General features: G+C 40.8%; 11 protein-coding genes, 2 long non-coding RNA genes and 3 other non-coding genes across 21 annotated transcripts; 8 read left to right on the top strand and 8 right to left on the bottom strand.

Moving 5' to 3' along the window:
- The first annotated feature begins 877 nt into the window (after positions 1 to 877).
- Positions 878 to 9,105, top strand: LOC115757065 (1-aminocyclopropane-1-carboxylate oxidase). Its single transcript, XM_048276094.1, has 5 exons — positions 878 to 915; positions 7,376 to 7,506; positions 7,640 to 7,866; positions 8,254 to 8,587; positions 8,670 to 9,105. The coding sequence occupies exons 2-5, from the start codon at positions 7,402 to 7,404 to the stop codon at positions 8,955 to 8,957; spliced, it is 954 nt and encodes a 317-aa protein (XP_048132051.1). The 5' UTR covers positions 878 to 915; positions 7,376 to 7,401; the 3' UTR covers positions 8,958 to 9,105.
- Positions 9,106 to 10,940: 1,835 nt separating this feature from the next.
- On the top strand, positions 10,941 to 11,081 carry LOC115757085. Its single transcript, XR_004017283.1, has one exon. It is a non-coding gene; the product is annotated as a small nucleolar RNA snoR111 (small nucleolar RNA).
- A 291-nt stretch (positions 11,082 to 11,372) lies between these two features.
- Positions 11,373 to 11,514, top strand: LOC115757086. Its single transcript, XR_004017284.1, has one exon. It is a non-coding gene; the product is annotated as a small nucleolar RNA U19 (small nucleolar RNA).
- Positions 11,515 to 11,629: 115 nt separating this feature from the next.
- On the top strand, positions 11,630 to 11,768 carry LOC115757087. Its single transcript, XR_004017285.1, has one exon. It is a non-coding gene; the product is annotated as a small nucleolar RNA snoR138 (small nucleolar RNA).
- A 2,847-nt stretch (positions 11,769 to 14,615) lies between these two features.
- Positions 14,616 to 19,799, bottom strand: LOC115757053 (F-box protein CPR1-like). Of its 4 annotated transcripts, none has more exons than XM_048275818.1 (4): positions 19,755 to 19,799; positions 18,411 to 19,664; positions 17,330 to 17,398; positions 14,616 to 16,768 (listed from the first exon to the last, which is right to left on the bottom strand). In XM_048275818.1, the coding sequence occupies exons 2-3, from the start codon at positions 19,526 to 19,528 to the stop codon at positions 17,359 to 17,361; spliced, it is 1,158 nt and encodes a 385-aa protein (XP_048131775.1). In that variant the 5' UTR covers positions 19,529 to 19,664; positions 19,755 to 19,799; the 3' UTR covers positions 14,616 to 16,768; positions 17,330 to 17,358. The 4 variants fall into 4 exon arrangements, with proteins under 4 accessions (XP_048131775.1, XP_030553000.1, XP_048131776.1 ...); XM_030697140.2 differs by lacking the exon at positions 19,755 to 19,799 and having other exon boundaries at positions 18,411 to 19,558; positions 19,597 to 19,743; XM_048275819.1 differs by lacking the exon at positions 19,755 to 19,799 and having other exon boundaries at positions 14,616 to 16,800; positions 18,411 to 19,743.
- Positions 19,800 to 25,136: 5,337 nt separating this feature from the next.
- Positions 25,137 to 28,303, bottom strand: LOC115757081 (probable tyrosine-protein phosphatase DSP4). Its single transcript, XM_030697177.2, has 5 exons — positions 27,795 to 28,303; positions 27,548 to 27,641; positions 25,806 to 25,863; positions 25,666 to 25,709; positions 25,137 to 25,574 (listed from the first exon to the last, which is right to left on the bottom strand). Exons 1-5 carry the CDS (start codon positions 28,046 to 28,048, stop codon positions 25,389 to 25,391), a joined length of 636 nt encoding a protein of 211 aa, XP_030553037.1. The 5' UTR covers positions 28,049 to 28,303; the 3' UTR covers positions 25,137 to 25,388.
- Positions 26,128 to 27,541, bottom strand: LOC125314419. Its single transcript, XR_007197915.1, has 2 exons — positions 26,582 to 27,541; positions 26,128 to 26,157 (listed from the first exon to the last, which is right to left on the bottom strand). It is a non-coding gene; the product is annotated as an uncharacterized LOC125314419 (long non-coding RNA).
- Positions 28,304 to 34,208: 5,905 nt separating the features above from the next.
- Positions 34,209 to 39,326, bottom strand: LOC115757059 (ubiquinol oxidase 4, chloroplastic/chromoplastic). The gene is made up of 9 exons (XM_030697147.2): positions 39,043 to 39,326; positions 36,946 to 37,141; positions 36,592 to 36,685; positions 36,200 to 36,315; positions 35,959 to 36,067; positions 35,595 to 35,663; positions 35,068 to 35,139; positions 34,918 to 34,965; positions 34,209 to 34,551 (listed from the first exon to the last, which is right to left on the bottom strand). Exons 1-9 carry the CDS (start codon positions 39,183 to 39,185, stop codon positions 34,334 to 34,336), a joined length of 1,065 nt encoding a protein of 354 aa, XP_030553007.1. The 5' UTR covers positions 39,186 to 39,326; the 3' UTR covers positions 34,209 to 34,333.
- Positions 39,327 to 45,557: 6,231 nt separating this feature from the next.
- LOC115757058 lies at positions 45,558 to 47,883 on the top strand. Its single transcript, XM_030697144.2, has 4 exons — positions 45,558 to 46,220; positions 46,519 to 46,968; positions 47,067 to 47,370; positions 47,471 to 47,883. Exons 1-4 carry the CDS (start codon positions 45,825 to 45,827, stop codon positions 47,605 to 47,607), a joined length of 1,287 nt encoding a protein of 428 aa, XP_030553004.2. The 5' UTR covers positions 45,558 to 45,824; the 3' UTR covers positions 47,608 to 47,883.
- Positions 47,884 to 49,897: 2,014 nt separating this feature from the next.
- On the top strand, positions 49,898 to 51,797 carry LOC115757060 (RPM1-interacting protein 4-like). Of its 2 annotated transcripts, XM_030697150.2 has the most exons (4): positions 49,898 to 50,254; positions 50,771 to 51,133; positions 51,315 to 51,515; positions 51,694 to 51,797. In XM_030697150.2, exons 1-4 carry the CDS (start codon positions 50,039 to 50,041, stop codon positions 51,772 to 51,774), a joined length of 861 nt encoding a protein of 286 aa, XP_030553010.1. In that variant the 5' UTR covers positions 49,898 to 50,038; the 3' UTR covers positions 51,775 to 51,797. The 2 variants fall into 2 exon arrangements, with proteins under 2 accessions (XP_030553010.1, XP_030553009.1); XM_030697149.2 differs by lacking the exon at positions 51,694 to 51,797 and having other exon boundaries at positions 51,315 to 51,639.
- A 1,890-nt stretch (positions 51,798 to 53,687) lies between these two features.
- On the top strand, positions 53,688 to 57,120 carry LOC115757061 (tropinone reductase-like 3). Its single transcript, XM_030697151.2, has 6 exons — positions 53,688 to 53,914; positions 54,594 to 54,710; positions 55,617 to 55,751; positions 56,161 to 56,286; positions 56,653 to 56,754; positions 56,843 to 57,120. The coding sequence occupies exons 1-6, from the start codon at positions 53,771 to 53,773 to the stop codon at positions 56,990 to 56,992; spliced, it is 774 nt and encodes a 257-aa protein (XP_030553011.1). The 5' UTR covers positions 53,688 to 53,770; the 3' UTR covers positions 56,993 to 57,120.
- A 7,320-nt stretch (positions 57,121 to 64,440) lies between these two features.
- LOC115757062 lies at positions 64,441 to 65,180 on the bottom strand. The gene has a single exon (XM_030697152.2). The coding sequence runs from the start codon at positions 65,068 to 65,070 to the stop codon at positions 64,444 to 64,446; it is 627 nt and encodes a 208-aa protein (XP_030553012.1). The 5' UTR covers positions 65,071 to 65,180; the 3' UTR covers positions 64,441 to 64,443.
- A 7,243-nt stretch (positions 65,181 to 72,423) lies between these two features.
- Positions 72,424 to 77,089, bottom strand: LOC115757056. The gene is made up of 3 exons (XM_030697143.2): positions 76,539 to 77,089; positions 73,291 to 73,464; positions 72,424 to 72,861 (listed from the first exon to the last, which is right to left on the bottom strand). Exons 1-3 carry the CDS (start codon positions 76,914 to 76,916, stop codon positions 72,766 to 72,768), a joined length of 648 nt encoding a protein of 215 aa, XP_030553003.1. The 5' UTR covers positions 76,917 to 77,089; the 3' UTR covers positions 72,424 to 72,765.
- A 1,485-nt stretch (positions 77,090 to 78,574) lies between these two features.
- LOC115757054 (THO complex subunit 1) lies at positions 78,575 to 87,646 on the top strand. The gene is made up of 21 exons (XM_030697142.2): positions 78,575 to 78,804; positions 79,121 to 79,204; positions 79,559 to 79,633; positions 79,845 to 79,938; positions 80,850 to 80,995; positions 81,084 to 81,155; positions 82,002 to 82,074; positions 82,169 to 82,234; positions 82,326 to 82,372; positions 83,245 to 83,316; positions 83,431 to 83,556; positions 83,646 to 83,711; positions 83,792 to 83,833; positions 83,957 to 84,073; positions 84,178 to 84,260; positions 84,404 to 84,470; positions 85,922 to 85,993; positions 86,134 to 86,184; positions 86,307 to 86,366; positions 86,458 to 86,607; positions 87,248 to 87,646. The coding sequence occupies exons 1-21, from the start codon at positions 78,802 to 78,804 to the stop codon at positions 87,524 to 87,526; spliced, it is 1,845 nt and encodes a 614-aa protein (XP_030553002.1). The 5' UTR covers positions 78,575 to 78,801; the 3' UTR covers positions 87,527 to 87,646.
- A 1,064-nt stretch (positions 87,647 to 88,710) lies between these two features.
- Positions 88,711 to 90,664, bottom strand: LOC115757057. 2 transcript variants are annotated; one of them, XR_004017282.2, is made up of 4 exons: positions 90,530 to 90,664; positions 89,827 to 90,486; positions 88,958 to 89,740; positions 88,711 to 88,860 (listed from the first exon to the last, which is right to left on the bottom strand). It is a non-coding gene; the product is annotated as an uncharacterized LOC115757057 (long non-coding RNA). The 2 variants fall into 2 exon arrangements; XR_007197743.1 differs by having other exon boundaries at positions 88,726 to 88,860; positions 88,958 to 90,486.
- A 1,493-nt stretch (positions 90,665 to 92,157) lies between these two features.
- Positions 92,158 to 93,509, bottom strand: LOC115757077. Its single transcript, XM_030697171.2, has 2 exons — positions 92,976 to 93,509; positions 92,158 to 92,881 (listed from the first exon to the last, which is right to left on the bottom strand). Exons 1-2 carry the CDS (start codon positions 93,394 to 93,396, stop codon positions 92,385 to 92,387), a joined length of 918 nt encoding a protein of 305 aa, XP_030553031.1. The 5' UTR covers positions 93,397 to 93,509; the 3' UTR covers positions 92,158 to 92,384.
- Positions 93,510 to 100,976: the final 7,467 nt, after the last annotated feature.

The raw sequence follows: 100,976 nt of genomic DNA, 5'->3' as shown, positions 1-100,976 counted from the left end.
ATTGTAACTCCTGAGACCTGAGAATCTACTCGACGAACAGCCACGTTACGTAGTTCAACACTTTGTTTTTTTTTTTGTCGAGTGTCTCGCGGTTAATATTTTGCTTAAACATGATTAATCCTACCGTATCGCCTGCTAAGCGTGATCTATATATGGAATGATTATTTTGTGTTGAGAGAGTGGTTCATACTCCTCATTGACAGAAAAACGCGATCTAATCATAATGAAATCTTCTATTGGATTAGCCCTAATTAAAGAGTGAACTAGGATAAACATTTGCGTCTCGATTTTCCTTTCTCGCTTCTCTTTATTTTCATTACAATTGTGTGACGAATCCTTACAGTTTGGTCTATCACGCTAGTTCAAATGTCGATCGGTCCGAAATTGCCGAGATGCTAAAATTACCGTCTCGTTACTTATTTGTGGCCCAAGACCAAACTTTTTCCAATGCTTGCACTTGAAAGTGCAGAAAGTATCTCGTGGCGACTTTCTTATCGACTTTATACAATGTTTAAGCCCTACTTTATCTTCAAACAATGGTTTAATAATCTTTGCGGAGCACCGATTGTTCAACGCGACCGATTCTTGTTTCCTGCAATTAAGTAGGTCGGGTGGCATAACGCGTTACGCTACTTTCATCGCGACCCTACGTGCATGGATGGGGCCGGCACGAGGGCTACACAACAAGGACACCATGAGAAGGAAAAGCCCTAAATGTGATTGGTACGCACCAACTACCTTGGTTCGACTTCAAGCTCGACAATATGAAAGATCGAAGAACGGTGATTTTAATACCCTCCGACAATCTCGGCATGTTTGATCGTAAACCTAATACTGAGAGGAGGAGTGCTCCTGGTCGTGCCACGTGGCAGGGCTGGAAATGACAACTGTTAGAACTTAGAGAGAGAGAGAGAGGAGAAGAAGAAGAAAAATGTCACTGTTCTTCGCACGTGGAGCTTACTTTCTGAGTGTCTCCCACATGATGGGACTCTCACGAATGAATTCTCTCAGTTACAGAGAGATTCATAATGTCAATATCAACTTCATGGATTAGAAGTTTATTAGAAGCTTATCTACTGGAGGAAAAATTCATTGTATGAAGAATATTATTGTTTTTCTCTTGGCTATGAGTAGAAACCTCAACCCTTTTTCGAGATCTGTCTTTTAGCTTGGTCAAAATAGTATAGTACGATTACATTTTTCTTATTATTATTTATATTTATTGTTATCCGAGTTCAGGCAGATGACCTAACAGTTCATGTAAAAGTCACTTTCTTCGCTGCCTATCTTTGTGGCCAAAGTTTAATCCTGAAGTTCGATTTTGGTCCCTCGATCCCTCCTCGACCAAAGGAGGAAGATGTCACCGGGACACCAGCCATTAACGTATCGGCCTCTCGACACGGCAAAATTCATTTAGACTGTTAATGCACTCGAATGGGATATTATCGTCAAGAAATGTCGTCATCATTATCGTGTTTGAAGAGCATTAACTGAAGTGAAAGGTGATTACTTGTCCAAAAACAAGATACGATAATCCGTTCTATCCTCGATAATTGATTCGAATGGATAAGAAAGGCCTGTGATCCGAGAATATCTGAAATCTTATCTAATTTGTTCATGGCTTTCTTCTTTTTAATCTTCATTGGGGAAGGATGGAGCAGTTGAAATGGGATCCACCTCACCCCATGGCGCATGGCAAAGCGTGGGAAACAAGGCATGTGGCCAAAGCACCGAGGAGAGGGAGAAGGACCATGCTCAGGAGAGAAACATGCACGTTCCCACTTTCATTGACTTTGGGATCTCCTTCTCTAAAGACAAGATAACTTACCCCTTTCCAAATATGGGAAGATAGCCATGCCGTGCAGCATATGCTTCAGATGTGTCCAAAAAATTCACACAGGATGATTGACGTTCACGTTAGCGATTTTCGGCTAAAATTGACGGGATTGATTGAATTGGCAAAACTTGAAAAGGCTTAAGCCTCCAATTAGCAAAATTAAAAGATTTAGGATTGAGTCGGCAAGAGTGCAATAGGTTTAGGACTTTTTGGATAATTTTCTCGGATACATGAGTTGACTAATTCGTTCAAGCTTAGTTCTCTTTTTTTTAACTTTTCCGAGCTCAATAGGATGAAAAACGTGCTCATTTTGATATCTTCTTATGGAGAAAAGCTTAAGGAGATGAACGAGTCACTTCGCCCTTTTGAATCGAACAAATCTTACGGGTCAAAAGGAATGAGATGATCCTTTATTTGCATGACACATCCACCATGGAATTAGTTGCGGGGTAGCAATTTGAGCCTCACGTATCGCCAAAGAAACAAAATCTAACAACTTTGTGTGTTGGCAGTCAACAAGTCCACGGTCTTAAGATGGACCACAAGCCATTATTTCAAAGTGCAGGTGACCACAAATAACCAAAGAACGCATGAGAGGCCAAGAGTTGGAGGAACTTAAAAGCAATGGGTCCGGCAAGCCTCGATGCACAGAACCTTAAACTTGATCCAAACTCGGTATAACGACACCACAACTCCCAAGAGATGTGTACGCGCACGTCGGTTTTAAGGGAAATATCATGACGATCATAATCTTCTTGATGTAATATAAAAGACAATAGGAGAAAAGAAGCACGCGTTTAATGGTCCATGAATAGCCCTTTCATTAAGCAAAAAGAGCCATTAACGTTCACAATTTCATTGGAAGTCACTTTCGGCAATGATGTTGTACTAATTCCTCTTTTGAATGGTAATATGGAAAGACGACAAATTATTCTGAAGAACCGTACTATATCGATATTCAATCTCTATGGAATAAAATGAATTTCAAATGAAGTGGTCAGATTAGTGAGACGGATAGAACAATTAGCCCGTTTAAGAATTCTTAGTAGACAACAGTCTTACTTAGAAATAGCCGACCCACGTGATACTTTTGTTTTGTGGAAACCCTTTTGTTTTTTTTTTTTTTTTTGTCCTATCGGAATGGAAACCCTAGTTATTATCGACATGCAAAATCATGCAAATTGAAGACTTATATTAGAAAGGGGCCAACCAAGAGTAGTTTTTTTTTTTTTGAAAAAAAAATTAGAACAACCTAGTGCAAGTGTTTTATGTTGTCCTTGCTTCTTGTAGGATAGCACGTGTGGTCGGATAGGCAATCCAATTAAATCCTTTGACAATCACATGCAATGGAAGCTCATCAGAGAATGCTCTCGAAAACATAAATGGATATAGGTGCATCAAGACTCTAGGGTTTATGAATCATGACCATTGATCAAATGATCATCATAGTTTAAAATGTTTCTTTTTCCTGGCTCCACAATGGTGTCTTAATTTGGCATAGAGGAAAAGGGGAAAAAGAAATGACTGCTATAGTGATAGATGTTTCACTTTGTATATTTTAAGTTGGACTTTGTTATCCCGACAGATCTGTTATTATTTCCGACCCCATGATTTTTCAATTAATGAGTGTTTTATGCAAAATACGTGATGATGGTATGTGGATCCGTGATAAAAAATAACCGACGATCTTGTCAAACCGTTATGAAAGCATTTCCCTTTTAATTTATGTGAGTAACTAGAAACGGGATCTTTTCTGACAATGACACCAAAGTGCTATTAAACGAATGGAATATTATGGAATAGAGCCAATTTGAGGTTCCCTAGGGAATGACGCATGGAATATATATTGGGGCAATAACTTTGTACCAGCTTGTTTTTGCTATTTATATTTGAAACGGAGAGCAGCTGAATCTCGAGATATTATGACTTCATATTAGAGACCTTTTAAATTTTACGTAGTAGTTTCTCCCCTGCAATTTGATCGACTTCAGTTAGGCCATGAGATAATTTAGCAACATGATAAATTCAACTTCATGGTGTTGAGGCTAACAATACAACCTAAAATGTGGGTAAATAAGCTAATGTAGAAACTAAACAGATTTATGAACATATTTGAAATATCATATACAAGCGCTTTTATCAAACGAACGTAGGCAATAAAAAGCAAATAGAAGATTCGAACGCATGCATATATATATATATATATATATATATATATATATAAAAAATAGTTCAGCATATAACCAAGCCTATGTTCATTCTTTACCACTAACGGTCGCAAGACATTTCGGAATCCACTTGTATTCTCAAGAGGGCTATAATATAGCAAGAACAGTTTCTTTAACATTATAGATCACAATATTAAAACTCACGTACTGCTTTTATACATGTTTGCTTCTCTATTCTCGGATTAATAAGGTAACAAGGACTCTACAATTGAGAGAATACAAACAAATAACAGATAGATTCGCGCAACAAAGAGAGAACTCATTGATAGTAGAGTAAGCTTTCTCAATTTCTGCCAATCCCTTCAACTTGCTTCGATCCTCTTTTATAGACATTCTTTCTCCTATATTCCTTGGAAATCGACTCGCAATTTCCTATCCGTTGATCTTCTCGGTTATATCACCTACCAAGATTCTACTCAGATGTTTACCTTCTTCCGGTTCTTCCAAGCATATTGACAACTATGGTTTTACCCTGCTGTTTACTTATCCATGGTATCTATAAATCCTCACAAACTTCCCATTCCTCCTAACTTGTTCACCTTCCATGAGGTCCATCCAGTTTGTCAACACATCAACACATAATATCGTGTTCACCATCTATCAAGATATTCACACTTTGCAGATATCTTTAGGTAATCAATGATACATTCACAATCTTCCGGAAATCATCATTATTGATTTTGAAAAACATATGCATTTATCAACTGAACATTAAAATAGATAATTTTGGTATCATATAAACCTCATATGGAGGTACTCCCAACCCGTGGAAATCCTGTTTTTTTCCGTACTTGAGATTTAGAATCATTTGATACGACTAACTAAAGATGGTAAAGAATTTTAACTATTGAACAAACATAGGTTTTTGGAAACAATAACCTTGAAAATGGTATGAAGTCTCAATGCGTAGGGGTGCACTAATGCAAAGTTCTTACGTTTAGGGAATTGTGTGGAACGAAAATAGTTTGGGGTTACATTGCGAAAAGAGAAACACTTGCATGACATTACCGTTAACTTGCAAAAATGGCGGTCAATCCTCAGCCACTCATTTTTCGTGATAGAGGAAGTGACCTGTGTTTTGCTTGGAAATTTCCACGCCTTTGTGTTAGAGAAAGGAAAATTTTGTGGCCGTCATACCGTCTGACCGTCGTGCGAGCAACCCTCTTGTGAAAATGACCCAACTTCAGAGTTCTTGTTGTTGTTGAAATTTTCTTTAATATGTACGATTTTGAAAGAGAAAAATATAAGTGATCAAAATGCATCTTTCTAATATGACTAAATACGATCTTCAGTGGAATTCATATTTACGTAATGAAAGCCACTAACCCGACAATCTAACAAGATTGTCATTATTTCCGACTCTTATGATTTTCTAATTAATAAGTACTTTATACAAAACACGCGGTGATGGTGTGTGAATCTATAGCAAGAAATAACCGATAGTATTGTCAGATCGTCAGGAAAGTCATTTTTCTTACATAATAATTATAATTATTTTGTTATTGTTGCACCCCCACCAAAACAAATGAAAAAAATCTTTTCCCACAGACCACAATGATTAAAGAGAGTTGTCCTTCCCCATTTATTTCCCTAGCCATCACACCTTTCTTTCCCACTTTGTGGTTTCACCTCATTGATGATTTTCTGCTTGGCATGCGTTGGTTTTCTCTTTTTACTGTGTGTGCTTTGCCGTGATGTTATAGTTGGTCATCAGTCATCAACATGGAAATCCCATGGAAGGGAAAATCAGAAATCCAAAGAACAAAATGATTGGATCGAACTGGTAGGACCTCCTTTGATGATGATGATGATAGTATTGTATCCAGGACGTTATGTTGCTCCATTATTGTTCCCATTTTCACATAGTGGTGATGAAGACAAAGATCTTTCATGGACGCATCTCTAGGGATTCTTAGCCATTTTGGTACAAGTTACCACTTGTTGAAAAGTTGTTCCGAGCTTCAATTTTTGCTCGAGCTCTAATTCTGACCGGAACCTTTTTTTTGTCGAATGAAAAAACATCAATATAAAATCACCGACGTTCAATCGATACTCGAATTTATCCCCCTCATCAAGTATCCTATCACATGAGTTTCCGAAGGCATCATGAGTCGAAAACATGATGGGGTGACGGATTTGAATATCGACTGAAAGTTGGCGTTTTTTCACGGATCGGGACTCGGCCTAAATTTTATGCCTTTTTATGTGACTGAAAATATGTGCAGGCTAGGTTTAAGATAGAGAAAAAGGAATTATCATTAAAGGGATAATTCTCACAAAATTTTATATATATGCGTTTAAAGAGGTGGAGGCTGTGGAGCATAAGATGAGATCTAAGCCATGCATCCATGCAGATACATCTGTCAGACCCCAGTTAATGCAAATCGACCCCTATGCCTGAGAAGAAAACATGAATAGCTGTCATGAAAACGAAGATGTTTTGCTGGTTGGTTCCTTCAAAATTTAATTGGGTCGGAGTCAGCAGCCTTAATCACAAATAGCTTCCTTAGTTCCCACTGAAATGCTTAGAGATTATCGTGTATCATTACTAGTATGTTAACTTCATATCCGGTTGAGTTTAAGACATGAAAGTTGGCATCAATGGAGGGTAAGTTGTGTGTCTAGATGTAATATCTCCATAGTTCATATATCATTTAGGCATATGTGAAGTTACTATGCATGTGTATCCTTCCGAAAGTTCAGAAAGATAAAATAGATAGGAGAACACAAAAAGCATAACCCGTGCTCGATTCGATGACCACTTACGTACCTCTAACAAACTCCTTTCAGATGCCCTCCGAGCGAAAACCCGACAATGGAGAGGCCGGACGGCGACCGCCAGCAACCTCATCTTGGCCTCTTGTTTTAGGGTTTGGGTGGCGTGGTCTTTAGTTGGTTTTCAGTGGTGTTGGGTGGGTGAGAGAATTTAGGCAATTCCAGAAAGAATTTTGCAAGATTTTTCGTTGCTTAGTCATGCACATCAAGAAAAAGCAGAAATTAGAAGTGTAAGTTTGCACCCAGAACGGGACCCAAGAAAACCAAACCCAACAAGGAGGATGACCCAATAGTGCTCTCAGTGACACAACATGGTAGGGGTCCATCAGCCCAAGAGATAGTGATCACATTCATTCTCCACGAGTTCAAATTCCTTACTTTAAACTTAGATTTGGACCTGTAAACTTTTGCTTTGTCCCATTTTGATTCTACCAATTGCTCAGTTCTCTTCCTTGTTGATCACACTTACTTTCAGTGCCTATAAATATCACCCCCCATTTCCCTCAAACCTCTCAGAACTGCCCCAAGAAGCTTCAGAGAGAGAGAGAGAGAGAGAGAGAGATGGGGTCGTTCCCTGTGATTGATCTGGAGAAGCTGAATGGTGAAGAGAGAGGAACCACCATGGCCAAGATCAAAGATGCCTGCGAAAACTGGGGCTTCTTTGAGGTAATTCAGCTTTTGCTACAGTACACATTGAGCACATTACATTGAACTATTTCATTAGGGCAAACTGCGTTTTGTCTGATGGTCTGAAACGATCGTTTTCCTATGTGCTGATTTTCTTTTTGATGCTGTGAAGTTGGTGAACCATGGGGTATCCCACCAGCTGATGGACAGTGTGGAGAGGCTGACCAAGGAGCACTACAAGAAGTGCATGGAGCAAAAGTTCAAGCAGATGGTGGCGAGCAGAGGCCTTGAGGCCGTCCAGTCCGAGATCGACGACATCGACTGGGAGAGCACCTTCCACCTCCGCCATCTCCCGGTCTCCAACATCTCCGAGGTCCCCGATCTCGAAGACGACTACCGGTGATTAATCACTGAACATTTCTTTTTCTTGTGCCTAGATGTCCTTAACATTGCTCACTTTGGTAGGACATAATTTGCATAAATCATGATGCACCTGAGTCCTTTCAACTTTTCTCTTAAATTTGGATATTCAAATCGTCATTTAAACATGATACCGAAGTCTCAAACACAGATTTGGTTTAATTTCGAATGCCACGATCTCGATCGGGTGACCAGTCCTCGTAGTTGCAATTGATTTCAGACACGAAACACCCTCCTATATTGAAGATCTATATTCACATTTTACTCGATTTGGCGAAATAAAAATCGGTATCGGCCCGTGTCCGCACAAATCTAGTATTTTGATGACTAAGGCTATGTCCTTATATTTGTGATTATGATCAACAGGAAGGCAATGAAGCAATTTGCACTAGAGTTGGAGAAGCTAGCAGAGCTGCTTCTGGACTTGCTCTGTGAGAATCTTGGCTTGGAAAAAGGTTACTTGAAGAAATCCTTTTATGGATCTAAAGGCCCGACCTTCGGCACCAAGGTGAGCAACTACCCGCCGTGCCCGAAGCCAGACCTCATCAAGGGGCTCCGAGCCCACACCGACGCCGGCGGCATCATCCTCCTCTTCCAGGACGACAAGGTCAGCGGCCTCCAGCTCCTCAAGGACGGCCAGTGGGTCGACGTGCCGCCGATGCATCACTCCATCGTCATCAACTTAGGCGACCAACTCGAGGTATGTCTGCTTCGACCCATTAATAGCTGAGATCCTCTCAATTTGAGGTCACAAATCTAACTTGATTTCGTGGCAACCGTAGGTCATTACGAACGGCAAGTACAAGAGCATCGAGCACCGCGTGATCGCGCAGAGCGACGGGAACCGGATGTCCCTCGCGTCGTTCTACAACCCCGGGAGCGACGCGGTCATATACCCGGCGCCGGAGCTGGTGGAGAAAGAAGAGAAGGGCCAAGCGTACCCCAAGTTTGTGTTCGAGGACTACATGAAGCTCTACGCGGGGCTCAAGTTCCAGGCCAAGGAGCCGAGGTTCGAGGCCATGAAGACCATCGAGCCATCCATCAATTTGGGTCCAATTGCAACTGTTTGAGCTTATTCGGTAGCGGAATAAGAGAAATGTCTCTTTACTATTTTCTTAAGTAAGTCTTAAGTGTGTTCGAAGATCAATACATATGTATGTGTCTGCTTGTACTTGAGTTTGCCTAGACATAACATAATAAAAATGTGGTTTTCTAGGATGCCACCAAACCCGTTCTAAGCGGCCGAATCCCGCCAGGACATTGTAATGTGATCGCATCGCTCGTACGAAATAGTATTTCCATTTACGATGAATGTAAAACATGATCATCTCATAATGAACAAATCGTGCCGATTTCGATCCTACATATTGTTGACCTCACTTGGATAAGAGTCTAGATCGATCCGCTTCCTACATGTTGCCGAAGTCGCTCGGGGCCATGCCCACTTGATCGTGAATCTGCATCACACAGCACATTGGTTAAGACCGTGCTAGTTTCACTCCCGAGTGCTCGACTTTACACAGAGCTACAAGTTTGTCGCGCCGCCGCCACCACGCCGAGCGATGGAGCTTTGGCCCCTCACGACGCGACTAAGTAATCCGCTTTCACTCGGCGCGCTGCTTCGAGCGAAAGAATCTCCGACGTCGTGAGCAAAGATTTAACCAAACCAAATCTCCCTTTTCTCATCATTGGATTGGCAAAGTTGAACGAGTCTTTTCACTTGTCCACCAGAGAGCTTTGCTCAGGATTTTGCCTGATTTGAGTCATTGTTGGGGCCATCCAGCAAAAGCCGAAGGAACCGGCGTTGATTCATCCATCAAACTTCCGCCATTGCCACGGCCAAGCAGATGCTGCAAAATTTGTGGCAGGCCAAAACTCACGAGCTTCGTCCTTTCTTTATCAATGCAAAACACCAACAGCAAAGGTTGTATCAGCTGAAATAATTCAATGAGCAAAGTAAGGGCATGTTTGGTACCGCTCCGGATTTTTTTTATTTATTTATTCATGTTCTTTTGTTCTTGGGAACAAAAAAAAAATAACAGAAATATGTTTGGTAGCGTCGGTCAATATTTTTCTGTTCCTGGGAACAATATTTTTGTTCTCGGGAACAAATTTGGAAAGCAAAAAAAAAAAAAAATGCAGCTTCTCTGTTCTCGGGAGCAGAATCGGAAAAAATCATTTCTGCTCAGAAACGTTCCCGGAAATAGAATCGTTATCAAACATGCCAGGTTATTATGCCAAAATCAAGACATCTCATTGCTAACAACTCGGTCCGTTCAGGGAATAGCACAAATCTATCATCTTTGTTTACATTAGCCTTTGGCGGGGCATTTTATCCCGAAATTCATCATACAGAACTCGGAGCGACAGGAGCGGATCACGGCCAATCTCGAAAGGAAATAGTGTCACGCACCCTAAATTTAGAGGAGCTATATTGTACGGAGCGGATGCGTGCACATTGTATCCATGTGGTACAAATCATCAAATTTTTTGTTTTAAGTATCACAGTAAACATGTTGGAATCCACCAAGTTTAACACCTCCTGATCTCTCTAACAACATAACTCGACTCAAACAGGCCCAATAAGATCATATCATCAAAGCCCACAAAAACTAAGGCCGCATAGTACAAGGCCCAACAGGTCGAGGGTACATAAGTCGTTTCGCTGGCACAGGCCCAATGCGATCACCGCATCAAAAGCCCATAAAAAGTCAGGCCCAATAGCACAAGGCCCAACAGGTTGAGGAGGGTATATAAGTCGTTTCGCTTCCGATCATTCCCTATCATTATTAGGGTTTTGCTTGTGACGGCTCGCCCAGCCCCGACCGAAACCCTTACAGCTCTATGGATGGTATTAACCGTCTGAAGAACCGAGTTTCTCCGTTTCATGGAGAAATCACACCGTTCATGGAGATATTAGGGTTTCCCTGATCGGAGCGCGTGCCGAGTTTTCAATGTCGTGAAGCTTCGGGCTTTAGTGTAGTAGAGATTGTTTTCGCGTTTTCGATTCGTACGTTCTTTCTAAACCCTCTCTGTTCTTTTCTCATCGAAATGAGAATCTGCGATGGGAAGTGCTTCTTCCATCGCCGATGAACTAGGAGGAGAGGGGAAATCAATTCGAAAGTTCGGCCGAGAAATCGTTTCATCCGCCATTGGTTCTCTGGATTGGCGGTATGATTGTTGCTCGTCTACATCCGCTGACGGCGATTCTTCGTAGGATTTTTGCCGGAGCATGAGATTTTGGAGTGCAGAGGGCGTGTCGTCGTCTCTTGTGTTCCTTCGTTTTGAACCGATTCCACTTTTCTTCGAACCCTTTTTATCACTTTGCCTCCATTAGTTCTAATGATTTCTTGGCTGTGTGTGTTTTTTTCCTTTTTTCTGGTTTGATTCGGTCTTTCTTAGGGCATTGCTTTCGGGTCTGAGTGATTTTTCGTTCGGACATTTGCTTGCCTCTTTGAGTAGCCATGTCGAAACCCAAGTTCGACACTGGGCTTAGTTAGGAGGCAAACATGAACCTGGAGGAGCAGAGGTTGATTTCTCTGGTCTTCCGACGGCTAAGGCCTTTTTGAGGGGACTGTTTTGCTGCTAAACCCAGATCGATTGTCCCCCAAGCAGCCTCGGACATTCGCCCGAACAGCAAAATTTGTTGCTAGATTGTAGTGGTTTTTCGCAGTAAAGGTAGGTGATTGATCTGAAGAGATCATCGGACTCGGGGGGGCACCTTGATTGTCTATGGAGTGATGTAGCCTTCAGAATAACCAGAGGGTGAGATCAATGTAATGCCCTCTGGTTCAGACAGAGGCTGAAACTAAATGGGAATCAGTTTGAGGGTGAGGAACGAATTCCCCGATTGTTCTTTTCCTAGATTGCTTCCCACATGGCTGTTCTTTGTCTGTTTTGTTGGTCGGCGATTAGCAAATCAAGAAATCAATTTTTAGGAAAATCTGGTGAATTTCCTATGCCGTTTCGGATAACAAAACTGATTTGTGTTTTTTCTATGGGAATACAATGCATTTCTAGCAAGATTATCGAGAGTTTTAAGTCACGGTTTCTCTGAGGTTTTTTCACAAGCAGTTGGTGGGCTTGCTGTAACGGGCATCCCAAATCCAATTTGATCTTTCAGGGGAGAAGGATTGGATCAGAATGAAGCTCTAAGAAACGGGATGATGAGAGAGAGAGAGAGAGAGAGCAGATAAGTGCACATCCAGACAATTTGTTAAAGCTGGGAGGAAGGCACGCTGGAATTAAACAGAACAGGACAGAGAGAATGGAACAATAAAGATGCCCTTCTCAGGCCGGAGAGCTAGAGAAAATGATTTCCAGACGAGAGAATATAATGAACTATTTTTCTCGTAAATCACTTTCCCGGAAACAATGTCAGCTTTCCTTTTCCCTGGGGGAAAGACAAATACAAATGCTGAATGATTGGTGTAGGGTTAGGATTTAAATCTCGTAACACCCCCTGCTCAAACTTTCGTTAGGGTTTTTTTGGACGTTAGAGCAGAGGCCCAAAGTCTTTATATTGTGACAAAGACACTAGTTTTCACATATAATTAAGTTAATTAGTCTAGGGCACATAATTACTTACCCCAAATATAATGTCGAGATAAGATGTCTCGACTCCGACCCAAAAAAAAAAAAAAAAAAAAAATGTCTTCGTTTTCCCAACTTTTATAAGCGGGGTATAGACGGACAGTAACATTTGGAAATGGAGAGTCCAAATTAAAATTGGTCCATGGAGCGTCAGATCTTGACTTGTATTAATGCAGTCCAGACTACTATTCAAGGCAATTCAACCAAAGCTCTTGATCCCAAAGGAAGATTATCATGTGCTATGCATCAACATACAGGGTACATCGATGCTCTGAGAGCCGTCCGCCGATCCCCTGAGCAATCATCACACGATAAATCCGCTCGCAAATGAATCTAAAGGAATCTGTCCTTTTACTCCAGTTTAATCTCATCACATTCGACCTTCTCGCACCGTTGCTCGATCCTATTAGCCCGGGACATTAAGCCGTATTAGCCTCGTACAAGCTGTCTACGAAATTGCGGATACGTTCTATACCAATAGCAACTTTTAGTTTTCGAAAGGGCCCGACCAATGAATTGAACAAAAGCCAGCAAGAAGTACATCCCCAGAAGGCAATGATCATGTTAAGTCGTCGTTTTCTTCTTCTTCTTTTTCTAACCACACTGTTCATGACATGTTGATCACGTTAACTTTTTTTTTTTTTTGGCCTTTTCCCCTACCCTCAACTTTTTCTTGGCACGTGAAAACACGATGGGCTCCGAGGTTGGCTCCGGTCAAAAGGGTTCAACCCAAACACAAGTGCTCTCGACAAAGCTCACAGTGGAGCTCTTTCTTTCTACGTGGTCAGTCAACACAAGCCCGCTGTAGCACGGCAAAGGCCCATGATGATTCACGAGGGGATTTCTAAGTCAAGATTCTCTTGGAAACCGTGCCTGGACTTGACTTTAGCTTTAAGTCTCCTTTCTTCGAGGCTAGCAGCAGAAGAGGCCGTGTCAAGCACGAGGATTTCGAAGTCAAGCTTCTCTTGGAAAACGTGCCATAACGACGAATCAAATGAATGTCTCGGTCCAGGAATCCGTACAGAGAAAAAGCAAAGGGTGGCGGCAGGTCCAGATGTGACAAGTATGCTCCCACTTCTACCGTGGAGGAGCAGATTTCCAGGGAAAAGCATGTGACCGAAGGACCCCGGAAGACTTAGACCGTCACGCACATCGACGTGTAGGGGAAGGAATGATGATAAGTCATCTACAAGTCTTTCGGTGCGATCCGCTCACCTATTGAATCACTACAATGGAGAACACGTGAAAGGCAAAAATAACTATTTAACTAAGGCTTTGATTCAGCATTAAAAATGAACATTGAGACTCTAAAATCTCTTGGCCAAATACAAATGATGTTTGGTTCATTTTTTGGCTCACTATAAGGAGATGTAATTGCATCTCAAATGCTCTTCAAAATCTTTTAATCCAAAGTACATCTAGATGTACTTTGGGTCAAAGGACTTTTACAAAATATAACTAATTTTTTTATTATTTTAATTTTGTCACCTTCGCTTGCGGCATCGCCCGCCACCCAAAGACCATCGCCCATTGGCGGCCGCCGTCGCTGGTAGCCAATCGCCGACCATCGTCGTTAGTCGCTATCGCGATTGCCGATCGTCGCCCGCTCGCCGACTGCCGCCGCAAGTCGCCGCTAGCCAGCCGCAATCGTCGCCTTTTTTTCAAAAAGAAAAAATATTTTACGAAGTTCATTTTTCACCGAACAACATTTACATCAAAATTAATTTCCAAATGTGTTTTTAAAATACACTTATCAAACACTACTTGCATTTTGAAAAAGACTTTTATCCTAAAGGTATTTACATTTTTTCAAAGTCCCTTAGTCAAATGTTAAACCAAAAAGGATCTAAGTATACAAGAGAGATTATTAAAGTAAAGACGCTAACATTATAAATGCAAAACTCGGCTCCAACGCTACGTAAAAAGACAAAACAAATTAAAAAAGAGAAGAATTAGAGATTGAAAAGACCCAAAAGTAAAAGGACACAAGAAAAGCAACTGCAATTCCGTCGCTCCGGCACATGCTTACAAAAAGATAAAGCAAATAGATAGATTCTCTCATACAGGAGCCGGACGCAACAGGCCGTAAACTACTGGTGTCAAAATACATTCAAACCATCTGATTAAAAAAAAAAAAACTACATTCAAACCACAAAATGCATTTGAAGTACACTCCCGAGTACAACAGATTCAGATTGGGCTATTACAAGGCAGACCTTCCCAATGCTTTTGATGAAATCCAACACTCAACAAACAACACCACAGCCTCGAAAATTGACATTTCAGACACCGACATAACCAACCCCGCAGATAGCATCAAATGAGGTGCTCAAGCCCCCATTCTAACAGGACAACGTTTTAAGGGGGAAAAAAAAGGAACATTCACCCTCGATATTTAATCTGTACATATGAAAGACCCCGCAAAAGTTGAGGTCATCAGGGGACTCTTTCCTTGGAGACGAGCTTGACCCTCCGGTTCGTCATAAAAAGCTCTCCCATTAATCGACATTGCACGACATTCCTCAGTCTCCTCACTATCGGGCAATTCGAATGCCTTCGACCTGTGGAGTATGGACCATATAACACTTGCGCTATGGAACAATGCTTCATAAGGGGGAAACTCTTTCCTTGGAGAACAACTGACGCCCAATTAGTCAGAAAAAACCCTCCCATTAAGCAACAACATTGCATGACACTCCTCAATCTCAGGCAATCGGAGTGCCTTCAACCCACTGGGTATGGAATGTTTAACAGAGCTTGTTATAGAGCAATGCTTCACATGGATTGGCTTGGCCGGGCCATGATAGATGCTCCGTTCTAATAGTGTTCCAGGCACTATCATAAAAACATGGCCGTAGCAACTTTCATGTGTGGTACATTGCCGCTGAACTGTATCGAACACAAACTTCCTAGCATAACATACCAAGATGGCACAAAGGTTATCGATTAGAATCGATATAAAGCTTCTTCAGCTGCTATAGCCAGTATCATCCGCTATTGTTACCCATGCTTCTCTCCACAAAACTTACAAGTCACCTTTTGCTCTTGGAAGACAAACACTGAAGCAGCTTATTTTCATTTTGGCACTTTGATCAATAAAAGCCTGCAAGCACATGCTACTGACATGAATGGAACCTTTCCTCCACTGATCGTGAACGCTCTCAGGTTCCACAAAAATGTCATTTTCAGAAGAAGGCTCTGCTCGTCCACTCTACTCAACTTGTGACAATCAGTATTAACAAAAAATCTTTCAAGAGGGGCCCATGATCCATCCATTTGGAGCATGTTTACAACCCCAAACCTTGCCACTGCTGCAGTCAATTGTAATTTTCAATTGAGGACATTCAAGTATTCTCGGGGAGAATGTTGCAGGATCCACATGTCACATTCCTCCTCCAGCATCTTGTAGAGTCCTAGAACGTCAATTTTCTATAGAGGTGTCGATAATGATGTCAAAGGCAAGCTAGCTGGTTGGAATTTCAGATACGAGAACAACTGTCGGTTCAAGTATAAACACTCATCTCTCTAAAGTTTCTCTGTAAAGATTCGAGATGGGCAAAGTGAGCAATAGTTCTGTAGGAGGCAGAGCTTAGACGACTATAATAAGGGGTGAACGAGTCATTTGGAGCCTAAGTGCCGCACAGTTCACGATCTCAATTGTCTGCCCATGACAAATGGCATTAGATCGAGTTGTAGAGAGCATGGTTCAGAGAGTCAGTAATGCACACCAAGTGGTTGAGAGAATGTCAGAATCAGTTGTAACCCCTATTGCCGTTGTTGGAGAAAATCTCAAGAGAAATCTTGTGCCAAGAGGACTCAATTAAGGGACGTCATGTCCTCCTTCAACGAAAATCTCACCAAGGCGTTGTTAGCCGTGGGCAAATTGAAGCATGGGTTCAAGGACTTGAAGGGGCAGAACAACAGGGCCAACTTATTATGCACTATCCAAGGAATATTGCAATCCATAGCTTGAATTTCGAGTTGTATGGTTCTAGCCTGCAGGCTTGTCTGATAGTAGGTTTCCTTACTTGTCCTAATTGGTTCTTCTCCGTGTTACTGCACAAATCAGCAGTTTGATCTCCATGGAAAGGAAAAAGTATTCTCTACTTGCTGGCTGAAAGGTAAGTTGTGCAAATCAATCTATCGTTGATCCGTCCATGTTTTTGCTAAACCATTGCTGATGATACGTTGGTCCATATCGTAGAAAGTTGAGCCATGAATCTAAATACTGAGGCAAACAAATGTACCTCGCCTATTGCATTTCCTTACGCTGAGTAGTATGCCGCACCTGGAAAAACCAATTGGCAGTCATGGCAAGCCCTTGGGCACACAAAAGCATTTGTCAATTGTTTTTCAGATATGTTTTGCACATATTAAAGGACAATCTTACACGCATAGGTTTTATCATAAATTGGACGGGGGAAAACAAATCTCATGAAAGTTTCAAGAACTACTAAATGCATCACACTTTTAGAAATAACTAGAAATAAATCCCTTGGGCACACATGGAAACTCGCCAATAGAGTCCTCCGAAATCTCCATCATACTAGTTAGCTATAGTTTTTGCTCACGTTTCATACCTCCATGACCATGTCTTATTAATGGGACGACACCACGCATCATCTTAGGACGGAAAGAAAGCCACTCATCTGATGCTTAAGTACATTACTAAGATGCAATTAAATGTTTGCCTCCCTCCAAAACAAGATCGTTTTGCTTTAAAAATTGACAACCCAAATGAAGCTATAATCTCTCAATTAAAGTCCTACTTTTTAAAATATCATGCTCTATAAAATTAGTTAAGCAAAGTCACTTATCAGAGTAATCGCAGTTCATAGAGATAACTCACCGCCCTTGCACAACTATGCCTCCATTAGCTCAGAGAACAAGCTTGAAACCCACTGAGAGGAAGTCATCCCTGGACAAGAGGGAGGCAGTTTCTAATCAACTAAACAATCAATGACAGTATTAAAAATGAGAGTTACGAGTAAGCCAAATCACCAATCAAAGTACCAGAGACATTTTGTTGCACATTCTATATAACAGTGATTGCTGCTGGCAGCTGCGAGTTCCCCACTACTAGACTAAGCAGACTGACAATTAAATCTACCATTAAGTAACCATAACGGTACAATGGATGGAATGTGATCAGAAATAAACTGACACATCTTTTTCCCTTAATTTTGGTAGTCTCAAAGCTAACATGTTGAATGGAACAACAATTGTGACGAGAGGAACTTTGTTCCTATTAATTGGTACAAATTACAGCAACAAAAACGTTCTGTTCTTTTTTTTTTTCTGGCTGTTTTAGCTCTTAAATAGATATTCTTTCACAGAAACCTTATTGAATGTGCTTTCCTGATATGCATTATGCATAGACTCCTCTTCTATAACATGTATTCTCCTTTCAAACTTTTTTTTTCTTTTATGAGAAAAATATGGATAAAAAAACGAAGGAGCACACGACTGTTTTGTTTTGTTTTGTGAAACATAATTTGGCACGTAGTCTTCAATTCCAACTTCCCAATTCCCACATTAGTTCCCCTTGGTTCTCAATCATCTTCTCTATTTATAGTCCATATTTGCAAATTAATTCGATCACAAAACCACTTTAGTCTCCTAGGCTTCCCAAAAGTTATCCCGTCCACAAAAGAGAGGATCTGATCATCCTTCGCATCAATTGAACAACTCTTCTTCCTCTAGAAAGAGCTACCCTTTAAGTAGGACATTTATCATTTTCACATCAGTTTCCTTGTTCCATCCCAAAAGCTGTAGGAAAGTTTCTTTCGCTTCAACTTTTCACAAACACGCAAGAGGGAGGAAGCAGTACAAGCAATCCACTACACCAACCAGGTTATTAAAGGTCTGTCTATGAAGAATCTGAGACAGTTCAACACAAAAAAGCTTGCTACTTTTTACAAAGTAATTACCTCTTGTTCCTATTCTCCTTCTCTTCTAATTGCTGCTGCCTCTTCTTGGTGATTCCTCCATAATCATCGACCGAAACAAGGGTTCTCAAACAAATTTCTGCTTCAAAGGAACTTGGCATGCCACTTATATTGACCTTCTTGATGCACTTAGTCTCTAAATGATACCAAACAAGATTCTTACTGTCTTGTCTCACCAAAACTTGACGACCATTCTGGGAGTAAGCCAGTGGCCGGGCAAATCCAAGAGGCCTCGCAACTTCAGATTGAGGAATCGAGAACAACTTAGCCCATGATTCTTTCAATCCATAATCTTTCATAATCCACACGTCGACACCCATGTGATTGTCATTAATGCTGAGGCAAAGACACCCTCCCAGGACGGCCACATCCATGTCAAGCTTATTATCTATAACATCAGGCTGGTCCACGAGCTTAAAATCCTCAATACGGAAATCAAAAGCCACCAACAGGTTTGCTGAATCCGAGACCAGCTCCCGAGTCATTATCCAGTGCAGACGACGGCACGCAAAAACCCCCATTTTCCGGGGATAAACCAGGGAGTAAGGCATATCATGGAGCCGCTTCCACGCGTTATTTTTCAAACTATAGATACTAACTTCAGATTCAATCGGCTCAGTGACGAGCTGAACCAGCCTCAACAACATGTAATCATCATTCCCATCGTCATACCCAAACCCATAAACGCAAACAGAGAAAGCCGATGCGCGTCGTACCTCGACAGCCGAATAAGGCAAGAACTTATGCTTCCTAGTAGAGGGATTCCATATGACGACGTCGTCGGCCGCGTTGGAAATGCAGAGCAGGCCATGACAAGAGCCCAGCACCTTGATCTGGTCGCTGTAGCACATGAGAGGGTAGTTCATCTCCACCACGCTGCGCAGCGACCCCAGATCGAGGCAGTAGAGGCTGGAGGAGTGCCTGAGGAAGAGGCTGAGGTTGGTGCTCGACTCGACGGACCGGCTGAGGTGCGACTTCACGAAGCGAGGGCTGTCTATCGTGCTACGCCACCGCCTCGACACGCACCTGAACCGGAGCAGCGACTCCACCGGCAATCGGTCCAGTATCTCGGTGATCAGCTCGATCGGAAGGGTCCCCATTTCCCCCCACCCACAGGGCTACTTCCAAAGGTACCTCGCCCTCCTTGCAGAGACTCGAGACGATACGAAACCGCGAACGAGGAAGATAACGACGAGAAAAACGCTACCTTTCTTAGGCGAATCGATTCACGCCGATCTGGAAGGAATAGGTTCGATTTGAGAGAATCATCGAGGGAAAAATGAGTATCAGTGCGAGCTGAGCTGAGCCGAGCTTACCTTACCTTACCTTTCTTCTTCTTCTTCTTCTTCTTCTTCTTCTTCCTTCTTCTTGACAGGAGGATAGAGAGAGAGTGTGTGTGAGAGAGAGAGAGAGAGAGAGAGAGAGAGATAGAGAGATGGATTAGGTGTCCGATGTGCGGTGTGAAGAAGGCGACTTGGCATCCGAAGCGCCCTCATATACAAGCAGCGGCATCTAGGGTTTTCCTCTGTTTTCTTTTTTTTTTTTACTTTATGTTTTTCTTTTTTTTTCTTTTTGACCTTTAATGCCACTGAAACCACATTAATCTTCACGTCAAAGCAAAAGAAAAAGAGGGAGCATGCTCAACGCTTGTCGGTTTTGTTTCAGGTTTCGAACGTATAGAACCTGGAATAAATTTTAATGTTTTTTCCGATTCACATCTTCACGCCATCCCGTAATTTTTCATGGTATTTCGTGATGATTATGTAATTTAGAATCGCTTTATCTCTGAGACTTTTATTTGGTTGGTATTTCATATTATTACTATGGATTGTAAGCAGCAATTAATTGTCATTAAATGTGAACCTTTTAATTAAGGATACATTTGAAATTAGACAGAACTCGAAACCGATTTGGAATCAGTGACAAGGTAGGTTCTAAATTTTAGAATTTACGTGATAGATTTCAAGTTTCAAAAAAAATGAGGAACTTGTTCCGATCATTTGAAATCTATACGGAACCTGAAGCTATTTACATCTAATTTTGTTCGAAATGTTTCATCAAATCGCCGACGTGGAATCCACGCGACGGACTCACCGGGCGATCGCGTGCGAAGTGGATTCGATGTGAAAATTAAATACAAACCGAGCCGCGACTGCGTTTTGGCGAAGCGAAAGATCTAAACAAACCCGAAGAAATGCGATTGGAAAAACATACCAAAATCTCTAATTTTGCCGCAATTTTTATACCGAGAATGTAAAAATATATATATATCAAAATATTGGGATTTTTGTTTTTCCCCTCTTTGAGGCATGGCGATGCGTGGCCGCAATTGCTACGCCGCGGATTATGCTGGGGAGTTGTTGGGGTGCTGATTTTCTGACAGCGACGAGATGAGGTGGTGCCAAAGTGGGCCCCAGCCTCCTCCCCCTCTCTCTCTGTCTTCAAGTCCGCTGAATGTTCGGTTTGAGTGGGGTCCATTTGACAAAAAAGGACAAAAGAGGAAGAAAAATTGGGCAAGGACATTTAAAGGTGGCGTTGGAAATAAAGACAAACATGAAATTACGATCGTATCCTAAATTTTTTTTGAAAATTACAATTTGATCCTAAAATTTTGAAAAATACGCAATTAAATCTGAAAACTTATCGAATTTGTGAAATGAAATCCGCTGCATAGTGTCTTGTAACTAGGGGTACGCCGCCGATAAGTCGGTTACAGGACGTTGTGCGAAGCACGGGTTGACGACGCGGGAGCTGCAATTCCGATGACTCATCCCAAGCGCGAGAGGCTACTATATCTGCTTATTTGGTGGTAGCCGGTTGAAATTAACGTGGAGTCTATCTTTCCCACCGTCACCTCTCTAAGTTGAGAGAAAATATTTTTCCCCGTTTCTCTCGGAGAATATTTCTAAAATTTTAAGTTCTTAAAGTTCACACGAATTATTCGACAAAAAAAAAAAAAGTTTATACGAAGTAGTTTAAGAACTTGCTCAATCTAATTTGACAAAAAGACAAAAGAAGAAGAAAGATTGGGCATGATCGTTAAAAGTGCATTGAAAATATAAAAAAAAATTACGAAAAATTGCAATCGAGTTCTAAAATTTTTAAAAATTACAATTAAGTTCTAACATTTGGAAACAAGGCAATCAAACCCTTCTGTTGATTACATTTTTGAAAGTTTTAGAACTCGATTGTACTCTTGACATAAAATTTAGGATTTGATTACACTTAAAAAAGTTTTAAAACTCTATCACACTTTCGTAACAAGGTTTAGGACTTACAATGCACTTATCCCTTAATTTTATGTTGACCGACACATGTTTAATTAGTTTTTTCTACAATTAGTCCTTAAGTTAGGTAGATCCAATGCACAACATACTCTTCATGTGAATACATTATATTTTCTTACATCATCAATTACTTGATAACTTTCGAGTTATTTTATATAATTTTCTATCATAATCGATGATCGAAGCGCACAACTATGCTTGAAAATCGCACCCCCCACGAGTTGAATTTTCTAGATTGTATATTATATTTTCGTCATCGATCGAGAGCATTCTTTCACAATGAAGTCAATGTCGAGATAAACACCACTATCAGACGAAAGCGAACTGGACACATAGAGTCTACACAATCGGCACTCGATCCAATCGACAATGGCGACGACAATATGATCCAATGGAAAAAAAAATATTTATACAGAAACTCGCGCAAGTTCGTTCATTTTTACGGGGTAAACGTGGAAACGATCTCGAAAATCTAACTCTATTGGTTCAAACTTTAGGTTTGAAACTCACGATTATATGAACAAAACGTCGTCGTATATGTACACAAGAAAAGCCGACATCTCCTTTGTTAATTCCGCCAGGGAGCAGTCAAGGTTGTCTTGAGAGGAACCTTTTCCACTCTGTAGGCGCGACAAGCACCGGTGGCAAGGCGGCAGCATCTTTGAAAGCTACAAACGCTAGATTAATGGCCGAGACTTTTACTTTGATAATGATTGATATCTCATGTGTGTCTAAATATAAGTCGTGATCATGAATTGTAGCCGCAAATAATGAATCGTTCAACTAACAATAGATGTAAAAACTGGGTAGATCTTGAAATCTGTAATAGAATAGATTTCAGAGCATGCGAGGTCAGTTTCGGGTTAAAAAATTAGAGAACCCGTTCCGTCAGATAAGTTTTAAATCTCGAATGGAATCTAAACCTGCATTGAAATTGCCGCTCCTAGTTTAAAGCGACGGCCTCGTCAATTGAGAATCTACGAATAGCATGTGAATACCAAAATAAAGAAATTTGAATCAATCTTATCATTTCGTAGAGCGGAAGCTACGTGGATTCGCCATTCTCATTCGCTCGAGTTGGATCTACACGTGTACCGCATTTTGTGATCAAAAGCAAAGAATAATGCAAAGGAGCGGCGACAGGGACGCACCAAGGAGATCCGGAAATTATTGACGTTGGAGAACACTATTCTAATGCAAATTGAAGGAGCAGTGGCCCCGTCGAGTGCGTGCCCCCGTCGAGTAAAAGTCTACTACGAAGTGTTAGATCTATTGAGATCGCTCTTGACCTTTGTGGCCGTCCCCCGGGAGAGCGGGTCCGGCCTTTGACCGCGGCTATCGTCCTTCTTTCCGGCAAAGACCCCGGAGGCGGAGGCGGCGGGACCTTACCCTCAAAGAGACGCCACTGGACAATAACCTTTTAATAGTATCGTGTTAGAAAATTCGATTAAAAAATTTAAGAAGCCGGACAAAGTTATAATTTTAATATCTGAGCAATTCTGACCGTGACTAGGACATTTAGGTGAGCAATCAAGGCTCAGGGCGGTTGGAAGTGGTCACAACCCACCTAATTTTTTCACCCACCTAATTTTTTCTTAATTGCGAGGGCGGCGCTGCCCTTTTCATTCTCGCCCAAATTTGTTAATCGAGGACACTCTACCGGCAAGCCGATCAATAAGTTTGTGCAAAGCACAAGCCAACAAAGTAGGAGCCAAAATTCCGATGACTCGCTTTAGGCATAGGAGGGGTTATTTAGCCGCAGCCTACCTAGCAGTAGCCGGCTGATGCTGACACATGTCCACCGTCCCTACAGCCGCTTCCCCCAATTCTTGACAAAGTTTTTTTCTTCTCTCGAATTTTAAGTCCCCAAATTCAGACGAAACCTTTTTAAGGTCGTGCTCAGGACCAACAAGGACATTTAGGTGAGCATCCAGGCCCAGGGCGGCTGGAAATAGTTGCAATCCACCTAATTTTTTCTTAATTGCGGGGGGCCCGAGTCGTCCTTTTCGTTCTCGCCGACGAGTCAAAAAGGCACTGATGCCAATTTAGAAAGTGGAAAAGATAGATTAATGCTGACAATTCACAAGGTATTTAATCCGTTTGTATACTCATTTGCAGTCCGTCGCGCAAGTTATTATACTAATATCTTTGCGTCACCCGTTACGTTCCCACCACCTACCAAATCAGATTCCCCTCTCTCTCTCTCTCCTTCATATTCAAGTCGTATCGGGAAGAGGAGTTCACAGGCGTCAAGTACTTTTTACAGAGACCAACCAGATTTTCGGTCGTTCAGCTGGTCGGCATGCGAGACCCCAAACAGGCAAATTTGCCTTCGCGTGAAGTAAAAACCCACCCAGGACCGCAGGCCCAAGCGATCGCCATGTGCGAGCACGTGCTGCCCGTGCAAAGTGCAGAGATCACAAGGAAATGGGCCAACTGGAAAGTGCGTGGAAAGAGGCCGCCACCACCATTAACGTGGTGGTGGTCCTCCAACAAACATATTAAAAGACCATCAAGAAAGGGAGCAACTTGAGCTCGAATCACGACATCGCGACCCAGAAAACGCGTGAGGGTCCCATTCGCCGGCCCCACCTATGAGTAGAGCTTTTATCCGATGCGCGTGGACCCGACACTAGGATGGAACCGAGAAAGGACCGAGGGAAGAAGCGGACGATTCGGATGCCTCTCCTTGCAGAGGAGAAGAGAAACTACGGGACACACCACTAGCAATCTCAGATAAAGTTCATGCACTCGTCCGGACATTGAGCATCTACTTTGCATCCTATTCTGCTCTCAAAAGACGACGACTCTGATTCTCCTTTTCTGATACCCAACGGCTGCTAGGGGCTTGTACGGTAACACTTTCCACAAAGTGTTTCTGTTCCGAAAGTATTCTCGAAACACTTTTGAAACAGAAACGCGTATGGTTGAAAAATATTTCGAAAGTATTCCGGAGAACACTTTCGAAATAAAAAAAAAAGAAACAAAAAAAACTTATCTTTGGATTTTGGAACACTTTTTAAAAACAATTCGAAGATGAGCTCGTGCAAGCCACCACCGCACACCATTGTCGGCGAGGAGCCGGAGCGGCTGCCGCCGCCGCCGCCGGTTGCAGATCATTCCTTTTGGTGAAAAAAGCATTTTTTTTTTTTTACTTGCCAAACACGTTTACGTTCCGGAAAATCGTAACTTGGAACAGAAACATAAAAAAATGTTTATGTTCCAAATATGTTTCCAGGAACAAAAACGTTACCTTACGTAGCCTAGACGGCTAGAAAGTTGGCCGATCCGTTCTCTTTTATTTTAAGAAATTGAGATTGGCAAGTGCCACCCAGCTCAAAACGTCCAACTAACTTGACTAACTCCATGAGCTCTCACCAAAAAAAAGAAGCTGAGATATCAACTAATATACTCAGTTGACTCTAACGAACGAATGGAAAAGCTAATACACGGACAGCAGTAGCGAATAACATTTGCTTTGCGCCCTGTTCTACTCTCAGATGTCCATGCAATATTCCCCGACAACTAACGTTATCTACTCTGCATACTCTACCCTACCCTCAAGACAGTGTTAAAGTGTTAAAGATAGAAAACATACTATGGCTCCGCTTCAATATCTCGAGCACTCCTTTTGGATCCTTGATAGTCGGCAGCAACAGCTGGAATATCAACGTCATCTTTTTAAACAAGAAAATGACATTGGCGAGTGCTTCAAGCTTGAAATATCAAACAACTCTATAAATCTCTGATCCGATACTCTAGCTTTAGTGCCGGCAAACCTCTGGTACTCATCAAAGATAGAAGACAGACACCACCTTTGTAACTTTCTTAAGCATCCCACAAGACAACCGGTTCGGTGCTGCAAGCCATTGATGAGCAGATCGTTGGTCAACATTGGCTTGTACCTCAATCTTCAAGAAAATAATGGGTAAACAGGAAAAGAGGGGTACCTTCCCACGTTTGCAGTGGATTAAGACAGGGTGGTTCCTCACATCTGCAATCAAAAGGCAAGAACCAAATACTTGAGCAAATGATCAACAAGCAAGCTCACCACTCATAATGTGAAGTCACATCATATATGTAGTTATACCAAGGAGTACTTTCAGGGATTCACGAATTGCTTCCTGTGGAATATTGACGAAAGGCTCCTGTACAGAGTAAAATTGATCAATCACAGGAACTGTTACGGTATGTTAGGAATTGATCAAATATACCACTTTTTTGGTAACAAAATGTGATTTTTCTACCACAGCCCTGTATATTCTAAATATTGATCATCTCATGAGGACTTAAAAGGAAATTGTTGACACAGAAAAGAAAAACACGAAAGCATACAGTGCACACATCACGTAGTAGATTCAGAAAACGTTGTTGTTTATTTTTGTTTTCCTTTTGGTGGAGCAAGAGAATTTTATTGCTTCAATAAAGGAAGCAGAGTGAGTCTTACAAAAGGAACCTCAAAATGCAGTAGCAAGCCTCAATGTCTGACCAGAAATTAAAGTTTAATACCCCCTACTTACAATTCCTTAGTTCTCTTAGCTCAATAGATTGTTACAAACCATAACTATTCACTGTCCAATTTCCCAATACCCAGCATTGCTGCAACTTCGGATTATCTTGTTATTATCTAATCTTGTCCACCTGTTTCACATCTCAGATTCTCAACACTAGCAAGGTCCCATGGCGTGGGTTGGTTTAACCTAAGACTAGCACCATCTGTAGTTCCAGCTGGTTTGAGAAGGACACATAAAAAGCAAGTTCATCCATAAAATGAAACTTGGGAGAGCCATGTGTATCTGCCACTAAAAGAGATTGTATCACACCCCAAGTGAGTGCAAATTACAGATAGAAATTGAAGCAATTTACTTCATATTCTCGAGTCTTGTGGGTAATTGATATCAATGCATCCAATCGACATAGATTCGAATTCCGACCAGCAAATCACATGTCACAGGACATTTGTTTAGGAGGCACAGAAGAGCAGGATCATCATTGTCTTGCAAGAAGATTGATTGGGTTTCTATGACCAGTAAGATCTGCTGAAGCATGACACCACAGACATCAAATCCACTCAAAATGACCTAGGTGCAAGAAAGCAGCAGTACTGGTTTCTTATGAAAGCAACACCTGTTCAACAATGCTAAAGGCCATCATTCTTCACCTTGATACATCAAAAGGATTGCAGTCTTCGTAAAGCTGAGGGCTACCAACAACTAGCCCAGCATCCATCTTTAAATAGCATGGATTGGCAGTTTATCTTTTTGGCAGCTTCACTGGAGGCAGGATGATTCACAGGTAAAGTGTTCTGTTCTCATCTTTGCGTGTTTACCCATTTCTTTTTGCAAAGAGAACCGTGGGATGATGTGAATGGACCCCTAGCTAATTCTTAAAAAAGTAGCCTCTAACATGGTATATAGTAGTAAACCATATGAAGTGGAGGTTGGACTGTCCTTACTCCATCCGACATGCAAGCAGAAGCATCAAGAAGACTCAGCAGCTAATTCATTGCCAAAAACCCATAGGCCATAACATTTTAAAAAGGCAAAATCCAAAGGCTATATTAGCATCAACTGACCAAACTTCATAGTCATGCAAAAAGCAGAACGAGGGTATCTCCGCAATCCAGATATCACTTAGCTAGATATGTTTAAGAATCCTCTACAGAGTGACACAAATTATCATCAACAACTACAAATTCCAACGGTTAACACTTCTATCCCCAATTCCTAATTTAAATCAACCATTAAATTTTGCTTCCAACAATCCGATTGCCACTCAGTAAGTCACGTCATCTAAGCAAGGAGAAAAACAACGGCCAATCCAGAGCATTACCTTGCATCCCTCGATGCCGAATTGGAAAAACTGAATCCCATTGGCCTTCAGGAACTCGTTCATCGCCTCCGGATAAGGCTCAGGACACAAATATCTGCACAATCCCATAAACCACAACCACAACCACGATCAGCCACATTCAAGACACACACACACACACACACACACACACACACACACACACACACGGAAACGCCAAATTCACCAAGCAAATCGCGCCAAAACAGACCCGCGACGTCACACTCACATGACCGACCGGAGCCCGAGCGACTGCAGGAAGCCGAAGTTGGCGCCGTTGGGGAAGCCGGACCTGAACACGCCGCCATCCACCATCGCGAAGTTGAGCGGGGGCACGAACAGCTCGTCCCCGTCCCTCTCCCCCTCGGCCCCGTTCGCCGGAGCCCCCGCCGGCGAAAGCCTCCCGTCGACGCCCTCCGGCGGCGGGGGCGGCGATCCGGTCGCCGCCGCGCACACCTCGCCGTCGAAGGCGTCGAGCGCCATGGGCCCTTTCGCGCCAAAAAAAAATTCAAAAACCAGAGGAACCGAGGAACCGATCGCAGGGATTCAACTCCGGTATCGGGTTCGGGGAATCGGGATCGGGATCAGGATCTTCGTGTGGAGAAAGGTGGAATTAGGGATTTGATGACCGAAGAACTTTTGGGTCTGATCTGTTGACTTTTCTACGCGGAGGTCACGCCCGCGTTTAGCACTAAGCACTCGCGCGCTTTTGCCGTGGACAGCAAGGCAAAGAGGGGAGGCGAGAGTGTCGAAATTGCAATGCTAACTGCTGAGCAGGGAAACCCGGAAACCCGACCCAAAAGAGGTCAAACCATGTCGGTAGCGAACATCCGACCGGTCTAATATTTCGAGCGTTCGTTGCCTCGTGCGAAGAGTCTTTTTAATTCCCGACACGCCGGGGCTTCCGACAATTCGACAAGTCAATCGGACTATCCTGACAGGTCCCTAGGTATAAATTGGGAGATCCGATCGAACATTCCGTGATGAAGTGCGAGATTCTAAGGATATCCGCCCGGTCCTCCCCACTTTTTTTATTTACGAATTGGGAAAGTGACAAGAAAGACGGAAAGAGAAGGGGATAAATTTAGAGCAAATAATCTATGTGAGGCCGCGTTAAAAACTTGCCGTGAACGTTGGGAGTGTGGCTAATTTTTTTAGTCCTGCGGTTGGTCCGACCGATAATTCCTAGAAACTTCGGAAATTGGTAACTTAATCCGGTTGAATTTGACAGGTGGAGAGACCATTCTCTTCTCTTACTTTAGGATGTGGATTTGATGAAGGTGGGACGAAAGTGGCGCTAGACAACGAGTCAAAACGGTCCACCGATTTTTAATACGGCTCGCGGCTGCACCGAAAGTGAAGTTTGAGAACCGAATTTCCTTTTTTAACTTGGTATTAGTTTGTTTCGTGAAAAATATGGTATTTATTAAAAATATTTTTCAAAAATGATAATATTTATCGATATTTCGTATGAAAATTTTAATTTGATTTTCTTAAAAATACATATACTATTTGAGTGCTAATAACTTGCGCATAAGCAGTAGAGGAGCCAAATACGGGCACTAGAGTCTCCGATGCGACCTCGATAGACCCCGGCCCGAGCGTTGAGGAACAGGGCATGGGCACATGGATCCGAGGCACCGAGGACTGGTATGATTTCAATTGTTTGAACACCAAACCGAACCGAAAGCTCAGAGTGGAATTGAACCAAACCTTTAACGGCTTTCGTTCGGTTGATTCATTTCGAATACGCTCGATTTGGTTCGATTATATTAGGTTGACATTGGAACAATCATTATCATGGACTGAGTGTAAAATCCCTCTTTCAGCAACTAGCATCCGTTGATATTGCTCGGTCCCGGCCAAGGCCGTTCAATGGGCAAAAGGGCACCACGCTCGCGAATGCGAAAGTTCTGACCTCATTTTCCAACTCCGTGGGGTGCATGAAAGTGTACAAGGAGAATTTGGGCATGCAAGTAAACTCCGGCCTCCTAAGGGCGAACCACCGCGGCATGGTGGTACCTTTAGAGCTACTTGAACGTCAAGCGTATTGGTTCGGATGGTAAAAATTACCAAAAAGCACTAAACCTACTGAATTTGTGTCAATTCAATGTGAAACCTTTCAATTCGATAAATTTGATCTTAAACATTTTGACAATTTGCCAATTGAGTCATTTCGGCCCATTTTGACCGGAAATTGCTAACGTGAATACCGGTTATCTTACATCACACGGTTGGGCTCTCGCTTGCGACACGGGGGGCCGCGAAGGCCCCTAGAGAGGCCTTGGTGGCTTGCGAGAGCCATCGACACAATTAAAAAAAAAGAAAAGAAAAAAAGAAAAACATTTAAAAAATTATCTACGCCCATGATGGCTTTGCCAAGTAGGACGATAGGCATTCACGTCGCTGATTTCCGATCAAAATCGACAAGTTGCCGACTGATTTGGCACAAGTATAATTTTTTTTTTTTGTTGTTGTCATTTTCTTGATTTTGAATGTGGACCGTGCATGAGATCGCGACAAACGCTCGCGGCTCGTGTGCTGGACGCTAGGCCGACCCGACCTCACTCGGAAAGAGGCTTTGGTACGGTTTTTGCTTTAGAATTTACGTAGTAAGTCGGTGGCAGATCGCGACTTCACCGAAGCTACCGGCGACCGCGGGGGATGGACCCCATCTCTCAACTCTCCCCTTTCCTTCTCCGCAATCCGCACGCGTCTCTTTCCTAGAAAAGAAGATAGATGATGATCCGTGCGGATGACTGACACCTTTTACTTCCGAAGGGTCCTTTGCTTTTCCGACAAGAGTTCCTTGGGACACGCCGAAAGAGTCCGGACACGACTCGTGATGCCGACATGCCTGGAGAAAATTATACGAATAATGAGACAAATGATTCCTAAATTTTGTCTCAATATATAATAGGATCCTTAGATTCTTAATTTGTTTCATGTGATTATCGAACTTTTGGTACATGTTTAATGTATGTTCTTCCATTAATTTAAGATTAGAAACATTATTAAACTTTTTCATGCAGCATAGGAATTACATTAAATATGTATCAAAAGTTCGGGGATTACATTGAATAATTGAAAGTTCATGAACCATATTGAACATTGTGCTAAAATTTAGAGACCACATTGAATAGATTAAAAATTCAGAGATCGCATTGTACATTGGACTAAAATTTTATGCACCATTTATGTCAATTTTCCAAATTTTTAAGGATTAGGTAGGATCACGATCACATTCCCGAATGTTGGACGACAAATAAGCTGGGGAGAACCGACGACGACTCAACGGGCCCATACGGTGCCGTTCGCTTCTTCATCTTCTTGAAATCCAACTATTGAAAGCGCAAGGAAGCCACGAATGTAGACGACAGACAAGGAAGTACCGCAGTCTCCGTCGTGGGATTTTGGCCCGACCCGGCCCGGCCCATAGTTGAGCCTATCGCTTCACTTTTTTTTTTTTTGGACGAATATCGCTTCACTTATGATGATGATTAACTGAACATTTTTGGGAGCTAGAAGTAGAAACAATTCTCTCTCTCTCTCTCTCTCTCTCTCTCTTCAAAATGATAATATTTGTTGATATTTCGTATGAAAAATCTGATTTGATTTTCCTAAAAATACATACGCTATTTGAATGCTAGTAACTTGCGCATGAGCAATCGAGAAACCAAATACGAGCACTAGAGTCCCGAGTGCGGCCTCGATAGACCCCGGCTCGAGCGTTGAGGAACAGGGCACGGGCACTCGGGTCCTCTATGCCGAGGACTAGTATGATTTCAATTGTCTCAAGACCGAACCGAACCGAAAGCTCAGAGTGGAATTGAACCAAACCTTTAACGGTTTTCGTTCGATTGATTCATTTCGAATCGGTTCGACTATATGAGGTTGACATAGGAACAATCATTATCATGGAGTGAGTGTAAAATCCCTCTTTCAGCTACCAGCATATGTTGATACTGCTCGGTCTCGGCCAAGGCCGCTCAACTGGCAAAAGGGCACCACGCTCGCGAATGCAAAAGTTCTGACCACATTTTCCAACTCCGTGGCGTGCATGAAAGTGGACAAGGAGAATTTGGCCATGCAAGTAAACTCAGGCGTCCTGAGGGTGAACCACCGCGGCATGGTGGTACCTTTAGAGCTACTTGAACGTCAAGCGGAATGGTTCGGATGGTAAAAATTACCAAAAAGTACTAAGCCTACTCCATATATGTCAATTCAGTGTGAAACCTTTCAATTTGATAAATTTAGTTTTAAACCTTTTGATAATTTGCCAATTGAGTCATTTCGGCCAATTTTGACTGGAGATTGCTAACATGACTATTGGTCATCTTACATCACATAGTTGGGCCCTCGCCTGCGACACGTGGGGCCGCGAAGGCCCTTAGCTAGGCCTCGGCCGCCTGCGAGGCCGCCGACACAATTAAAAAAAGAAAAGAAATTTTTTTAAAAAATTATCTACGCCCACGATGGCTTTGCCAAGTAGGACGATAGGCGTCCACGTCGGTAATTTCCCATCAAAATTGACAAGTTGCCAAAATATTTACCACTGATTTGGCACAAGTACAATTTTTTTTTTATGTTGTAATTTTCTTGATTTTGAATGTGGACCATGCATGAGATCGCGACAAATACTCGCGGCTCGTGTGTCGGACGCTAGGCCGACCCGACCTCACTCGGAAAGAGGCTTTGGTACGGTTTTTGCTTTAGAATTTACGTAGTAAGTAGGTGGAAGATCGCGACTTCACCGAAGTTACCCGGCGACCGCGGGGGGATGGACCCATCTCCTAACACTTACTTCCCTTTCCTTGTCCCAGACGGATCTCTTTCCTCAGAAAGATAGATGATGATGATCCGTGCGGATCACAAGTTGCACGTTGACGCCTTTTCCTTCCAAAAGGTCATTTGCTTTTCCGACAAGAGTCCCTTGGGACACGCCGAAAGAGTCGGGACATGACTCGTGACGCCGACATGCCCGAGAAAATTTTAGGGATAGCATAATGCGACAAATGATTCATGAATTTCGATTCAGTATGTAATGTGTCATTAAATTCTTAATTTATTTCGTACGATCCCCGGACTTTTGGTACATGTTTAATACCGTCCTTTTATTAATTGAACATGTGCGAAAAATTCAGGGACTATTTTGAACATATTAAAAGTTCAAGGACCATACCGAATATTATGCTAAAGTTTATGGATTATTTTGAACAAATTAAAAGTTCGAGAACCACGTTACACGTTAGATCATAATTTATGTTTACGGACCATCGATGTCATTTTGCCAAATTTTTAAGGATTAGGTGGGATCGCGATCGTATAATAGATTCCAAAACGGAGGACGACAGTCGAGCGGGGGAGAATTGACAGCTCAACGGGGCCGTACGGTGCCGTTTGCTTCTTCATCTTCTTGAAATCCAACTGTTGAAAGCGCAAATACTGCGAAGCCACAAACGTTAGACAACAGACAAGGAAGTACCGCAGGCCCCGTCGTCGGATTTTGGCCCGACCCGGCCGGCCCGGCCCATAGTTGAGCCTATCGCTTCACTTATGATGATGATTAACTAACATTTTTTTTAGGAGCTAGAAACAATTCTCTCTCTATTCAAAATGGAAGTTAGAGACTAACATTAAAATCTCGTTCCAGTGTGCCTAACAGTTCTGCATGCATATTGATGCGCAACCTTCGTGACAATCTCTATTATTTCTTCCTTAAGCTAAACATTCAGGTTATACGTACCTTAATCGTACCTCGACTGCTCATAGCTGAACTATCGTTCTTCAGACTTCGGCACAAATAAAATACGAACTTGCATCCTCATCAGCAGTCTCATTCTTGTCAGAAGAAGCAAACCGATGCCGATCAGTAGGATTGGGGATGGCCCGTGTAGAAACACCGACAATATGTCAATGAGAGATGAGCCATCATCAATATCACCGACGATCCACGGTGATGTCGCATATGTCTAACCTGTGGAGCTTCCAGATGTGAGACTTACTCGGTTGCATATAAGATCAAGATGCTGCATTGAGCATGTTTTGAGGTAAGCGTCAAGTCAGGTTATAACAAGCACAACTTAACTAAAAAATGCACAAAAGGCCTGCTGATCTGTCTAGAATTTCATGTCCTAAACGGGAATCCATTGGTTAATTCATAGACTGAGACAAGCAGATACAAGCCGCAGCATGAGTGCTAGATCCAGGTTGGTACTTGACAGAACAAACATTTGCTCTCATGTAAATGCTAAGAACACTTGCCTCCTACCTTATGCACCATATCTTGACCTGTTCAATTCAACAGAGTAGATCCAACCTTAGATCATTACTGTGAAAGCCATGGGATGTGAAATGCATCTAGAACTTAATACACACTTACATCTCCCAATGGAAGAACTTGTGCTAACAAGGAAATTATCAGAAACAGAAACTCAATGCTTTCAACAGTGCATTCAAACGGAAGGATTGATCGCATCATCGAACAGTGCGACATAAAAATCACCGAGAATTCTTTTTACACCTTGATCAGCTCACCCTAGAATTGGATAACCAATTTGGTCATGGTGAACCAAAAGAGGCCGAACAGTAGTGCACCGGGGCTTACAAAATGAACACCCATTCACAAAGATACAGTGCAAAATAATGGAAAAGGGTCACAAAGACATTTATTATTCTCGGCTATGACATCCGGAATGATTTTGCTATATCGTCTCTTTATACAATAACTATACAAAACCTTAAAATTGTAGCTTGTCGCTCCCCTTTTTAGCCTTGGTTTTGGGAAGGATCAACAGATTTCTTTATACAATCAACAATACCCTCACAGTCTGCCTGAGGAAGTACGCAACCCAAGTCATCTTCAAAAGCATACTCTGGGTTTGAATGAGGCGACTGAAGCGTCCCATGCGTCTGACATGCCTTCATCGTCTTACAGTGTTCAGCTTCATCATCTCTGATGTTAAGGAACACGTCGTACAAGTTCTCTGACAAAGAGTAACAATACAGGAAAAAACCAAGTTCAGCTGATACATTCAAAATTGATCTTCAATGCTCTTTAGAAAGATTTAAAGCTAATAATAGTTGGACAACCAAAACACCAGCAAGCTCCTGTATCCTCTGATTATTACTAGTTGGAATAGACAACATCATATACGGTCTTGCCAACCCCACTAACACCCTTCACATGAAAAACAAACTACGGCCTACAGTGTGCCAGACAAGCTGTTGAACCTTTTTATGACTAGATATAATGGGACACTCTGTACCTACTTATCATGAGCATATGTGTTCCTTGTAGGAGCTAAAAAGGAAAAATCTTAGGTTCAGACATGCAGCAAGCAATCACTTACCTATTTTTGGCCTCCGAGACTGAGGTGGTCTGGAAGTTTGAAATTCATCTGAACAAATTTATGAAAGATGTTAATAGTTAACATGACAAATGACAAAACAAAGAAAATTGGCCATACAGCAATAGGACAACACATATAAAACGAACTTACCAAACAGGTACATGTCATCCCCAGTGTAGTATTTTACGGCGACCTCAGGTGCAGGCAACTTTTTCAATTCCTCTGCAATGAAACTGCTGGTCAAAATACAGTAGGCACAACCAGATCTATCATGCATATATTGGCTAGAATTTACTCTCAAGGATGCTTCATGCAAAAACATGATCGGTGTCACCCACGAGACTGCCATAAAATGATCTAAAGATTGTACAAAACCTCGAATGTGATGTCAGGCAAAAATGAAATAATGCCATTCCCTGTCATGCTGTCAATGTGATTTTTCAGCGATTCAAATTCCAACATGGAACACTCTCATTGCTAACCCATCATGTGCAGTCTCAAACATCCACATAAGAACATCCCTCCTCCTTTTTTCCTTTTTTCCTTTTTTCAATTCAAATGAGGAACCCTCAGTTACATGAGTTCTTTCTTTAAGATAGAGTAAGTCCGCCTTGCATCCATGTATAACTGCATCAGGATTGAATGAAAGAACAAATTTCAAGACCTTCTGATCTCACCTCCTTGGGCCTTGAGAAATTTGTCATAAGTTGAAAATGCATGGCTCTCTACACATTCAGAAAAGTGATCTGGAGAACAGAAATTCCAAATACATAATCATTTCAACCTGTTGAAAAATGATAATGTGCAACATAAACAACCCCCAACTACACTCTCCTCCCAATTGAACTCTTTCACCATTCAGGAGAAGACTTAGTCTGGAGAAAAGATATGATAACTGAAGCAGTTACTTGTCGGCTCCATTAATGTGATGACAAAGTTTAAACTATATAAGTAATGCTCTAGTGGCCACTGGCTTTGAGCAATCGGTAATCTCCAGATACTAAGGCATGACAGTTCTATAGAAGATATATGCAAACTTACATGCCATTCTTGGGCTTAATGCATACATGAAGACTGTCATCAAGTAGTAAAAGATGGCAATGTGTTGGGCAAGAAAGCGGTCAAACCACCAAGCATTCCCCCCTAATTCCTGTATAAAATCCTCAACCTTATCAACAAACTGAACCAACTTACAAAAAGATATTTAGTTTGCTTTGCAGAGCTCTTATCAGAAAGTCGGTATCTGATATATACATTCAAAAAGCAAATAGAAAGACATTACTTCCATGATAAGCAAATGGTGCATTTCATTCCAGCTTTCAGCAAAATGGACTTTCAAATAGTCAGCCCTCCTCCACCAACCAAAACTCTCATACATATGTAGAACTGACATGAAAGCTGCCAAAAGAAGAAAAAATTGACGTTAACCATTATTCCTATAGAGCATATACAAGAAAACTTCCCACTTCTTGACATTGGTGTGTGAAATTGTCATTTCAGTTCATCTCCTTATACACAAAATGCATAGTTAGTCCAGTCAATATTCTGATAACTTCATGCATGCCTCAACTATTACACAACACCTTTCTCAAAATTTAAACAGTGTCGTCAGGACATAGAGCATATGATGGAATTAAAAACCATGGTCCTATTTTTATGAGCTTGACGACTCACCAAAATAAGGAACTCTTGCAATGGTTTCCAGTACAAAGAACCTTGCATAGTGCCGATCACTGTACAAAGTATCCAGAATCTTAATCACCGTGTCCTGGAAAGAGGTTATAAGCTACAGATATTAGCATAACATCCGTGCAACTGTGAAATGAAAAATTACAATGCCTTTAATCTCTAAAGTACTAACTGAGGCACGACGCCAGAAAGAATAACTACAAGACTGAAAACTCCATTTTTGTCTTCTCCTTCTCAGAATGGAAACCTTTTTATTTAACACTAAAGCTAACTATTTTGGATCAATAGTGCATCTATCAATTTGCTCCTTCATCTACAGAGGTGGATGGAAGGCCTTACTGTAAGAAAGATATTGACAGATTGCTCGAGCTTGATAATCCATCTTTCTAGGTCGCTGGCAGAAGAACTCTCAGATGTACCATCACTGCTTCTATTCCTCTCCTTATCAAAGATGCTCTTTGATTCAAATGACTCCTCAATGACTACTTTCTCGTCATTGTCTTGCAAAAGTGCTGATCTTACAGGACAGCATTTTCTAGGGAATCATGAGAAACATATATAAGAAATCACTGAGATGAAGAAAAAGAATAATCACCTATCTTGAACTAATCCTAAAAACAGTAAATACAAGTGACACTCATAGGAGCATTGGTACATGACGATGTTGCTTGAAATTTGGCATGCCATGACGACTAATTTTTTGCCATAAGCTCCACCAGGCATTCGGTGGAGCAACACCGTCATGTACCAACCAAATGCTCAACCACTTTATACATAATTGATTTGGCTTCCATGATTGATGACATATGTCTGTACGCTTTGAGCATTTGCGATTGCAACACTGTCATGTTTTAGTACATGCTTTTGCTTGCCATGATGAAGAATTTCTTTTTCAGTATGCTTGGCCTAGCCACCCACCATGCTTGACAAACATGGTTTTTCGCTGTTACTGGACACCATTCACGATTTCCAGAAAACAATGCCTAGTATTATTACTCAGAGGTATATGATACCTCAACACATATTTAACGAAATAATTGGAACAAATGCATAATTCTCATTGTTCCCATTTAAAATAATTTCAATCGAGGAAACCCTGCCTCCAATATTTAGGAAAGACCCCATTGTGTCCTCAAGAAGAGAGGTTGGTCGAAGGACTAGGGTTGTGATTGAGTGATTTCTTTTAAACTTTTGACCTTAAACTCTTTTCTCAATTGAATATGACCTAGTTCACATGACCAGTGTCATTTCTCACCCAAAAGGTCTATGAATAATAGAGAAGTTATGCCCAACAAATACATAACCACTTATTCTGCCAAGCTTTTTGATTGGCAAATGACAAAGTTGTTAGGTCAAATACTTATCTTTTAGCCAAGAATAGCGAAATACACACAATGACATCACATGTAGCACTAATTGCTCTGGAACAAAATCATCATCACAGCATTCGAATGCATTGCCAGTTGCTCAACCAAGGAATGCTCAGTCAAGAAGAAGTGGAAAAAACATTCTTCCATCTTCTATCATGCATCCTCTGGAGTGTTTGGACTTTTGGACCCTAATTTTACTCATCCTGGGACTTTTTGGCTTTGTTGACAGCACAAATAGTTTTCGCCCGTTTAATTTTTTAGATTCCAAGTGGCAAGTATGGTAAAGGGCAGTTACACATGATAGAGGTGCACTGATAAGACTTTGTCCACTGTAAATGGCCCTCCCAACAAATATTTGAGAGACTAAGTTGTTCGATCTCCTTTAATTTAGCAATTCTTCAGCTTAATTCAGATCCTTAGCACAGTTAACACAGTCTACTGGACTGTCCAATCCATGTGCTTTCCAGAACAATTGGAAATCGGAAGCTGAGAGAAAAGACCACTTTCTCCATTATCTTGCATAGTTAGATTTTCCTGCATAAAGTTTTCACCATACACTGCTATTGTGACAACAAATTCGATTGTATAAGCCACACAGATATACATGGCTACAAATGGGCAAAGCTCTTCATCAATTCAGTGAGAGATTGTATGGGCAATTTCATGCGTGGAAGTGGCAAAATGCTTGGTTACCCCACAAACGGTCAAGAAATCATCTTCAATGTCTTAAAGATGAGAAGGCAAACAAGAAGGACAGAATTCCCTTACAGCTATTCCACATTCTTGGCGCATATTCAAGGCCAACGGCCAAAGCGAAAAATTCAGGCTCGGGTCAATCTTGGAGGTGATTAAACATCAAAGGAAGGAGCCCTAGCACCATTTTTCTTTCTAAGGAAGAAAGAAAGAAAACGAGGAAAACCCACAGGAATCACTTCCATTTTCTTCACATTAAGAACAAGAAACATACAGAAGGAGCAGAACAATTGCAACAGAAGGGCAAGACAAAGACCACCCAAAGCTGCTGATCTCCAGGAGAGAGATCACCGGAAAATGAAAGCGGGATTACCTCGGAACCAGCGCGCGCGAGGAGAGAGGCTTGAAATTCAAAGGATCTTGCGCGCCAAGCGGAGGCGAATTCCTGCGGGCCCGCGTCTTCAACGGCGACGCCGACACCGCGAACGCCGACGAGGCGAGTGCCGCCGATGCCATCTCTCTCTTTCTCTCGCTCTCACTTGCGCTCTCTCCGTGCGCAGCTCCGTGAGGCGGCGATCGACCAAATAAAAGCTCGAAGCAAAAGCCAAATGGGACTTGTCGTTCGTAGACTCTGCAACTGGAGGCGCATATTCCCTCGTGTCGTCAGAGGGACTCGTGGAAGTTGGGATTTGTCATATGTATGACCTGTTCCTTCTTCCTTCCCTTTTACGAGGAGATGAAACAGGTCGTTAATAATAAGGTTGCCGTGAGAATTGGATTAAAGAAGAGGTTAATAGGTTGTTAATGATAAGGTTACCACACAAAGAAGTTTTCGATATAATCGCGGTATCGGCTTGGTCACCGGGCGGCGCACGACTGAACCTGATTGGAACAAAGCCATGTTGACTGTTTGAGTGTAGTTCATGCTCCTTATCTACGAAAAGGCACGGGTCCCACTCCTAGGTGAGTGAGTGGGGATCCAAGGGCCGCCCTGGTGGGGTCTCAAGATGGTAGCGCCCTCTTAATGGCAGAGTGGTTTTATGGTTGAAGTTGTATTTTATTGGTAGTTTCGGTTTGAGTTTATAAATACTTACTATTATATACAATTTTTTTTTGAGCTGTAATATAGATGTGAGAGTTGCTAATTATAATGAAATCCTTTTTTAGAAATAGTCATATTTTAAGGATGAACTAGCATAGACTTTATTTTATACCTTGATTTCTCTTTTTCGCCTCAAATCTTTATTTCATTGTGCTTATGTGCCTAATCCTAACATTGACGTGCCGTTGCTCGGTCCCTAAGTCGATTGCGCTCATTCCGAGTTAGACCCATTTGCCCTCATAGGCGGGCTCATGCCCGATTTATTTTTCGGGTTTGGCCTCCTAATCGTTTGGTCCAACCTCAATCCAATTTCTCGGCCCCAAAAATTCAAGAATCACTAATTTGGTGATCACTGGATAACAAAATTAACGATGGTCATTCATGCAGTGATTGTAGAGAAAAAAAGACTATTGATAAATATTTTTCGAGTCAATTCACAAAAAATACCAAATTGGCACATGTGACAAATTTAAGCTAAACTAATTCTTTGACCATTAAAAACCCCCCAAATTGGTACACTTATGATAAATTTACTCTTCCTTAGTTTCCGTTAAATTTAAAGTCAAATTGTTAAGTTGGATGACTCGTGACCATTGATGGATGTACTAATTTGAGATTTTTATGCTATGTTTATCTCGGATTTATCAGTTTGAGATTTTCCGTGAAATTAACTCAATTTAAAGAAAACTAATAGAGGGTAAACTTGCCATAGATATATCGATTTAGATTTTTTATGGTTAAAAAATTAGTTTAGAGTGAATTTATGGCATGAAATTTCTCGACGTATTAACTCATATTTATTATCGTTCCTTAGTCCTCACCCGCATGACGCTTCATGACCCTCTTTAGTCTTTACCATATGAAGGGTGGATCAATTTGATTTCCTCCTTTCTCCTTACAAAAATCCAATTGCGCTTTACATATCGCAATGGGAAACGACAATACTAACTATTTTTCGCAATCCGGACTTCATTGTGCAATCGTCGAGGGAGTCCTCAAGCGAGTTTCGTGACAACAATGTCTAAGTGTGGATGACGACGAGACGTAACAACTTGACAAGTGGGAGGAGTTGCATGGACAAATGCCGCTAGCTAAGGCCTGCCTCAACGTTTCCCCATAGGAGGTGAGTAATGGGAGCCACCCGAACCGGACTGAACCGGCCAATTCTTGGGAGGATGGCTTCAATTTCAATTTTTTTGGAATCAATGATTTTCAGTTTGATTCCCAATTTCGGGGGTGGAACTGCCCATCCGAATCGCCCGAACCGGATCGATCATCATCATTATTTAATTTCTTAAGGGTAATTTAGATAAAGAAGTACCTCGTCTCATCGCGAAGTTGTGCTTGGAGAAAGGAATCCCGAAGGTAGCCTTCGACCAGAGTGCATGTCCTTGCCATGGACGTGTGGAAGTTCTCGCCAAAGCAGCTCGAGAACATGGTCTTCAATCTCGAATTATGTTTGCTAGTTTTGTTCATTTCAATCCGTCATTTCTTTGTCGAGATAACTCTTGTCTTGTCATTTCACTTCAAGGTCAAGCGACCGGCTCCATTAGACCATTTAGGAATCGGACCGGATCGGTTCCAGGACTAGATAGTCTAATATTTTGATTCCTGGGTGGATCCGACCCGAATCTGGATCCGATCACCCTTACTTCCTCGTACAAAACCCCTACCTCGAAGAAAATCGCCATGTAACTACGGCGACGGCTTCACAAAGAAGAATTTCTGATGTCTAAGAGGACATTTTGGCTCGCGACCATTGCCAATGATGTTAAGAAGGTTGTCGGCATAGCGTGTGACAACCAATTGCCAGGCGAATCCTCAAGTGGGACTAGCCACTTGAAGAGGCCCGAAGCAAGACACGGCGCAAAGATGTCCAAAGCCCGGGAAGCTATTCAAGTGCAACATCGAATACCGAAAGCCCATTCAAGCAAAGACCGCGCTGGCGTATTTGTTATCCACGAGCAACTTTGAAGTCTCTTTTAACTCTTGATCTACAAACCAGAGAAAGTGAATTACGCATTGTTGACACCTGAGTTTTCACCGACCGATCAAACTTAACAAATTCAAAATTCGAGACAGTTGTTAGAGAACCATTCGGGGGATGCGTACTATAGCATCACTAGGCATTGGTCAACGAGGAATGCGAATTGCACGATCGAGCTCTTACGTATAGGAAGCTCATATCACCGCATAGTTCCCGAAACGTGACTTACAAAATAATAAGAGTTGTAGTTGATTTCGCATTTTCGATAAAATCTCAGGACCATGACGAAAATACCTTTGGTGAGGCTCTCTTTTAAAATAAAGAGGGCACTTTAAATCCATACCGAACCATGAAATCGCCATCCATCGGACTGCATTACTACACCACAATGCCCACCTTTACTCAGGTCTATTTTGTCAGACCGAACCATGAAAGCTCCTCGAAAACCACATCAATATCATTTGTTGAGAATGTGCAGCAGAAACATGATACTTTAATTTAGGAAAATCACCAAGAGAGAGCCGTTTTCATGATAGCCAGCATATCTAATTATACCCAAACTTATCGAAAAAAAATTAAGCACATGAGTTATGCATCGATTAAGACATATTAACTACTTCAAACTACATTCATTTTTTTTAAATGAAATTTCTTGTTATACAACTCAAGCGTGTATTTTTAAATCTAATATAGGAGATGGGCTTCGACTCCAGCCCAAAAAGCATGCATGCAGCTTAAGAAGGATGAGATCGGGAAGAACCAAGCTGCACAGTATTACCCATGAAGTCAAACAAGACGAAGCTGCCAATATAAAAACCCGCCGTCCGATGCCAGTTGCGGCGGAAACCATGGACACGGAACCTTAATTGTGGGAGGCAATCTTTTTTGTTTCGCCATCACGACAAGACAGGTGTCGTGCCGTCAGTTGACCGTCGGCGCCGCAGTTGAGTGAGCGAGCGAGTTACCCTCCTCCTCAGTTTGACTTTTTAACCTTTTTCATCAATAAATCCGAAACATCAAATTAAACTTGTCTTAATATTTTTCTTACGGGACAAACACAAACATGCTCTGACCCCCTCGCGAATCAAGGGCCTCCTAAGTGTTTCTTATCTTGTGAACATGTTGAGTGGCTCAGGCCTCATTTTGAATTGCGGTGGGTCAATATTCGAATCATGTCTTCAAGACCGATGCGACTTGTATCTACGATTATGATGTGACGAGACGTGTGTACCTGTGTTGGATGTGTTGATTTTTGTTTGTGAAACCAACAAAACGACGCATTTTCCTTGCGTCGAAAGTATAAGACACTTTTATAAGTGAAAGGCCATTTTAGACTTCAAATAGAGAAATTGGTTAAGTGGTCTAGACCTTACTATATCCGCATATGGGTGCGCGATTATTAGGTGCACTTAACACTTGAAATTTTTGTGCAATCGCAGATCAGAATTGACATTAATTAATGATGATTTTCTTTATTTTTAAAATAATAATAATAAATTAGCTTTTGTCCCCTAGCGAAACAATGTGAGTCATTTTTATTAATTTTAATTCCGATTTTTTAATTAATTAGTTATGTCTAATGGTTATTATAGGGTGTTACAACCTTTGAAAGACTGCAAATTTTCGGACATGACGATTTTCGGACATGAAAGATTGTGTCCTAATTTGTGGTTTTTGGACATGAACAGTTATGTCCGATTACAATTTTTTTCGAACATGGAAAGTTGTGAGAAGATGTGTTTTATTTGGAATAACATAAAAAGTTGTGTTCTTTTCACTATTTTAAAACTAATGACTCTATTCATTATTAACATCTTCTTCCTCCATGTTTCTATCTTTCCAAAAGAGAAATACAACAATTTTTTTTTATTGTTTCTCTGTTAGAATTCTTGGAGAAATATCATAATTGCTATATGGTATTTTCATTTCGAGACTTTATTGTATTTTGAAGGATTTTTACCGATAACCCGTTAGGAACTTTGTGAGACAAATAATTCCTTATAGATAGTGTCATCTTACCTTCTCTTATCTCCGGAGTAGGTTTCTAGTATTGGAGTGCCCAAGAAAATTTCGATACTTTCATCCGGGGAGATCATCAAGAAAATCCAAATCCAAATTCATCAATATCTAATTGGACTCACATTAACTCAAAAGTTCAAGCCATCGAGTTATGAGCCAACTTTGATTAATTACTTCACACAACATCAATTATTTTGACATGAGACTTTTTCTAATACAACTCACATGTATATCCCGATAATCTTCCCCTCGCATGTATGTGAATTCAACATTACGTCTGCTCTAATTTAGTTCAAGTATTTTTACGCACCGACATTTCCAATCTTGAATCTCCAATCAGTAGCCTTCTAAGGATTGCAACTTTGGCAACGCGCACCTTCATCCCTAATCTCTCTCTCCAAATCGAACCGTGCAACCGCCATCCATTGGACTGCGTTGCTACACCACAACTCCTCCCTTCACTCGGGTTTCTTTCATCGGGCCGAACCAAGAAGGTTGCCTGAAAATCACGTTAATACCATTTTTCGGGAGCATGCAGCAGACCTTTGTCCGAGAAGATCACTAAGGGAGTCAACATAATTAATTGGATCCACCTTCACTCACAAACTTAAATCAATAAGTCATGGATCAATTAAGATATATTAAATACTCCAAATCACATCATTTTTTTCCAAATAAGATTTTTTTTTAACCCAATTTAAGCGTGCATCTCAACTTCTAGTAGATAACTTGATACCAGATGGGCACCAACTCAAACTCAAAAAGGCCTACATGTAGCTTAAGAAGAACCAAGTCGTCCGACATTACTAGGCCTCATCAAATCATACAAGACAAAGCTACCAATATAAGACTCGCCGTCCAAATACCAGTTGCGGCGGAAACTCTGGGACGGGCAAAGCTTTTTTTATTTTGTTCCACCATCGTTAGACAAGTGTCGTGCCGTGAGTTGACCATCGGCGAAGCAGTTGAGTGAGTGAGTGAGTCACCCTCCTCCTCAGTTTGACTTTTTCAAAGCTGTTTCATCAATAATTTCGAAACATCAAACTAAACTTGTCTTAATATTTTTCCTTTTGGGACAGACACATACATGCTCTGAGCCCCCCCGCGTGAATCAGGGGCCTACCATGTTCCTTCGTGCGTACTTCATTGCGTAACTTTTCTCTTGGAGATTTCATTTACCTTGAACTGTTTCAAAATTAAGATTTTTAACGGTTAATGTTACTAATGGAGATAGGCTTCTTCACAAAATCTTCCGACAAAAATCTAAAATTGATAAGTGCTTCTTATCTTGTGAATTGATTGAGTGATTAAGGCCTTATCTCGAATGCGGTAGGTCATTGTTCAAATCATGTCTTCAAGATCGACATAACTTGTCGCTACGCGACGAGGACCCACGATTATGATACGACGGTACATGGAGAATCTATACTCTCCTTGGTCAATACAAAAAACTTGTTTCTTATAAATTTCTAATTTCTAATAATTTAATTTTTTTAGATTGCGTTAAATATGAAAATATTCTAGCAATACGAATTGGATCGAGTAACAAGTTGGATATGGGTTGGAACTGGTATGGATCACTAAATCCGTATTATAATAAATGAGATCATAAACGGATTGAACGTGTTTATTTGAATCGAACCGCTTATGACTGGATCCAAATCCGACCCGACGTATCCATTTGTCAGGTCCAGTTGTTGGGCTACGTACGTTAGAAACCTCCTTTCAGTTTCAGACACCATTCCAATCAAGAGCCAAAAAAAGTTCCAATGGCGACAACAGCCAGCTTTGATGTTGGCTCGGCTCCCTCTTGACAGCGACCCGAGAAATCACCGTCCGCTAACCACGTAGCGTTTGAAGATGAAAGCAAAACCAATAAACAAAACGGAGATCGCCCCGCAGCTGTAGCTTTTCTCTGCTTCACATGGATCCCAACCGCCACCCTCTCTGATCGTACTCTGAAAAGATTCAGTCCATCATCGTCTCATCATCACGTAAATCTCGGATCGTTCCACCGGTCACATGAAGTCTTCTTCCCTTCCCCGCCATGGAAGATGAAGGGCAAGCGTTCGTGCCGCGGAGCAAGGTGATCTCGGGCTATTTCGAGCCTGTCGAGCTGAACAGATTAGTTTCCTGCTTCAAGTGGGTGTGCCTCGATCAGTCCAATCTGTGGCGGGCAGGGCTGTCGTGGTCCGTCTTCTTCCTCTTCACCGTCGCTGTGCCGTTGGCCTCGCATTTCCTGCTCCAGTGCTCAAGCTGCGATGCGGACCACCAGCGGCCTTATCACGTGCCGGTGCAGATATCGCTCTCTCTGTTCGCGGCGATATCTTTCGTCTGCCTGTCGCGGTGGTCTCGCAAGTACGGGATCAGGAAGTTCTTGTTTCTCGATAAGCTGTGCGACTCGAGCGAGAATGTTCGGCACGGATACTCGCAGCAGCTTCAGGTACATGTCGATTCGACTTTGATTGTCGTTCTGTTCTTGATGACCAACAGTTTTAATAGATTGGCAATTGGCCTTGCTCTTTTCATGTGTGTTGGAATTGTCCCTGGATATGTGTTAGTTAGATCATCATCAAAGTCGAAGAATTTCTAAGTGTTACTGTTGCATTTGAATTTGCTGATTGAGGAATTTCTAAGTTAGATCATCATCAAAGTCCAAGAATTAATGACCGAACAAGCTTTCGATGATGCTATTAAAAGGCGCGATTTTGAATTTAGTTGAGCATTCTTAATGTTTGCAGAGATCAGTCAAGCTGTGGTCCTGGTTTGTTTTCCCATGTTTCGCTGTCGAGACGGCCTACAAGCTCTGGTGGTTCATCTCCGGATCCACCACCATTCCTTATTACGGCAATCTCTACGTGAGCGACACCATGGCTTGCACGTTGGAGCTGCTCTCGTGGCTCTACCGGACCGCGGTTTTCATCCTCGTGTGCGTCCTCTACCAGCTGATTTGCTACCTGCAGATCCTCAGACTGGAGGAATTTGCGGAAGTCTTCCAGAAGGAAACTGAGGTGGTGTCGATCTTGAAGGAGCATCTCCGGTTCAGGAGGACTCTCAGGATCATAAGCCACCGCTTCCGAGCATTCCTCCTATCGTCCCTCATATTGATCACGGCGAGCCAGTTCACTTCCTTGCTTATGATCACCCGTTCTGGCGCTAACGCGAATATCTTCAAAGCTGGAGAGCTTTCAGTAATCTCTCTCTCACCAAAACCCGATTTTGTCTTCGATTTGGGAATAATTACTAGTCTGCTGACAGCATAACATTGTTATTTTCTGTGTCACAACAGCTATGTTCTATCAGCCTGCTCACGGGCCTCTTCATATGCCTGCGCAGTGCGACCAAGGTCACTCACAAAGCACAGTCCATCACCGGACTTGCGGCGAAGTGGCACATCTGTGCGACGATTAACTCGTTTGACGAGAACGATGGAGAGACGCCCACAACTCAGGTAGCTTCCACCCATGTTTTCCCCGTGGATGCAGAGTGGGAATCCGAAGAAGAAGAAGGAGACGGCGATGACGATCTCAACAATGCCAGAATAATGCCGATCTACGCACACACCATCTCGTTCCACAAGAGGCAAGCTTTAGGTGAGAAGGAAAACTATGGAAGAGTTCTTTTCTTTAGTCCTAGTCTAATTCCATCTTAAATAAGAATAGCCCTAATGAAGTTGAGTGACATATCTTGCAGTGACATACCTAGAGAACAACAAAGCAGGAATTACAGTTTACGGCTCTATGCTCGACAGGACTTACCTTCACACCATATTCGCGATCGACCTCGCTCTTTTCCTATGGTTGCTGAACAAGACGATCGGTATCTCCTGATCTTGCTCGAAAACGAAGGAGTTGGAAAATGGTATTGTCGCGCTCGACCCACATTCTAGATTTTGGCCTGGTCTGGGATGTATAGCGTACAGGGTCATGAGAGTTCCTATGATATACAACTTTCAGGAATAGATTGTTTCTGTATAAAGTAAAGTCCACTGTCGATTCTCTTTTGCACTGCCTCCCAACTGCGGTAGTTCTCGGGTTCGAGAGTCGGCTTAAGAAGAAATTTCATCAATCTGAATTAAGAAAGTGCACTTGTGTTTAGGTAGATTATCTGTCTGTCTTGACTTCCACTATGATCAGATTCACGTGTAGGGCCAACACAAGTAAGACCACTCATTATTCAGGGTCACAAGACTCTTGGCGGATTTAACACTTCCCTTGAACTTCATGTGAACTTCCAGTTTAGCACAGGATCTCTGAGGATAGCCAAAAGAAAATGAATCACAAGGTAGCTCTGAGACTTCAATCTGAAGTTAAAGGTACCGATAAATAGCAGTCACGAGAGCCGAAAGATGGTGATCAGTGATGACAGCACTGAATGTCGTGCAAGTCACAGACGAGCAAATCAAAACAGTTATGACTGTGTTCCGGCTCGGCTCACAGAACTTGCTTTGCTCTTGAAATACACGTGCTATTTGGCTGTGCTGAATGGAATAACAGCAGAGCAATACAAGTATTTTCTAACCATGCTCAAGGGATCTGAATAGTTATGTCTGCGTTGTACCCGAAGAATCGGATTCTTCATGAAAAGCATCGTTCTAGCTCCTTGCGTTGTTTTGGAGTTCAGATAACATCAGTGCTTTAAAGATCATGCGCGAAAAGCCTCTCGGATTTCATGAAAACAAAGGCGAAGCAGACGAAAAGGGGACACACTGCTAGTGCCACATTGTTTATTAATGGAGTCACCTGGGAATGCCTCCATAAACAAATCGACCAAATGATTTGCAGATTGTTAGACCAACCAGTACCATTCGCCGCGCCATGAGAATATGGAGAAAACAAAATCGGCATTCAGACCATAAATAGAAGTCACCGTCCATTAAGTTTTGAATCCGTCATTTGCGGTCTTCAGCAGTTTGTTTTTTTCAGTTTCTTTTGTCCTTTTTCGCTTTGTTACTGTCTTTACTGATTACACAAGAACAAGAGGGCATGAAAATGGAAATGTTTCAAGGTTAACAAGATGTCACAAGGAATATGCGACTTGGCAACAAAGACATCCGTAGTGGAATCATCGAAGAAAAATTCATTGTCTGATATAGCCAAAGTTGAATCTAGTCCAGAACATGTAAAATTGATTCTCTTAAATCATGGTGAGTCCTCCTGTGGAAGTCAGGAAGCACAGACGACTTCTGCAATGTCTGTAAGTAGTCTCTCGAGTTGATCGGCATCCTTTTTTTTTTTTTCCAGTGCTCTGAGATCAGAAATTAGTACTTTGCTAGCAATGCAAAGTGTACGGTCATCTTAGCATCATCGTTCTGCGTCCGTCTGTCAACTGCCCTTGAATTAGATCTTCCATGTTTGATTCTGATTTCTTCTGCCTGTGTTGCTTATTAAGTAGCCAGCCGATGGTACTATCGTGGTTATTCGAAGCCGGTGATCAATTGAATTTATTGCTCCACTTGCTCAAGTTTAAGGACATGAAACATTAAACTCAGTTGAACTTGCACATGCCTATTTAGATCCCATCTGGAAAAATTTTCGATACCGTTTCTCAACAAATTGAAAGCCAATGGAAACCAAAGCATATGGAGCATTGTCCTAGAAGAGTCCCTATACTGAGCCATGGACGAAAGAGCCAAGAACATAGTGTGATGTTTAACAGCCATAACTTCTGATTTGGGTCTATTAGGGACTCTGGTAATTTATAATGGTAAACCTCGCACCAAGGTCAACAAAATTCCGCATCCAATGTGTGTGTTTGAGGTCAATTTCAAGGTCGAAACTATTCCATATCACAGGTTCACGTTGCCAGAATTGTTTATTTGTGATTGGCGGGTAGGATTTGCGTGCCTTTTTTACCCTGCAGTGACCAGGAAATGCCAGTTTGCACGCCTAGACAGCGCGGGTAAACTTAAAGCTAACTTATGTATGAACTTGTGCACATTGATCTTGCACAAGCTTGTTTGCATTTTGATCAGACTCTTAGATTAACCGCACGGTGACTTCTGCTCGAAAAGAATATTCAACTATGATTTGTAATTGTTTGCTCTTCTTCTATTAGACCAATGTTGTTGTGCACGTTCCTTTTGTTGAATAACCATCTCTGCAAATTCAGCCTCAGCATCGCTCCCACGTCCCAAAATTCGGCAGCTGGGACGAGGGCAGCGACGATGTTGGATACACGGCCTACTTCGATAATGCACGCCATGAGAAAGCCGGAGTTAGGATAAATCCTAATGACCCTGAGGAGAATCCAGAGGCCTTCATGCCTGGACCCGTTGGCGACGTGGAAAGGATTTTCCGTTCAGTTCAAGCCGTTTCATCCACGAAAAGACAAGTCGGCCAAGTAAGTGCCGGTGCCCATAGAAGGAGCCATTCTGACCAACCAAAAGCAGGTTACGCTCATGGCCTGTCTTCAACAATGCAACGAGGTGGGAGGTACTCGAGAGAAAGGAATGCAAGCGATCCTTGTGATCATCCTGTAAGTTTCCTTCATGATTCAGAAGATACTGTACAGTAAATACCAAGTATTCTTTCGCTGTATCGATAAGCTTCTGCCTTAGAAAGCAATCAGAACATGCCGGGAATTGAATCTGTAGGGAATGAAGGTCATCTCTCTAATTGGAGATTTGATCATGGTTCGGTCAGAACGCAAAGAAGCTTCGTGACTTTATAAGTTAACTGATCCACAAACATCACCTAAATTCAGGGCATGAACAGAAGAAAACTGATATTGATTCTCAGCACAACATTATTTCCCTGACATCTAGGACCCGATGTCAAATGTTTAACCATCGTGTTCTCGTTAAGTTATGTCCTGGTTTTGGCCTTTGCATGATGCGCGGTCTCACCGCATCTAGATAAGCTGCACTTCGAGTATATTGGAATGCTGCACAGATCTGTTTCTTGTAGTTTGCATGCTTTGTTCTTTGAGGAAATTGTGGTTTCATGCTCTCGAGTTGCAAGCAATCAACCTTAGACATGAATTGGCCCCCAGAAACGCTCGCGTGCTCCCAAACACGGCGACTTGAGCAATGTTAGGATTCGACACGCAGCATCTTCTGGGAGCGCCTACCGAGACAAAACCAGCACAAAGACGAATCCAAACGACCCTGAGGAGAATCCAGGCGCCTTCTCATGGAGGACGGGAGGGACTTGTGGTTTCTTCCGTTCGAGTTCGACCAAATGGAGTTCGTCCCAAAAACAACACGGCACCGGCAGTGCCCGTTCTCACAGGAGGAGCTTATCCGATGAACTAAAGAGAAAGAGCTTCGGTGCAAAAAAAGGCTTCTCGCCATCACTGCAAAGAAGCTCAGGATCCTCAGGACAGAGGAACAGAGATCAACCAGTGGATTACTCTGTAAGTACCGCCCTGTTTGCGTCGCGTCAGCCCAAAAATTTTTGGAGAAAACATTTCCAAGACTGATTATGACATGACAGAGATTTCTCACTTCAATTCTTATCCTTTTTGCATTTTCCTTGCATGAAGCTATATTGTTGAGGGACCAAATGATGCTTATTACCTTTCTTTCGAGTGGCAGCATCTCGGAGCAACACCCGTGCCGGTGTTCAGCGACTGGGACGAGACCGATCCGAATTCAGGAGAAGGCTACACGGAGAGGTTCGACCGCATAAAGGAAGAGAAAGAGAGCGCCTCCTCCAACTCCCAACTGGTGCTCTCGATTCCGACCAGTTACTCAGATAGTCCAACCAAGGAGCGATTCCTTCCTTACCTATTCAAGGTAGCATTTCTTGAATTAGTATTGCAAGCAGGTGAAGGCTGTTTGTGCAACCAATTCAAAACTCGTTTCAGAAATCTAAGTTGATAGTACTATCTTGGTATCCGATCGAAAACACCCTCGAGACATCAGTGTTTTCGCAATTCTAGTTCGTGACATCGGTCCGCTTATTCTTCTGCAGACTTACTGCTGTGTGTTTTCGGGAAACAGTTGTTCACGAGATTCTGCCAGACATCCCCAGGCCGATAAACCACGATCTTAGTGCTGTCACGAAAGGGAAACCACAGACGGACCGATGATTAAGATCGACCTGGTTGGAACTGGAACCTTAGGCACATTCTCCGTTTTCATGTCATTCAGTAGGAAAAGAAAAGAATCATCTGATATCAATGTAAACAATGTGAGGATGAATTTGCCAATTGTAACTTTTACTCGTCCAGCTCTTTTGTGATTGATACTTTCGACTTCGATAAGACTTGTGACACCTGAAGCGCAAAATGCGACAGTTGATAATCCGCAAAAAACGGTTGAACACGAACCATAAGGGTCGACGAGTAGGCAGGACAGCGAATTTTCTACCTCGACAGCACGAAGCTTCTTGTTCGATTCGAATTCGATGTAGTTCAGGGGCTCATATTGAAAGGAAATCATTTTTCTTGAACATCGCATGCTTTGATGAATAGCTTGGTTGTCGACGGACAAGCAGGGCGGACTTAATCCGGAGACGAGAGCTGACTTACAGTGATTATATTGAGTGCACGGCGAAGAGAGAAGTAACACAAAAAGCGAAGAAAAAAGTGATCGTTTATATCGTTTCCTCGCACCAACCTCGGCGAACATGCCAGTAGCGGCACAAAACCACCAACGCGCGATTGTGGCCGCTGGAGAGTGGAGGAGCTTGCCCTCCACTCCGACGTAAGCAATGAGCCTGGCGGCATGGCCAATCACTATCATTTGGACACCCTTTTGGGTAGAGGAAGAATGTTGCCCTGACCACGGGTGGCCGCCGCAGGAGGAGGAGGACAACAGCGGTTGCTGCTGAGCTCGCCGGTTGGATCAGAGGGCCTGGACCGGAACTCTCGCCGAGTTGCGGCTTTCCAGTGTCACCCTTCTTCGCTTGAGCTCCCTTGGATTTGACACTACCTAAGCGGTTGTCACCACCGGCCGTGTCCGAACCGTCACCGCCACCTCTGCCATGCTTATGTGGTTAACCGTCGCCTCTCAGTGCCGTCAGGCGATTTGTTACAGCGGCGGTGACGATTAAGATGAAGTCAGAGTTATTATAATTTTGTGGGTCTCATAGTTTGACATTGAGACTAATCTTGGAGAAATCGTTCTAGTTAGGCTAGAGCATATGCCTCCAATAAAGGCCGGCACATAACATTCGTCGCCTCTCAAATTTTTTCCTCTTGTCGGGACGTTAGAAAATCGACCGAATTAATAAACATAGTACGATTTTTTTTTTTTAAGTGTAAGATACGAAACCAAATTTAAGGACTTTTTTTCGTAAATATTTGAGGAATAAGAACACCCACAACCACAAGTGTCGTAACGTTCGTACATCACTTATTTAAATACTATAACCTTTCAACCGATCATTTGAGTGTAATGATTGTTTCATTTGAGTGTCGTGCTTTCAATCGATCAATTAAGTGTCATAATATAAATAAAAAAAAATTCATCACAAGTGTCGAGCCACGTCGGATTTTCGGTGCTTGTAGTGAATGTTGTCCGAGAGAGTTACATCATTGAAGTGATCGTTTGAACATATACTAAGCAAAGGTTCAATTTGTATAGCGAAAAATGTATAATTTGAAAAAATATTTAAAAAAATGATCGCTCACGTCATTTACAAAACTGAATGAAAAAAAAAAAAATATATCGAAAGATATTTATATATAAATTATTATTGACGGTGAAAATATTTTTATTAATTTATTATTTTTAACTATATAAACGATTATTTTTAAAAATTATTTATTTATTGCGAAATAATCGGAGTTTTGAGTGAGCAGCATCTCCGACACTCGAGCAAACGTGCAAGAAAGTTATGACATATGCGGAGTCGTGTTTTCTCGGATGTTTGATTTTCTTTTCCCTTTTCTTTTATCTTGAAATTCCATCATGTCCGTTTCTCGATCGCTATATAATGGGAAGGACGTCCAACCGTCCTCGACGCGTTCATTGAATTCCGCCCTCCGTCTCCGATTTTTTCATCTGCCAAATCTCGCTCGTCGCGCTCTCGCTCTGCAGCGAACATGGCGAAGGGCGACTCCAAGATCGGGCGGAGGTTCCAAGGCAAAGTGGCCATCGTGACCGCTTCCACTCAAGGCATCGGCTTCGCCATCGCCGAGCGTGTCGGCCTCGAAGGCGCCTCCGTCGTCATCTCCTCTCGCAAGCAGGTTTCTGTTTCTTCTTCTTCCTGTTTTTTCGCTTCTCTCGCGGTAGTTGGCGATGGATGCGTGGTGTGCGAGTTTGGATTGTCTGGATTTCTATTATGTCTTTTTTTTAAGCGGATGTGGTTTGTCTATATGATGTCTGAGGAGGATAGTGGTTACGCCTGAGTGAGCTAAGCTGAGTTGATTGTGGTGATGCGCCTGAGTGAAACTGAGCTGAATTGATTATAGTGAATAGTGATGCGCTTGAGGAACTGAGCTGAGTTGATTTTTGGTTAGCTTTTCTAGCAGATGTACTCAAAATGTGGTAAATTTGAATTTTTTATTTTTTGTGAGGAAAGGGTTCCAGGTGACGATAATTTCCCATACGTGTTATCATTTAGCTGGTAACTTTCTAATTGTAAATTACAGGTGCGTCAGTTTCGGTTCATAACAAGTGTCTTATTGATGGAATTCAGTCCTCAGTACAGTGAGTTAAGCTTAAGCTATTTCTATAGATTTCTTGAGCAAATGAGACTCTATTTCAACTGGTACTTGAAAAATTGCGTTTTATCTCCATTTGAATTCACTGAAGTGAAAAGGACACTTCAATTTTATCTCGAAACAACTCGGGAATTATCTATTGCTTTTTCGTATTGAGTACTTGTTCAGTGGACTGGAAGTGATTGGTTAAATTGGTAATCAGAAAAACGTGGATGAGGCTGTTGAAAAGCTCAGGGCACAGGGTATAGACGTTTTGGGCTTGGTTTGTCATGTTTCCAATGCACAGCAGAGGAAGTCCCTGATAGACAAGACTGTTCAGGTGAGTGATTATGCTCTCAAGTGGCTGTCTTTTATACTTGATCTCACCGACACGGTTTGAATGAGTGTACTTGAACATTCTCCAATTTAATCTCTCTATACAGATTGCGTACAACCTCACATAGCTACCGTTACTATAACCACTAGTTAGGCTAACAATTGATGGTGGAGCTTCTGATTTATTTTATTTTATTTTGTGATTTTTTGCTTAATACTTTCTGGAGAAGTTGTTGAAGTATCTTGAGCATTGTATGGTGGTGACATACGCTGTCTGTATGGACTTTGCCATAGTCAGTTTCCTCTTATAGCCCTCGTGTGTTGCCCCTTTTTCGGGCACCAATATGTTCTGTGATTACATAGATAGTATATCTGGATGTCCTTTACTTTTGGCGTCTTGCCGTACTAAGTTTGGCATAATATTGGATTGGAAGTTTTTATGAAGACTGGCACTTAAATCAGGATGGTAGATAACAATTTCTCCCTGGTTTGGATGCCTTCAATCCCTATCAATAGAATGATCAATTATTGCTATGATCTGTTAATCATATCGTCGCAGAACTCTATGGGTAATTGAGGAGAGATAAAGAGCTCAGAATAATAATGTCCTTGCTAGTGGGCTAAGTGTTCAAGATGAATGGATTGCACCAGTGACGAGAAAAACTAGGGCAATTTGGAAACGATAACATGGTAGGTTAATTTGTTAGATTAAACAGAAAGGTAAGATTCTGTTCAGATTAATTTTTTGGCCTCCTTTTGTTTTGTTGCTCAACGTCCTTATTTTATGCTTTCGTGGTTCCTTTTTCCATTCACTTCCCGCGAAGGAAAAATATGAACAGTTACTTGTCAAGATAAATTTACGAAGCATGTTCTTAGGTCCTGATTGATTATTCAATTGCTTTGGTTGCAGAAATACGGAAAAATTGATGTGGTGGTATTGAATGCTGCTGCTAATCCATCCGTTGATCCCATTTTAGAAACCCAAGAGTCTATTCTGGACAAGTTATGGGAAATAAACGTCAAAGCATCTATACTACTCCTAAAGGTGACATTGCTGTGCCCAAGCATCTATACTACTGCTACAGGACAATTTCATTATATGATCACTCCAGAGCATTGCATCTACAATTAGCATATGTGATGGTACAGTGTGAGACTGGTAGCCAGTCTAACGCTGTGATCTGACGATTCTGACCTAAGTCAGCTGGCTGAGAATGTGTTTAGTCGTTTTTGTTATTCTTAATTAATTTATGGAAGACTGTCTCTGGATGTCTATACATGGATTAAAATATTATCCAATTAGAGAACCTACTAAGAACCTTTTGTGGTCTCAGTACTGAGAACCTTTTACTTCTTTTGTGGGAGCATCAGATTGTCAAAAACATTAGGTACTTCTATTACTTGTGAGGCTGTCTGTATCTGCAAATTTACTAAATTAGTTCGTGTTGAAACAGGATGCAGCACCTCATTTGCAGAAGGGTTCATCTATAGTTTTTATCTCTTCAATTGCTGGATACCAGCCACAAGGTCCCACGGCTATGTATGGAGTAACTAAAACAGCCCTGCTTGGGCTAAGCAAGGTGGGAACAATGGCATGTTGATCTTGTTCTTTTTTTTCCCATAGGCTAGCTTTAAGAATCTTGCGTATGTGCTGCATTTCTGGAAGCAACTCACCTGTACTTTTATGCAAAACTTGGAACTACAATACAAGATTTTCTGTGCTTGACATGAAAGGAATATGCATCTTATCACAACCAACAGACTTCACAGGAAGCTGAGATTTCTCTTAAAAGAAATGAATAATGGTTGGCTGGCACAACAAGTTCATTAGCAATTGCTTTTCTACTGCATCTCAAGCAGCCTTTTCCTAAAATCGTTTTAGGTAATCTTAAAACATGGCTAAATGTCAACTTGCTTATCTGATCGCTCTTTCAAGTTTTTTGTAGGCCCTAGCAGCTGAGATGGCACCAAATACCCGTGTAAACTGTGTTGCTCCGGGTTTCGTGCCTACGCACTTTGCTGACTTCCTAGTAAAAAGCGATGATATTGTAAGCCTATGTTTTCCCATTCTCTCTCCCGATAGATACTTGAAATACGACTGGTTATAGGCTCATTTTGGACTGGAATGCATTGTAGAGGCGTGCTCTCGAGGAGAAGACGCTACTCAACCGGCTTGGGACAACAGAAGACATGGCTGCAGCAACTGCCTTCTTGGCATCTGACGACGCTTCTTACATAACAGGAGAAACTTTGGTGGTTGCCGGAGGAATTCCCTCTCGACTTTAGCTCATTCCGATCAGTTTTTGTCTTCCATTGTGTTATTGCAGCTTATCTGACCCCCAAGACCGTCATCTGTATGGCAGATTCGAATAAAACCAGCAATAATGAGTTCATGCAGAACAAGTCCGTCATCTTATACCTGCCCGAACTTCTAAAGCATAGATATCCGCGATTGCAGGTAGTGTGTAGTATCTAGCATTTAAAGTTGCATAAAGGTGTAAGTGCATTTGTTTGACCATTGTAAACATGTGAAGGGCAAGATTTGGGGGTTCATTCATCTTTTTTTAGATGCATGATACCAGTTCGAACGTCAAGTGGTCATGTGATTTCGAACCTTTGCTGCGTTTTCCTTTTCCCCTTTCGCGGCAGGATCTCATAGAACTTCACTTAAAGAGACATTCTTTATACTTTGGACTATCTAAGTACTTGGATATGGCCAACTTCGTTAGTACTTGAAGCCAACCTAAGTAGAAACGATAAATTCAGCGAACCCGAGATTGGCGTGAACCAAGGATTGCGGATGGGGCGATGTAATTGCAGTCTCGTTAACCTCCCAAGAATCGGGATTTCAAACGGCAAGAAGCAGTTGACAGTGCAGATAATATAAGCAGGAGCACCTATGCCTAATTAGTGTAACCGGTCAACCTTAACTGCCGACCAGTGTTGACTCCGACGTTTGATGAGCAGAATCCAACCAAACCTGCCCCGTTTCTTTCATGTCACTCAAAATTTCCGGCATTCAATGAAGGGTATAGTCAAAGAGTGCCTATCAGGGTGATTCTCCTTCGAGGAATCACCTCTGCAATTTTGATTTTTTTTTTTTTTCGATTTGAGAGAGAGAGAAGTTGAAAGATTCGTGAGCTAGGAATTTGGTCAAGCTAGTAATCAAATCAGCTTGCACAACTTCCCATGTCTTTACCGAACCATAATTTTCTGTCAGATTGTTTTGAGCCGGTGGAAATTAGGTCGAACGTAAGAGCACCTCTAAAAGGACAAACGAGCCAGTGACAGTTTCTCCATATGGTAGGTCACAAAAAGTCAGTGCCCAAGATTAGTATCCACTCGAACTAATCAGGACTATCACCGCACCCAAAAAGGAGCGGCAGAAAAAGTAGATCTTTATTTGATTCTCCAAATGAACTGGCCGACTTGACAAGACAATCGAGATTAATCGCGAAACGCGAGGTTCGGTTCACGCTTGTGAGACCCATCAGAGAAAGGCCACGAGAGATCCGTCGCTCGTGTCGGGTCACGTACTCTCAATGTGAACGACTTGTGTTCAATCGAATAACAAAAGCGCGTGTAGCCTGACAGATGAAAATGATTCAAGATATCACATGATGCGAACATCAAACATGCATCGCGAAGTACTAAGACGCGCTATTAGCAACTCGCCTAACTATCAAAACCAAATCATGTCGGTTCACTCCTACCACCACTAACATAGATGGGACATTAATTACCGAGACAAGGAAAATCTTTCATGCACTTTGAGTGATTAAGAACCCACGTCAAATTTCATCTTGTTTTCCTCGAAACATCAATCCATGCTACTGATGTTCAAATAAATATACAGCTCTTCACTGATCTACCACTATACTTGGTGCGGGCTGAGGAAGATTAAAAAAACTATACTATACTTAGTTACGCTGTGTCACATAGCAGAATGGTTTAGCCAAAGGCACACGACAAGTGAGCTCAAGAAAAAGATGTGGATCTGGCGATTTTAGCTATTGCTACACCGATTTTCCTTCGTGCGACAATGATAGCCCTCGTAATTTGTCCGATCAAAAGCAGGCCACCCGTGCATGTTGACACAAAGGACTCGCCGTGACGTCTTCGGCAGGACGAAGGACCAGTTCCAATGCGCTCGGACCAATTTTGCGATGTCTCCGTCGTTGACGTACGTGGCCATCCGGTGGACCGACTTAACTCCTCGGCGAATTCGTATGCCAATAGTTTATGGTCATTCTCAGGTCGGTCCTCCTGCGCGTGATCAACCTCCAGCGATCTTATTCATTGACCCAGCAACTCCAAATTTAAAAAATGTAGCTTTCGAGGTGATGGATCAATTGCGTCCAATACGTCATAATCGTGGAAAACGCACGGCGAGTTTCGCTGAGCACACAGTGCTACAAGACTCGGTCAAGACAACCCCCATTTGGGGCTTGGAGAAAGATCGAAGTCCCTTTCACAGAACATGACATCAACCGATTCGAAACGAGCGGATGATGCTAAAAAGTACGACGTTCTCGACTCGTCTCCATGAGTTTTTTCTTTCTCCGTTTGTTGACTTTTGACTTGGTCCGCCCATTAAATGAATCATAATCTCAGCTCGCGACAAAGTCAATTCCGACTTCGGCAGCAGAAGAGAAGAGAAGCTCCAAATCGATAATTCCATGGTTAGGTATATTGTCCTTTCAGAGACTATAGTTGTAGCATGCGGGTACTTATTGAGGTTACCGTCATCGACACGAATCGCCATGTACTGATGCTAGGACCTGTCGCAAGCGAATTTAGAAATGAAAGAAGTATGCCGATATTTTTCTAGTTCGAAATGTTCAAAAAGGGAACGTCAAATGCGTTATTCAGATAACTTATCGAGATTCCGATCTCACATATAGTTTTTTGCATGTGTTAAACAGTTTAGTGTAAGATTTGGAATCGGGCTTTAGTGTAAGATTTTGAATCGGGCTCTCTCCAACACGATGTCGGAGCACGGTATGCAAAATAATTTCGATTAACTCTATTAACATCGTCACACTATATTTTTTATCAACACAAAAGCTTCGTGAGATTGATAATTGTATTTACGTTGTTCTGTTTACTAATCTTTGAAGGGTTTAATTCTTAAATTGTACAAATTGTTTAATATTTTGAAGAGTCTAATTAGTTGGAAATTAGAGTTTGCTTAGCAAGTAAGCATTTTTTTTCTTTGCAGAAATAATAAAAGTTTCACGATTGGGTCCAATTATTTCATGGAATATGAATGATTCAAAAAATATTTCCCTAAAAATGATCAATTATATCACACATTAAAATGAATGAACGAAAAGTATTTTCATTGTCCGTAAAAATATTGAGACATAAAATGTTGTTGATAATGAAAACATTTTTCATTGACTGATAATATCGATAGAAGCGACTCGAAAAGTATTTTCATCGTCCGTAAAAATGTTGAGGCATAAAATGTTGTCGATAATGAAAACATTTTTCGTTGACTGATTATATCGATAGAAGCGACTATTTTTAAGAATATAATTTTGAAATCATTCATTTTTTTCGTGAGATAAACGAAACCTTAAAAGAAAATATTGTTGATTAAGAAGTAACACCAAAAAGAGGAAGCATTATAAATTCCTAATTCACATTTTTTTCTAATGTATAATGCGTGATGATTCTCTCGGTTTCCTTTTCTTTTTTTCTTTTTTTTTTTTGCACGTTTGAATCTTAATTAGATGGAGAAAGAAATGACTATGATTCCATTGACCTAATGGAGGCATCAATGGATGTATCTATCTCGTTAAAGGGGAATGATTCCTTAATGCCCTCATGATTTAACTTCAAATGCAGTAATAATGACAATGATGAAGCACTGACCTTGTATTTATTGCCCACCATGTTAGGACATTAATGAGTTCCTCGAGAAAGAGGGGGGGATCAAAAGTTTGCACAATCAAAAAGTGGGTAGTGAAGCTTTGGTATTTGATTTTTCATTTCTCGATTTGTGAACAATTTTCAAGTAGTTCCTCGGCATGTTGGTCGAGTGGTAAGATGATCGAGACTTTGTACCTTTGAAAGTCAACTGGTCGGGTCGATGCCTACGCGACATGACGCGTTTTCTATTGATTCGATCAAGAGCGACCTAGGAATTCTATCCGATCACCGATGTTGAAACCAACATCTCTTGTTCTGCATATCAAGGGACTATTGAACGTGTCGATTCGAAAATGAACCTCCGGGTAAATTTCCATATTCAATGTCGTTGTCTAGATTACCCCAATCAAATAAATTGAATAACAAATGCAAGAACAAGCTTCAAGACATTTATCGTTGTTTCGTCGGAATTGGATTCGACAGTGAAATATATTTCTCCAAAAGTTGTTCTTCGTTTTTTCATGAGAGAAGACGGGTTCCGAATATGAACTTTGTCAATGAAGCACAAGGAAACTAATAGATATACTCCGACGGAATCTAATTGACATCGAAGTATACAAAATTTGGCTAGAATCTAATCTACGACAAAACATGATGGCATAAAAATACGATTTCGAAAGACGAAGATCTAAAAGCGACAATTGAAATACACGCAGAAATTTAATCGACGATAAGATATGTAGACACTATAGCTATAGTATAGAAATTGAAAGATAACAAGCTTTATTCCTTTATTTCAGGTTTCAGCCATGCCTTCAATCTCCAAAGCATTTGGCTCTCCCTCTTCATGTACAACATCTTATCTCCCCGCAGTTATTCCTTCAAAGTCGCGCCTTGATTCTTCGTGTTTATCCATCGCCATCGTGAGTCTCATCCAAGTAGTCATCCATTCGAATTTGCCTCTCCGATCACAATCCGTTGTGCTCCATCGTCTTATCTGAAAGCGGTTCCAAATTTGACCGGTTACTCATCGATAGCCATGCCTCGCCCGGTCTCAAGTCAGGTGCCTAACATCGCGTGCCGATTGTAATGACTGGGGTTAATCTTTGGTGTAAACAATCACATATAGTTTTGCCTATAACATCATCCTTGAAATTAATTTAAAGTATGGTAATTTCCTTGAATTTTTTTTTTTTTTTGGTCCGAAGCAATTTCCTTGATTGTTCTCCGAGACTTCCGGCAATTGTCCCCACAACTCGTACACGCAATTATTGATTAGGACATTCAATGAACTTGATTGAGCCCAACAGAAAGTGAAAACCCTAAATCCGCAATTCCAAGATGCTCGTGATCTTTTTAGATTAGACACTTTCTTTTCTTATATGGGGAGTGGGGTAAAAGGTGATAAGACAAGAGTGCGAAATTTCCTAAAAAGGCGATTGTTTTCGGTTCCCTCTTGCCATTAATTAATTAATTAATTAGTCTTTTTCATATTATTGGAAAAAAATGTGTAAAGACAGGATTATTATCTCATGTTGAAATGGGTTTATCTAAGAAGAATGAATCTTGCCTTTCAAAGTTCCTTGATTTTAAAATTCCGACGTTCGGTTTTTTGTTTGGTAACTTGTTTTTTTTTTCCTTATCATTCATAGTTATTCATTATTCACACAAATAATCTTTAAGTTTTGACCCAATATGCAATATGATTCTTAAACTTTTAATCAATTTTCAATTTGTTCAATATAATTCTTGAACGTTTGGAACGTATTCAACTTAGTTCCTAAACAATAAGAAAATATCCAATATCGTCCATAAACTTGAATTAATGAAAAGACTATATTAAACATCTTCCTATAAATCGGGGACTCGGTTGATCATATTGGTTAAATTAAAAATTCATGGATCACATTGCTTATTGAGTTAAAGTTTAGGTAACATATTTGTTAGATTAAAAATTCAGGGATCACATTATATATCCAATCAAAGTTCATGGATCATTTATGCCATTATCCCTCATTCTTTTTAGTACTCGTCACTTCTATTCGGCTAAAACAATTATTATCCAACTGATTTACTTAATACGATAAAAATAAATAAACTATTAGATCATTTATTTTTTTCGATAAATATTTCCTTTTGTCCAAAATTGGAGAAACCAATTATAAATGTTGTTAAAAATTCCAACAAAATAAAAAAGCTTAAATGAATAAAGCTCCCGAGCTACCGACGTGAGATACTTGAACAAATCCTGTCACGAGCAAATCGGACTTAGAACGGCACGTGAAATTAGCGAATCGAGAGCCTCGCTCGAAGAATAAATCTAGGGTAGAATCCAATTGCGATGCCATATCGAAAAAATCAAACTTACAAAAAAAAAAAAAAACTTAAATCGATAGCGGTGATAATTATTATATCTCGGGGGGGAAAAAGGATAGAGTAAGATGCTCTTGGGGAACAACGGAAAAGGAGTTTGGAAGGGTGGCCTTGGACTTGGAGTTTGGATTGGACCAACCCCTCCTTTTCAAAAAACGTACTTTGCTTTAATCGAAGCCAATAAACAAATAAATTGGAACCAAAAACCTCTTTAATTAGACGAGTGGGTCGTACCACAAAGACCCCTCAATTTTTGTTAACATTTAACAGCACGAATAATTATTAAGTTAAGCTCACAATTCAGATACAATCACGCAATTATCAGGGGCGCGCTCTATCACTGAGCGAATAGCCCGTCGTGCGAACTTCCCACGGGGCTCGCTACGTCAAAAGAGAGAGAAAGCTGATCCTCCTCTTTCCCTCTTTCTACTCTTTACGCAAATAATTATTAAGTTAAGCATACTTTAGCAAACATATTTATATTCCATTTTCCTTTTGTTGGGGCTAGCTCCCAACTCCAAGTACCCAGAAACGGTCTCTCGATCTCTGACAAAACGGCACGGCGTTTTGCGCACAACCTCGAGATACCAGCCTCCCCCCAAAGCGGCGCCGTTTTGAAGCCACTTAAGCAGCAGCAACAACGAAACCCGCCTCGGAACATCACGGGACTAGACCGGTCCTCTTGGTCTCCCACATGTGTCGCTATGTTGATTGCTAATGTCTCATGGGACTGAACCCCACTAATTCTGACCCAAAAAAAAAAAAAAAACACCCCACTAATGACCAAATCAGCCGCCTAGATTTTGTTGTTAATTAATTGCTAATGTCTCAATCTAAAGTTTAGATCATCGCTCGACAACTAAAACCCGTTTGCCAAAATTGAAAGGTAAGGCCAAAAAAACAAAAAATTGTAGCTAGCCATCTTTGAACTGCAGACACTTCAAACAGAAAAACAAAAACAACCGTGGCCAATGGTCGGATGCTGCTGCTGCGGCTGCGCAGCCGCCGGTACTGAGTTCAAATCTCCGGCAATGTCTCTCCGATCACTAGGTTTGTAGGGGAGAGCCGGTGGCGACCCGCCCTCCCGTGAGGGGATTAACCGCCGCGGTGATCGGCACAAGTAAAGACGACGCGAGATCTCTAAGTCACAAAAAGAAAGAAGAAGAAGAAGAAAAAGAAAGCCTCCAACAGAGACTCTGCAACTCCATTTTTAAGAAAAGAAGCCCAAAAAAGAAGGAGAAGAAGCAAATCAGCTTCGTCTTCTTCAGCGAGCTTGCAGTTAATCGAGACCTCCTTCCGTTCTTTACATTGCAAAAGCGAAAGATAAATATGTACAGAACCTAAAACCAAAAAAGAAAGAGAGTGGCGGAGGAGGAGGAGGAAGCAGAAGAAGAAACGCTCACTACCTTGGGCCTTGCAGACTTGCAGCGAGTGAGAGGAAAAGGCAAAAACTTGAGCAAGCTCTGTTAATTTTTCCTCTCCAAAGATCAATTCCAAGCACTCCAAATCCTCTCTCCGATGAAGCTCACCAGCCTCCTCACCGACCCTTTCTCCAGCTCTTCCTCTCCGCCGCTACCCACCTCGCCGCCGCCAGAGTTCGCCTCTTCTTTCTTGTCGGCCGACTCGCTCTTGGCCGGGCTCGGCTCGGGCCCCTTCGGCTCGGCGGCCGGCTGCGCGGCGCCGAGCCCTGATCTGTTCCTCCTGTCCCTGCCGTTCTTGCCCTTCACGCCCCTGTGGTGGTTCTTGCCCTTGCTCTTGAGCACCAGCCCGTCCTCGAAGGCATCGATGACCTCGTGTATGAGCTGGCGGTTCGGTGACGAGTCCCACCGGACCCAGTAGCTCATGTAGCACCGGAAGCAGTCGCAGGTGAAGCAAGGAGGGTGGTCGCAGTTGCTGCTTCTGTTCTTGCCGCGGTTGTTGAAGTGGTTGTTGTTGTAGCTGGAGACAAGATAGGCCAGGACCTCCCTGTCTTGAGGGGAGAGGGCGGCGGTGAGGGCGAGGATGGCAGCGGGGAGGAGGGAGAGGAGGTGGTTGTGGTCGTAGATGGGCGGCGCCGGGGGCGCCGGGGGCGGCGAGGGGTGGACGGTGACTGATCTGCGGTAGAGCTTCTTCATGGCGTGGGCCTTCCTGATGGGAGCGATGGAGGAAGGAGAGGGGGGGGGAGAAATGTCTTATCTGCTGTTCAAGAGGGAAGGCTCTTCGATCTTCTTGGACTTTGAAGGGTTGATGAATGAATTTTTCTTGCTTTTATCATCTCGAAATAGAGAGAGAGAGAGAGAGAGAGAGATATATATATATATATATATATATATATATATATATGAATTTTTTTTTAATTAATTTGGAGTTAGAATCTTTACATTAAAATAATTATAAAAATAACCGTACTTTGGATTAGTGTTTCCAAAGGTTACACGTTACACCGTCATAGTTTTGATTTGAAAGTTACTAGCTTGATAGTTTACAAGATCGTCAATTATTTCGGACCATACGATTTTCCAATTAATTATTCATTTGTAACAATAATGTGTGAATTTATAGTTGAGATTGTATCGTCTTTCGTTGGCTTTGTGTGCTTCTTTCCTCCTATCATTGAAAGTGACTTTCCACTAATTTCCAATTTGATGAATTGCATGTTTAATGTGATCCACATAAAATTTTAAACATGGATTGCATATGGAGTCATATTTACTTTAACTATGATAAAATGACATTTTTTATTTGTAACTACTCTTTTCATTGGTAGGTCATAAGTACATAAATATCACTACTATTTCGATATAGTTAAATATTGACGTGAGTCATAACCATTATTTTGTCACCTACCAATTAAAGTTGCATTTGGTAGTCGGGGTAAAAGACGAAGATAAAATTTATCTTATCTAGTGTTTGGTTCTGCTCGGAGACAAGATAATGTCTGACATTAGATTGACATAACTCCGATAAGAATATCATATTTGATGGGTAAAATAAAAGTGGATAGGAGTTCATAAGCCTATAATACAATAGTTAATTTTCTCAAATAAAAAAACTTGTTATATTAGTAAAAATGAAATATAAGTAGCATTTAAATTCCAATACAAAAAATAAATTCAAGACAACAAACAAAAAAACAATTTTCTTTTTTTATTTATCTCTAATTTCATTTATGTAAGTGAATTTCTTTCTATTTTTCAATATACAATACACATATGCAGTACTTGTATATATTGCATGTTTTAGATATATTAGTATAGTTTATTATTCAATTCTATCATGACTAGAAATTTAGATGACCAAACACATTTTAAAACCATAACCAGGAGAATGGAAGAAAATGTAACCTAAGAATTCTTATATTATATATCGGCTTTCGCCTTTTTTTTTCGTATATTTTTCTTTCGAAATACTTTTACGCAACCCCCATCGCGTCGCATTGCCTTGTCAGCACCCATTCACCACCTCATTGTCTCTTCCTTCTTTTGTCTAACTCTTACGAGGTTAATGGTCATTCGAGTTCGGAATTCTTAAAGAAATTTGCAGATCACCTATGTTGACCAAAGAGCAAAGTGCCCACTAATCATCAGTTGAAAGAGAAGACGATTCCCGCTATAACATGTCATACCCAAATTCATAAATTCATCTAATCGTAGTGTTTATATAGTAATGTAATATCTCACAAAGACTTCAACAATTTTCGACTGTTGGATATTCGGATAGACAGACGACAATGACCGGGATTGGTCTCTCGAGAGATTATAGAAGTGCTTAATTACTTATCTTGCCGATCAATCTCATGAGATGCTCGTATGGAACATTCACAAGTCAACTCTGGTCTTTTTTTTTTTTTCCTCACAACTCTGGTCTTCAAATGCTACCTTTCACCATGAAGGAATTCGAACTTTGAAGGTGCCCTCTATGATGACAAGTCACCAAACCCTTCCTTTCCCCTTGTTATAAAAAAAAAATGCCATTAGTAAATTCATTTATTTTACGAAAGATATATGATTTAAAGAATATTTGCCTGAAAAATAATCGTTTATATAATTTGAGATAATTGATTCATGAAAAATATATTCATTGTTGGCAACAATTTGTACCTTATACATATTCGTGCATGGTGAAAATATTTTATATGTGATGCAAGCTATCATTTTTAGAAAATTACTTTCTAAATTGTTTGTCTTCTGCCGGACAAGCGAAACCTAAGTGTACATTTCACGTACGGAAGCAAAGCACAATTTTGACTCTATACAAAGAGTTCAATATGTCTCACCCCCATATTTTTAGGGTTAGGAATTTTTATCGATCAATTTTTTAATTTTTTTCTTTTTTAGTCTTTTCATAGACTGTCTTTACAACAATAAATATCGTCTTTTTAGTTGTAAATAGAATTTGCTTCAACATTTGAGATTTTTAGAGGAAGAAAGTGTCCAAACCCATGTATACATTCATCAACCACAAAGCTGCAAAATTCCAAAATTGGAAAGGTTAAAAGAGATGTTTTCCTAATATGGCATAAGACACATTACCACATAGGGGAAAAAAATTTGATGTTTTTGTTTTCCTTTTTTATCCACGCAAGAAAACATGCTACTCCGGCTATTATTCATGTTGATATTGTCATGTCCGAAATCCCGGCACCTTAGTAAATGCAAAAAATAGTCCAAAATTTGGTTACACATTGAGTAAGCACAAGCTATTCCATCGCGACCTCGGTCACGGCTAGATCTTTGCGAACAATGTTTTAGAGTATTTAACCTGTTTCGGGAAAAATGATACCAATGGTCTATGAACTTTCGTCCTATGTACAATGCCAACTCTGCACTTTTATTTTGTTCAATGTAGTCCCTTAATTTTGGTCCAATTTGCAATGCTATCCCCGAACCGTTAATTTATTCTATGTAATCCACGAACTTTGGTCCAATCTTTAATATGGCATTTAAACTTTTAAACATTTTCATATAATCTATAGACTACGTTGTGAATAGTTACAATAGTACCACACTAAACAAATTAACATGGGCCCCGAACTTCTAAACATTTTCATATATTTTAGGGACTACATTGAACATTTACAATAGTTCGAGATCATGCTAAACAAATTAAAAGTATAGGGACAACATTGCACAATTCGGCCAAAGTTCATGGACCACATTGCATAAATTAAAAGTTTAGGGATGATGTTATATGTCGGCCAAAATTGCTACACCCGTAATTTATTCATGTTAGTATTGTCATGTCGAAAATCCGAAATCTTAATAAATGCAAGATAGTGCAAAAATTCGATTGCACGCATCAAGTAAGCACAAGCTATTCCAGCTCGAACTCGGTCATCCCTAGATCTTTGCGAATAATGTTTTAGAGTATTTAAGATGTAAAATGTTGAAAAAAAATGACACAAATGATCCTTGAACTTGCAGTTTTAATTTGTTTAATGCTGTCCATGAACTTTGATCAAATGTACAATATTGTCCATGAACTTTTAATTATTCGATGTAGTCCTCAAACTTTGATTCAATGTTTGTTGCGATCCATGAATTTTTAAACGCTTTCATATAGTTTAAGGACTACTATGTCGAATATTCATAGTTTGAGACCATACTAAGCAAATTAATATGGTCTCCGAACAAATTAAACACTTATATACAATTCAGGAATTACATCGAACATTTACATTGGTTGGAGACCACACTAAATAAATTAAAAATTTTAAGTACGATGTTACACGTCGGGTCAAGATTCACAGATCATTTGCGCTGTTATTACAATTTAGGGAAGGGACACAAAAATGACATCCCTCCGCCAGTCATTTCAAGATACAAATTGAAATGGAAAACTACTAGATGATCTTGAGCTTTTCTTACTCTAAAAATTAATTTTCAAGACGAGATTTTTCGTCGTACTTATAAATCCTATCATCAGTGGGCGTTCACAGTCGAAACAGGCGGGCATACTGAGCTGAGCGAAGAAGTGTGTGCGGACACCAGTTGGGTTAGGCGAAGGGGTGCAGAGATGGGATGGGACCAACAGCACAGGGATCGGTCCCTGTCTGCACCCCTGTCTCTGTCCTCCTCTTTCTACTGATTTGATGAGGGCGCTGGCCAGATCAGGAGAACAGACGACGTGTAAATACTAAAAAGAGCAAAGATTCCCCTGGGACGACCCTCTGTCTAGCTTGTGGTTTAGCTTGTTTTAAGCCTATTTCCCCTTTCCTCCCTCTGGCACTTTTGCCCACTTTCCTTGGCCGTCCAGAACACGCCCTTCCTTTTGGCTTTAGGGCTGAAGAAGAGAACTCGAGATTTCTCTTTGTGCATTTCAGTATTGATTTGACTCTCATGGTCATGTCTTTGTGATTCACGAACGTGGAATTGCATCGACTTTTCGCTATTTATAGATAGGATCTCCAATCTCGAGCTTTAATTTTATGCAACTGTGTTAAGAGGCTATCCGAATCTTACAATTGAATTTTTTATTATTGCATGAATGAGATTTATGAACGGTGGTTCAACTTATCATGGTTGTTACAGTGCAATTAGTGCCAGTTTCCAATAACAAGGCAAAGATTTAGCAATGAATCGAACCATCCCTTGACCACTAAATCGATCCTCACATTGTAAGCAACTAAGTAGCATTGACACCGACACGCGACACGCGATACGACACGCCAACACATTATTTCTAAAAGTTAAAGAATTTCGACATGTTGGGGCACATTGTATATTAAATATATTCATATATATATGAGATAAATTATTATTTCAATAAACTTTTTTGTAAAAATAAAAAATTTATAAAAAGAGCTCTTATAAAAAAACTCACCACTAAAATTTAATCCCAAAAGTCAGCATTCTAGACTAAAAACTAATAAAATAAAAAGAAAATCAAATTGCAAATGGGCCCCACTAATTTTATGGAAAGACTAAGGGTCTGCATGGCAAACATTCCGATCCGAAAAGTGATTCGATTAAAATTACTTTTTCCGATTCTCGTTCTCTGGATGCATTTTGGAGAATCAGAACGCATTTAGTAATCGTATAAAATTTTTGTTCTTGGAACGAAAACATGTTTGGTTAATGCACATAATTTCTGTTCTCGAGAACACTTGTTCTTCCCAATTTTTGTCATTTAAATCAAATAATTATATAGTTACTTTGTGAAATTTCATCATACATTTCGAATTAATCGAAGAATAATTCATATTGATTCTCTTATATAATATATTGCATATTAAAATGTAAAAATAAATATCAAGAATCATCACAAGCCATTTTCGCCATTTATTGTGAGGTTTCATCCAACTTTTTTAAGCCGCCAGATAACCGACACGAGCGACACCTTCGTTTTTGCAAGGAAATTGCGCTACACCATCTTGAATTAGTGTGCGTTTTTTGTTCAAGAAAATCAAATCTTAGTCTTAATTCATCCAAACTTAAGAACGAGAGCTTGCTAAATGTTCACGGTGGTTATTTTGTCTTTTTCCAAAATTTTCTAAAATTAGACTAAGTCTAAAGTACATAAACCTACGTAAATCATAGTCAATGAAATCAAGTGCACAATCAAGGAATCATGACATTAATGAATCGCATCATAAAACCCTAACGAAGCCCAAAGGGCTTAGAAAAATGTGGCTCGGGTTTATTTCAAAGGTGCTTATGATTTTTCCGAAAAAGAACGAAATTTATGAAAGCTAGGAAATTTATAGCCAAATTTATGAAAAAGAGGTCACACTAGCCTAATATAAGCTTTTTCTATTTTTAGGGATTTTCTAAATTTTTGTGATTTTTAGAAATTTTCCAATTTTTTTCAATTTTTTTATTATCTTATTATTATTTTTTTAAATAAGACCTCGGTGTTTTGTTTTAGGTTGAGAGAAAAGTGACTTCATTCTGTTTTGTGATTCTCAAAAGTGATTCTTTTTTCTAGAACCAATTTTTTTTTTTTTGGTTCTTGTTTTTGCTCTAAAACCTGATTATGATTCTCTAAAACCGATTTTGGGAACAGAATTAGAATCAGAATAATTTACATTATCAAATAGGATTCTCATTTTTTTATGTTTCGGGGAACAGAATCAGAGAACTAAAATGGTTATCATGCAGGCCCTAAAAACACTAATCTCACCTCTACTCTCTCAATTTTTTTTTTTTTTTGGGTTTAATCTCACTTTCTCTTGAAATTAGGGTTTATGGGTTTTTCCTCCTCGTCGCTTTTTCACCGTGCAATCTCGTCTTCTCCCTTTTGGATTGCGCTCGATTCTTCTGCTGTCGGCCTTGCCTCTAGTCGATTCTTCTCGATCTCGTTTCTTCAAGTGTATGTTGCTTTCCCCTTCTCCTTCTTTGCTCTCTCTCCCTCATCTGTATCACTCTCTCTCAGGCCTCCTCTCCCTCTCCCTCGGATCTTTGCCCTCCAGATTCAAGCTTTCCCCAGCGAGAACCGACTCCACACACCACCATAGTAGCTGTTGGGAGGCCGATGAAGCACGTGAGGAATCAGGTCATGGCCAAACTCTTCGACTTCCTCTCTGACTGGCGTGTCCTTGACAACACACCGGCGTTGACCCGGTGTCCGATGTCCGACACGCATTGACCGTGTGTCGGAGTGTGTTAGTGGCCGACACCGACGCGGCCACCTCCTAGATGTGTCCGTGCTTCTTAGGTAGGCAATTCGATTGGTAGTTATACTATGAGCTCGAGTAATGCTAGGTACTTAACAGTTTGTTTGACAAAACTAATTTTTTTTCTGGCCTAATTACAGTGACCATTTAAGCAAGTCGGTCTTGTTCAGTATCTGACAAGTGCATGTTGCATCACCTACTAACTAAATTTTGTATGGCAGCCTTACTACAATCATTGCCCATCGGAAGATCAACAATTCGGTTTGGGATGGCAAGACGTACTCTCTCCGCTTATAATGTAAATTTGAGACATGGAAGAGAGAGACAAAAGAAAATAAAGTGGTTGGAATCAAGCTGGGAAGATCTGAAGGATGAAACTATTAGCAATGGGCCCCCTTTACTCCAAAAGGGTCAATCTCCAATTAATCAATCCTAACTCAATTCAATTGGATCCTTCGACCGGAGGGAAACTTAAGCGGGTCCAGTTCATCAACACCAACTACGAATTATGACCATAACTTCATCATTCCATGGAGAAAAGCCCCAACATTAAAGCTTTGCTCATAAGTTTCTGCAACTGTCGTATAGGCGTCTGAAGAAGGAAACAAAACCCAAGACTGCCAACAGGAAAAGGAAAAAGGGGAAAAGGAAAACTACCACAAGTTTCAAAGGTTTCAAAAAACTAAGATCCAGGCGAATTGAATCATTAATTTCCAGCCAACTGCGACTTTTGCCGCTGTTTTACATTGACAAGTGACGGTGAGTTGGCATTGCCCTATATTCAGAGGGGAAAAAAAAAAAACCAACTTGTTTTGCACATTTGAGATAAGATCCTTAAGCTTCTCTTGAAAATAAACATGCTGCAAAGGAATCATTGTGTCAAGAGTTTAACTATGTATCTCGTTCCACTAACATTTAAGTTAGCATCTCCAGCAAGTCCAGACTCAAAGAATAGATGCAAATCAATGTTTAGCAACTAAAATTAAGCACAGCGCCCGCCTTGTACTGACCAGAATGATCAAGAACTCAGGATAACTCGGGTTAAAGGGCAGAGATGAAAGCTGACAGCTCATGAAAAAATGGAAGTCCCGTAGACTCTTGCTTGGGTCCGCAAAGGAAAGAAACCTCTGCTTTCTCCCTTTGCATCGACGAAACCTGTAGATGTAATTTTGTATCACATCTTCCTGAGCTGCCAATCCACCACTTCATCTTATTTTCATTCCACATCATGGTTCCCGTCACCTGCCTTGAAACTCAAACTCAAATCCAGAGTGCTTTCATTCAGATCTTGCCTTACCCCTTTGCTATCATCCTGAGAGGCATAAAGGGAACACACATGTTTATATTGTATTAAATATGTACGCAAACTTTTGATTCTACTAAAGACGAAGCATGATATTAGTCCGCACAGATGGCTGTTGTGTGACCAGGAAGGAAAAACTGACCACGCATATGTTTATGGGTTTAGGTCACTGCATAGAATCCAAGAACCTGACAAGGAAGCCTAGACTGACTGACGCGACTCTTTCTTTTTCTCTTGGCACACATTGAACTCAGTCCTAGGAGAATTACAAAGAAATTTGTGAAACAAATAATTTTGCTTGATCAAGCAGAAAAATACAAGTTACAAACTGACATGAAGCTTCCAGATGAAGTCTATCCTTCCTGAAATTAGTCCTTTAAAGGATAAACCAAGAAGATAGTAAAAAGAAACAAAAACAAGATAGTCATAACATGTTACCTCACTCACTTCCATTGGTAAATTATTGATGTCTGGTTTTTCATCAGAACCACCATTTTTGTTGTTCGGTTCAACTGAACTAAGATCGTTTTCACTTGGCTTCTCTTCATCGTCAACATTTTCTGCAGCATTGATTTCTACATCCTCATCTTTCTCTTCTTCTAGTAAAGCAATCTGACTTGACAAAAGAAGATAAAATCATCCACACGCAAACCCACAACACAAGCACAATAAATAATTTCCAGAAAATTGGTTTTCACAGAGACAGCTCCATTACAGTGATTAAAACCAGCTTCTGCATGGTTTTTGAAGCATGAATTGTGCTAAGATGCCTCCCAATTCTTTACCAGGAAAAATTAAAGAGCATCTTCATTGCCCTGGAAAAGGCTCAGTTTTGAAAATGGAAAATTAGATGTTCAAAATCAGTATCTCTTGTAATGAGTTAAAATCACTCAAATGGTAAAAATGTGCCCAGCAAGTCAGTGGTCTCACTAGTTTCTCATCAAATCTCATGCCTTGTTACACTCATCAATCATGTCCTTCACAAAAAACAAACTCCAATAATAACAACAAAAGAGAAACTTCTTATCCCACTAAGCGGGGTTGGCAATAGGACTTCTATTATGCCACCGCACTCGAAAGCAAGGACCATCGAAAACTCGCACATAAAAAATCTCATGCACACCCAAGGTCACAAATAAAATAGCTAATCTCTTTTTCATTCTATTATCCATTGTTAAGATAAATAAGAAAAAGTGGATAAGATGCATTCTGGCCACTCAACTTACCACCTAATTTCAAATCAATTGCTAAATTTCATTCTATCTAACTACGGTTGCCAAAAGTTATGTTTCATCAAATGAGGAACTTAGGTTGGACTTGCAGCCTATTAAGGATGATTGAGTGCAGGCAATGACAGTCGAAACAAGAGAAAACGATCACATTGGGTTCAATCGTTCCCATTCACAATACTGACTACTATTTATAATATGGGAAGCCCGAAGGTACTTTCACTCATTGCAGCAATATGGCTCTACCCTGTCACCTCTTTCTTTACATTTCTTTGTCAACGGACTCTTCATATTTGGTATCATTCCACTTGGTAAATTAGGTCTGACATTCCTACAAATGCATTTTAAATTTTAACTGACAAGCAGTATGAAGGGGTTTTAGTGGTGTTGGTTGAGAAACTTTGATTGTTATTGGAGAAACTATAAGTTCCAATGGTCCATGGAGCAAGGGCTATGTGGTTGACTAGCAGAAGATTGGCAGTCAACCAACTCAGCGCAGTAAGTTGCCCCCATGCCTTGATGGTCAACTAATTTAATTGCAGAAAATTATGTCGACAAAATGGTGAGTCCTTCTTCGCTTCCCTGGAGATAATATCCAGTTCGTTTTTATTGTCTAAGGAAAAGGAAATGGACTACATGAAATCAATTATAATCATGTAAATCTTATCTACTCAATCAACATCTGGTAAAAAGACAATGGTTGAATAATATAAATCTCAGGCTGCTTCACCCACAATTGGTGTAATTGCGGGCTCTAACTGATTTATTGCCAATTGCGCACTAGCTCTATGCAAAAAAATGGCTTATTGAACTCTATCAAGGGTATCAGATATCCATGTAGATGAAAGTTCCCACAAAAGGAACATAAGGAGAGGTATTGATTGATACAAATCATTCTTCAATAACAACTCATGACTCTTCTTCGATATAACTGCTACAATAATTTGGTGAGATATGCTCATTACTGTCCTTTTGAGGCAACCAGTCAGACACATAACCAGACCCATGAGGCTGGAAGCTTTACGAGATCCCTATCTACTGAAATTTTGATTTCTTGTGAGGAGCGGCTATAATGAATGTTGAGACCCCCATCTACCAAAATTTTGATTTTTGGTGAGGAGTGTCTATAATGTATGCTGAGATCCCTATCTACCGAAATTTTGACTTTTGGTGAGGAGTTTCTGTTCTGTATGCTTTTCTTTCTGGTTCAATCAGTATATGATGTCAACAATCTCTGGAATCATGATGTTTCCATACCATAACCGTCCGAAAAGGATCACGTGTCCAAGTGCTCCAGGATTACTAATCACTACTAGAAGTTCCTTGGAAGTATACAACCATTGCATGACATCCATCCGACAGCACCCAGTTTCACACACATATAAGCATGAAATTGCTAAAAAAAATTATAAATCAAGTAAAACCAGCAGTATCATGTTACCAGTAAAAAAATAGAGAAAATAGAGCATAATCAGACATCAAAGTCACCTGTCCTGACCATTCCAAGAAAATTTGAAAAATGAACACGGAAGCAGAAAAATGAGACCCAATGTGCTCATCATCGTAAATATTATTGTCATTATAGTGAGACCAGCATATTCCACATAACTCAAACATCTTGCTTTCTCCACAGAAAAAGCTGGAAGTTTCTCTACTTTCTTTGACATTGCCTACACATAACTTTCAAGCTTTGACGTCACTAGTACAACTGTTTCTTTAGAACACTGAATGTTAATGGTTTGGTTTGATCTGAAACATCACTTTGCCTAAGGATGCCTAATTTATTACTTGTGCTACATCCAACGCCTCGATCTTTCCTCGTCTAGCCTATATCATGACATTTTTCTTTGGTCCCCAGAACAACAATAAGGGCACAGACTCATGTATCGCTGTGTTTTTTGCCAGTCTACATCTGAACGTTAACCATAAACACATCAAGTCAACATGAATTCGCATTTCGTTCATTATCAACCCATCATTAATCTAAACCGATATTTCCAGCAAACTCAAGTATGATGATAGGACCTCATCACAGAACTTAAAAAACATTTATTGTCAACCACTGCTCGAACAATCAAATCCAAGAGAACAAAATGCATTGTTCCAACTAGTTTTACATTAGGGACAATCTCATCAAGTAACACAGATGTAAATCCTAAAAGGAAGAGGTAAAATTTAAGATTGATTGCCCACGGAAAAGACACATGTCCACCTTGTCTAGGAGCATAAATACGCAATTTCTTATCTTTAGCTAATTTTGACGGAAGATGTCTCGCGATTCTCATTTGAAATTCTTATGTGTAACTCATTTACAAAACAAATGCAGCAACATGAAGGCATGCCAAATTTTCTATCTACCGTCTACAAAGCTTATTTGTAATCTATCACAGAAAATCAAACGCGCGAAAGTACTGAACAACAACACAACACTTATGCAGCGATCTACCGCAGCCATACCGGAATGTACTTGAATTTACGCCGCGGCGGCTCCTCCGCAGCAGCGTCGCTGTTCACAGAGCTCTTATCAACACCGTTGCTCCTAATGTTATTGTTGTTGCCGCCGCCATTGGTATTACCGCTCTGCGTAATCGGAGTCCACTTGTACAGAATCAGATGCGAGGCGTTGTTGCCGTTCGCCGCCGCCGCCGCAGCAGCCGTGGAGCCGTTCAGACCGTGGCCGCTGTTGACGGCGCTGCTGTTGCTGTTCGAAGCGGCGGCGTTGGACGGGGGGACGTGGACCCACTTCTTCTTCCACTTCCTCACCGGGCCGGTGAAGACCGTGGCGGGGCCGTACCGAGTGGAGGACCGGCCAAGTCGCGCCCCGACTCCCTCCATGGACCGGTGGCGGATCGAGTTCGGCTCGGCGGCGGCCCGATCCGCGAGGCTCCGAGGAGGATTTTGGTGCGGAGAATGTGAAGAGTTGTAGGAGTTCGCTCTGTTCTCGCCGTGTGAATGAATGGATTTCGTCTGTTTTCGGCGTCTCTCTCTCTCTCTCTCTCTACAGGGAAACGCGTCTCTTTTCTCCCTCTATCTTCCTCTTTCTTCAACTTCAAGCGAGGACGAGGATCCACTGGAGCGTGCCCTAGCTCGCATGTACACTACGGATGAATCCCGGCCGCAGAAAAGGCTGACCATCTCGACTTTATATGTTTGGAAAATCGCGGCCGTTAATTAGGTAGCGAGTTCAAATTGGTGAACGAGACACGACATGTTGACGCTTCCTAATGCGTCGTTGCATATCAAGTAAGGGTCCACATGAAAACACTTCAAAATTTTCATTTCTCTGTTAGAAGTCCATCCGGTAGAGAAATACGTTTGATAAAAATCTGATCGAAGTAGAAATCCGTTTGATTGCCACCACCACCAACCACCACCGCCCGTCGACCATTGCCGCCGAAGATTTTGTTAATGATATTTTAAAAGTAGAAAATTTCAACCGTTATTAAATAAATTTTTTTTTATCAGAAGTCAATCTGGAGCAAAATAGAAAAATCACCTTTTACTTTTGAGGAGAAATAAAAAAATCAACTTATGATCAGAAGTTAATTTCTCATAGAGAAGTGTTACCATGTCCGCCCTAATTATATATATCACCCAACTTCTTACCGTTTTCGGTAACTTTTTTCATGTTAGGTAAAAGTAACTTCATGCAAGCGGTGTATCTGATTTTATAATAACCATCAAAATAAAAGTTTTAACCTTTCGATTGATAAAAAAGTTATTCGTGTAATCAAAAGAAATTGTATTTCTAATTGTTAATATTAAGTATAATGCATTTCACAATTAGGTGCTGCAAAAATAAATAGTATGCAGGATGTGATGGTATCAAGAATTAAGACGGTATGAAAGAAATGCTAATCATTGAGATAGAGCTACTATACGGTTTGTATATCTTTTTTTTTTTTTAATTTTGGGGTTAATACTGTCAAGGATAAACTGAAATTTCCGTGCCGCTTTTATCTCGAACTAATTTTGATAGCATAAAAAAATCTCAAACCGGCACATTCGTGATAAATCTACCGACCGTCAACTTCCGTCCAAGATCTTTGTTAAATATTTGGCGTGGAAACACAGCTCGGATGGTCGACCTATGAAGTTGATCTAACGTGAAAATCTAACATAAGCGAGTCTCATCGGCGATGCCATTCTGAAAAAGCCATATCCGAAGAAAATGAATTGAGTGGGAAATATTCTAAAAATCTCTAATTTTGGCCTCAGTTTTATCTTAAGATTTTTTGTCAAGGGTATACTGATTTTGAAATTTTTTATAACATGAAAATTAGCTTGGAAGAAATGTGGACCGTAAATACAAATTAAGAAAGAAGGCCCAGTCAGCATTTCTATGACACTTCGTTGCTGACTCAGCATCTCCGTCGTCCAAGTCACATTTTCCCGTTGCCCTTTTGGCCGGAGAAAACGAATTTGTCCTGAATTTGCCACCGGGGAATACTACACTAACTACAGTGACCAAAACGGAATTAGGTGATAATACAGGGACTACTTTTGTAATTTCCCCCTTTTCTTCTTGCTTCCGCTTCCAGGTGGTCTGAGAACGATACTCCCTCTCTTCCGGTTCGCGGTTAGGGCAAACGGCGAACCTGGAGAAGTCTCTCTTCTTCGTCGTCTACTTCGTTTTTCATCGAAGAAGCTTGGTCTCTTCCTCCGCCCGACGACGGCCACTGGTGGAGCTTCTGCAGCGACGGCAGTGACTTTGACTAAAATGGTTGATACTTTATGCTTACGATCGGATGAGGGGATTTTGATTTTCCTTTTCTACTTCGTGCTTCGAAACTGCAATCAGTCAGTTGCTAACGCTGTATCGAATGATTTGAATTCTAGAAGTTGCAACTCGAACTTGACAGAAGCTTGCATTTCGAAGGGATGATGGTTGTGGAGAGATGACATCTATCAATGTTCATTTGCCCCGGAGTTTCCTCTTGAATAAAGCTAGATGCAATTTCTTAAGAACGTGCACGTAAACTAAAGTGTTTTGCTGGTTAAATTGCTTACCTTGAACTGGGTTTGTCTTCATTATCCAGGAAGTGTTTAAAAGGGCCATCCTTGAGCCTGGACCACCTGAGAATTTTGCTCTTTCGACAGTTCAAGAAGTTATAAAACCTCAGGTACTTCACTTGTTCTCGAACTGGATTCTCCTTCTTCATGATCCGTAGCCGAATGATCTTACCAGCTGACATGCCCCAGGCACGGTGTTTGTTGCTTCCTCGCCGTTTATTACATTTCTTTCGAGTGTCTTTACAAGTTATGTGGTTCTGTATTTCGAGCACAAGTTAATGAAAACTTGTGCTCTTATGGATGTCTCGAACATGCCTGTTGCCTGGTGATACTTTATCATGACAAATGTGTTTGAATTTGAAATGATTGAGTGTAGAAATCCTTTTTCTGATCTTACCTCACACCTGCATTTATCAAGGATCTGATTTTCCCTCAGTTTCTGAGCCTGAGTATTGTGTGGACAGAAACAAACAAAATTGGCGCAAGATGAGAATCAGCTGCTCGAAAATATTCTTCGGGCATTGCTTCAGGAACTGGTGGTATGGCTGAACTTCTGCTGCTTGTTTGTTGGTTTCTTTTGCAACACTATTTCAAACACATGCTATCATATATAGCTTGTATCCAGAGGTTTGGGATGGAATTTTAAAGTCGTTACATGCTATCTAAGTAGTTGAGATAGTTTACCAGTTTTCGCTCTTCAAAGCCACTTACTCTTGAATGACGGGACATCTATTTTGGTTTAATTGACAGGCAGCTGCTGTACAATCAGGAGAGCCGATTATGCAGCACGGGCAATCAGTTGATGACAGTGAAATAGCTCAAGGACATATTCCCCGACTTCTTGGTAATTAGAGGATAATTCGTTCTAAAATTTTGTCTAAGTTTCGAGGTTTGTTAAATTAAGCTTCATAGTTCCATTTGCATGTTGTAATCTGGTGGTCAGTCGTCTTTGTAGGGTTATTGATTAGCATCTGTTGTACTGGAGATTTCATGAATTTCGTAGCATAGAGAATATGGTCAAATGAGAATATCACTGAATTGAGCGAATTGTATAAAAGGAAAGTGTAAAAAAGAATAGCTGATTAAACCAAGGCCCGAGGGGTTAATATGATGCAAGCTCAAGTAAAGTTCGGCTGAATAGTGAAGAAGTCTAAGGTCAAACCTTAGCCTGTTGTATTGACTCTTCAAGGGTACCTTCTTGGTTGGGTTGTAGTTGAATATCATAAAAGCTTTGAAAGCTATTAGGCGACTTTAACTGTGTTAATGAGATGGAATTCTTATTATCTTCCGGTATAAATTGGAAATTATAAAAGCAAGCATGCTCTTCTAGAAGTTGGAAATTTTCCCTCCATCACTTGTGATAGGTATTTCTATAGGGCTTGAGTTTGCTGTGCAAATATCATTGTTGATAGTTCAGCTGGAGCCATGAGGATGATGAAAATGATGTTGCACCAGATATTTTGTTGGTCCACTGTTTTCTTATGCAGGTTCTCTTTCCAATGTTATGTGCTGGATTCTTTTGTTTGAATTGTTTGGGATGAACCCAGTTTCTTCTGTTCTGTCTTTGTTGTTTAGATGATGGCGATTTTAGTCTTGCTAGCCTTTAAGCAGGACAACCACAACTTAGTCTTTCTTAGAATTCTTCTGGTTTCACAATTTTATCGCTCAGTCTGGGTGTGCATCCATGCAGCCAGAACTGGAGGGACATTCTTGCCTTTTCTTTTCTTGACTCTCTGTCTTTCCGGTGTTTTCTAGACATTGTGCTCTATCTTTGTGAGAAAGAGCATATTGAGGGTGGTATGATATTTCAACTGCTAGAAGACTTGACGGAAATGTCCACAATGAGGAACTGCAAAGATATATTTGGTTATATTGAGAGTAAACAGGATATATTAGGGAAGGTAAGTGTTCTTTTTCTTGAATTAACTTTTGGATTACCTTTTGACCTTTTCTGCATCTCTAACGATCAATCGTTTCAATACGACACAGCAAGAGCTCTTTGCTCGTGGAAAACTCGTCATGTTGAGAACATGCAATCAACTTCTTCGTCGACTATCAAAGGTATCATAATTCACTCTACATGTCCTCTAAATAGTCTCAAGTATGAACACATGGTGACATTTGGACACTTATTTGTTGGAAACATAGAAGTTAACAATTTGTTCCTCTGCTATTGAATCCTCGCCCCTTCTGAATGTTGTCCTTGCATTTTAAACCTTCTTATGATGGCTTTCTTGTTCTCTTCTCTCCTTTCATTTTTGCCCTTTAAGTGAAATGGTGATAAATCTATGCTGTTCAAGGACTATTTCGTTGAGGTACTTCTTGTTATCCATAGGGATGACTGTGTTCTTATGGAAAACGTATGTAATATAGTAGATAAAGGTCTGTGGTGAGTTGCCTCATGCAAGGAGAGGTGATGACTATGTTGGATGTCTGCATTTATCTTATTTTGTCATTTTGTTAGGAGGTAGATCCATGATGCTACCTTGATCTGTGGTGAATTGGTTAAGTTACTTCTTAGAAAGGGGAAGATGTTCTTTTGTATAAACTGTATGGGGTGAAATCTAGTGATCGTGCCTGTTCGACATTCGTGGGCACTTATCAGTCTGTGAAGGTCGAAAATTTGGACATTGCCAATGGTTAAAACATTCTCGACCAATTCTTCCCTGCAGGCAAATCTTTGCAGTTTATCTATGGAGAAGAAATGCTCAATTATGCTGAGAGATTATGGTTCTTGATTAATTAGAAGTGTAGTTTGGTCAGCAAGCAATAAGCAAATTCATTGCTTAGTAAAATTTTCAGAATATATTATTTAGTTTCATTCAAGTGAAAATAATGTTCTTAAGACATTATTCTATATTTGGGTTGCTTATATTTTTGACTTATCTATCTATTCTTTGATATCAGGCAAATGATGTGGTTTTTTGTGGACGTATTCTCATGTTTCTGGCTCACTTTTTTCCACTCTCAGAGCGTTCAGGTATTTTCCCAGTCCTAGTCAAGACGAATGCTTTCAACATGATTGTTTCTGTTGATAGCCATTTGATTTCTGCTGCTTTTAATAATGTCCTCAGCTGTAAATATCAAAGGAGTTTTCAACACATCAAATGAAACAAGCTACGAAAAGGATCCTCCTGCTGGTAATGAAATCAATTTTGAATTGCCCATTTTTCATTTATAATGGAAATGCATTTTTCTTCAAATGAATTGAACAAATTTTCTTGTTTTCAGGGATATCTGTTGACTTCAACTTCTATAAAACCTTCTGGAGTTTACAGGTGTGTACTGTAATGTTATTTTCAATTTGCAGAAGCAAGCATAATGACTAAGGCAGGACTATAGAACCTTTTGGGTTTTCCAGTGTACTTACAAAGGGATGGAACAGGTGTAAGGGTTGTCATAGGCAGGTACAAAACCAAGTCTGCTGGGGTATACATGGTTCATGTTCAAATAGAGAGAAATAATTTAAGCAAAAGGAAGCTAGTGAAATTGAAATTACGCACAAATTGACACATAACGATGTGTCCAAAAATTAGTTGAACAAGGTTGTCTAAGGTCTTTTCAGCAACTTGACATGAGAACACGAAGCTCTTTTTTCTCTTCACTTAAAATTCAATGTAATCAAGAAAGAGTGATGCTCTTAGTAAGTGCAATGCCGTCTAAGATCTGCTCATAATTTTCCAAGAGAGAACGAGCTATGACCATGCACATTTGCCTGTACCTACACCTATTAACCTAATACTGTGTGATGCATAGTTTCTGGAACTTCTTATATTTGTTATTAAGCAAAAAAGGGAAGTTCTTATGGATCGAAGTTTGATGGAATATCGGTAGCACTTTTTATCTCACCTGTCTAATACTCCACCAGCTTTTAGATTTTCTTGTACCATTTTTTCTTGACGGGCCTTCTTTTTCAAGGGTCCTTTTTAAATGAGGTTAGTGAAGTTCCACATTCATCCATACATACTCTTGCTTTATAGGTACAGGGTTACAAGTGACTTCGTAGCATGAGTTTTGTTTAAGTTCACATGCCCGTCAGGCTTCTCTATACAACAGTTTTCAACTTTGGCCTTTGGATTAAGAATCATTTCCATCATGATTCATGGTTGTCTGTTCTTGTGCTAAAGCAATGGTGCTGCTTTATTTGTAGGAGTGTTTTTGCAACCCTCCTTCATTAATGAATGCTCCTACAAAATGGCAGAAATTCACATCCAGTCTAATGGTAAAATGTGTTCAAAGGCCTATGTAAATATCCATTTCTTTCCTTTTATTATGGGATTTACGATTCCACTTGTCAGTTGCCTCATTATACTTGTAATTCCTTGAATTCTCACAGGTTGTTCTGAGTACCTTTGAAGCTCAGCCATTAAGTGATGAGGAGGGAGATGCCATTAATATGGAGGAAGAGGCAGCGAATTTTGGCATAAAGTATCTAACAAGTAGTAAACTTATGGGTCTGGAAGTGAGTGTTGTATGGAAGTGATCCTGCATTAACATGCTAAAGTTTGATTCAATGAATTGATTCTAGCCTCCTCTCTTTTTCGGCTACAGTTAAAAGATCCAAGTTTTCGTCGCCATATTCTTGTTCAGTGCCTCATCCTGTTTGACTATCTAAGGGTAACAATCACCTCAAGCTTTGTTTTCGTGACCTCTCTATATATTTGAGGCAGCATGCTAACTGTACTTTTATTGCTTAGTCCCCTGGAAAGAATGAGAAGGATTTGCCCTCTGAAAGCATGGTTAGTGCTTTCCTACATAATAGGTTTAGAATTTAGATAGCATTCTTTTACTTCTCAATACTTTCTTGATCAGAATTATGTAGGCCTAACTCTTTGAAAGACTTGAACTTTTCCCTCTTCCAGCAAGAAGAAATAAAATCTTGTGAGGATCGCGTTAAGAAGCTGCTAGAAATGACTCCGCCTAGAGGCAAAGATTTTCTTAATAAGATTGAGCATATACTAGAACGAGAAAAGAACTGGGTGAGCATCTCTTTCTCTCTCTCACAGCCGGTATGCTTGTAATATTACTTCAAAGTCTTGTGACTTTTATGTATCTTGGTTTTTCCATATACATCTGCTCTCAGGTTTGGTGGAAACGTGATGGTTGCCCACCCTTTGAGAAACAACCAATGGAGAAAAAGACAGTACAAGATGGTACTAGAAAAAGGTATGCAATTTTGCATGATTTTCCCTGTGATCCAGAGCAAATATTCCTTGGAGACTGACCTACTGATGTGGTTAATATGCTAGTTCAAAACTTTGTTTGTATATTCAACTATTAAAGGATTTTGCTTCCTACAAATCTTTCAGGAGACCAAGGTGGAGACTAGGAAATAAAGAACTGTCACAGTTGTGGAAGTGGGCTGATCAGAATCCAGTATGTTAAATTCAATTTCTATGATTTCTTCTATGCTGTTATTTAACTTGTTATTCATGATCTATCATTTATCACAGCTTCTGCTGTGCTGACTGGCTTTGCTGCAATCTTTGTTCTTTTCACCTTTTTAGAGTGTTATTTAGCTTTCTTGCTACAAAAATGGTGCACATGAGGTTAGAGAACTTGTATATCTGTTACATGCTACGGCTCTGTAACTAGATCCAAATGGCATGTTTAACCAGTTGTAGACCATTGTTTGGTCCAGTTAATATCAAACAGTGAATGGTCCTAAATGGGATTGAACTGGCATTGACCGCCACTGAGCCATGCGATTTTACTGGAATGAAGAAGTCGATAGTTATTCTGCATCAAACTTGGGTTGCTGGCCTCCTTAGTACAATTTATTACCTGGCCAACTCTCTGACTTCGGTTGATTTTTAAAATAAATGTCTTTGAATAAACGATTAACTCGGTGGTTCAACTGGTTACTGGTTGAAATACTTATTGGAGTGTGAAAACGCTGGTTATTAGATTGGTGTTTTACAAAGTCTAAGAGCAAAAGAATTTATTTCCCTTACTATAGTTTAAAGATTGAATAAATGAAGTGCGAGATCTGCCAGTATGCATTGTACAACGAGGGTGAAAGAATATTGGTGTATGGAGACCCTTTCCCCTATTATATTGTAAACGGTAATCTCCAGGATCCCAAAGAAGTTCCTGAGAGCTGATGAAATTATTACCGATTTTGTACACTGACATCCTCATACTAGGCATAACATATTCTGGAGTGTGATTTGTTGACATATTATTGACTTGTAGATCATTATATTAAGATGCACATCATTATATCAGTAGTCTCGTAGCTTTTTTTTTTTTTGGTAAGGCCGCTCAAGATGCAATAACAGTCTCGTAGCTTTTTTATCCTTTCTAACTCTATAATTGAAGGCTTACCAGCAGTCTTAAGTTTTGGTGAAAAGACATAATCACTCTGTGCGAAATGTGCCTATATTTACAAAAGAGGCATTACCACTGAAAGATACAGTGGTCTTTCCCTTTCATTTCTTTGAAGAGAGATTTTTGTGCTTAATTCAGGAACTTACCATTTCTGTTTTACTTTGTTCTGATTCCTGTGGAATAATTATTTACCATATATCTGGTATCAGTATTTGGAAAGTGAGTGATTTCATTCTTTTGGAATTTGAAGAAAATCCTGAAATCGCATGTCTCTACCATCTGTGAGCTACCATCCATTTTAACGGATGTTGATCGACTTATATGGCGACAAATTTTAAACAGTTGAAAATTGTGTCGATGTCAAATCAATTCCGTGACATGATGAAAATAAGCTTCTGATAATGCAAAATACTCACAAAAGGTTTACGCAATGCCGTATGATTGATGTATCTTTTCTGCTTATCAAAGAATAACTACTCTTCTTTTGACCTGTCAAGAATGCATTGACCAATCCTCAACGTGTCCGAACTCCTGCTGTTATGGAGTACTGGAAACCCTTGGCTGAAGATGTAAGTCCTGGATATTGATGCAGTTATATCATCTTCCATTATCATTAAGCCTTGGAAAAATTTTCATATAGGTGTTTCCTTAGATTTTCTTTCATTTCAAGTTGTGAATTATCGAGATGTCAAGGGCTCCCTTAATGCAGATGGATCTATCAGCTGGAATAGAAGACGATTATCATCACAAGAATAATCGGGTAAAACTTGTATCCCTTAATTTCGTTTCATCTCTTTTTGGGTGGAAAGATCCCATTTTGGTGCCGCTCTCCAAGATCCCTTCGATAATTTATTGGGTGAAAACTTGCTGCACTTGATGCAGGTATATTGTTGGAAAGGTCTTCGTTTTTCGGCTCGGCAGGATTTGGAAGGATTTTCTCGAGTATGGTGAATTGATTAAACTTTACAATAGCTCAGGCATGTATTTGTGTTATACTCTCGGTAACAACAGTGTCCTGTGGTTGTCCTTGTAGTTCACCGACCATGGCATTGAAGGGGTTGTGCCTCTTGAACTTTTGCCATCCGACATTCGGTCGAAGTATCAAGCTAAGCCAAATGAGAGATCCAAACGTGCTAAGAAGGAAGAAACAAAGATTACTCCTCAGCAAGCTGAAGAAAATCAGGTGCTCTAGATCATAAAAGAAATAATTCAAATATTTTGAAGGGCATGTATTCAAAGATTTGTGTTTCTTGTATATTGGATGTCACTTTTAGATTAAAGCCCAGTTAAATCACAGGCAAATGAAGACTTACACTTAAAAGTAATCTAAAATGTTCCCTTTTGTTGTTACTGAAAGAAACTTTGCTTGGTATGTGACAAGAGGAGCAAGAGATGTGGTATGCTTTGCCACGTATAAGGAGTCACCCCGTGCTATGCAGCTAAATTGTTGAGACAGGTCATGATGGATTTGTGCTGGAAGTGGTTATGCTCATCATCACTTAGTGAATGGGATTGCACAGGGTAGTGCTCTATGACAATCTTAGGTTTATCCAAAGGAAAGTTGTGGCTGCCTGCTTAAGTATGGCTGTCAATTGATACCTTCAATCAGATTTAAATTGATACATGTGGGATTCTCTTGCGGTTTTAGACATTGTGGTAAAGCTGTAATAATCGTTACGTTAAACTTCATAACTCAGAACGGAAGAAAAAAGAGGGAGGAAGGAGCATCCATGTGGATGGTTGCTTCTTCACCATTACGTTGCTATTTTACCTTCTCTGGTGTCTATACTAATATTTCATCTTCTATCTATTTTTCTGGGAAGATTGCTACACCTGCAAGTGAGGTTGATGGTGAAGGTATGAGAGGGGATCTTGAAACAACAGCGATACCCATGGACACAGACTCAGCGAGTGCCGCAGCTGTCAATGATTCCCAAGGCAGTACCCCGGCACTGGATGAACATCTGAAGCAGGGGTCCGACACAGACATCGGCCCAGAGCCAGGCCAGTTGGAAGCAGATGTTGAAGCAGAAGCAGAAGCAGAAGCAGGAACGGTGGATGGAGAGACAGATGCTGAAGTTGACCTAGATACAGTAGGATGAGTGCAAGCGAAGAGGTCTCCTTTGCAGAGATATATATCTTCTGCGTTGCTAGGAGTTAGCGCCTTTTTAGCATTGAAGTGAGAGAAATGTAGTAGGAAACATTAGCTGCAATACACAGGCATCATCAAACATTCTCGTGGCTGACAGTAACGTGTAGCTTATCCCACCATCTTCAGAAGCCAGTCAAATGAAATGAGCTGCATTTGGTAGGAACTTTAGATATAATTGCCATGAACAAAGCTTTTGGAAAAGGAGAAAACTACTCCTTATGCCTTCCAGATTGCCGAGGCAGCAATTGTTCCACCAATTAATTTTGAAGAGCACGAGGAGATAACCCGACGGTTCGAGTAGGCAGCTTCAGTAACTTCGATCCTGTTACTTGTCCGATATACTTAAGTAAATCAACTCAAATCAGTGACCACATGTATTGAACACCGGTGGGCGTGGTGCTGCTTGGTTTTGAGTGCAATCACCTATTATTTTACTAACGTGAAATAATTGCAAAGAGGTCTTCCAGGAGCAATTAAACAGGATTAGAATCCATTCTTCTTAGCCTTTTTGTCCTGTTGCATTAAATTCAAGAGGGCAAATCTTCTTGACATGACAGTGTAACTCATCTTGCTGATAACTTTTCTCGGCAAAATTTATTTTAATTATACATAATTTTTTTTAAAGGAATATCATGGAAAGAACGAAATTTCTCGAAAATAGGAAATCCAGTGCTCAGTGACCTTGACTGGCAAAATTGCATATACACCATGTAATACTCATATTCGTAGCATGTTACCACGATATTATGCTATTATGATATTAGCAAACCAATCGACTAGGCAAATGTCCCCATTTCCGAGACACGAGCAACGCGACCCCACCATTTGTTTCCTCAAGGCCAACCTCCGGAGCGGCATCAAGATATAGATCAGAGCAAGTGATCTTCATATATGACTGCTGAGAGGCTCTAGATTCAGCCACGAACGCGTCGTGATACGGACTAATGCACAAAGTGGCAAGACTCGAGAGGAAAGAAATAAGATTTGAGAGCACAGGTCAGAGCCAGGTAGGAGACTAATACCATCTAGATATTGGTGTGAAATGACTGCCCCAATATGCTATTTCTAGCCATAATTATAACAGATATCAGGAGGAAGAGACATACATAGCTAACTACAACAGTGAGTAAGCTTATAAAGGCCCAAGATTTTGACCACAGTCCATCAAGTTCACAGCCGTGTAACATGCGACGGGATAACCATACGCATCACATGATTCAAGAGGTCCCGCTTGTGTCGCGAGTAACCGATCAGGAGACCTTTCGCCCAAAGTTCCTAACTTTTCTGCAACAGAGAGAGTACTGGGAGTTAGCCAACAAGAGATAGCATGGAAAGAGAAGGCATTCAAAAACCAGCTGTTTCTTGAAGAAGGCAATCTCACCTGCATGGGAAGATAGAGTTTAAACTCTGGTGGAAGTTCCTCTTCGGATTAAAGGTGGTCCGAGAAATAGATTCTTCTTAGACGGCAGTTTGCATGTACCTGTACTCTCAATGTCTTGACATAGTTGGTTCCGTATGCTCTCCCCGTCAAATCAGTGAGATTTAACTGGATCTGATTCCATCCTTCATCCAACATCAACGGCATGGTGCAAATATATGGCTCGACCCTAGTCACAGCCCGCAATGCAAGACCGAAAGGTTACATGCAATGCCAATTCCTTAGTGTACATGAATCATATAGAACTTTATAGAAGGAGAGGGTGTTATATGCAACATGTCATAAAATGGAGTGCATACTAAAACCATTTCCCATTCCATTAGGGAGAAAGGGCTTCTTATCCAGCTGATTCAGAAAGTAAGTAAATAAATATCAAGTTGTCCCTCCAATCTCCACCGACAGTTATCTCGGTATGAGCAATGAATCAGCATGAAGCCAATTACAGGCTGTAGAGTTCGCATGAATATGATCCTGCATAGGTGGTTCAAATCTATTGATAGCTAAAAGCTCCCTTGCCATTTCATTAACAACACAGCTTGGGATTGAGAGATCCATGATTTTCCTTTTGCAAGTCTCTTTTCCTCCAGCATTGCGATTACACAGTGTAGTCAAAACAACTGAAACTGCAGAACCATCGGTTTCTAAATGCCAGATGAAATCTCATTTCAAGTCCAAGGACCACTACAGGCTAGAAATTTCCACCTATGGCCATATGGCATGATCTGTCTATCTGTTACACTTTTAGGGCCAATAAAATCTAGTAACAAGTTGTCCAAACCAGAAAACAAATATAGCAATACGGGCAAACTTACACACTTGAAAATTAGAAGCACGGAAGAGCCGCCTCACGTTCTTGTCATCCAGAACTTGGATCTCAAAGGTGAAGTATTTTTTCAGATTCTTTAAAATCATAACCAAGAATGGCAGTTTTATGCCAAGTGTTGCAGCTGGATCTGCTGGGCACGTGATGTATGTGGACTGAATATTTGAGCCAACAATCTCAAGGACATTTGACTGAATGTCCTCATCTTGCGGACGTTTTCCATGACCGTTAACCACTGCAAGTTGGATGCCAATACCAAAAAAAATAGTCATGTGAGTCGTCCTTTTGGTTAAATAACAAGGAACCAAATTTATGTTCAACAGAAGAAATTGCAAAAGACCAGATAATTAGTCGTATTTGGCAGGACTCAAAACCATGCAATTTTCGAGAAATTGAAATCTTTAAAGCAAAGTATGGCGGGAAAGATATGAAATTGATGCGAGCATTATCAACGAAACCGACAGGCAGTCAGTACTAGTATCGTGGCCATAGAACATCTAACCTTCATGACAACGATTTCTAAAGAATGCCCTATTCCCCAGAGGCATAACTGAATAAGGAGAGGGCACAACAAAGATCAACATAAAACGATGCAATGACAGTATCATGCCTAAGCACGAATTGAACATAACAAGCAGCATCAACAGCACTATCCGCTCTTTCAAAGCAGAAACTACCTTTTCCTTCTTTACCCCAGATCTGCAAGGGCTTGCTCCTGCAGAAACCAAGAAGTTCATACACATTTTCAGTACAGAAGCAACAATAAAAATGCGAAAACTAGATTGAGAAACCAAAGAGCCAAAGCCCAGAGGAATTACACAAGGCTGATTGGAAAGTGTTCTTGAACATCTCGAGGTGTTAATTCTCGATCTGCAGGCGCAAGAACCTGCGTTACCCACCGGCCCCATATAACACAATTAGTACAAGACTCTAAAAGCTCCGTTCCAAAGATAAAAAAGCAAGCAACTCAAACTGATGTCGCCTTCTGAGCTTGACCAAACAACATTTCGCGAACAATCAGTCGACTTCTCACGAAAGAACAGTTTTACCGACAAAGGAGAATCCGGGTGTCGCCTGATCAAGAAAAAAGCTGCAATCTTTGAGGTCGGAGCTACCAGAACAGATCAAGAAAAACTCCGGTGGGGATCCCAAGCGACTCCGGCGGACAGCTCCGGCACACAGCAACCGATTAAAGAATCGAAAGACCCAAAACTTATCGCGGTCGAGCTTCGTATCGCACCTGTTTCCTTTCTTCTGTCTCTGTCCAGAGAAATCTCGCGCATTGGCTGGTGGAAGAAGAACAAACTAGTGAGTTGCTCTGGGTTGGATGGAGGTACGCCCCAAACCATGACTGGATCAATGCTCGCGGTGGACCTGCCCAAGGAACGAACTTGCAGGCCCGATGACTGAGTGCGGCCCAAGACTCCTCCTCCTCTTCTTCGCCGGGAGTTCTCGTGACCTCGTTCGTGAATCCGACGTGAACACTTCGTGCTCAACAACACAGTAACATCCATTCGAGGCATCAACCAAGCTTCTCCGGCAACTCAATTCATGCAAGGAACACGTCAATTTCTACTTCTCCGTTCAGACTGCATCCCCAATCTGTGCTTGCTCGTTTATGGGAGGCTTCTCCTCCTCGTCGACGCCATCGATGACTCCTCAAGTCCTCTTCTTTACAACAGGCCCTTGAGAGCAGGATGAAGGGCATCGGCTCCAAGCTTTCGCTCATACTCGAAGCCTTTCCCAGAGCTCATTCTTTTCGTCCCCGCCACCATTCCGAACCACCCCACCGGGGTTAATTTCAGTTTTCACCTGTTCGTTGCACGGCATTCCTTGTCCAGGCCCTCGTGCCGCCTCGACGCTTACTCTCCGCCCTCCTCAGACAAGATCGTTACAATTAAGTGTTAGTATTCAATAGGTGAATAATTTGAGAGGATCGGCGGATCAATACATAGTTAATGAACATAGCCAGAAAAGAAATCCACATTAATTGCGTTTTATCACGTTAACTTGCGTGATAGCTATCTCATTAGCCCATAGTTTTGTGTGACGATTGCCTAATAGTCATGATGACTGTTTTGATAATAGACTTTGTACGAAGAGGTGCAAATGAGAATATAAAAAGAGATTTAAGTCAAGCCCTTTTATTACTAAGAAAATACACCATCGACATTTTGAGAAGGCAATTGGCTAGAAATATCCATTTACTGACGTTCAAGATTATGCTAATCTGATTTCTCAATCGTCTTTTTCCGTGGTATTAACCCATCTTAAAAATGGTTGTATGCCAACTTCGAATGGAAATCCGAATCCGATTCTTCACTTTTCAACAATCTTCTGTACACAATGTGCCAAAATCTGTACAGTCTTTATCTATCAACTGGAATGTCCCCATCATCATCCAGAAAACTAACCAGAAAGACAAGCAAGAGAATCTTCACTTTGAGGCCATTCTTTTGGACCAAAACTGGATTGTGACTACTCTTCCAAAAGAGTTGGAACCGATTGATAAAAACTTTGGAAAGCAAAAGAATCCGGCTGCCGCGATCACGCGCCACTCCCGTTGCCGCCACCGCCGCCGCTGAAGATCTCGCTTAAATGCCCGGCTCTCGGCCTCGTCTTGCTCAAGACGTCGTCCTTGCAGCGATACGATATCTCCGCCATACTCTCGTGCCTGACGGCGGGTAGTCTTCTCGCACCCGCAGCCTCGTCGGGAGCCGTCCTCTTGTGGTTACTGAACCACTTGGCCTTCATATAGCTTTTCTTCCTCCACGGAGGGAGGAGCAACCCTGTGCTCTGCAAGGATTGCTTCATCGCCGCGCACATCAGCCTGATCACCTGCTGGAGCTCTTCCGGCCTGCTGATGAAAACGGGAGGAAACGCTTCGACAAGCGACGTGTAGTGGTCGGAGGGCCGCGCTATTTTGAATTGCCCGGCGAGAGAAACCTCAACGATGTAGCGCGTTCCTTCGACATTGACGTCCACGTACTCGTAGGCTCCGGCCGGACGCCTGGGCGTCCTGTCCCAACTTGATTCGCAGAGACCTGGTGGGATTACAAACTGGTCAGTAACTCATTGGGAATTGAGAAATTCTTGTCGATAGACAATTGAAAAAGAAGCGGCAGAAGCTAAACCGACCGGCATCAAAGCCCTTCAGACGCAAACTGATCACCAATTGACGCTTCAGCCCCTCCGAGAATCCATTCTTCGCAACCAACCCCCGCGCAGCTTCGACCTCTGTTCTGATCTTCCTCTTCACATCATTGGCAACAGCATCGCCGCCGTCGCCGCAGCCCTGGAACAAGTTGAGCAGCTTGTCCTTGGTCGCCTCGGAGTCGGACCAGCAGCTGCTCTCCGATTCTTCTCGCCTCATCTCCTCCTCATCCTCTCCTCCTCCTCCTCCTCCTCTCATCACTTCCTCCCTCTCGAGGAACGACGCCACGAGGTCGGAGAGATCGGTGAGGCTCTCGCCCTTGCCCTTGCCCTCGCCCTCGTGTGCACGCCCCGCATCGTCGAAGGCCGCTGTGAACCTCCTAAACCTGAGCGCGGCTCTGGCCATCTCTCAGTCCGTCCGTCCGCCGGTCTGTGGAGGGTTCGTGAAGGAACTGTCGAGGAAAGCGGGGACAGATTTATAATGGAGTTTCTTCTTGGTGTGGAGATGATGGTGAAATGGTGTGCACATGGAAGGACGACAATGACGAGAGGATGAAGAAACAATGGAGATATAACGTGGGTGCAAGGGACGGCGTTAACGTGGTACTCCGGTCGCTGCTTGGACGGTGTACGTGGTCGTAATTCGCGGGTGAATTTCGACGAAATTAAGAATCTCTCCACAAGCAAAGGCCAAATACATACTTTGGGTCCCACTTTTGCTTTGGACTTGCTTGTCACTCAATCTCAATGGCTATGCCCTTATCCTACGTACCATTTTGTTTCGTTTGTAGAATTTTTTTTTTTAAATTATCGCTCACATTATTTGAAAAAATTGATGAAATTATTTGTTGTCATTTACTTTTGCAAGCGATTTAAACGATTATTTTTCAAAAAATATTTTTAAATAATTCTTCTTTCTGCGAAATTTAGTTAGCTCTCGTGAGTAGCCGAGACAAAGGCTTGATTCGAACTATTTCATGAGATTTTTTTTTTGTTGAGAAAAGAAGGTATTCCTTGTAAGTTTTGGATTTTATATAAAAATGAAAAGAAAAGTTTAGCAGAGCAAAAGAGGGCATTCAAAATGATGGAGTTGTAAATTAATTATGTTTATTAAAATATAGATGAAGAGATCTCCTTGAATCTTTTTATACTTAGATAAATTGAAAGGATTTTAAATATACATAAAGTACGGCTTCGTTTGTTTTTGCAAAAAATAAATGATTTGGTAAAAAAGTTTTCTTTAATTTATCAAAAATCATAATGAAAATATTCGATGCAAACGATCTATTTTTTAAATTGACGATCTTTTTGGAAGCAAGCGAGCCTCAATTCTTTCTCGCCATGTCCACATGCTATACCAAGGGGCCGCTGGACTCGAGTGACTTTGACTATAGTGGGTCAGCGAGCGATGACGGCGTCAAACGACCGTTTATGAAGTGCACGCTCCACCGTGAAGCGCCCACGTGGTCCCACGCGAGGAGACGCATTTCGAGATGTTCGATGACACGTGGAAGGGCTGAGTTCCACGTGGAATAGGAAAGTATTTTTTGCGCCCGTTGTACACGTGGCAAAGGAACTTTTTTTTTTTGGTCGAAAGCAAAGGGACATTTTTTTTTTGGGAATAGGTTGATTCCTCTTGCGCTAGTTGTTATACACGTCATGCGATGTGGCGAATCGACGGAGAGCTTGAATCTTTTTTTTTTTTTCTGTCTTTTTGTGTTCTTCTTCTTTTCTTTTTTTAATAAATCGCTTATTTTTCTATCATCATGTGCCCGATTATCATATTTAGTTCGATCATTATCAATAATTTTTTTTGGGTTTTCTCCGTAAGTACGAGGAAGGGCGACCACATGTATAATCGTATAGAATAGAATAAATCTCGAAGAGGAGCGATGTGCATCGCTAATTCACACGTGGTTGAGATTGTGCGAAGAAAGCATGTGGAGTCGAACAAGTTATGGAATAAAACGAGCAAGGAACTACGTTCATTTATCAATCTATTTAAGTTCATTTATCAATTCAAATCTCGGTGCATGCTCATTGTTAAAGACGGATTTTGTGATCCATCGTCGATCTTGATTTGAAGAAGTCAAATATTTGCTATTTATGCGAGTGATCCATATTCTTGTTATGATGATTCGTCTCGTTATTTGGAGCTTGTTTTACTTTGAACTTATATGAAATTTGTCTGGTTTGCGGTTGGACTACGTTATTTCTCTCTCTTTTTTGCAGGAATGAATAAAATGTTACTTTGACCAAAAAAAAAAAAAGAAGGTGTAATTCAACACAAGATGTGATTGTGCACTGTCAATTAATAATTGCATGCATCGGTCACATAAACAACATAGTAAGACGATAAATAAAAGTACGATGATGATAGCCTAATATAAAATTCCATATAATATCGAACAAAGAATACTACTATAACGCCCGGAGGTCCTACTTGCATAATATTGTCCGTTTTGGGCTTTGCAAGCCTCACGATTTTGTTTTTTCGGACAGCCGGCCCGGAAAAAGGTCTCATGCAAGTTAAAAGCTCCCAAATCCTTATAAACTAGCCTAGGACCTCTACTCTAAGTGATGTGAGATTGGAGAGAAGCATCTTAGCCTTGCCCGAGTATTGCCAAGGCGATCTTAGTCCATCTCTTCATACTTCTCGAGTCCGGGATGTCACAACTACATTCCAACGTCATTAAATCCCGAGATTTCGACAAAAAAAAAAAATCCTGAGATGAAACTCCATGAACTATAGTCAAAATTGAACATGCACGTGACTTAGATTAAACTACGCATGCTGCCTAAAATTGAGCGGACCGATCTTTCTTAAGCATTTCCTTCGTATAAAAATGATAAATGTTACCGAAACCTATTTTGTCGTCATTGCCATAGTAACGGTGGACTCTACTGACTTTGACTGCCGTCAGTCAGCCGGCGATGTCTCTGCGCAATGACGGACGGCGTCAAACGGCCGTTCACGTTAACGAAGCGTGACTCCCATGTTCTGCCACGAAGCGCCCCCGTGATCCCCCACTGCCAAGGACGCGGGATGGGGGATGTCCGATGGCACGTGGAAGGTGGTAAAAAAAATTTGACACGTGGAAGAGCTAAGCTCCACGTGGCAGAGAAATCTCATGTGCTTTATTCCCGACTCGTACACGTCATGAGATGTGGCGACTCGACGGACAGTTTGAATCTGTTTTTTTTTTTTTTTTTTTTGTTTTTTGTTAGTTCTGTTCTTTTGTGAAACTACAAACGGCACGGAGGTACATGACCAAGTTCAATGAACCAAAATAGTGTCTAGGTTCACGATAATGAACATGTCATGAGGTTGTGCATATATCGCCAAAAATGAATAATTTGAAGTACATTTTACCTCCGACCCCAAAAATAAAGTACATTTTACTTGACCAAAAAAAAAAAGAGAGTACATTTTAGCAAGAACGATAGTTTCTACAGCTTACATAAATGAACAAAAAAAATATTTTAATGGTCCACATAAATATTCAAACATTAATTATCGTCGATACTGAATTTTTTTTATTGGCTAATTATTTTAAATGATACAAACGATTGTTTTTAGGAAAATATTTTTTCAATAATTTATTTTTTGCAAAACAAATGGAGATTAAGTGCATAACTTTCATACGACGCTCTTTTGGTTTGACTTTTTTTTAACCACTAGAGTGCCACAACTTAAAAAAAAATGCTCATTTGAATGCCAATGTTTTTTAAAAAATTATGATGCATAAATGATTGATTGACAAGTTATACGACATTCAAGTCATCGAAAAAAGTTATAGCACTCAAGTGGACTCTGTATATCGATTACGACACTCAAATGATTAAAAGAAAAATTATGATATTTAAGCGAACGCCTTATGAAAGTCATGGTATTTGTGATATTCTTTTTTCTCATCTAGGTTCAATGGATCTCACGTTCAATGATGGCTACGATATTGGACCGAAAACTTTTGGATGAATTACGAACTTTTTGGATCGTTCTAAGTGAGTGTCGTCCTCAAGAGTCAAAACACACTTAATTAACTTTGACCAAAAAAAAACTGACTGCTTTTTTTGTGTGGATTTTACCAATATTTTCGCGTCTCAATTTAACGTCACGCATGTGATTCGTGCATTGAAAAATGTAAGGCATTGTACTTCCTAATAAAAAGTGACGTAGCAGAAAAGTAAGGGCGCGCATGGTAACATTTCTCCCCGAGAAATGAACTTCTAACCGTGAGTTGATTTCTCTACTTCTTCTCAAAAGCAGAAGTTGATTTTTTTACTTCTGCATCGTAGAAATTCGTTTGGTAACGGTTGAAAATTTCTACTTTTGAAACATTATCAACAAAATTTTCGACGGCCGACCGCGACCTGCCGCCGACCCGCTAGCCATCTGCGGGTGGTGAGGCGGAGGGCGGCGTGGTAGGCGGGCGGCCGGCAGAGGTGGACGGGCGGAGGTCGATGTGGTCGAAAAAGTGATTCTAGAGCGGAGAAGTAAAATTTTTTTATTTCTCAAAGTTGGCCAAAAACTTTGCCAGAAGTTGAAAATCATACCATAAGTTAAAAATCCTATCATAAATCAATTTGTATACCAAACGGATTTCTACTTCGGCAATGTTTTTACCAAACGGATTTTCCTACCAGATTGACTTCCGGCAGAGAAATCCAGAAGCAGAAGTGTTATCATGCAGCTCCTAACAGGCTAGAATTGAATTGAAAATTGCAAAGTATCTTTATTTCGTGAAAAATAAATAATTAAAAATGAATAGATGAAAGATATTTTCATCGTTTACGAAAATATTTAAATATAAATTAATATCAAGAATAAAATTATTGTTCACTGGCTAATTATTTTAAGATCATTTTTAGGAAAATATGTTTCAAATCATCAATTTTTCGAGAAATAAACGGACCCTAAACAATCGTTATTGAATGAGGAAAAACTAAAGACCGAGAGACGTGAAAGACCTGCTTAGGCTGCTTATATTAGGGTTAGGGACGAAAATATCACAACCTTTGATTTGAAACAACTTCTAATATCAAACATCAGATTTCATCAGAAGTGAGATGATTGGCACGTGCCTATCGCAATGTGTGACATTCAGATATACAAAAGATTGTCTACAAGCTGTAAGTACAATGTTACTATCGACAAATACTACACAGAGAAGATCGGTCGATGGTCTCTTTTGGTCTTTTTGGCCTGATTAAGATATCAACTTCCATTATAAGTAAGGTTACCTCTAAGTAGACCCGTCAAACGGTTGAATTAGGCCGATCTGAACATGTCCGACCCAATAGACCTATTTAACCTGTTTTGATCCATTTTCATGTAATGTAAGTTCAGTGACACATACCCGATCTGATTCGTATTTCTATAATACATATATAGGAAAAATGTGCAAGTTCAAAAGGTGGTAAGGGAGGGATAATTTTCATGCTACTCGAGACCCAAGAATGGTTGTGGCTTATAATTAGGGGCTTACCCATTCCCGCACAAGAGCCTTTTTGATAGGACAAAATCGTGAGGTAAAAACAACCAAAAAAGTTAAAAACCTATCAGATATCAATTTAGTCCTAAATTTTTAAATGTGATCAATTTAGTTCTAGACCTTTTAACGAATTATTAATGTAGTCATTTCGGCCACTTATGGCTAGAAATTACTGTCGTGGACGTAGGACGGTCGGCACCGACATGGAAATATTTTGTATATTTTAAAATAATTTCTTCAATAATAGAAAATCAAAAGAAAAAAAAGAAAAATTCATAATTTTATTAAAAAAATTACGAAAATTGTCCATATCAACGCTAGACATACCATGTTAGAAGACCGACTTCCTAGTCGATGATCTTCGGCCAAAAGAATTCTTTTAGAAAAAATTACGAAAATTATCCACGTCAACGCTGGATGTACCACGTTAGATGACTACCTTCCAAGTCGATGATTTCTGGCCAAAATTATCCAATATGACCATTGGCAAATTGGCAAAATGTTTAAGACGAAATGGGCTAAATTGAAAATTTTAGAACTGAAGTAGTATTCCTACAATAGGTTTAAGACTTTTTCTTTTTTTGATATTTATCCCAAATCGTGAGACCACATATCAATGCGAACGATACCTCGTCCCAAGCATCAGTAAATGGCGATGCTTGTGGGAATCCCATGCCAACTCCGTGTGTAAAACATAGCTCAAGCCCATCCTTGAAAGTGTGTATCGGATCTCCAGACAAAACAACAGCTACCTATCTTTGACTGGGAGACTCGTGTTAAAGTAGAGATAAATATTACATCGATCTAGATCCATGGGTAGTTGTATATTATTGGCAGGGGCTCAAAGCTTCCCTGACCGGATGGCCAAAGTGAGCAACACACACAAATCTCGACATCATAACAAAGGCTACAATGCTTCAACAGATTGCAATTTTTCTCCTTCGAAAGGAAAAAATAGAAGACGACGAAGAGACTAGAAGTCTTCACTATATGTGCTTGTTGACAACAAAAAATAATCCGGTTGTCGATAAACACATGCCTAGCACGTGAATGGGAACAAACAAGTGAATGACACGTATGCATAACTTTTCTAGAGGAATGTCATGAAAAGAAGGAAATTTCTCGAAAATAGAAGAAACCATGTTGTTACAACATTTTTCTAGTCATTTATCCTATTGCGTCCAATTTAAGAGGGCAAATCTTCTTAACAGTGTAACTCATCTTTCCGTCATTTTTTTTTTGGCGAGTTTTTGCTTTTATGAATAAATTTTGGATAGAAATGTCATGGAAAGAACGAAGTTTCACGAAAATTGGAGGAACCATGCTATATTAGAGCGTTTCTCCAATCATTTCGACATTGATATTCATCAATGCCACGTATTCAGTTGTCAAAATACAACGATGAATGGTTGGTAGGCACTGATATGAGAATTGCCAACGAATATTTATTAGAGGGATATTGAAACACCATTTTGAAAATTTAAATCGGCAAGACAATTGAGGTAGGGGCACACGTTTTTTAGAGGGAATAATTACCACTTTAGAGCAAGATCGTGAGACAGCGACTATTACGAGAAAGAAGATCATGGAGCAGTTCACACATGGCTAGGGAAACTGTTTGAAAACATGGGCTCGAGACTTGTCGAAATATAAGAACATGAAGGCAATCGACTGAAGTTACTTGAGGAAATGCAACCGGTAGAAATCGTCAGAAGGCGGTTACCATAGGATCATTATAAATGCTGTCAGTGTTCATTAGAAGCCCGCACATATCAAACAAGTTTACTTTATCTTTACTTAAGTGTATCACATTTTATTTTTCATAGTTGTGACTTTTAGATTCACTTGGTTGATTAAATTCCCGCGTGTGTCTCCGTCTTGAGTATTATGTCGTCTATTAAATTTGGGCATAGTACTTTCGCCTTCCCAAGCTGTGTCGTCAATTAAATTACGGTATAATTTCTTAACATCTGGTTAATTTATCTAGTCTGTATTATCAAATCTTGCTGTCATTAAAGTCCAGCAAGATTTGCGTCTGTACATTTCTATTTGGACTTGAATTGGTCGTTGTTCATTTGTCCGTGATACTTCCTATCCGGAGTTGGCCCAGGGATCCTGTCTTTCTTAATTAAAAGCCGAAAAACGACATTCGGCGATTATTAACTTTAACATTGTGGGCAATTTTGACATTCCAAACTAACAGCGTTGCTTGCAATGTATCATGCCAACCAATTATGTCGTTTAGTTAATGGATTCTCACCCCCCACAAGCTGAGAATCCTCTGTGAATACATCGATTGAGAACAAGACATCTCAGCCCTTTTCGTTAGGATTCCAGACGACGACTCTGGATCTGGGATAAGACAAGAATGGAACATAGCAGTATGATCTTTCTTGGGAGTTCGCTGTGTAAGAAAAACAAGAAAGAGCAAAGTTCTACCTCAGTTGTCTTCGTCTGTGATCCCTCCCGCATCATGAATCTACTTGGGAAT

This window comes from Rhodamnia argentea, chromosome 3 (assembly GCF_020921035.1).
Source record: "Rhodamnia argentea isolate NSW1041297 chromosome 3, ASM2092103v1, whole genome shotgun sequence".
Classification (NCBI taxonomy): domain Eukaryota; kingdom Viridiplantae; phylum Streptophyta; class Magnoliopsida; order Myrtales; family Myrtaceae; genus Rhodamnia; species Rhodamnia argentea.
This window is presented reverse-complemented; position numbering and strand designations above follow the sequence as displayed.

Excerpts from the sequence above, each read along its gene's own strand:
- LOC115757060 (XM_030697149.2), top strand. The coding sequence starts at position 50,039 with ATGCCTGGACCCGTTGGCGACGTGGAAAGGATTTTCCGTTCAGTTCAA. Across the intron at positions 50,255-50,770 it reads GCGATCCTTGTGATCATCCT|AAACGCTCGCGTGCTCCCAA; the intron begins GTAAGTTTCCTT and ends ATTGGCCCCCAG. Across the intron at positions 51,134-51,314 it reads ATCAACCAGTGGATTACTCT|CATCTCGGAGCAACACCCGT; the intron begins GTAAGTACCGCC and ends TTCGAGTGGCAG.
- LOC115757077 (XM_030697171.2), bottom strand. The coding sequence starts at position 93,396 with ATGGCCAGAGCCGCGCTCAGGTTTAGGAGGTTCACAGCGGCCTTCGAC. Across the intron at positions 92,882-92,975 it reads TCTGAAGGGCTTTGATGCCG|GTCTCTGCGAATCAAGTTGG; the intron begins GTCGGTTTAGCT and ends TAATCCCACCAG.
- LOC115757058 (XM_030697144.2), top strand. The coding sequence starts at position 45,825 with ATGGAAGATGAAGGGCAAGCGTTCGTGCCGCGGAGCAAGGTGATCTCG. Across the intron at positions 46,969-47,066 it reads TCAAAGCTGGAGAGCTTTCA|CTATGTTCTATCAGCCTGCT; the intron begins GTAATCTCTCTC and ends GTGTCACAACAG. Across the intron at positions 47,371-47,470 it reads CCACAAGAGGCAAGCTTTAG|TGACATACCTAGAGAACAAC; the intron begins GTGAGAAGGAAA and ends CATATCTTGCAG.
- LOC115757056 (XM_030697143.2), bottom strand. The coding sequence starts at position 76,916 with ATGGAGGGAGTCGGGGCGCGACTTGGCCGGTCCTCCACTCGGTACGGC. Across the intron at positions 73,465-76,538 it reads GTAAATTCAAGTACATTCCG|ATTGCTTTACTAGAAGAAGA; the intron begins GTATGGCTGCGG and ends TTGTCAAGTCAG. Across the intron at positions 72,862-73,290 it reads TACCAATGGAAGTGAGTGAG|GATGATAGCAAAGGGGTAAG; the intron begins GTAACATGTTAT and ends TATGCCTCTCAG.
- LOC115757081 (XM_030697177.2), bottom strand. The coding sequence starts at position 28,048 with ATGGCGCTCGACGCCTTCGACGGCGAGGTGTGCGCGGCGGCGACCGGA. Across the intron at positions 27,642-27,794 it reads CTCGGGCTCCGGTCGGTCAT|ATATTTGTGTCCTGAGCCTT; the intron begins GTGAGTGTGACG and ends GGGATTGTGCAG. Across the intron at positions 25,710-25,805 it reads ATCCCTGAAAGTACTCCTTG|ATGTGAGGAACCACCCTGTC; the intron begins GTATAACTACAT and ends TTTTGATTGCAG.
- LOC115757054 (XM_030697142.2), top strand. Across the intron at positions 82,373-83,244 it reads AAACCTTCTGGAGTTTACAG|GAGTGTTTTTGCAACCCTCC; the intron begins GTGTGTACTGTA and ends CTTTATTTGTAG. Across the intron at positions 83,317-83,430 it reads AATTCACATCCAGTCTAATG|GTTGTTCTGAGTACCTTTGA; the intron begins GTAAAATGTGTT and ends GAATTCTCACAG.
- LOC115757065 (XM_048276094.1), top strand. The coding sequence starts at position 7,402 with ATGGGGTCGTTCCCTGTGATTGATCTGGAGAAGCTGAATGGTGAAGAG. Across the intron at positions 7,507-7,639 it reads AAAACTGGGGCTTCTTTGAG|TTGGTGAACCATGGGGTATC; the intron begins GTAATTCAGCTT and ends GATGCTGTGAAG. Across the intron at positions 7,867-8,253 it reads GATCTCGAAGACGACTACCG|GAAGGCAATGAAGCAATTTG; the intron begins GTGATTAATCAC and ends TATGATCAACAG.
- LOC115757062 (XM_030697152.2), bottom strand. The coding sequence starts at position 65,070 with ATGAAGAAGCTCTACCGCAGATCAGTCACCGTCCACCCCTCGCCGCCC.
- LOC115757059 (XM_030697147.2), bottom strand. The coding sequence starts at position 39,185 with ATGGCATCGGCGGCACTCGCCTCGTCGGCGTTCGCGGTGTCGGCGTCG. Across the intron at positions 36,686-36,945 it reads CTGTCAATATCTTTCTTACA|GACACGGTGATTAAGATTCT; the intron begins GTAAGGCCTTCC and ends ACCTCTTTCCAG. Across the intron at positions 35,140-35,594 it reads ATTTCTCAAGGCCCAAGGAG|AGGAATTGAAAAAGTTGCCT; the intron begins GTGAGATCAGAA and ends GTTTCATTGCAG.
- LOC115757053 (XM_048275818.1), bottom strand. The coding sequence starts at position 19,528 with ATGGGGACCCTTCCGATCGAGCTGATCACCGAGATACTGGACCGATTG. Across the intron at positions 17,399-18,410 it reads AAGGAGAATAGGAACAAGAG|GGATGACTTCCTCTCAGTGG; the intron begins GTAATTACTTTG and ends CCTCTTGTCCAG.
- LOC115757061 (XM_030697151.2), top strand. The coding sequence starts at position 53,771 with ATGGCGAAGGGCGACTCCAAGATCGGGCGGAGGTTCCAAGGCAAAGTG. Across the intron at positions 53,915-54,593 it reads TCATCTCCTCTCGCAAGCAG|AAAAACGTGGATGAGGCTGT; the intron begins GTTTCTGTTTCT and ends ATTGGTAATCAG. Across the intron at positions 56,287-56,652 it reads CCCTGCTTGGGCTAAGCAAG|GCCCTAGCAGCTGAGATGGC; the intron begins GTGGGAACAATG and ends AGTTTTTTGTAG.